At 43.2% G+C, this 144,179-nt stretch overlaps 1 protein-coding gene and 1 pseudogene across 1 annotated transcript; one reads left to right on the top strand and one right to left on the bottom strand.

Moving 5' to 3' along the window:
* Positions 1–22,858: 22,858 nt before the first annotated feature.
* Positions 22,859–100,954, bottom strand: LOC130854933 (uncharacterized). Its single transcript, XM_057737777.1, has 7 exons — positions 100,950–100,954; positions 98,174–98,778; positions 92,822–92,867; positions 84,171–84,411; positions 69,790–69,916; positions 23,324–23,420; positions 22,859–23,072 (listed from the first exon to the last, which is right to left on the bottom strand). The coding sequence occupies exons 1-7, from the start codon at positions 100,952–100,954 to the stop codon at positions 22,859–22,861; spliced, it is 1,335 nt and encodes a 444-aa protein (XP_057593760.1).
* Positions 100,955–104,868: 3,914 nt separating this feature from the next.
* LOC130854932 (stabilizer of axonemal microtubules 2-like) lies at positions 104,869–141,815 on the top strand (annotated as a pseudogene).
* The last annotated feature ends 2,364 nt before the right edge of the window (positions 141,816–144,179 follow it).

The raw sequence follows: 144,179 nt of genomic DNA, 5'->3' as shown, positions 1-144,179 counted from the left end.
TCACACAGTCGTGCCATTCGGCCCACCCGGGGAGCGAAGCTTCCCCCTCGGCAGGGCGCAGGGTACGGCCTATGTGTGTTTGCATGGCTGGGAAAGGGCAGATCCAGAAGCTGGCTGTGCACTGGGGAATGGGGCCTGATGGGCATAGCCGGCCTTCCCGGGTTGGGAAGCAGGAGATCTGGGGCCTCCGAGCTGCATGCACACCCCCTCCCTGGATGCCCCTCTTGCTTCTTCTCTGCTGCCAAGCCTCTCTCACCACACGTGCGCCTCATGGAAAGGAGCAGGCTGCTTGCCATTCTGGGCAAGGACCTCACCCCCCAGGCCTCGTTTCCTCGAACGGGAGTGCACATTGACCCAGAGCCTCCAGAGGAGCTGCTGTCTCTCCAGCCACAAAGGCCTGCAGCCGAACCCATGACAGCCTGCTGCATGGAGGGCTTCTATGGGAGAGGTGCCATGCATCCCAGGCGGGTGCTCCCCGGCACCCCGCTTTCCATGGGGAAACACTGTGTGTGCCAAGTGTCTCCTGTGTGCAGTCAACGTAGCCCCGGTGCCCGAGGTGCAGGGCCTCCTCTTTGGACCCAGAGCAGTGTGCTAGGCAGGCCTCCCAGGCTGGGGGAGCCTCCGCTTCCCCAACTGTCCAAGTGCCTCAGGAACACACTTCCAGGGAGTGTGGGTCTGACAGGCAGAACGGCCCGAGTGAGGAGCGTGGACGGCAGGCCAAAGCCATCCCTAGGGCCTGTGCTGGCCTAGGCCCCTGCCAGCCAGCAGGGCCTCGACAGAGCACAGTTCATTCGAGTAGGCCCCAGGGTGTTGCCTGTGGCTCTCTTGCACTGCTGGGAAGCTGCAGGTCCAGAGGCTGTGTGTGCACGGGGCCACTGGGGCCTGAGCACAGAACAGTCAGGAGCCCACTCTCTAGCAGGACTCCTGCCACCTCTGCGCTGCCTGCCACAGCCCCTTGCTGCCCGCACTGTCTTCACTGCTGGCAGGCCTCTGTGTGCACAGCCCAGTCTCTGCCAAGGGAACAAGGGGCTTGCTCGCCCCTCGCTAGGACCTCCTGCTACAGCACTCTGGACCAGGGCACACACGCCCCTGGACCAGCAGCCTGCAAGGAAGCTGCAGCTGAGCCAGCCACAAAGGCCTGCAGCCCTTGGCAGGGAGCCTTCTGCTAAGGACAGCTTTCCCCCTCCCAGGCCCTGCAGGAGTTCCTGGAGGCTCAGGCCTGCAGCGTTTTCCCCCACAGAGCACTGGGTGCCCAAAGCCTCCCCTGTGGCTTCCGAGCACCCTCCAGCCCACAGGCCCTTGGCACCCACTCTGTGGCCAGAGGCAAGTCCTAGGCAGGACTCTCGAGCTTGTAGAGCCAGAGGGCCTCCAGCTTGGACACCTGCTCAGGAACTCAGTGGCAGCCAGGCTTCCCCTTCCATGCCTGTCGGCTAGCAGGTGGAGCCCCCGCTCCACCGAAAAGCTCTCTGCTTTGCCTTCAGCCAGGGATCGCCGAGCTCAGCTCTCTCTGCCTCAGGCAGAGACTCGAGTGTGCCTCCAGCCTGCAGAAAGAAGGGTGCCTTCTCCTGAGCACTGCTCTGCTGGGGCAGCTCCCTGAAGGCCTCCGGGGGCCGTCTCTCCCCTCACACAGTCGTGCCATTCGGCCCACCCGGGGAGCGAAGCTTCCCCCTCGGCAGGGCGCAGGGTACGGCCTATGTGTGTTTGCATGGCTGGGAAAGGGCAGATCCAGAAGCTGGCTGTGCACTGGGGAATGGGGCCTGATGGGCATAGCCGGCCTTCCCGGGTTGGGAAGCAGGAGATCTGGGGCCTCCGAGCTGCATGCACACCCCCTCCCTGGATGCCCCTCTTGCTTCTTCTCTGCTGCCAAGCCTCTCTCACCACACGTGCGCCTCATGGAAAGGAGCAGGCTGCTTGCCATTCTGGGCAAGGACCTCACCCCCCAGGCCTCGTTTCCTCGAACGGGAGTGCACATTGACCCAGAGCCTCCAGAGGAGCTGCTGTCTCTCCAGCCACAAAGGCCTGCAGCCGAACCCATGACAGCCTGCTGCATGGAGGGCTTCTATGGGAGAGGTGCCATGCATCCCAGGCGGGTGCTCCCCGGCACCCCGCTTTCCATGGGGAAACACTGTGTGTGCCAAGTGTCTCCTGTGTGCAGTCAACGTAGCCCCGGTGCCCGAGGTGCAGGGCCTCCTCTTTGGACCCAGAGCAGTGTGCTAGGCAGGCCTCCCAGGCTGGGGGAGCCTCCGCTTCCCCAACTGTCCAAGTGCCTCAGGAACACACTTCCAGGGAGTGTGGGTCTGACAGGCAGAACGGCCCGAGTGAGGAGCGTGGACGGCAGGCCAAAGCCATCCCTAGGGCCTGTGCTGGCCTAGGCCCCTGCCAGCCAGCAGGGCCTCGACAGAGCACAGTTCATTCGAGTAGGCCCCAGGGTGTTGCCTGTGGCTCTCTTGCACTGCTGGGAAGCTGCAGGTCCAGAGGCTGTGTGTGCACGGGGCCACTGGGGCCTGAGCACAGAACAGTCAGGAGCCCACTCTCTAGCAGGACTCCTGCCACCTCTGCGCTGCCTGCCACAGCCCCTTGCTGCCCGCACTGTCTTCACTGCTGGCAGGCCTCTGTGTGCACAGCCCAGTCTCTGCCAAGGGAACAAGGGGCTTGCTCGCCCCTCGCTAGGACCTCCTGCTACAGCACTCTGGACCAGGGCACACACGCCCCTGGACCAGCAGCCTGCAAGGAAGCTGCAGCTGAGCCAGCCACAAAGGCCTGCAGCCCTTGGCAGGGAGCCTTCTGCTAAGGACAGCTTTCCCCCTCCCAGGCCCTGCAGGAGTTCCTGGAGGCTCAGGCCTGCAGCGTTTTCCCCCACAGAGCACTGGGTGCCCAAAGCCTCCCCTGTGGCTTCCGAGCACCCTCCAGCCCACAGGCCCTTGGCACCCACTCTGTGGCCAGAGGCAAGTCCTAGGCAGGACTCTCGAGCTTGTAGAGCCAGAGGGCCTCCAGCTTGGACACCTGCTCAGGAACTCAGTGGCAGCCAGGCTTCCCCTTCCATGCCTGTCGGCTAGCAGGTGGAGCCCCCGCTCCACCGAAAAGCTCTCTGCTTTGCCTTCAGCCAGGGATCGCCGAGCTCAGCTCTCTCTGCCTCAGGCAGAGACTCGAGTGTGCCTCCAGCCTGCAGAAAGAAGGGTGCCTTCTCCTGAGCACTGCTCTGCTGGGGCAGCTCCCTGAAGGCCTCCGGGGGCCGTCTCTCCCCTCACACAGTCGTGCCATTCGGCCCACCCGGGGAGCGAAGCTTCCCCCTCGGCAGGGCGCAGGGTACGGCCTATGTGTGTTTGCATGGCTGGGAAAGGGCAGATCCAGAAGCTGGCTGTGCACTGGGGAATGGGGCCTGATGGGCATAGCCGGCCTTCCCGGGTTGGGAAGCAGGAGATCTGGGGCCTCCGAGCTGCATGCACACCCCCTCCCTGGATGCCCCTCTTGCTTCTTCTCTGCTGCCAAGCCTCTCTCACCACACGTGCGCCTCATGGAAAGGAGCAGGCTGCTTGCCATTCTGGGCAAGGACCTCACCCCCCAGGCCTCGTTTCCTCGAACGGGAGTGCACATTGACCCAGAGCCTCCAGAGGAGCTGCTGTCTCTCCAGCCACAAAGGCCTGCAGCCGAACCCATGACAGCCTGCTGCATGGAGGGCTTCTATGGGAGAGGTGCCATGCATCCCAGGCGGGTGCTCCCCGGCACCCCGCTTTCCATGGGGAAACACTGTGTGTGCCAAGTGTCTCCTGTGTGCAGTCAACGTAGCCCCGGTGCCCGAGGTGCAGGGCCTCCTCTTTGGACCCAGAGCAGTGTGCTAGGCAGGCCTCCCAGGCTGGGGGAGCCTCCGCTTCCCCAACTGTCCAAGTGCCTCAGGAACACACTTCCAGGGAGTGTGGGTCTGACAGGCAGAACGGCCCGAGTGAGGAGCGTGGACGGCAGGCCAAAGCCATCCCTAGGGCCTGTGCTGGCCTAGGCCCCTGCCAGCCAGCAGGGCCTCGACAGAGCACAGTTCATTCGAGTAGGCCCCAGGGTGTTGCCTGTGGCTCTCTTGCACTGCTGGGAAGCTGCAGGTCCAGAGGCTGTGTGTGCACGGGGCCACTGGGGCCTGAGCACAGAACAGTCAGGAGCCCACTCTCTAGCAGGACTCCTGCCACCTCTGCGCTGCCTGCCACAGCCCCTTGCTGCCCGCACTGTCTTCACTGCTGGCAGGCCTCTGTGTGCACAGCCCAGTCTCTGCCAAGGGAACAAGGGGCTTGCTCGCCCCTCGCTAGGACCTCCTGCTACAGCACTCTGGACCAGGGCACACACGCCCCTGGACCAGCAGCCTGCAAGGAAGCTGCAGCTGAGCCAGCCACAAAGGCCTGCAGCCCTTGGCAGGGAGCCTTCTGCTAAGGACAGCTTTCCCCCTCCCAGGCCCTGCAGGAGTTCCTGGAGGCTCAGGCCTGCAGCGTTTTCCCCCACAGAGCACTGGGTGCCCAAAGCCTCCCCTGTGGCTTCCGAGCACCCTCCAGCCCACAGGCCCTTGGCACCCACTCTGTGGCCAGAGGCAAGTCCTAGGCAGGACTCTCGAGCTTGTAGAGCCAGAGGGCCTCCAGCTTGGACACCTGCTCAGGAACTCAGTGGCAGCCAGGCTTCCCCTTCCATGCCTGTCGGCTAGCAGGTGGAGCCCCCGCTCCACCGAAAAGCTCTCTGCTTTGCCTTCAGCCAGGGATCGCCGAGCTCAGCTCTCTCTGCCTCAGGCAGAGACTCGAGTGTGCCTCCAGCCTGCAGAAAGAAGGGTGCCTTCTCCTGAGCACTGCTCTGCTGGGGCAGCTCCCTGAAGGCCTCCGGGGGCCGTCTCTCCCCTCACACAGTCGTGCCATTCGGCCCACCCGGGGAGCGAAGCTTCCCCCTCGGCAGGGCGCAGGGTACGGCCTATGTGTGTTTGCATGGCTGGGAAAGGGCAGATCCAGAAGCTGGCTGTGCACTGGGGAATGGGGCCTGATGGGCATAGCCGGCCTTCCCGGGTTGGGAAGCAGGAGATCTGGGGCCTCCGAGCTGCATGCACACCCCCTCCCTGGATGCCCCTCTTGCTTCTTCTCTGCTGCCAAGCCTCTCTCACCACACGTGCGCCTCATGGAAAGGAGCAGGCTGCTTGCCATTCTGGGCAAGGACCTCACCCCCCAGGCCTCGTTTCCTCGAACGGGAGTGCACATTGACCCAGAGCCTCCAGAGGAGCTGCTGTCTCTCCAGCCACAAAGGCCTGCAGCCGAACCCATGACAGCCTGCTGCATGGAGGGCTTCTATGGGAGAGGTGCCATGCATCCCAGGCGGGTGCTCCCCGGCACCCCGCTTTCCATGGGGAAACACTGTGTGTGCCAAGTGTCTCCTGTGTGCAGTCAACGTAGCCCCGGTGCCCGAGGTGCAGGGCCTCCTCTTTGGACCCAGAGCAGTGTGCTAGGCAGGCCTCCCAGGCTGGGGGAGCCTCCGCTTCCCCAACTGTCCAAGTGCCTCAGGAACACACTTCCAGGGAGTGTGGGTCTGACAGGCAGAACGGCCCGAGTGAGGAGCGTGGACGGCAGGCCAAAGCCATCCCTAGGGCCTGTGCTGGCCTAGGCCCCTGCCAGCCAGCAGGGCCTCGACAGAGCACAGTTCATTCGAGTAGGCCCCAGGGTGTTGCCTGTGGCTCTCTTGCACTGCTGGGAAGCTGCAGGTCCAGAGGCTGTGTGTGCACGGGGCCACTGGGGCCTGAGCACAGAACAGTCAGGAGCCCACTCTCTAGCAGGACTCCTGCCACCTCTGCGCTGCCTGCCACAGCCCCTTGCTGCCCGCACTGTCTTCACTGCTGGCAGGCCTCTGTGTGCACAGCCCAGTCTCTGCCAAGGGAACAAGGGGCTTGCTCGCCCCTCGCTAGGACCTCCTGCTACAGCACTCTGGACCAGGGCACACACGCCCCTGGACCAGCAGCCTGCAAGGAAGCTGCAGCTGAGCCAGCCACAAAGGCCTGCAGCCCTTGGCAGGGAGCCTTCTGCTAAGGACAGCTTTCCCCCTCCCAGGCCCTGCAGGAGTTCCTGGAGGCTCAGGCCTGCAGCGTTTTCCCCCACAGAGCACTGGGTGCCCAAAGCCTCCCCTGTGGCTTCCGAGCACCCTCCAGCCCACAGGCCCTTGGCACCCACTCTGTGGCCAGAGGCAAGTCCTAGGCAGGACTCTCGAGCTTGTAGAGCCAGAGGGCCTCCAGCTTGGACACCTGCTCAGGAACTCAGTGGCAGCCAGGCTTCCCCTTCCATGCCTGTCGGCTAGCAGGTGGAGCCCCCGCTCCACCGAAAAGCTCTCTGCTTTGCCTTCAGCCAGGGATCGCCGAGCTCAGCTCTCTCTGCCTCAGGCAGAGACTCGAGTGTGCCTCCAGCCTGCAGAAAGAAGGGTGCCTTCTCCTGAGCACTGCTCTGCTGGGGCAGCTCCCTGAAGGCCTCCGGGGACCGTCTCTCCCCTCACACAGTCGTGCCATTCGGCCCACCCGGGGAGCGAAGCTTCCCCCTCGGCAGGGCGCAGGGTACGGCCTATGTGTGTTTGCATGGCTGGGAAAGGGCAGATCCAGAAGCTGGCTGTGCACTGGGGAATGGGGCCTGATGGGCATAGCCGGCCTTCCCGGGTTGGGAAGCAGGAGATCTGGGGCCTCCGAGCTGCATGCACACCCCCTCCCTGGATGCCCCTCTTGCTTCTTCTCTGCTGCCAAGCCTCTCTCACCACACGTGCGTCTCATGGAAAGGAGCAGGCTGCTTGCCATTCTGGGCAAGGACCTCACCCCCCAGGCCTCGTTTCCTCGAACGGGAGTGCACATTGACCCAGAGCCTCCAGAGGAGCTGCTGTCTCTCCAGCCACAAAGGCCTGCAGCCGAACCCTTGACAGCCTGCTGCATGGAGGGCTTCTATGGGAGAGGTGCCATGCATCCCAGGCGGGTGCTCCCCGGCACCCCGCTTTCCATGGGGAAACTGTGTGTGCCAAGTGTCTCCTGTGTGCAGTCAACGTAGCCCCGGTGCCCGAGGTGCAGGGCCTCCTCTTTGGACCCAGAGCAGTGTGCTAGGCAGGCCTCCCAGGCTGGGGGAGCCTCCGCTTCCCCAACTGTCCAAGTGCCTCAGGAACACACTTCCAGGGAGTGTGGGTCTGACAGGCAGAACGGCCCGAGTGAGGAGCGTGGACGGCAGGCCAAAGCCATCCCTAGGGCCTGTGCTGGCCTAGGCCCCTGCCAGCCAGCAGGGCCTCGACAGAGCACAGTTCATTCGAGTAGGCCCCAGGGTGTTGCCTGTGGCTCTCTTGCACTGCTGGGAAGCTGCAGGTCCAGAGGCTGTGTGTGCACGGGGCCACTGGGGCCTGAGCACAGAACAGTCAGGAGCCCACTCTCTAGCAGGACTCCTGCCACCTCTGCGCTGCCTGCCACAGCCCCTTGCTGCCCGCACTGTCTTCACTGCTGGCAGGCCTCTGTGTGCACAGCCCAGTCTCTGCCAAGGGAACAAGGGGCTTGCTCGCCCCTCGCTAGGACCTCCTGCTACAGCACTCTGGACCAGGGCACACACGCCCCTGGACCAGCAGCCTGCAAGGAAGCTGCAGCTGAGCCAGCCACAAAGGCCTGCAGCCCTTGGCAGGGAGCCTTCTGCTAAGGACAGCTTTCCCACTCCCAGGCCCTGCAGGAGTTCCTGGAGGCTCAGGCCTGCAGCGTTTTCCCCCACAGAGCACTGGGTGCCCAAAGCCTCCCCTGTGGCTTCCGAGCACCCTCCAGCCCACAGGCCCTTGGCACCCACTCTGTGGCCAGAGGCAAGTCCTAGGCAGGACTCTCGAGCTTGTAGAGCCAGAGGGCCTCCAGCTTGGACACCTGCTCAGGAACTCAGTGGCAGCCAGGCTTCCCCTTCCATGCCTGTCGGCTAGCAGGTGGAGCCCCCGCTCCACCGAAAAGCTCTCTGCTTTGCCTTCAGCCAGGGATCGCCGAGCTCAGCTCTCTCTGCCTCAGGCAGAGACTCGAGTGTGCCTCCAGCCTGCAGAAAGAAGGGTGCCTTCTCCTGAGCACTGCTCTGCTGGGGCAGCTCCCTGAAGGCCTCCGGGGGCCGTCTCTCCCCTCACACAGTCGTGCCATTCGGCCCACCCGGGGAGCGAAGCTTCCCCCTCGGCAGGGCGCAGGGTACGGCCTATGTGTGTTTGCATGGCTGGGAAAGGGCAGATCCAGAAGCTGGCTGTGCACTGGGGAATGGGGCCTGATGGGCATAGCCGGCCTTCCCGGGTTGGGAAGCAGGAGATCTGGGGCCTCCGAGCTGCATGCACACCCCCTCCCTGGATGCCCCTCTTGCTTCTTCTCTGCTGCCAAGCCTCTCTCACCACACGTGCGTCTCATGGAAAGGAGCAGGCTGCTTGCCATTCTGGGCAAGGACCTCACCCCCCAGGCCTCGTTTCCTCGAACGGGAGTGCACATTGACCCAGAGCCTCCAGAGGAGCTGCTGTCTCTCCAGCCACAAAGGCCTGCAGCCGAACCCTTGACAGCCTGCTGCATGGAGGGCTTCTATGGGAGAGGTGCCATGCATCCCAGGCGGGTGCTCCCCGGCACCCCGCTTTCCATGGGGAAACACTGTGTGTGCCAAGTGTCTCCTGTGTGCAGTCAACGTAGCCCCGGTGCCCGAGGTGCAGGGCCTCCTCTTTGGACCCAGAGCAGTGTGCTAGGCAGGCCTCCCATGCTGGGGGAGCCTCCGCTTCCCCAACTGTCCAAGTGCCTCAGGAACACACTTCCAGGGAGTGTGGGTCTGACAGGCAGAACGGCCCGAGTGAGGAGCGTGGACGGCAGGCCAAAGCCATCCCTAGGGCCTGTGCTGGCCTAGGCCCCTGCCAGCCAGCAGGGCCTCGACAGAGCACAGTTCATTCGAGTAGGCCCCAGGGTGTTGCCTGTGGCTCTCTTGCACTGCTGGGAAGCTGCAGGTCCAGAGGCTGTGTGTGCACGGGGCCACTGGGGCCTGAGCACAGAACAGTCAGGAGCCCACTCTCTAGCAGGACTCCTGCCACCTCTGCGCTGCCTGCCACAGCCCCTTGCTGCCCGCACTGTCTTCACTGCTGGCAGGCCTCTGTGTGCACAGCCCAGTCTCTGCCAAGGGAACAAGGGGCTTGCTCGCCCCTCGCTAGGACCTCCTGCTACAGCACTCTGGACCAGGGCACACACGCCCCTGGACCAGCAGCCTGCAAGGAAGCTGCAGCTGAGCCAGCCACAAAGGCCTGCAGCCCTTGGCAGGGAGCCTTCTGCTAAGGACAGCTTTCCCACTCCCAGGCCCTGCAGGAGTTCCTGGAGGCTCAGGCCTGCAGCGTTTTCCCCCACAGAGCACTGGGTGCCCAAAGCCTCCCCTGTGGCTTCCGAGCACCCTCCAGCCCACAGGCCCTTGGCACCCACTCTGTGGCCAGAGGCAAGTCCTAGGCAGGACTCTCGAGCTTGTAGAGCCAGAGGGCCTCCAGCTTGGACACCTGCTCAGGAACTCAGTGGCAGCCAGGCTTCCCCTTCCATGCCTGTCGGCTAGCAGGTGGAGCCCCCGCTCCACCGAAAAGCTCTCTGCTTTGCCTTCAGCCAGGGATCGCCGAGCTCAGCTCTCTCTGCCTCAGGCAGAGACTCGAGTGTGCCTCCAGCCTGCAGAAAGAAGGGTGCCTTCTCCTGAGCACTGCTCTGCTGGGGCAGCTCCCTGAAGGCCTCCGGGGGCCGTCTCTCCCCTCACACAGTCGTGCCATTCGGCCCACCCGGGGAGCGAAGCTTCCCCCTCGGCAGGGCGCAGGGTACGGCCTATGTGTGTTTGCATGGCTGGGAAAGGGCAGATCCAGAAGCTGGCTGTGCACTGGGGAATGGGGCCTGATGGGCATAGCCGGCCTTCCCGGGTTGGGAAGCAGGAGATCTGGGGCCTCCGAGCTGCATGCACACCCCCTCCCTGGATGCCCCTCTTGCTTCTTCTCTGCTGCCAAGCCTCTCTCACCACACGTGCGTCTCATGGAAAGGAGCAGGCTGCTTGCCATTCTGGGCAAGGACCTCACCCCCCAGGCCTCGTTTCCTCGAACGGGAGTGCACATTGACCCAGAGCCTCCAGAGGAGCTGCTGTCTCTCCAGCCACAAAGGCCTGCAGCCGAATCCATGACAGCCTGCTGCATGGAGGGCTTCTATGGGAGAGGTGCCATGCATCCCAGGCGGGTGCTCTCCGGCACCCCGCTTTCCATGGGGAAACACTGTGTGTGCCAAGTGTCTCCTGTGTGCAGAAAACGTAGCCCCGGTGCCCGAGGTGCAGGGACTCCTCTTTGGACCCAGAGCAGTGTGCTAGGCAGGCCTCCCATGCTGGGGGAGCCTCCGCTTCCCCAACTGTCCAAGTGCCTCAGGAACACACTTCCAGGGAGTGTGGGTCTGACAGGCAGAACGGCCCGAGTGAGGAACGTGGACGGCAGGCCAAAGCCATCCCTAGGGCCTGTGCTGGCCTAGGCCCCTGCCAGCCAGCAGGGCCTCGACAGAGCACGGTTCATTCGAGTAGGCCCCCGGGTGTTGCCTGTGGCTCTCTTGCACTGCTGGGAAGCTGCAGGTCCAGAGGCTGTGTGTGCACGGGGCCACTGGGGCCTGAGCACAGAACAGTCAGGAGCCCACTCTCTAGCAGGACTCCTGCCACCTCTGCGCTGCCTGCCACACCCCCTTTCTGCCCGCACTGTCTTCACTGCTGGCAGGCCTCTGTGTGCACAGCCCAGTCTCTGCCAAGGGAACAAGGGGCTTGCTCGCCCCTCGCTAGGACCTCCTGCTACAGCACTCTGGACCAGGGCACACACACCCCTGGACCAGCAGCCTGCAAGGAAGCTGCAGCTGAGCCAGCCACAAAGGCCTGCAGCCCTTGGCAGGGAGCCTTCTGCTAAGGACAGCTTTCCCCCTCCCAGGCCCTGCAGGAGTTCCTGGAGGCTCAGGCCTGCAGCGTTTTCCCTCACAGAGCACTGGGTGCCCAAAGCCTCCCCTGCGGCTTCCGAGCACCCTCCAGCCCACAGGCCCTTGGCACCCACTCTGTGGCCAGAGGCAAGTCCTAGGCAGGACTCTCGAGCTTGTAGAGCCAGAGGGCCTCCAGCTTGGACACCTGCTCAGGAACTCAGTGGCAGCCAGGCTTCCCCTTCCATGCCTGTCGGCTAGCAGGTGGAGCCCCCGCTCCACCGAAAAGCTCTCTGCTTTGCCTTCAGCCAGGGATCGCCGAGCTCAGCTCTCTCTGCCTCAGGCAGAGACTCGAGTGTGCCTCCAGCCTGCAGAAAGAAGGGTGCCTTCTCCTGAGCACTGCTCTGCTGGGGCAGCTCCCTGAAGGCCTCCGGGGGCCGTCTCTCCCCTCACACAGTCGTGCCATTCGGCCCACCCGGGGAGCGAAGGTCCCCCTCGGCAGGGCGCAGGGTACGGCCTATGTGTGTTTTCATGGCTGGAAGGGGTAGATCCAGAAGCTAGGTGTGCACTTGGGAATGGGGCCTGATTGGCACAGCTGGCTTTCCCTGCTTGGTATGCAGGAGATCTGGGGCCTCTGAGCTGCATGCAAATCACCTCCCTGGCTGCCCCTCTTGCTTCTCTGCTGCCAAGCCTCTCTCACCACACGTGCATCCCATCGAAAGGAGCTGGCTGCTTTCCATTCTTGGCAAGGACCTCACCCCCCAGGCCTCGTTGACTCGAATGGGAGTGCACATTGACCCAGAGCCTCCAGAGGAGCTGCAGTCTCTCCAGCCACAAAGGCCTGCAGCAGCGTCCATGGCAGCCTGCTGCATGGAGGGCTGTGATGAGATACTGCCATGTGTCCAAGGCAGTGAGCTTTTTCACACCACTTTCCATGGGGAAACACTGTGTGTGTGCAAAGTGTCTCCTGTGTGCAGAAAGTCTCTCCCCAGTGCCAGAGGCACAGGGTATCCTCTTTGTACACAGAGCAATATTCTATGCAGGCCTCCCTTGCTGGGTGAGGTCCTCATCCCCAACTGTCCAACTGCCTGAGGAACACACTAATAGGGAGTTTGGGACAGATGGTCAGGGCACCCAGAGTGGGGCCCTTGGATTGCAGGGAAAAACCACAGCGCTTAGCATTGCCCCTGGAAGGCCCAAATGAAGTCTCTCGGCACCAGGCACAACGTTGAATGTGCCTGTATCCTGGCCTCATTGCAGGGGATTACCCTGAGCACCGCTATGGCAGGGCCCATCCCAGGCTCAGCCTGGCCTCCCTAGGGGCTGTGCTGGCCTAGGCCATTGCCAGCAGGCAGGCCCTCTATGGAGCACAGTTCATTTGAGTGGGCCCTAGGCTGTTGCCTGTGTGTCTCTTGCACTGCTCACAAGATGCAGGTGCAGAGGCTTGTGTGCACATTGCAATTGGGGCCTGCTGAGGAAACAGACATGACCCCCAGTTCATGCAAGACCCATGAAGCCTCTTAGCTGCCTGCCAAACCCCCTTGCTGCCTGCACTGTCTTCACTGCTGGCAGGCCTCTCTGTGCCCAAGGCAGTCTATTGCAAGGAAACAAGGTGCTTGCTCTCCCCTTGCTTGGAGTTCCTCCTGCAGCACTCTTGACCAGGGGCCACATGTCCATGGACCAGCAGCCTGCAAGGAAGCTGCAGCTGAGCCAGCCACAAAGGCCTGCAGCACTTTGCAGGAAGCCTTCTTCTAAGGGAAGCTTTCCCCCTCCAAATCCTTAGAGGAGTTCATGGAAACTCGGGCCTGCAGTGCTTTCCAACGGACAGCACTTGGAGCACAAAGGTCCCCACGCGGCTACCGAGCACTCTCCAAACCACTGGCTCTTGGCATCCACTCTGTTGCCAGAGGGAAGTCCTAAGCAGGACTCTCTAGCTTGTGGAGCCAGAGGGTCTCCTGCTTGGAAACTTCCTCAGCAACTCAGGGGGAGCGAGGCTTAGCCTTCCACGCTTGCCGGCTGGCAGAGGGAGCCAATGCTCCACCGAAAAAACTCTCTGCTTTGCCTTCCCCCATGGATCGCCTATCTGACCTCTCTCTGCCTCAGGCAGAAACTCAAATATGCATCCTTCTGCAATAAAGCAGAGTGCTCTTTCCTGAACACTGCTATGCCATGGCAGGGCCCCAAGGCCTCCTCGAGCCCTCTCCCAGCTTAGCCAGACATGGCATTCAGCCCCCCCAGGGAGCAAAGATCCCACTGGAAGGGCTCCAGGTGCGGCCTGCATGTGTTTTCATGGTGGGAAAGGGCGGATCCAGAAGCTGGGTGCCCACTTGGAAATTGCCAATGATGGGCATACCCAGCCTTCCCTGGTTGGGAAGCAGGAGATCTGGGGTCTCCGAGCTGCATACAAATCCCCTCCCTGGATGCCCCTCTTGCTTCTTCTCTGCTGCCAAGCCTCTCTCACCACACGTGTTCCTAATGGAAAGGAGCAGGCTGCTTGTCTTTCTTTGTGAGACCTCAGCTCACAAGCCTCTTGCACTCGAAGGGGAGTGCAAATTGACCCAGAGCCTCCAGAGGAGCTGCTGTCTCTCCAGCCACAAAGGCCTGCAGCAGAGTCCATGGCAGCCTGCTGCATGGAGGGCTTCGAAGGGAGAGTGCCATGCACCCCAGGCGGGTGTGCTTTCTCACACCAATTTCCATGGGGAAACACTGTGATTGCAAAGTGTCTCCTGTGTGCAGAATGTCCTTCGCCTGCACCATAGGCACAGGGAATCCTCTTTGTACACAAAGCAACGTTCTAGGCAGGCCTCCCTTGCTGCGGGAGGTCCACGTCCCCAACTGTCCAACTGCCAGAGGAACACAATTCCAAGGAGTGTGGGACTGATGGGCAGGGCACCGTGAGGCCCTTGGATTGCAGGGAAAAACCACAGCGCTTAGCATTGCCCCTGGAAGGCCCAGCTGAAGTCTCTCGGCACCAGGCACAACGTTGAATGTGCCTGCAGCCTGGCCTCATTGCAGGGGATTACCCTGAGCGCTGCTATGGCGGGGCCCATCCCAGGCTCAGCCTGGCCTCCCTAGGGCCTGTGCTGGCCTAGGCCATTGCCAGCAGGCCGGCCCTCTATGGAGCACAGTTCATTTGAGTGGGCCCTAGGCTGTTGCCTGTGTGTCTCTTGCACTGCTCACAAGATGCAGGTGCAGAGGCTTGTGTGCACATTGCAATTGGGGCCTGCTGAGGAAACAGACATGACCCCCAGTTCATTCAGAACCCATGCAGCCTCTTAGCTGCCTGCCAAACCCCCTTGCTGCCTGCGCTGTCTTCACTGCTGGCAGGCCTCTCTGTGCCCAAGGCAGTCTATTGCAAGGAAACAAGGTGCTTGCTCTCCCCTTGCTTGGAGTTCCTCCTACAGAACCCTTGGCCAGGGGTCACATGCCCATGGACCAGCAGCCTGCAAGGAAGCTGCAGCAGAGCCATCCAGAAAGGCCTGCAGCACTTTGCAGGAAGCTTTCTTCAAAGGGAAGCTTTCCCCCTCCAAATCCTTAAAGGAGTTCATGGAAACTTGGGCCTGCAGTGTTTTGTATGGGACAGCACTTGGAGCACAAAGCCCCCCAGGCGGCTTCCGAGCACCAAGGTGGGACAGTCTTCTATTTAGGCATAAATACAAAACAAGCACCAGCCACCACATAGGATAGTAAGGTTATGGTTTCAAACGAACAAACAAATATAAAAGCCCTATGACATTTCCTCAGCAAAGTCCATCTCAAACCATTTAACCAATCTTTTAAGAAATTGGACCAAGATTCAGAGAAAGAGTAATGGTTAAGGCAATATTTCCCAAACCACATAATAATTGTTTTATTTTTTACAGAGGGATTTGGTGGCCAAAGTGAAATACACTATATCCCTGACTCTCAGATAATCAAAAGAATACACACTGATATATTAAAAACTAAGCAGTCTAGTAGTGAATTCTGTCTAACCCCAGTATTTCACAAATTTGTTTACCTAGAATCCCATTTTCCCCCAAAAAGGAATTTGGCACAAACAGTAATTTGGGGCTTCCCAGTTCAGCAGGAATCTGAGCCATCCATTTTAATGTTACTGCCAGCATTAGAAATTTACATAGCTAAACCAACTGCTTTGTTCTTCATGAAAATTCCTTCACTGAATTTGAAGTTTAGTAAGCTGCTTTTGGAGAAAATAATTCATTCAACATTTTTATGTAAAAGACCCATACAATTATTTTCACATTTTTCCCCTACATATTTGAAAACTGAGACAATGGGAAAAAAAATTTCAGTTGTACACAAAGTGACAGGCAGAGACTTTCACAGCTGCCTCTAACCTAAGGCTTCTGAAAGGATTCATGACTACTTACCTGTACCGAAAAGAAAGTAAATAGACTACACTTGAATCTAAAACATGAGCAGAAATGTTTGCAAAGTAGCCAAATTATTTTATCAGTGTCGATGGCATGGTAAAACTTAACAATTTTCAATGGTAGTCCAGGAAAAGTAAGTGCCAGAATCAAACAGAAGCAAGTTTTAACAACACCCCCCGCCCTGCCCCCCCAAGATGTGCTACTATGGATCTAAATACAAAAATCAAGAAGGCTGGGATAAAAGAAATGACAACATGCAGAACAAAGCAAACTTGGCCCAAGTGACCAGAAAAAAGCTGGCACACCCCTAATCTATCCTAGGGGGTTCAAACATGGGCACATGACCAAGGACTGGTGGATCACAGCTGTCCTGGGACTTCCCAAGAAAACAGACAAAGGCAGAGCTGTGCTCCAGGATCCTCAGCAAGTCTGGAGCTGCCAGACACTCCTCTTGCTATCACGAGGGGAAAGCCTTTTCAGGAGACATCAAGAGAGGAAAGCAGAACTGAGACAGGCTCTAAGGAGATCATCTTAACTCCTGGTCAAGCAGTGCTTAACTTACTCTGTGAACTCTGGTTCTACAGGTCAATACTTTTTTAAAAATGTAAGCTGTTCTGAGATTGATTTTCTTTAACTTGCAATTGAAGGAGACCTGGTTCATCAGCAGTACACATGATCACAATAAAGGTGGGGAAAGGTAAAAGTCCCTTGCTCGTTCCTTTAACAAACATCATGAACAAAAATCTGAGCCAAAACGATGCTCTGTTTAAAACTTAACCCATAAATTCACAACCATCACTTTTAGTTGCTTTTCTTACACATTAAAAAAAAAGCTCTAATTAGTCTACAGTTTAGGTCTTCCTGTTCTAACAAGTGCTCTCCACCCCATGGTTGCATATTTACTGTATAACGTAAGCCATTAGACAGTAAACTCATACTTAAAACGTTTCTGCACTTTCATTAACTGTTTTCCCAAGAACCTAAGGAGACTATGATAAAATCTACTACTCTTCACTATCACAGGGTAAGACTGCCAACGTAGTAAGCAAAGCATTACCACCCACCATCCCGCTCATCCCCGCCCCCCAACCACCACCACACACACCCACACACACACACAAATTTAGAGAGATTTCAGGAAATTACTGCGCATTTGATATGTGAATTCTTCCTAAAATTATTTCTTTAGACACCTCTAAGAATAGTTTAATCCAGAAGAAATATTCCTGAGCTAATGATTAGAGGTTATGATGTAAATTGCATTTTAAAACCCATCACTCTTGTATTATCAATTTAAAGTGCAACTTATTTGACAGCATGATAGGTCGATGTAGAAAAAGTATGATTAAAAAAAATTAAACTCGGGTCTTGATGTAAACATTCCTCAGAGGAAACCTGTAAAACACCACTGACACTGAATACTGTTTCTCCTCCAATCTAAGATTCTATCCGTTTTCAGATCCATCTCAACTGCAGATATTAAAAATGTGAAAATACAGGCAACTTAAAACAAATGAAATGCATTACTGAAGGCTAAAAGTGTTCAAATTATGCTATCAAACTGTCAATAAATAATTTTTCCTTTGTCAAAATATTAGAGGGAGAGGGACGTGACCAAGAAATCATCAGACAGAAGCACCATATTTCAGAAAAAGACTAATTCCAACATATTAATTTCAATATATTCCAATTAAACAGTTTCTGGGCCAACTGCTGGGCACCAGTTTCCTTAAAGATTTACTGTGTTTACTGAACTACCCTAGCATCCCTATACTGCACAGTGTATTAGTTTTATGGCTCATAATACAAACATTACAACTCTTACAATGACCATGTAAACTGATGATTCCATCCCTTTGAGTCCACACTGTCCACCCCAGTCAGGGAGTTCCTGCCAGCCAGCCCTGAGCTGGGCTGCCTCACCAGAGGGCACACAACAGGCTCCAGTACCTGCCAGTCTACTGCTCGCCCAAGCCTTGCTCCTGCTTTTCCAGCTTCTGACAATCCTGGCTTCCAAACTTCCCAACTCTGGTTTCCAACTGCTTCTGTACCTGCCTCTACCTTGGTTCTCACTCTTGCCTTATTTTAATCCTCAATCAGTGTGTTAGTGATCATGACTGAGAGGTGACATATAGGTAAGTATACCTGGCTTTGTATATTTCCAAAGAGCATTTTACTCAGTTTCTTGGACTTTTAAGAACCTTTCTGGGTTGTAAGGTACCTTCATTTCATTTCACATTATGCAATGTAACTGTTTTAACGTTAAAGTTTCATTACTTTAACACACTAAAACAAACAAAAAAGGGGGGTGAGAAAAAAGGCAGTATTCCAAAGAAGTTCACATAATGTCATCAAATAAATTCTGTTCCTCTATGCTGTACATTTGGAATTTACAGTCCTGATCTACCAAGACTCATTTTTATCACCTTGGACAACTCAATGTATACCTCAGAGAAGAATTCCTACACTCCCTAACTCAGAACATGGTAAGAACATTTCAAATGAAATGCAAGAGCAATCCACATACTACCTAAAGCACGATAAATGACAAAACAAAGCTTTCACAAATTAACTCAAAAGCAAAAAGCGAATATTTAGCATTCCACAGGAATGTGTACGTCCACTCATCATGCCCACCCAAATACCGTCTTAAGCAAATAGTGCTTTGGCTACGCACTAAAGGAAAAGGGGATAACAGTCACACAACCAGCAGGAATGACTCCTCGGGTTTTTTTGTTCTTAAATGAGCAAATACATATTATTTCTCCTGCTGCTGTCATGGAGATTACTGTATATGCTTTCCTTGCTTTTCTCACATAACATCTCCTGGAGATCAAGTCATAGCAGTAGAGCCCCCTAATTCTTCACTGTGTGGATGTGCCAGTTTATTTTACCAGTCCCTTACTGGACATCTGAATTATCTCCAATATTGTGCTATCGAAGAAGTGCAACCAAAGTTAGTGAATATGTGGTTTCATATTTGCGGGATATAGCTTCATTATCAATTCCTTTAGTGGGATCTCTGGATTCAGTGAGATTGTGTCAACTTCCCCTTCATGAGGTCGAACCATTTCACACTTCCACTAGCAATACATGAATGTAACTTTCTTCAGTCTCACCAAAGAAGGCAGTACCAAGTTTTTACATTTTCTCCCAACAGGAGAGAAACTATAGTAATTGTATTTTGCATTTCTCTTATGTGTGAGGATATGTTTAAAGGCCATATGTATTTCTTTTTCTGTGACTTGTCCCATTCACACCGTTGTTAACCGGCTTTTAGATTCACTCAATTTCTTCAACTCAGCCTATTTCAGGCCTTTCTTAGTATCAAGTTTTTGTTCAAGCCACTGTTGGCTCTCTCACCTGAATAGGCAGTAGCACCAGCCTAACTGGTCTCCTTGCTTCCCTCCACTCTTGCCTGCATTACCATCTATCTTCACACAGACGCTGGTCTGATCTCCCTCCACCCTCCCCAACCTCCCTCCCTTTTTTTTAGGAATTAACATCATTCCCCTGCATATAATCCTTCAATGGTTTCCCATTACAATTAGACGAAAATCCATCTTTTTTCCTCAAGGCCCACTAGGCATACAAGGTCTCAATCCCCCACATTCCTCCCACATTCTTTCACTTAGCTGCTGTCACTAGTGTTTTTTGGTCCTTTGCGTGCACCAAGCGTGTTCCCTTCTGAGGAGCTGCACAGAAGCCCCTTCTCCCGCATCCTCACATGGCTCCCTCTCTCTTAGGACTGCTCACAGGTCATGTAAGGAGAGCAGCTGTCTTTAACCACCCCATGTAAAACGGCCCTCCTCCCCAGTCCATGACCCTCATTTTCTTTCTTCTCAGGGTCTCACTACCTGACATTATGCTTGTGTTGTCAGCCCCTAGGCACCGCTAGAAAGGAAGGACCTGAGTTAGAATACAGGTTTTGTCTTGTATAACCGCTGTTTGCCCTGCCTCTGGAATGGTGCCGATACTCACCTGTTTCAGTGTACCCAAAACCACTGACGTTTCCCAATCTTCCCACATCATCTAAGATTTCTTCTAATGCAAAATGTCTTTTGATGTGTCTGTCACCTAAGACCAGGATTAATTTTAGATCTCTTAGAGTAGTAGTTGAGTTACTCAGAATCAAAGACATGAGAGAGGTTACCAAGAACCACAAAAACCTAAAAGAGGAAATCTAATGTTTAGTGAAAAATCAATGGTAACTTTAATTTGGGAGAAGCACACTTAAGGTTAAAATACCTTAACTACAAAATGACCCTATGAGTTTAATGAAGTCATAAGACAATGTGTATCACCAGAATTCTATAGGGAAGTATAATACAACACATCAGTTTTTCTCGGTGTCCCCAGAATAAAGCATTATAATGGGATGATAAAAGATGCTCAACCACAAAGTGTGGATACATGAATGATGCCCCAACCATTCAATGGCACAGGAAACAGCTGGTAAAAGGCAGGTAGTAGAGCTACTTGCAATTGCATGCAAATGCATCCTGGAGCTCTCTCTAGATGTCAGCACACCTCTAGGAGCGTCACATCATTACTTTCCTTTATAACAAAAAGTTACAAAGTGGCACATAAAGAACAATCTCATTTTTGTAAAATAAACACAATGTTATGTGTATATGCATACAAAAGGTTCAGGAAGAATCAACACCAAAATATTAATAAAAATTCTGGATATTCTAGTATGAGTGAATGACTTTTCCTTATTTCCTAAATCTTTTACATCAAATGTTTATTAATATTGTCAACAAAAAAAGTAAAAAAAAATAAAGTGTTTAAAACAGCTACTGGAAAGAGGAAAGATCTGTTGCTCAGAGGTTTTTCCACATCATATTGCCAATTCCTTCCCTACCCACTCCTCTGGAGGATGGGAGGAGGGGGTCACTTGAGACAGCACCTTTCACCAGAAAACTAGCAAAGCTCCTAAGGTCAGAACATAAAGGCTCTATGAAAAGTTGATGAATAAGAATAAATCAGATAATAAGACCGTAGCATCTTATTTTCTATTACTGACACTACCATCAGTTATATTAGATACACTGTTAAAAGACAAGGCAGTAAAAAAATTCTTTTGAGTCTATCTGAAATCTATACTAGGTTCTTAGGAGTTATTGCTTTGAAATGGCTTGAACAAATTATGTTCTTCTCAAATGTTTCTGAAAAACAAGACAAGAGCATCATTTATGTATGATTCTGTCTTAAGTAACCAAGTAATTCTTCATTGCAGAAAAGCCAAAATGTTTTATAGCGACGTAGGTATTTCTCAGTTTCCAGGGAAACAGATATAAAATTGTCTGAAATAAAGACATTAAGAGCAAACTTTCAATGTGCCTGTATTTTATATTTGGTGTTCTGACCTTGTTTCTACGGAAACAATAAGAGGCAAATGCTGAAACTGAGGTTTCTCGTATCACTTTATCATGCCAAAAAAAGACAAACTGAAATGAAATGTTAACAATCATGTTAAACATAAAAAGGTAAATCCTGTGCTCATGAACTCTGTTTTTCCAATTCCTGGTCTAGCACTCTTTCCATATTTTAGTCATATGCTAAATGCTTAGTACCTTCCTTACCTGCCTGCTTACCAGCTTCTTCTAATGCTCCTCTGTCCAGGGCATTCTCGGCTTCCACTGGAGGTCACCAGAACAAACTCTTTAAAATACATCTACGTGTTTACCTGACTGGTAAATTGAAGCTATTTCATGACCTCTACTTTTCGTCATATCCATTGTAATGAATGTACAGACATAGAATGGAGAGGTAAATGTTGCTTCTGAGTTGTGTACAATAAACTTGAAAGGAAGGAATCAAAACTGGAGAAAGCTGAGATAGGCCTACCTTATGGATAAATTATCAAGTATAAGGTGCACTCTAAACCGTTTTTTAAGCACCCCAAGAACTGAATTTGGTGTATCTATCACCTCCCAAGTCTGTCTCTTCTGTTGAGTAGCTGTGTTACACAGTCATTTCAGATCTCTAGGTCTTGGCTTCTTCATCGGCAACACAGGGAAAATATACACGGGCCTTATTTGTAGATGGAAGGGCCAAGTGAAATACACATGAAAACGTTGTAAATCTTAAAAGAATTAAATTTTGGCCTCTCATCCCATGCTAGTTTTTTAAAATCACTTAGAGGCTTACCTTACAGTAACAAGCAGAGCAGTTTTCACAAGAACTTACATGATTTGTGTTTAAAGCTACAATTAATTCACATCATTTGTTCATTATTTCACAATATCTGACTATTCGGAATAGGGAGTACTTTCCACTTACAAAGCCACGTCCATCATATGGATGAATCCACAGGCTTCATTAGTCTAACTTTTAAAGAAATTACGTAAAGACAACTAAAATGTAAACACAAGAGCTATGAGACATTTCCTTTATGAAATAATCTCTGGCATTAAATGAAACAAATGGGCCAGTGGGGCTTTAACATCGCCACTGTGCTACCCAGAATTTTTTCTTTTAACCTACAGCCACCCCTTTCCAAAATTCTGGAGGCAAAAATCAAACTTTTCCTCTCTCCTCTCTCTCCTCTCCTCCCTGACAACCCGCCCACCCCCCAGCCATTTAGTCTTCAAAACTTTTACCTGAAACGGTTCAAGCTGAATAGGATTCTACTGGGGGGGGGAGGTTGCCATGGAAACACTTTCCTGCAGGAAAAGGCCTCTTAACTCCCAAACCTTTGTATTACAAATTACAATCGAGTTTGTTTTCTCTCCTTTGAAACTTTTGACCAACAGTCTCAGGAACCACTCCACCCCTCCCTTAGAACAGGCAACGTGTACATGAAGTCAGTTAACTAAGGCTGTGGGGCTGAAGACATGTTTGTGTCAAAGTGGGAATTTTAAAGTAATCAGAACTCCCATGGGGGTCTCCTTTGGGTAAAAAAAAACCTATTCTCTGCAGTCGTGGAAGTAGCAGGTGGCAGTCGTGAAAGTAACATTTCACACCGTTCCCAGTTATTTTAAGCCCCCCTCCCACCATTTTCTTTCCTATGGAGTTCAAGAAGGGCCGCAGATGGGAGGGTCTCAGGCCCGGCTGGGAAATAGGAATGGGGGAAAGAATTGGGCATTCGGGTACCGAAGAGGGAAGGAGACTGGCCGGACGCGACGAGGAAAGAATACGTGGTGGGGACGCCAGACAGAGCCAGCCCTCGTCCCCGGTGCCCAGCCCTGGGAGAGCCAACTCAGGGCACGAAGAAGCCCTAGGCGACGGCTCCCTCCCGGGGTACCCTGTGAGCGGTGGCTGCCAGAGGGAAGCCCGAGAGGCGACAGCTCCGGCCCCGCGAGGAGAAAGGCGCGCCCTCCGCTTCTTACCTTCGGGCATCTCCAGGTCACTGCTGTGCTGCAGGTGGTGGCCTTCGCCGGCTCCCAAGTCCAACTCAGCGGGTTCCACGGCAGCTGGCGCCAGCGCTAAAGGCACCGCGTCCCCGGCCGCCGCCTTGTAGACCTCAGACTCCTTGTCCGGCTCCGCCAATCCCTTGCGCCAGCCCAACTTGGGGCTGGCATTGGGGCACACGCAGCAGCTCAGCGTGTTCCCCATGGGGCCCCTCCGCTCCTCACCGCCGCCTCGGCTCATTCCCCAACTCCGCCGCGCTCAGCAGCCGCCCCCTGCCCCAACAATGGCGCGGCGGGCACCGGCGGCACCACGCATGTAGACGCGGCTTCGCGCGCCGCTCCCCTGCCTGCCCCGGCGCCAGGCCCCGGCCAGGGCTCTGGCCCCGGCTGCACCCCCGCTGCACCCCCGCCGCCGCCTCCCCGGAGCCAACTAGTCTGCGAGGGCAGCGACCAGACCGGCTTATTTAAAAGGGGTGGGGACTGGACAAGCGCTGAGACTCGCAGCCACTGAGCGGAGAGAGCGCGGCTGGAGCTCTTCCTCCTTCCACCGCCCCTTCCGGACTGAAAGCCCCTCGCCTGGCCGGCCCTTGGCAACCGGAATGCGTCCTTCAGTCACCTGGTTACGGTGGACCAATCACAACTAGAGTTCGCTGCAAGCTCCCGCAGAGCACAGGCGCATGACTCACAATGCCCCGCTCCGGTCCCGCGGCTGCTCCGCCCCCCAAGCAGCGCGCTGGGGACTCTGGTGTCCATTCACCGTGCGCCCCTTGGAGCTTTCTGGTCCTGCGAGAAGCGCCACGGGGGTTTGTTAATGGAAGCTATCCTGAGTCAGTGGGCTCTACAAAAAGACCCGTTTGTAAACATGCCAGTTCCCTTAGCAACTCGGTTTCTCCGGGTCTGACAGCTGCCTCATTTGATGTACTGCTCCACGAACTTAGTTACACCCTAATTGTTGACCCTTATTTGTAACTAAATGCTCCTCCCCTCTTGCCTTCCAAAGAGTGTTAGTTTCTGCCTGCAGTTTAAACATAGCAACCCCTGGGGCCCTGGTCCTACTCTCAATAAAGCGCTGTGGCTATGTCTTGAATGAGACTCGAGGACACGTCACCCCTCCACTTCCTCAATGGTAAATTAGGGGCCGAACTCCTCCCTCCCACCTCTGAAACGCTGGGATTCAGCAGCTCGCTTTTTTTCGCCTGTTTCCCTCTTCCATGGCAAGAGTTTCCAGGTTTCCCTACTTTCGCCAACAGCAATGCAGAAATCACGATTTTCTCATATTGACTTGAGAGTCACAAAGTGGACTTGATTTGATGAAGATGAAAACAATAGTTAACATCTGGCAAACACTGTGCGCCCGACCCCGTTCCAAGTGGGGTGCTCGTTCAACCCTCGGGAACAAAATCCTCAGAAACCCTCATTGTACAGATTTCACAGAAACGAAGTCACGTTCCCGAGGTCACAAGATTGCTCAGGGGTGTGGCCAGGATTTGATCCCTGATTGTGTGGATCCCTAAAGGCACCTTATTGTGATCATCAGAACATAAAAGAAGTCAGATGTGGTTGGGAGTGGCAGAGTGTATCAGGATTTTCCCGTTTTAAGGAGGAACAATTTTTGGATGTGGATTATAAAATACTTTCCCTTCATTCAACATGGATTAGTCCCTCCTATGTGCCAGGCAGTGTGACCCTGAAATAATCCTGCCTTCAATGAGCTAGGGCAGGTGAGAACAAAGGCTTAGAAAGTCCAATTGTCTGGGGTCACAGTGCTGCAAAGTACTTGAACCTGAAATTCAAACCTAGAACTGTCTAACCTCAAGTAGATGCTGGAGTAAAGAGCTTGAATTTTTTCCCAGAAACACGAGAGGCATTGAATGTTGTGAAGTTACAGAGCCACTATCAGGTGGTTTGTGGTGAGGTCACTCTGGACAATAAGGAGAATTGATGGACCCAACAAGACCCATTAAGAGACTTCATATTCATCTGAGACTGGAGCGAGGGTTCAAACTGAAGGCAGTGGCAGAGGCTGGAGAGGAGGGAAAGGATTTGAGGTCATTTGGGAGGTAGAATATAAGTGCTTGGTGACTAGATATGGAACGAGAAGGGGAAAAGAGAGGCAAAAATGGCTGCTGCGGTTCTGGCTTAGGGAACCAGGCAGAGCACAGTGATTTTTTTCCTAGATAGAGTGCAGGAAGAGGAAGAGTTTTGGGGAGGAAGATCTTCTTGGGTTCTGTTAACTGGTACATGGAAATGGAGCTCTCTGGTTGAAAGCTGGATGTAACCCTCTTTAGGCTAAGTCCATTTTGTCATATTCCAACCTATGTTTTCAGAAATAACACGTATTGAGGAGTAGAATCAAGATGGCGGAGCAGGAGGTGGTACGCTCACACCCTCTTGCAAGAGCATCGGAATTACAACTAACTGCTGGACAACCATCGACAGAAAGACACTGGAGCTCACCAAAAAAACCCACCCCACATCCAGAGACAAAGGAGAAGCTGCAATGAGATGGTAGGAGGGGCACAATCGCGTTAAAATCAAATCCCATAAATGCTGGGTGGGTGACTGACAAGCTGGAGAACAGTTATGCTGCAGAAGTCCTGTGGGTTCTGAGCCCCACATCAGGCTTCCCACCCTGGGGGGTCCAGCAATGGGAGGAGGAATGCCCAGAGAATCAGACTTTGAAAGCAAGTGGAATTTGATTGCAGGACCTCCACAGGACTGGGGAAAATGGAGACTCCACTCTGGCACACAAAAACGTGTGCTCACCAGGACCCAGGGGGAAGTAGCACTGACCCCTTAGGAGACTGAACCAGACCTATCTCTTGTGTTGGAGGGTTGCCTGCAGAGGTGGGGGGCAGCTGTGGCTCACCAAGGAGACAGGGGCACTGGCAGCAGGGGTTCTGGGGAGTGCTCACTGGCATGAGCCCTCCCAGAGTCTGCCATTAGCCCCACCAAAGAGCCTGTAAGCTCCAGTGCTGCGTAGCCTCAGGCCAAACATCAAACAAGGTGGGAACACAGCCCTACCCATGGCAGACAAGAAGATTAAAGTGTCACTGAGCTCCACCCACCAAATCAGATTAAAGTTTTACTGAGCTCCGCCCACCCAGCCCAACCCACCAGCAGTCCCTCCCATCAGGAAGCACCCACAAGCCTCCTAGACAGCTTCCTCCACAAGAGGGCAGACAGCAGAATCGAGCAGTATCAGCAGTATTTCATCTTGTGGAACTGAAAATCACAGAAACAGAAAGATAGAATATGAAAAGGCAAAAGATTTTGTATCAGATGAAGGGACAAGATAAAACACCAGAAAAACAACTAAATGAAGAGGACATAGGCACTCTTCTGGAAAAATAATTCAGAATAATGATGGTGAAGATGATCCAGGACTTTGAAAAAAGATTGGATGCAAAGATTAAAAAGTTGCAAGAAAAGTTTACCAAAGACCTAGAAGAATTAAAGAACAAACAGACAGAGATATGCAACACAATAACGGAAATGAAAAATACACTAGAAGGAACTAATAGCAGATTAACGGAGGCAGAAGGACGAATAAGTGACCTGGAAGACAGAATGGTGATCATCACTAATGTGAAAAAGAATACAGAAAAAAGAATGAAAAGAACTGAAGACAGCCTAAGAGACCTCTGGGACAATGTTAAATGCACTAAACATTTGCATTATACAGGTTCCAGGAGGAGAAGAGAGAGAGAAAGGACCTTAGAAAATACTGGAAGAGATTATAGTTGAAAACTTCCCTAACATGGGAAAGGAAATAGCTACCCAAGTCCAGGAAGCACAGAGAGTCCCAGGCAGGATAAACCCAAGGAGAAACATGCGAAGACACTTAGTAGTCAAACTGACAAAAATTAAAGACAGAGAAAAGTTATTCAAAGCAACAAGGGAAAAACGACCAATAACATACAAGGGAACTCCCATAAGGGTAACAGCTGATTTCTCAGCAGAAACTCTGCAAGCCAGAAGGGAGTGGCACAATATATTTAAAGTGATGACAGGGAGGAAACTACAACCAAGAATACTCTACTCAGCAAGGATCTCATTCAGATTCAAAGGAGAAATCAAAAGCTATACAGGCAAGCAACAGCTAAGAGAATTCAGCACCACCAAAACAGCCTTACAACAAATGCTAAAGGATCTTCTCTAAATGGGAAACATAAGAGGAGAAAAGGACCTACAAAAACAAAAACAAAACAATTAAGAAAATGGTAATAGGAACATATATATCAATAATCACCTTCAATGTAAATGGACTAAATGCACCAACCAAAAGACAGACTGGCTGAATGGATACAATAACAAGACCCATATATATGCTGTCTCCAAGAGACCCACTTCAGACCTAGGGACACATACAGACTGAAAGAGAGGGGATGGAAAAAGATATTTCATGCAAATGGAAATCAAAAGAAAGCTGCAGTAGTGATACTCATATCAGATAAAATAGACTTTAAAATAAAAAATGTCACAAGAGACAAGAAAGGACACTACATAAAGATCAAGGGATCAATCCAAGAAGAAGAGATAACAATTATAAATATATATGCACCCAATAGAGGAGCACATCAATACACAAGGCAAATGCTAACAACCATGAAACAGGAAATCGACAGTAATACAATGATAGTGGGGGACTTTAACACCCCACTTACACCAATGGACAGATCATCCACACAGAAAATTGATAAGGAAACACAAGCTTTAAATGACACAATAAATCAGCTGGATTTAATAGATATCTATAGGACATTACATCCAAAAACTGATTACAGTTTCTTCTCAAGTGCACGTGGAACATTCTCCAGGATAGATCACATTTTGGGTCATAAATCAAGCCTTGGTAAATTCAAGAAAATTGAAATTGTATCAAGCATCTTTTCTGACCACAATGCTATGAGCTTAGAAATCAATTACAGGAAAAAAACTGTAAAAAACACAAACACATGGAGGCTAAACAATATGCTACTAAATAACCAACAGATCACTGAAGAAATCAAAGAGGAAATCAAAAAATACCTAGAGACAAATGACAATGAAAACACAATGATCCAAAACCTATGGGATGCAGCCAAAGCAGTTCTAAGAGGGAACTTTAGAGCAATACAATCCTACCTCAAGAAACAAGAAAGATCCCAAATAAAGAGTCTAACCTTACACCTAAAGAAACAAGAGAAAGAAGAGCAAACAAAACCCAAAGTTAGAAGATAGAGAGAAATCATAAAGATCAGAGAAGAAATAAATGAAATAGAGACAAAGAAAACAACAGCAAAAATCAATAAAACGAAAAGCTGCTTCTTTGAGAAAATAAATAAAATTGATAAACCTCTAGCAAGACTCATCAAGAAAAAGAGGGAGAGGACTCAAATCATTAAAATTAGAAAGGAAACAGGAGAAGTTACAACAGACACCACAGAAATAAAAAGCACCATAAGAGATTACTACAAGCAACCATATGCCAATAAAATGGACAACATGGATGAAATGGACACATTTTTAGAAAGGTATAACCTTCCAAGACTGAATCAGGAAGAAATAGAAAATATGAACAGACCAATCACAAGGAATGAAATTGAAACTGATTAAAAATCTCCCAACAAATAAAAGTCCAGGACCAGAAGGCTTCACAGGTGAATTTTATCAAACCTTTAGAGAAGAGCTAACACCCATCCTTCTCAAACTCCTCCAAAAAATTGCAGAGGAAGGAACACTCCCAAACTCATTTTGTGAAGCCACCATTACCCTCATACCAAAACCAGACAAAGACACTACAAAAAGAGAAAACTAGAAACCAATATCACTGATGAATTTAGATGCAAAAATCCTCAACAAAATACTAGCCAACAGAATCCAATAACACATTAAAAGGATCATACACCATGACCAAGTGGGGCTTATCCCTGGAATGCAAGGATTCTTTAATATATGCAAATCAATCAATGTGATACACCAGATTAACAAACTGAAGGATAAAAACCACATGATCATCTCAATAGATGCAGAAAACGCTTTTGACAAAATTCAACACCAATTTATGATAAAAACTCTCCAGAAGGTGGGCAAAGAGGGAACCTACCTTAACATAATAAAGGCCATATATGACAAACCCACAGCAAACATCATTCTCAATGGTGAAAAACTGGAAGCATTCCCTCTAAGGTCAGGAACAAGACAAGGATGTCCACTCTCGCCACTACTATTCAACATAGTTTTGGAAATCCTTGCCACAGCAGTCAGAGAAGAAAAAGAAATAAAAGGAACCCAAATTGGAAAAGAAGAAGTCAAACTGTCACTCTTTGCAGATGACATGATACTATACATAGAAAATCCTAAAGATGCCACCAGAAAGCTACTTGAGCTAATCAATGAATTTGGTAAAGTTGCAGGACACAAAATTAACACACAGACATCTCTTGCATTTCTATACACCAACAATGAAAGATCAGAAAGAGAAATTAAGGAAACCATCCCATTCACCATTGCAACAAAAAGTATAAAATATCTAGGAATAAACCTAACCAAGGAGGTAAAAACCTGTACTCAGAAAACTATAAGACACTCATGAAAGAAATCAAAGAAGACACAAACAGATGGAGGGACATACCATGTTCTTGGATTGGAAGAATCAACATTGTGAAAATGACTATACTACCGAAAGCAATTTACAGATTCGATGCAATCCTTATCAAATTACCAATGGCATTTTTCACAGACTAGAACAAGAAATTTTACGATTTGTATGGAAACGCAAAAGACCCCAAATGGCCAAAGCAATCTTGAGAAGGAAAGACAGAGTTGGTGGAATCAGGCTTTCCAACTTCAGGCTATACTACAGGGCTACAGTGATCAAGACAGTATGGTATTGGCAGAAAAACAGAAATATAGAGCAATGGAACAGGATAGAAAGCCCAGAGATCAACTACAGTCCACTAATGTATGACAAAGGAGGCAAGGATATACAATGGAGAAAAGGCACCCTCTTCAATAAGTGGTGCTGGGAAAACTGGACAGCTACATGTAGAAGAATGAAATTAGAACACTTCCTAACACCATACACAGAAATAAACTCAAAATGGATTAAAGACCTAAATATAAGGCCAGACACTATAAAACTCCTAGAGGAAAACATAGGAAGAACACTCTTTGACATAAATAACAGCAAGATCTTTTTTGATCCACCCCTTAGAATAATGGAAATAAAAACGAAAATAAATAAGTGGGACCTAATGAAACTTCAAAGCTTCTGCACAGCAAAGGAAACTATAAGCAAGACGAATAGACAACCCTCAGAATGGGAAAAAATATTTGCAAACGAATCAAGAGACAAAGGATTAATCTCCAAAATATATAAACAGTTTATCCAGCTCAATATCAAAAAAAACAAACAACTGAATCAAAAAATGGGCAGAAGACCTAAATAGGCATTTCTCCAAAGATGACATATGGATGGCCAAGAGGCACATGAAAAGCTGCTCAACATCACTAATTATTAGAGAAATGCAACTCAAAACTACGATGAGGTATCACCTCACACTGATGAGAATGGGCATCCTCAGAATATCGACAAACAGTAAATGCTGGAGAGGGTGTGGAGAAAAGGGAATGCTCTTGCACTGCTGGTGGGAATGTAAATTGATACAGCCACTATGGAAAACAGTATGGAGGTTCCTTGCAAAACTAAAAATAGAACTACCATATGACCCAGCAATCCCACTGCTGGGCATATACCCAGAGAACACCATAATTCAAAAAGACACATGCACTCCGATGTTCATGGCAGCACTATTGACAATAGCCAGGACATGGAAGCAACCTAAATGTCCCTCAACAGATGAACAGATAAAGAAGATGTGGTACATACATACAATGGAATATTACTCAGCTGTAAAAAGCAATGAAACTGGGACATTTTTAGAGACATGGATGGACCTAGAGACTGTCATACAGAGTGAAGTGAGTCAGAAAGAGAAAAATAAATATTGTATATTAACACATATGTGGACTATAGAAAAATGGTACAAATCAACCGGTTTGCAAGGCAGAAATAGAGACACAGATGTAGAGAACAAACATATGGACACCAAGTGGGGAAAGCAGTGAGGGCTGGGGTGGGGAATGAATTGGGAGATTGGGATACCAAACTGTACACTCTAAATATATGGAGTTAATTGTAAAAAATAAAAATTAAAAAAGTCCAATTAAAAAAAAATAAATAACACGTATTAAATGAATTTTAAAATGTGATTGGGGAAATTCCCTAATATTGACAGCTAAGACCATCATATTTTCATGGAGCAACTTGGAATCTACGGTTTTAGCAAAATGAGGCATCCTATGTAAAATAAAACTGGTAAATGAAAACATTTAAAATTCTATTGTCCAAGTATACACAAAGTAATTGAAGCTGTGCGTAGAGAAGTGATTGCCTTGAGAAGATGTGTATAATAAGGAAAGGAAGGGAGGAAAGGAGGAAAAGAGAGAGGGAAGAAGGAAAGAAAGAAGGAAGGAAGGGAAGGAAGGAAAGAAGAAAGGGGTCTTAGAAAATAGGGAGATTTAAGTGGCTTTTAGGTAAGCCCACCAAATGGAGCAGTGGAAATCAAGGGACCTGAGTATTCATCAGGAACGACTGACCAGGTGAGTCCCACGAGGGTAGGGATCACATCTGCTTCTCATTTCTGGAACAGAGCACTTAGCACAGTACCTGGCCAGTAGACGCTCCATTCGTCATTCCCTAAACAGAATCCAGTGTTGTCCGGAGGACAGGAGAGCTGTGAATACCTTTGGCTGTAGCTACTGGGTGACTGGGGATGTGGGCAAGCTGGAAGGCAGGCAGTGAGTAAAGAAATGAATAGGAGGTGAGAAAGTGGAGACAAGAAGCCTCTTCCCAAACATTTGGCTGAGAAGAGAGACGTGGTAGTCATTAGAAGGAGATGCACAGTTAATAATGCTTTTTTCTTTTTTTTTAAGATGGAAAAAAATGTGAGTATATTTATATGTTAAAAGGTTAAGAGCCAATGGAGAAAAAGGAGTTTGACGTTAGAGGAGATGGGAGAACTGACAGAACGAGGTCCCAAGAAGGCAGAAGTGGATGCACTCCGGGGTAGGCATAGATTACCTTTGGACTGAGAGAAATGCAGGGAATCTGGATCTGATGACCTTTATTTTTCTCTATTATAATAGGCTTCTATTCGGAGAGCTACTCTGGGAAAGAGAGGATCATGTGTAGAGAAGTTTACACATCAGAAAATCTCCATATACCTAACAAAAAAACAAATAATATCTTCCCTCAAAGTTGGATACATTGAAAAGAAATCTGAGCAAAAACCAAGAAGCTCAGGTATAAATAGGTATGTCACAAAAGTGGAGGGTGGGAACTATTTGTTCCTCCAATAGTTAAAAGAAATAACAACTCTGAGGGGAAGAGCTTAAAAAATTAAGAAGAAAATGACCTGGAATTGCAAAAAGTGTGAACATTTACAAACTCTTTAATCACATGAGACCAGAAAAAAGACAGGAGGGAATATTCTCCGTTATTAAAAGGATACCAGGAGGAAAAAAGTCACCTCAAAAATCAGGGAAGCAAGGATGAGTAATATTTAATGTAATTGTTTAAAAGATATAAGTAAGGTTTAGGGACAAAAATAAGCAATATATTGAAAGGTGGGAAACCACAGCGGAATGGGAAAGGAGTCAATGAAGTTGAGTTTCAGTAAACAACATCTGTTAAATCCTTAGGACCCAGTGACTACATTCCAATGATAATAATAATATTGTCTGAAGTCCTACGAATGTCATTAGATACCATTTTGGATGATTCTTATAGACTTGAGACAATGCCTAAGATTAAGTTTCAAACTAGTACCTGCGTTTAACAGACACATACAAAAATAGATATGCGTGACCTTGAAAATGAAAGAACTTTTAATTTTCTAAGTAGAAAAAATAACTGGAAGCATCATTATGAAAATGGATTTGAAAATATTTGAAGAGAACACTGGAAGGTGGTAAGAAAAAACCCTATCCTTTCATGACAGTGGCATTTCTGGGAGAGCAAAAGGAAGCAAAGAGAAGTAATGCGGTTGAATTAAGCAGAGTCTGGTTCTGTGACAGAACCTGACACTTTACATATGCCTACTGACGCCTGAACATTCCCTGGGAGAACTTCATGGTTAGTGTTTTAAATGGATCTCAAGTAAACTCATTCATTCATTCATCTTACTCATCCAATACCTGTTCAATACCCGAGCCCTTCCCACAGGCCACACTTTTTAAGTGCAGGGAATGTTGCTTTGACAAAGAAAAGCAAGGGCCCTGTTCTCATGAAATGTACCTTCTAATAGGGGAGTCAACAGACAGTCTTATCTATCGCATCTCAAACTCATGGCCCAGGGTGGTTACTGGTCTCCAGCTACTGTGACTTCCTTCCAGACAGTAGGATGAAGGAGAAGGAGGGGGATTTTTCAGAAGAGCCATGTAGTACAGTACTAACATATCACTGGCTTAAAGCTTAGTCTTGTGGCCAAACATAGCTGCAAGGGAGGCTCACAAAATGTAACCATATAGCTGAGTAACTAAATGCAGAATGGAGAACTAGATATTGAAACTGGATACTGAAAGCACTCTCTATAAGGAACGATCTGTAAGAAAAGATTAGAGAAGTTCCAACTTCAAGAATGATCATGAGGGACTTCCCTGGTGGCACAGTGGTTGAGAATCCGCCTGCCAATGCATGGGACATGGGTTCAAGCCCTGGTCCCGGAAGATCCCACATGCCATGGAGCAACTAAGTGCGTGGGACACAACTACGGGGCCTGTGATCTAGAGCCCACAAGCCACAACTGTTGAGCCCATGTGCCACAACTACTGAAACTCACACACCCTAGAGCCCATGGGCCACAACTACTGAGCCTGCATGCTGCAACTACTGAAGCCCATGCACCTAGAGCCCGTGCTCCCCAACAAGAGAACCCACCACAATGAGAAGCCCATGCACTGCAACGAAGAGTAGCCCCCCCTCGCAGCAACTAGAGAAAGCCTGCGCTCAGCCAAAAATTAAAAAAAAAAAAAAAAAAAGATCATGATAAAATTTCATAGCCCTTTGCAAGCATATATGAAAAATTTACACAAGGAATTCTATAATGATCTTTTCTTAAGCTAAGAGAACAGAAAAAGTGAAGAGAGGCTTAAACTATAGAATAAAACTAGGTTAGATGCAAGAAAGAGTCTGTTAGTCAAGTGGATAGGACTGTATATTTATATTTGTGTGTTATGACTAATTGGATTCTATCTTGAGTATTACGACTAGTTGTTCTCATAAAGAGGAGTCTATGTGTAAGTAATATGCACATTTTTTCTGGACATAGAGTCTACCCTTATCATCATATTCTCAACAGCATATGTGAACGAAAGAGTTAAGAATTACTGTTACACCTGATTTGATGCGGAACAACTTGACTTTTCTCATTCCCGACTTCAGAACATTATAATCCAGATTTTTTGGTAAGTGGAACATTCAATGGTACTGGTAGTCATATTGTAGTAAACTACCCAGTGTAGTAAACTACTCCTTCTGAATTGTTCTCCCACCTTCTCTCTTCTCACAACAACTAGGTTTCTTTCCGCCAAGTGAATCCGTTGAGATGAGAATGTGAATTTAGTTCAAATGATGCTCTAACAAAATGTTAAAGGTGTTAGTTTGCCGTATCATCAGGGCAGTTAATGCTTACTGGACAGGTCAGTTCTGGCCCCAAATATCCTCTGTGGCTACATCAGGGCATTTTCTGAGACAAGTTCTAGGAAAATCCTGCAGTTTTAAGACAGACTAGGGGTTTCCTTTTGCCTTTCTGGGACCGTTAGTTTTCTCTGCCATTTAATAGTTTATTGATTTCCAGTTCCATCTGTCAGAGTGTTACAGGAAATCTAAAATCTTTCTCAGCCCACTGCTAGTGCTTCCTCCAATCACCTCCAAGTGGGGGTGGAAGAGCCTTTCTCTTCTGGAAGTGCCTTTCTCTTCTGCAAGTGCCTTGTTCAGGCTCCTGGTTTTCTAAAGCAGATGCCAGCTCTACTCTGAGCTCCAAAGACTGTAACAGCATGTGGTCTGCACTTAGCTAGTTTCATGAGAGAGCTCCCCTCTGCACTCGCCCAGGAAATAACTCACTGCCAAATCCACTCAGAACAAGGCAGAATATGAAAAATACATTAGATGCTCTCAATTGTTTGTTTTCTTAACCATGCCAATGCTGCTTTCCCCCAGCACGTCCATATTTCACTATTTCCAGCTGTGTGATATTTTGGTACATTTAAAATGTCAACTTTATTCCCTTAAAATGGAATCTTTGGCCAAGTTGCCTTACTGAAGTCAGAATCATTTTCTTGCAATGACTTAACATGTTCCCCTCGATTTCTCCTAGTAGCCTTTTTGAGAAAGGCCTCCTCAAATGAAGCTGATGTCAGAATCAGAAACACTGTAGGAGGAGGAGTTTCATTAAACTTGACAGCAGGGAAAACATTTGAAGATATCTTTTTGTTCCTTTTATGAACTTTTATTGAGATACAGTTAACATACAATAAACTGTATGTATTTAGAGTGTACAATTTGGTATCCCAATCTCCCAATTCATTCCCCACCCCCCCACCCTCCCCCCACTTTCCCCACTTGGTGTCCATATGTTTGTTCTCTACATCTGTGTCTCTCTTTCTGCCTTGCAAACTGGTTGATTTGTACCATTTTTCTATATTCTGCACATATGTGTTAACATATGATATTTGTTTTTCTCTTTCTGACTCACTTCACTCTGTATGACAGTCTCTAGGTCCATCCATGTCTCTAAAAATGTCCCAGTTTCATTGCTTTTTACAGCTGAGTGATATTCCATTATATATATGTACCACATCTTTTTTATCTATTCAGCTGTTGAGGGACATTTAGGTTGCTTCCATGTCCTGGCTATTGTCAATAGTGCTGCCATGAACATTGGAGTGCATGTGTCTTTTTGAATTATGGTGTTCTCTGGGTATATGCCCAGCAGTGGGATTGCTGGGTCATATGGTAGTTCTATTTTTAGTTTTGCAAGGAACCTCCATACTGTTTTCCATAGTGGCTGTATCAATTTACATTCCCACCAGCAGTGCAAGAGCATTCCCTTTTCTCCACACCCTCTCCAGCATTTACTGTTTGTCGATATTCTGAGGATGCCCATTCTAACCAGTGTGAGGTGATACCTCGCAGTTTCGATTTGCATTTCTCTAATAATTAGTGATATTGAGCAGCTTTTGATGCGCCTCTTGGCCATCTGTATGTCTTCTTTGGAGAAATGCCTATTGAGGGTGAAGATGTCTTTTTAACCATGTTTATCTCCTGGAAACAAAAACTCATAGATTTTAGGATATGAATTTTTTTCATGATGGCCCTACTGCCCTATTCTGGAGACAAAAGTTCTGGAAGTACTTCAGCGTGGCATCCACCCTGAAGTACTTCTAGAACTTTTCTATCAGAAGGAATTAGGACAGCAAACTGGATGCAGGTAGGGGCCAGGGAACTTCTCTTAAGAGTCATATTTCAATGGAAAGCACACTTGAAAAAAGCTCCAACCACTTAGGTTACACTGGTTGTCCGCTCTGGTGAGTAGGCCTGGGCTCTGTAGGGTGCTCGTTTGATGAGCCTAGGTTGAGTAACACCATACACCCCATGAGCTGTTTCTTTCCAGTTGTACTTACTACGCAGATAAAATCAAATACTCCTCTGAAAATAATAACTCTGGTTATGCAATCAATGCTTTGCCCAGGAGAGGCAAAGAAAAGCTGAGACCACAGGAGCAGCTGAAGCCAGTGTACAAAATGAATCTACCCTGTTCTTTGCAACCACAGTGTTTGCTCTGCCCCACCTTGCCATCTGGTAAACCTCTACTCAGTCTTTGAGGCTTATCTCAAGCAAAGCCTCCTCTGCAATGCTTTTCTGACTCCACCAAGGCTGTGAGATTCTGCATCTTCAGTGCAATCGGTTCAGTAAAGCAGCCTTGTGTCACATTGTATGGTAATTATTTGACACCCTCATTAAACTAGCCAATCCCCTGAGGACAGAGCTATTTTATTCAGCTTTTTGTATTATTCCACTGTTTTTATTCAGCATGCCCGGCACTAACTATAATGCCTGGCTTGTGGCAGTCTCAATATATTTCTCTTGAATGAAGAGATGAATGAAAAAGTAGAGAGTACCAACAATCCCAAGTTGAGAACTGTTATAATTGTTTTTTATTTTTCAGTCTTCTCTATTCTCTTCTGTGCCTCTGCTTCTAGTTTCTGTTCCCCTATAGCATTTTTAAAACAACAGTCATTTTCTAACTCTCACAATGTTGTGGGTCAGGAAATCAGTCAGGGCACAGTCGGACTGCTCATCCCTGCTCCAGGACAGCTGGAGCCTCAGCTAGAGTGGATCTAGCAAGTGGACACAGCTGAGATGGCTCTTGCAGGACCACACAGCTGCAGTGTCTGTTCCAGCTGTCAGCTGGGTTCCTCCGTTCCTCTCCATGTCACATCTCCTGAGGCTGGAGTGTCCACAGTGGCTTCTTCACTCCCACATCAGATCCCTGGCCTGCGAAGGCTGGGACATCTGGGGCTGGCTAGACATCCCTCACCACATGGTGGTCTTGGAGTAGTCACACTTCTTACTGGACACAGATATGTAATCCCAGTGTGTTTCACTTCTCTGGTAAGCACATTAATCTAAAAATATGGGGGAGGGACTTCCTAGGTGGTGCAGTGGTTAAGAATCTGCCTGCCAATGCAAGGGACACAGGTTCAAGCCCTGCTCCAGGAAGATCCCACGTGCCTCAGAGCAACTAAGCCCGTGCACCACAACTATTGAGCCTGGGCTCTAGAGCCTGCGAGCCACAACAATTGAGCCCATGTGCCACAGCTACTGAAGCCCACATGCCTAGAGCCCATGCTCTGCAGCAAGAGAAGCCACGGCAATGAGGAGCTCGCACACCACAATGAAGAGCAGGCTCTGCTTGCCACAACTAGAGAAAGCCCGTGCACAGCAACAAAGCCCCAATGCAGCCAATAAATAAATTCATAAAAAAATTAAAATTAAAATTAAAAAATATGGGGGAGGGACTTCCCTGGTAGTCCAGTGGTTAAGACTCCGTGCTTCCAATGCAGGGGGTGTAGGTTCAGTCTCTGGTTGGGGAACTAAGATCCCACATACTGTGCAGTGCAGCCAAAAAATAAAAAATATAAATAAATAAATAACAATATGAGGGAGGTGTGGTGAGCAACATTCCTTCAATTAGAGGAGAAAAACCTCAGCGCAAACTTCTTCACTGTTATGAAGTTCATCCAGACCACCACCTTACATTGGATTATGCTAAACTTACTGTAACCAAATCTAAGTCTTATGCACCACCTGCCATTCAAATAATTCCTTTCCCTGCTTTGTCACTGAGTTTTTTGGTAGCTGAAAAGAACACAGATTTCTTGCAGAAACAAATTTGCCATAGGTGAAGTTTATTTTGTGATGTCCTAACTTATATGTTGAAAATAACATATAGTATTTTAAATCAAGTGGAGAAGAGTAATAGATGAAATATACTAAAGTTTACAGGCTAAGAATATCGTATTTTTCTAGTGATTACTTCAACAGAGCAACTTCGAATCTGCAGTTTCAGCAAAGGAGATGTCCTTTGTAAAACGAAACCATTGGTGAAAACAACACTGAATGTTATTATCACTGCTAGTTTTAACTAGCAATTTCCATGTGAATGTGTACTGTGAAGGGTTTGACATGCATAAAGGAATACCCACAAACTCCCATGAGACAGTAATCTGAAAGCCCCTCGAGGAAGCTCTCCACCTGGGACCAAAGACCCACCTGACCCCATTACATAAGGATCTTCCCTTCTCCTAGGAAGGAGGTGGAATGAACACGCTGTTTGCTATTGCCTGCCTTTGAAGAAAGGTATGCCAAGGTCTGTGTGCCCTTCCCCAGAAGTATCAGGGGAGGAGCCTGTAACATCTGCAAACTCTGTTTAGTGCTCTTTGGGGTAGAAATCATGCTCTGGGACTTCCTAGGTGGCGCAGTGGTTAAGAATCCGCCTGACAATGCAGAGGTCACGGGTTCGATCCAAGCTCCAGGAAGATCCCACATACCACGGAGCAACTAAGCCCGTGTGCCAAAAAAAAAAAAAAAAAAAGAAATCATGCTCTGCTGGCATTTTATGTTTCTATAAAAGAATAGGGAGAGAATGGACTGGAGAACTCGAGGTTTGGGGGGGGCGGGGGGTGAAGGGGAAGCTGATACAAAGCAAGAGAGTAGCACAGACATATATATACTACCAACTGTAAAATAGATAGCCAGTGGGAAGTTGTTGTATAACAAAGGGAGTTCAACTCGAGGATGGAAGATGCCTTAGAGGACTGGGACAGGGAGGGTGGGGGGGACTCGAGGGAGGGTGGGGGGGAGTCAAAGGAGGGAGGGAATACGGGAATATGTGTATAAAAACAGATGATTGAACTTGGTGTAACCCCCAAAAAATAATACATTAAAAAAAAAAAAAAGAATAGGGAGAAACTTGCCCCTCAAAGTCCTCAATGAGACAGGAAGACTGTGGTTAGGGAGCAATTGTGATTAGGTATCTGCTGAGGAGAAAAAAAGAAACAGGAGCAGAAAAATATACATTCCCTTTAGGTATCCTTACAGGGCCTTGACTGAGGGCCAAACAATCACAGAGAGAGCAATGCCAGTTCTGAGGCTCAGGATAATTTGGATAATTAATTATAATTAAGTAGCAATGAATAATGATTTGAATAATTGAAGCTTCCCCACCTTCAGTGTGCGGGCTGGGAGCAGCGCCATGCTGAGCCGTAATGGAGCCTGAAACAAAGGAGAAATTAGTCATACTTACCTATCTCTATTAAAAGTGTTGACATTTTGTTCATTATAGATTTTTAAGCATATTTTTATTAAAAATATTCCATTAAATAGTATTTATCTTGATCACTGAGTGTCTTGATAGCCCCTTAAAAACTTGGCACCTGTGGCAAGTGACTCATTATCCCTCCCCCTGCCACCCCCGCCAACCAGGCCCTGTGCCCAGAAGCAATGTGAGGGGTACTCTGGATATTGCTTGGCCTGGCCTTGACAGAGAATAAAGGGAGAGTCAAATCCTGGCATTGGTCCCTGAATTTTGGTGTCCTAAAAGTTCCAAAACACTGAGCTCCAAAGAATCAAATTCCAGTCTGGGCCAGGGGTGGAAGGCAGACCCAAGTCTTGCATGTACCACTATGACCCCATTTTACAGATGAGAAACTGAGACTCAGTACGACTGACAGGTATGCCTAGATCGCAAATCTAGAAAGTGGCACATGAGGACTTCAATCCAGGCTGCGTGGACTCCACGGGCTATGCTCTCAGCCACTGGGCTCCAAGCGACTGCCCACGCACTGTGTTTCCTACTGTTCCCCAGTGAAAAAGACAAATATCCTTTTTCTCTCTTACCATAACAGCCAGTTACATGTTATGAGAAAATATCTTCTATTAACTTTTAATAAATTTATGGTCTTTTTCCTCTTACAGAAGTAATAGATATTCACTGAAGAGAAATTAGAAAATACATATAAATGAGAAATCAAAATCCCGCCCCTAGGGCCACCCACTATTAGCACTTTGTTGCATATCTCTCCAAGCTTTATTTTATTTATTTATTTTTTGTTTTCTAAGCTTTATTTTAATAAAGATACATTATATGTATACGATTTTAAAATGAAACTATGCTATGCATGCAGTTTTTTAAAATATGTTTTCTTCACTTAACAATATACCTTGAACATCTTTCTCTGTCATTGCTTTTTTGCAGAGTAATTTGTAATGGCTTAATAATATGCATTCATCCTTTCATGAATATTTACTGAGGGCCTGCTACTTTCCAGGCATCAGCTAGGCACTAAAGACACATCGGTTAACAAAACAAAGAATTTGGCCCTCTAGGGTTGCCACTGAAGTAGAAGGAGACCTTCAAAAATAAATGAATAAATGTGTGTCAGTTAAGAGGGACACTACTTAGGATGTGTCAGGGAGTCTTCTTTGATAAGAGGCTATTATAGGCTTAACTGTCCCTTAAAACTGTCCCCCATAAAATTTATATGAGGAAGCCCTAACCCCCAGTACCTCAAAATATGACCATATTTGGAGACAGTTTCTTTAAAGTGGTAATAAGCCACACTGCGATCATCGAATGAATGGACAATAGTGCAGGTAACAGTGGTAGCATTATGTTGAAAAGAAGAGGAAAAAAGTGTCACATAAATACCCCTAGATAATGATGTCGTAAATAACATGAGCTGGCTTGTTCACTGGAGACTCAATGCTACTTTCCCCTTCTGTGCTCTCCCTGCACCTACATTTCTAGAATCTCTGTCTGCAGAGTTATATTCTATAGGATATATTCTGAAAATGAAAGACACTAGCTCAAGATTTCAAAGATTGAAATGATGTAGCCATTAGTGTTCCTGTATAGGAGTCATCATCAGATATGAGGTCTAACAGTAGCTTCTGTGTGTCCTGTGAGTCGCTCATGTTTGAGCTACAAGGAGCTGAGATAAACAGTACCGGTTCCTTGTGATGCAAGCATTTCTGATTTTCTTTTCTTTTTTTAAAGTACTAAGGATCTTTTTTTTCTTTTCAGGTCTGATTTGAATCTGTGGCTGCAGATAATAGGTCGCTTTTTTGAGAACAAAAGCTGGCATTATCTTCATTCTTTGCAAGTTGTTAGCCACAAAGTTAAACCTTATTCTCATAAACATTTCTGATTTTCTTAACTCTCTCTCCCTTGGCCTCCTAAAGAGTTTTGCAAGCTGGAAATACTTAGATTAGGTTCTTGTGACCAAGCACTGACACATAACAAAGTTAATATGTGTAGAAAAAAATATTTGTGAAAGAAGAGAAATGAAAGAATGGATTCCACAATTCTTAGCAAATCTTCCCGCTATTAAGATTTACCAAGTTAGCAATCATTTTACTACTAGAAAACTAATACCTGCATTAAAACAAATAATGATGCACATTTGTGATATGAGTATCTCATCCTTGTTCCAGCGTGGATATTCTTAACAATGCCAACTCCTAGGTAAAAATTCCTTCTCAATAGAATGCTCTGTCCCAGGACACGCAGGCTCACCCAGATCTGGGAGCTATGTGTGGGGCTGGGTGTGTGGAGTGCCACAGGGGCTTAGAGTTAGTAACTGCGCTAACATGTAGCATCGCTGCATGTTTTCAGGGTTTATAGCCTAACCAACAAGGTAGGAAAAACTACATTCACCAGAACTCCCAAGGGGACTGGAGGAAGCAACTGGGTCTGGTAGAGCTCATCCCCTCCAGACAGCTTTGGGAACAGGAGAAGGGGTGCACTGTTTTATAGCGGACCTCGCATGGTGAGGGGTGTGGGCTTTTAGGAAGGCTGTGAAGCATGAGTGTAAGAGCAGGAGGACAGGGGAGGAATATTGTGTATTATGTGATGTACGGCATTCTTGATTCCTCAGTCATGGGACCAAAGCCATGAGCTACTTGACTGGAGAGAGTTCTCGAGAAGAGGTGTGCAGGGCAGAACTCAACACCCACACAGACTCACAAGTGGCGAGGGGGTAAAGGAAGGAATAAGGCTGGGACTTCTCAGGGAGCTTGGGGAAGGCACTCGAGAATCAGACAGGTTAAGCGTACCCTATTTGTTGACAATCTTCCATATTAAGATCCTAGAGGACCCCAAAGGCTCTTTGGGAAGGGTCACATGGAGGTGCACCAGTACCTTTCTGGTCAGCACTGAGAATCCAGGAGGCTAGCGTGGAAAACACTGAAAGAGATGACTATATACTTGGGCTCTAGTACATACTTTCTGTGAGTCTCAGGTTTCCTCATTGACACAACGTGATAAAAGAATACTGCCCCCCACACTGGGCTACTGTAAATATCGAAAGATATTCATGAACATCAAAATGTTTTGTGCATGACCGCTGTTTCAGTTCCATCTATTTATGTCTCTGGGCTTCTCTAATTGACAACAGGAAAAGCCATGGAGAAAGCTCTTTTCCATCATCCTCTTAGTTCAGCAGTGGATTCTAGTATAACTTCATACCAGTTCTGCCAGTGAGTCAGTTTTATTCCTTTAAGAAACACTTATTTAATACTTACACTGTGTTAGGTGCTGGAGATACAGAGGGGAGCAGTCATTTATCTCTAGTGTGGGTCTGACTTCTGTGATTAACTCTCAATCACTTCCAAACTCTTGGGGGGGGAGGGAAGAGGAGTATTATTTATCGAGTCCTCAAACCCCTGCAACATAACTCTCAGCCTGGTGACAAGCGTTTGGTGAGCTCCACATCTTATCTCTAACAGACAGCAACATATGAAGCCAGCTTATCATCCTGTGCTGGGAGCTCACTGCAGTGACTTTCCCCAAATTACAATACTCACCCCAGTATAAGGTGTCTTAAGACTCAATTGCTTAGTATTGACTGATCACATGCTGTGTGCCCCATACTATATTATATTGTTAGGACTGCAAAAGAAACAGTAGACATGGTCTCTACCATGAAAGGACCCACAATTTAGTTGAGGACACATAAATGAAAGGGGAAATAATTGGAGACCCATGTCTGTGAGGGCTTAGGGACCAAGGGTGAGACTACAGAGAGGAGAGGTCCAAAAAAAGAGAAGGATTCACACGGGAGATGGGAATTCAATTGGCCCTACAGGATGAGAGGTGTTTGGGCTACATGATACAGGCAGTGAAGGACACTTCTTCCGGGGGCAGCAGTAGGAATGGAAGCCAGACTTCCAGGGAAGCAGCATGGGGGTGTGTGTGTGTGTGTGTGTGTGTGTGTGTGTGTGTACGCACGTGTGCTCACGAGCGGCTGGATCGCAGGGCAAGAAACCGTGTTGCCTAGAACAGAGTTTAGTGCTAGCTTACCATGGAGCTCAGGGTAAGGAATTAAGCAGATGTAGAGGCAGGATGTGAAGGGTCTTGATTCTTTTTTTGTGCTTAAGGGGAATCAGACATTCACTATTCTACCTCCCACAAAAAATAGCGATCACTTGGAAAAGGGATGGTTCCTCAATTTTGTGTTTGGATTGACTGAAAAACAGAAAAAGTGTTCTGCTATAGACTCCTAGGTAGACGTGATCACTCTTTCATCCAGCTCCATCAGTTTTCTTTTAAGCAGAAATTCTTTTCAAATTCTGGCAATAACTGATAGTACTGCTTTTCACCATAGTTGTTAGTTTTTGTCTTTCTTTTCCCTTTCTTCTGAATCATCATAGGTATTTTAGGGGGAAGTGCAGAAAAGCTTTTTCAGGGACCCATGCCAGCAGTATTTAAAACCCATTGTTTTATTTGGCTTGTACAATTTTTTAAAATTCCCTCAAGCTGGACATCAAATCTCCACTGTGCCACAGTTTTTTCTACCATGTCCTACTATCTAAAAGTGACTTATTCACTTATTTCAATTACCTTCTTGGCCATTGAAACTGTCAATGTTAGCCATCCCTGTTTTATAGCCATAACAGAAATGGGGGAAAGATCACCTAGACGGGTATTACGCTGCTAGAGAGGATTTCTAACACTTCCAATGTAGAAATCAGTAGAAACCAATGATAAATTCTTAGAGGGGAACTCTTAATGGGTCCTAGCACTTTCCATTCATTGCTAGACACAGGGAGAGAATTTCTTTAGTACCTGTAAAGACTGTCTTTAGTTTTAGTCCTTCCATGGGAGAAAGGAATGTAAGGCCTAACAAAATTGATGTATGAAAGGACTAGGAAATGCAAGCTCGAAGGAGTGACATGTAGTGGGGATCTTGCCAAGTAATAAAACATTTGCTTTTCAAGCCAGGCACTGCGCCCAAATCAACTAACTGAATCCCTCATGGTTCACATCCTCTTCATTTTCTCTCTAACTTCCATCTTTCTAGTCAACTCTGATGTTTTCCAAACATTTAGAACCTGGAATGTAATCCCAGAAAGTGAGGGATTTCCTTTGGGCAGCCACCCTGATCTTGGAAAGAAACAAGATTTCAGATTCCACACCCTCTTCCTGGAAAGCCTATTTCAGATTCCTTTCTGATAGCCTGGGGGAATGCAGAGGACATTTGGGAAGACTTTAACCAACCCATCATTCAGTGGAATCCCAAACAGTGAACCCTGTTGGTCTCATTTGGGAGAACTCATATTAGATGAAGATATTTGGGGAGCTGTTGAAAACTCTGTGATCTGCGTTGATCAGATAATTCCTTTTTATCCAAATCATGAATCCTCTTTGTTTCAAAAATATTAAAACAGAGAAGGGAGATTCTGAGACACTGTTAAAAAAAAAAAAACACAAAGTTTGGGACTTGTAGGTATTAGGAAGGATCTGGGAATATGCACTTTTTTTTTTTTTTTTTTTTTTTTTTTGGGCACACGGGCTTAGTTGCTCCGCGGCATGTGGGATCTTCCTGGAGCTGGGATCGAACCCGTGACCTCTGCATTGGCAGGCAGATTCTTAACCACTGCGCCACCTAGGAAGCCCAGGAATATGCACTTTTAACAAGCACCTCAGGTGATTTTGATGCAGAAGGTCCACAGACCACACCTTGAGAAGCACTAAGACTTTATAACACCTGAAATATATCTGCAAATTTCCACTGTGAACTTTTTTTATCTATGTTTTTAAATTGAAGTACAGCTGACTTACAAGGTTCTGTTAGTTTCAGTTGTACTGCAAAGTGATTCAGTTATACAGATAGATATATATACACACATTCTTTTTCAGATACTTTCCCCTTATTGGTTATTGAAAAATATTGATTCTAGTTCCCTGTGCTATACAGTAGGTCCTTGTTGGCTATCTATTTTATATACAGTAATGTGTATATATGTTAATCCCATACTCCTAATTTATCCCTCCCTCCTCTTTCCCCTTTGGTAAGCATAAGTTTGTTTTCTATGTCTGTAAATCTATTTCTGTTTTGTAAGTAAGTTCATTTCTATCATTTTTTTAGATTGCACATATAGGTGATATCATATGGTATTTGTCTTTGTCTGATATTTGTATGATATCTGTCTAACTTCACTCAGTATGTTAATTTCTAGGTCCATCCATGTTACTGCAAATGGCATTATTTCATTCTTTTTTTAAGGCTGAATTGTATTCCATTGTATACCATATCTTCTTTATCCATTCATCTGTTGGTGGACATTTAGGTTGCTTCCATTCACTGTGAACTTTCAATTTTTCTTGATTATGATGAAACTGGGTAATATAAATCTAATAATTTAAAACTCGCATTTCAGTCATTGGTTCCAGTATGTTTCCAAACCTCCACACCCTGACAGAATTCTTCACTTCATCAAAGAAGAGAAGCAAATGTCATTGATCACCCATCCACCAACTGCATAATGACTATGAGTTGACTATTGAGATCAAGTTAGAGTTCTTTGGGTGTTAAAGTTTCAAGAGCACACAAGATCACAGAAGGAAAAAATCAATTTCTTGAAATGTGACTTACTTCAGGGTTTCATCAATGGAAAAGAACACAAAGTAATTGAGAATGTGAGCTTCTCAGTTACAAAATTAGAAAAGTGACAGCAAGAAATATATCATCCCTAATGAAATTTAAGGGATACGGTGGATTATATAAAATCACAGAAAGGTAAACATACATTGGCCAGGTTGGTCAGAGTACTTCAGGATCATGTATTTACACTTTTATGAAATTTGTGTACTAGTTCATGGTAAACAAAACTGCATTGCAAATGTATTATTAAAATAATATAAACATTACCCTTATCAAGGTCAATAAGGGCTGTAGCATTGGAGTATATATGATGTTAATATGTTGTGGGTTATAATTAGTAGGTATGTCTTTGGCGGTTTTGCTCAGTTTGTGTAGAAATTTTGCTTTCGGTCTTAAGGACTGAATTCAAGAAGAAAATGGACTCCTGTGAAAATATATGTGGACATACTCAGGAAGTGCAAATGTTACATAAATGAACAAATTCCTGAAATAATCACAACTTTTACCCTTCTGTACGTATCCCTATAAGCCTCATTCTCTCAAATAAGTCTAGAATTCTCTTAAGGTGACTGCCAATGAGAAGCTTTATAATCACTGATAAGACTGTTACATACTTTGAAAAAACTCCAGATATGGCTCCATCAATGACTAAAGTAGAGTGCCTTTGGTTGCACCGCCAACACTAATTTGCATACGTAGCTGGGTGAATACATTCCGGTTCTCTAAGGAGTAGTATCCAGGGCACAGGAATTTCTGAAGGTGCTGTTGGCTCTGTATATTTGCCCACAAAGGTCTTTTTTTACACTTCTGAAAGGATGGAATCAGGTACAAATAGCAGGTACACCCAAAGTAAGTTTGTACATCTTATAGTTCAATAAATTAAGATTGGCAATTTAATTCTAATGTGTTCCTCCCCTAGATTTTCACGTTATTTTCACCGAATGGCACATATTAGAAAAGCTTAAAAGCAAAAATGAACTGTCAGTCCTTCCACCCCTCTCCCCAACATGAAGGCACTTAAAAATTTAGATTCATCACATTTCTGTGATGGACTTTGTAATTAATTTACTTTCTTATACGACTAAAGGGTTATAGCTGGTCTTTTATCTTCTAGGTTTCACAACTTTCTGAGTTCATGTGCTTTTCCTCTTTCCACTTCTCCTTTTCTCCTTCCCTCCATCCCTTCCTTCAGTGAATACGAAGAAGCACTATATGCCAGGCACTCTTGTGAGCACTGGGGATGCAAGGTGAGAAGATAACAACTCTTGCTCTCTTTGGGGGCTAACAGCCTAGGTAGGGGTCAGAGAAGTAAACAACCGATTACAATATTGTGTGTGATGCATGCATGATAGGGGTGGCATAGGAGGCCTGTGCGCTGAGTGGGAGCACCTGGCGAGATGCCGAACCTACTCTTGGGGGAGGGAAGGTCAAATAAGGTTTCCTGGAGAATCTACCTTAGGCTGTTGTCACTTTAGGACCACTTCAGACTTTGAACTCCACATGGCATCCATATTCTTTGCTCTTTATAACAATATTTACTCTTCTGAAAGGTCCCTTGACTTTCCCAAGGGATTTTGTACATATTCCAGGCACCAGCTATTGGAAAAATTTAATCTATTCATTTTAAAATGGCCATTGTGTTGTACCATTGAGGTTGGAGGCTTTATCTGTTATAGCAGTTACTATCACCCACCCCTTGATCCTGATTCAGGCCAGGTGTGGGATCCCCACATACATCTCTGAGGCCGAACCCCGTGGAAACCCCAGATGAAGCCTGGGAACAGGCCTCTACCTGCCCTCCATTACCTGCCCCCAATCAAGGTAACAATTTGCATTTCTTATTTAACTTACCTTTCCTAAATTTCCTCATATGTCCCTTCTCTCTGTCTTGTCTTACCTTTGTAAAGTTTAAATGTACAATTTAAGAGGAAAATACATGGTCAGAAAGTTTTGCCATGAGAAATAAACAGTATGAATCCCAATGATACTTTCCTCTATCAATTATATCAATGAATCATGTTCTCCTAATAACTATATGCCAAAACACCCAAGGGCCTATGTCATAAAATTAGATGAGGCAGGATAAAAAAGAACTTTGAAACTTTTCTGAATTTTGTCAAGGCCTGTCTATGCAACTAATCTCATTTCTTTTTTCTTTTGTTCTCCCATATGGGCACTGTAATTTATCAGGCTTCATGACTGCTTGAAAGTTGAGAGCCAGATCTGTGGCTGTAGCTCTTTATGCAATGTGAATTTGTATTAACTTCATCCTTGGTTCCATCTTAAGGCCATATCCTTGCTTTTCTTTCTCATCTAATTTTTTTTCCAAGTGAAAATGTCTTTATTATTTTATTTAATTGTGAAGTTAATTCATGCTCCAAGTAACAATACTCAAATAGTATTGAAAAAGCAGAGCAGACCCTGAAATAATCCCAACTTGACCCTCATCCCCTGAGAATGTGAATGTTCTCACCTACCTTTACTTAGATATCTTGACCTATTTTTTAAACATGTATCTTGACAAGATGGCTTACATTCTTCTGGAACATAGCAGAGTAGCACTACATAATGACTTCAAGTGCTTTTAATAGTGTTTCACAATCTACAAAGCACTTTCACAAGCTGTAGCTCATTTCATCTAAGCAAAGATCAGTATCTTCTAAAACATGTTCATTTTATTGTTGCCACAAATCTCGTTGATTTGGCTGAATTTCATTTTCCTGCCAGTGCTTCCCCCCCCGCCCCCAGTGTATCCAGTTCAGAAAAAAATGTGAGTCACACTTCAAATTTTATGTTCACATTCTTCCCAGTGGATAGTGAGATCCTTATTAGTTGTGTTTTAGAACAGGAAGGACAACAGATAAGACGACAATGGAGCAGTTAGAACAGGTAAAACCATGCCTGTCAGTTATTGGGGGTCAAAAGGAGCAGTTGCTTTCAAATTATGCTTCGTATCAGTGTTTGTTTTACTATATTCTTATTCTAAGAGAAATTATTTTACTACGTTGTAGTGAGAAGCAAACAAAAGTCTGTGTTCCCGTGTGTTTATTCTCATTGTCTGACTTTTTTCAGAGCTATCCAGAGACTGTGTTGATTTTTCTGATTTTTCTAGCAAAACTCAAGGGGACTGTGTCCACATACACACTGGTATTTCTTTCAGAATGAACCAAACGGAGGTACAGCTTACACACTGCCTTCTACAGACACCTCTAGTTAAACCAAGGATGATAATTCCGTTCAAAAGAGAGAGGTCCATTTTCCTTTAGTTTAGACCCTGATTTCAATTAAAAAGGAAAAACGCGATTGTAACAAGCAGAAACTCTTGATATCCAGTCACAGGCAACAACTGAAAAGTGGAATGTTGCTTAGTGCATTGATGATACTGCTTTGTATCCATTGTGTTTGCACAACAAATGTGCTTTTGTTGAGACATGGAAACACAGCTCCTGGGACTTACTTTGGAGGTCTTGTGACACAATCAAGGGACCTTCAGCTGCTAAGTTTGGAATAAATACTCTTTTTCATCCACCAGCTTTCTCATATGCCCACGCAGCTACCGCTTGCAAGACGGGCTCTCGTCCGGGACTCGCCTCCCTCCCCGCTGGGGGCCCATGACCCGGCTGGCTGTGCCCCGGTGTTCGGGGCTCCTGGCCCGCATCCTCAGCAGCACCTGGTGCCTGCTCTGTGTTGCCAGACAGGTAGGGCAGTTTGCGCGTCTTGCGTGCCTCCCCCTCCTGAGACCTTTCTTCTAGGCTGCGCTATAGCAGGAAGTGCTGTTGTTTGGGGCACGCTCTCACTGGCCAGGGGCTGTCTTAGGGTTGCGCTGCCACCGGAGCTGGGACAGGTGGCATGGGGCTGGGGCTAAGGTGGCCTCTCCAGTGAGCCCCGAACTGGGGGGATGAGACCTGCGCTGAGCCTCTGCCCAGCCTCCTGGGACCGCTTCCCACCCACACCCTGGTCCTGCCTCCAGCTGGGCAGGGTCCAGATGAGGAAGTGGCATCTGAGCTGGGGTGTGGCCTTCTCTCAGGGAGCCCACGACCCGCACCCCTTCCGGACAGTCCTGTCGGGAGCCCCTTCTCTCTTTCTCTCTTTCCTGGCGGAGGTTGGGGCCGCTCTGGGAAGACTCAGGTGCTGGGACACTCCTCCTCACTCTGTCCTTCCCTGGTCCCAGTGGACTCATGACATCTTCACCTTAGGGCCACCCGCGTCTGGGAGAGTCGGGGCAGAGCGTTGTAAGGTGTGCAGATGCCAGACCAGGTGGGCTGCCTGATGCTTTGCAATAGAGAGAAGGTGGCTCTGGCACAAGAACGGGCCCTCGCCGCATCCTCTCTGGGTGCTCCTAGGGTTTCCTCCAGAGGCAGATGCGGTGTAGGAATTGGGGAGTTCTGAGAAGGTGGGCCCAGGCCCCGAGACAGAGCAGAAGGGTTCCAGTAGAGTGTCTGACTCAAAGGCTGTGGTTTATTACAGACCCTGGAGAGAGCTGCTCAGGGAAGGGGGTGGGGGGCGGGTGTCAGTCAAACCTGTGTTGCATGTGGTGCCTTTGGCTTTCACGATTTTCAGAGTCAGGTAACTTTGGATTAAAACTCATGATTTCAGCAGTTTGTACCTAATTTAGTGTACACAGATTTGCTTTTCACAGATTACCTGGGTAATTCTGGGAAAATGCCCAAACACTCTTGGCCGGAAGTATTGCCAGATAGCCTCCCTTTCCTCTGTTTTGCTTACGGAGACTTGTCCAAATTGGGGGATTTCCTTCCCTTGCTTTTACTTGATGTTTCTGAAACTTGGTTTCAGATCTCTATTTTAATGGTCCTTTTGATTGCAGTGGTGCACATTTAGAGGCTGAGTGAGGACCAAGAACGAGGGCTAAGAAGGGCCCAGAGCCCACTGGAACCGGACAGGCAGAGATGACCCTAAAAAGTGATAGGAATTTTCAGCAGGGAACACCTGCCTTAGATTGGAGCGTGAAAAACCATAGCAAAAGTTTGTCTTCATTATGAGCCATTTTATTCAGAATATACTTCCCTCCATTGGCAGGGCTTCTCAGAGGTGGCTGCATGTTAGGATGCCTGTGGGAACTCTTGACACTGCCTGGGCTAGGCCCCCAACCCAGCTGGATTGCATCAGCATCTTTGGGGGCACAACAGTGAGGCTGGGGCATCAGGACTTAGAGAGCGCCCAGGTGATTACATTGTGTGCTTGGGTTGAAAACCAGTCTGTAAAACTGACCTGCCTCACAGTGAGCTGCTCTTGTAGAATCATGAGCCCAAAAGGAAACTCAAGGGAGAACCATAAAGAGCGCCTAAGAGACAGGCTAGGGAGAGAGTGTTAACATGCAGCTTCCAGTCCTGGCTCTGTCCCTAACCAGCTGTGTCATTTTGGTCAAGGCCCTTAACCTTCCACTTCCTCATCTGTAAAGTAGGGGTGTTGGCCTATGTTCTTGAAGGTACTGCCAGCTCCAACACCACCAGGCAGGTCGGCTTCTAACCCAAATCAACATAGAATGCCTTGTGTCTCATTTTAAAATAATCATAAGGGTAGAAATTCTACTTTATCCTTGAGACTTTGGTAAACTATCTGGCAATATTTGAATCCAGCGAAGATGCTTAAGAAGATGCAAAGATGCGTAGTGTAGTTTCTTAGACTTCTGTGTTTGTTGATTTTTTGTTTTGTTTTGTTTTTAATATACTTTAACGTGCTGCCTGTTTTTTAAATATTTTAAGTAGTCTGCTGGTTTAGACCCCTTTCAAGTCATTCGGTGCCTTCTTGACATTCAGGACAAACTGATTTTCCCAGTGTTACATACCTGTTCTTCCTTGCTTCTCTTCTCAACCAACCTTCTCCTGGGTGAAGATGATGAAAGCAGATTTGAGCCCTGTGTGTGTGTTGGAAGTGGTTTATTGTTTAATTCCAAATGACGTTTTCTTGTTCCACCTGGCAGGGCTGCTCTCCACATGTGAGAAGCCTGACTCAACTTGTCAGGGAAGGGAAAGCAGAAATTTTAAAGTGGTAGATGGCTTCTGTCTTCTGGTTGAATGCAATACACTTTAAAGATAACTTTGTCAAGTGTTGGTCAGACGCAGGTGATCTTGCAACACAATGTAACACTTTCTTTTTTTTCAAGCCACATGGGTGTTATACCTGATCAGTGAATTAAAAAGTCCTGAAACCCAAGGATACTTAATATCAAATCCAGAAGAAATCAAGCCAATAGCCAGTGCCAAAGCACTGGAACACTGTTTGGAATATATACCTTCTTTACAATGTTTTGAGGGGGGAGAAAAGATGGCAGCAAAGTAGAGGGACGTGGCATGCATCCCTCTCCACAGATGCATTGGGAATGCACCAAAAGATGCAATAATTCCCAAAGAGAACCAACTGAACACCAGCAGACGGCCTCGGACACCAGAAAGGACTGCAAGGATCCCAACATAACTGGTAGGGAGGCATCTACGACAGCTCCAAGAGGGTGAAGCGGCTGTGCTGTGGCAGTCGGGAGGGAGTGAGAAACACATGGAGGGTCTGCACCACCGCTCAGGGCTCCCAGACTGAGATGTCGATTCACAGCTGAACAGAGGGTCTGGGAACCAGAGTGTGGGAACCAGAGAACTAGTTCAGGGTGAGAAATATTGTTGCCAGGAAGGAGAGGGACCGAGAGGACAGGAGGGAAGAGGCCTGCAGGGAGGAGTGCCTGCCCCTGAGAGCTGCCCGGCCATGATGGCAGCTGGATGCTCCTGGCTCATGGGTGGGGGGAGGAGCCGCAGGCATAGCCTCTCTCTCTCTTTCCGTGCCTGCAATGGGCAGAGGAGGGACCCCTGTGGGCCAAGGTAAGGCACTCAGGGATAACAAGGGCCCTCAGGCCCTTGGGCGGGGCTTGCTTAAAGCCCTGGCAGGCTGCCGAGAGCAGGCTTAGAGCACCAGCAGCAGGGAGGCAGCTGAGAACACAAAAAAACCCGGAGAGAGGCCCAACTCTGAGACACTCTGTTTACACCTGAGCCACCAGCGTCCCTCTGCAACAGGCACCTCCAAGCCCAACTGAAATGACAGTGCACCACTGCTCACTCACTCCTAGGGGAAGGAGCCACTATTGTACCCTCTCCCTCCCCACACATCAGCGCTTACAGACGAACAATAAAGGAAGCTCTGCTGGTCACAGACTAATACAAAAAATCCAAGGCGAGTAGAAGGACACTTACAGCTGAGACTCTAAGGAAACAAATATTAGTATCAATTCTATTGAACTGGTCCATTCTGGGATCAGTTCTAATTTTTTTTTTCTTTACTAATTATGATCTTAGTCCTAAGGAATATAGAAGTTTTATGACATATCTTTTATTCTATTTTTTATTCTATTTTTATTTTTAGCCTTTTTATATACTTCTATTTCTAGCTAAGTTTTTTGTAGTATGGACTATACATCTCTCCTTTCTTCCTTTCATCTCTATCTTTTATACATTTCTATTTCTTTCCTTTTATTTGCATATTACCAGTCACACTATGCTCTTCTGTTGCCCTGTCTTCCATCCTTTTTAAGTTTATTTTATCTTAACATACTTATAAGCAACACTATTGATCTGCTCAGACTCCTTGCTCTATTCCCCAGATGACACACCGCCTTGGTATTTAGTATTAGGTTTTGGTCTTTATTTTAGTTCTTAGTATAATTGTCTAATTTCATTCTGAGAATCTCCATTCTGTCTGGTGGTACTCTAGCTCTTTTTTATATTTGATCCTAGCTTTCACTATCTCCCTGGATTTGTGTTTATGTGTGTAAGGTGTTATTTGTTTGTTTTTGCTTTTGTCTCTGTTTTGTTCTGTTTTGGCTTTCAATTTCTGTTGGTTTTCTCTTTGAATATCTGATAGCATACTGGGGTTCTTCTGTCAGGTCATTCTAGTGCCTTATGTTCTACTGGATTCAGTAATTGTGTGTCTTATACATGTATGTGTTTCCTAGACTTAGTATTTGTTTGACACAACACTCTGCCATTAGTCTGGGGCTTGGAGAGTCTTCTTTAAACCCCTCTATTGCCAAGGCAAGGAACCCCTGAAGTTTGGACTACCATAAGGAAACTAAGAAACACCATGCAGGCAAAGGAGCAGGAAAAAAAAAAACCACAAGACCAAAGAAATGAAGAGGAAATAGGAAAAATGCCTGAAAAAGAATTCAGAGTAATGATAGTAAAAATGATACAAAATCTCGATAACAAAATAAAGTACAAGAAACAGTTCATAAGGACTCAGAAGAACTGAAGAACAAACAAACAGCAATGGATAAGAAAATAACTGAAATTAAAAACACTCTAGATGGTATAACCAGCAGAATAACTGAGGCAGAAGAACGAATAAGTGAGTTGGAAGGTAGAATGGGGGAAATAACTGCCACAGAGAAGGAAAATGAAAAAAGAATAAAAAGAATAGAAGACACTCTCAGAGACCTCAGTGATAACATTAAGTGTACCAACATTCGAATCATAGGCAACCCAGAAGAAGAAGAAAAAAAGAAAGGCTCTGAAAAAATATTTGAAGAGGTTAGAGTGGAAAACTTCCCCAACATGGGAAAGGAAGTAATTAACCAAGTCCAAGAAGCACAGAGAGTCCCATACAGAATAAACCCAAGGAGAAATACACCAAGGCACACAATAATCAAACCAACAACAATTAAACACAAAGAAAAAATATTAAAAGCAGCAAGAGGAAAGCAACAAATAACATATAAGGAAAAACCCATAAGGATAACAGCTGACCTTTCTACAGAAACTCTGCAGGCTAGAAGGGAATGGCAGGATATACTCAAAGTGCTGAAAGAGAAAAAACCTACAGCCAAGAATACTCTACCCAGAACGAATCTCATTCACATTCGATGGAGAAATCAAAAGCTTTACACACAAGCAAAAGTTAAGAGAATTCAGCACCATCAAACCAGCCTTACAACAAGTGCTAAAGGAACTTCTCTAAGTAGGAAACACAAGAAAAGGAAAACACCTACAAATACAAACCCAAAACAATTCAGAAAATGGTAATTGGAACACACATGTCAATAATCACCTTAAATGTAAATGGATTCAATGCTCCAACCAAAAGACACAGACTGGCTGGATGGATACAAAAACAAGACCCTTCTATATGCTGCCTACAAGAAACCCACTTCAGACCAAGGGATACATATAGACTGAAAGGAAAGGGATGGAAAAAGATATTCCATGCAAATGGAAGTCAAAAGAAAGCTGCAGTAGCAATACTCGTATCAGACAAACTAGACTTTAAAATAAAAACTTCTAAAAGAGACAAGGAAGGACACTACATAATGATCAAGGGATCCATCCAAGAAGAACATATCACAATGGTAAATATCTATGCCCCCAACATAGGAGCACCTCAATACAGAAGGCAAATGCTAACGGCCATAAAAGGGGACATCGACAGTAACACAATAATAGTGGGAGACTTGAACACTCCACTTACACCAATGGACAGATCATAAAAACAGAAAATAAATAAAGACACACAAGCTTTAAATGACACATTAGACCATCTCGACTTAATTGATATTTACAGGACCTTCCATCCAAAAACGACAGAATACACTTTCTTCTCAAGTGCACATGGAACATTTTCCAGGATAGATCACATCTTGGGTCACAAATCAAGCCTCGGTAAATTCAATAAAATTGAAATCATATCAAGCATCTTCTCAGACCACAACGCCATGAGATTAGATATCAATTACAGGAAAAACACTGCAAAAAATACAAACACATGGAGGCTAAACAATACACTATTAAACAACCAAGAAGTCATTAAAGAAATCAAAGAGGAAATCAAAAAATATCTAGAAACAAACGACAATGAAAACAAAACAACCCAAAACCTATGGGATGCAGCAAAAGCTAAGAGGGAAGTTTATAGCGATACAGTCCTCCCTCAAGAAACAAGAAAAATCTCGAATAAACAACCTAACCTTACACCTAAAACAATTAGAAAAAGAAGAACAAAGAAACCCCAAGGTGAGCAGAAGGAAAGAAATCATAAATATCAGGGCAGAAATAAATGAAAACGAAAGGAAGGGAGCAATAGCCAAAATTAATGAAACTAAAAGCTGGTTCTGTGAGAAGATAAACAAAATTGATAAACCTTTAGCCAGACACATCAAGAAAAAAAGGCAGAAGATGCAAATCAACAGAATCAGAAGTGAAAAAGGAGAATTAACAATGGACACCACAGAAATACAAAAGATCATGAGAGACTACTTCAAAAAACTATATGCCAATAAATTGGATAACCTGGAAGAAATGGATACATTCTTCGAGAAATACAATCTTCCAACGTGGAACCAGGAAGAAATAGAAACTATGAAGAGACCAATCACAAGTACGGAAATTGACACTGTGATTTAAAATCTCCCAACACACAAAAGCCCAGGGCCAGATGGCTTCACAGGCAAATTCTATCAAACATTTAAAGAAGAGCTAACACCTATCCTTCTCAAACTCTTCCAAAATAGAGCAGAAGGAGGAACACCCCCAAACTCATTCTATGAGGCCACCATCACCCTGATACCAAAATCAGGCAAAGATGTCACAAAAAAAGAAAATTACAAGCCAGTATCACTGATGAATATAGATGCAAAAATCCTCAACAAAATACTAGCTAACAGAATCCAACAGCACATTAAAAAGATCATACACCATGACCAAGTGGGGTTTATCCCTGGGATGCAAGGATTCTTCAATATATGCAAGTCAATCACCATGATACATCATATCAACAAATTGAAGGATCAAAACCATATGATCATCTCAATAGATGCAGAAAAAACTTCTGACAAAATTCAACATCCATTTATGATAAAAGCTCTCCAGAAAATGGGCATTGAAGGAAATTGCCTCAACATAATAAAAGCCATATATGAGAAACCAAAAGCCAACATCATTCTACATGGTGAAAAACTGAAAGAATTCCCTCTTAGAACAGGAACAAGACAAGGGTGTTCACTCTCACCATTATTATTCAACATAGTTTTGGACGTTTTAGCCACAGCAATCAGAGAAGAAAAAGAAATCAAAGGAATCCAAATTGGAAAAGAAGTAAAATTGTCACTCTTTGCAGATGACATGATATTATACATAGAAAACCCTAAAGGTTCCAGCAGAAAACTGCTAGCACTAATTGATGAATTTAGTAAAGTATCAGGATATAAAATTAATGCAAAGAAATCTCTTGCATTCCTATACACTAACAACGGAAGAGCAGAAAGAGAAATTAAGGAAACTCTCCCATTTACCATTGCAACAAAAAGAATAAAATACCTAGGAATAAACCTGCCTAAGGAGGCAAAAGATCTCTATGCAGAAAACTTTAAGACACTGATGAAAGAAATCAAAGACGACACAAACAGATAGAGGAATATACTATGTTCTTGGATTGGAAGAATCAACATAGTGAAAATGACTATACTACCCAAAGCAATTTACAGATTCAATGCAATCCCGATCAAATTACCAATGTCATTTTTCACTAAACTAGAGCAAGAAATCTTACGATTTGTATGGAAACACAAAAGACCCTGAATAGCCAAAGCAATCATGAGAAGGAATAATGGAGTTGGTGGAATTTCAGGCTTCCTGACTTCAAACTATACTACAAGGCCAAAGTGATCAAGACAGTATGGTACTGGCACAAAAATAGAAAGGAAGATCAATGAACATAAATGGACTAAATGCACCAACCAAAAGACACAGACTGGCTGAATGGATACAATAACAAGACTCATATATATCCTGTGTACAAGAGACACACTTCAGTCCTAGTGACACATTCAGACTGAAAGTGAGGGGATGGAAAAACATATTCCATGCAAATGGAAATTAAAAGAAAGCTGGAGTAGTGATACTCATATCAGATAAAATAGACTTTAAAATAACAAATGTTACAAGAGACATGAGAGGACATTACATAACAATCAAGGAATCAATCCAAGAAGAAGAAATAACAATTATGAATATATATGCACCCAATAGAGGAGCACATCAATACATAAGACAAATGTTAACAACTATGAAAGAGGAAATTGACAGTAAACACAATAATAGTGGGGGATTTTAACACCACATTTACACCAATGGAGAGATCATCCACACAGAAAATTAATAAGGAAACACAAGCATTAAATGACACAATAAACCAGCTAGACTTAACAGATATCTATAGGACATTACATCCAAACACAGCAGGTTACAGTTTCTTCTCAAGTGCACATGAAACAGTCTCCAGGATAGATCACATTTTGGGTCACAAATCAAGCCTTGGTAAATTTAAGGAAATTGAAAGAGTATCAAGTGTCTTTTCTGACCACAATGCCAGGAGATTAGAAATCAATTACAGGAAAGAAATTGTAAAAAACACAAACACATGGAGGCTAAACACTATGCCACTAAATTACCAAGAGATTATTGAAGAAATCAAAGAGGAAATCAAAAAATACCTAGAGACAAATGACAATGAAAACACAATGATCCAAAACCTAGGGGATGCAGCAAAAGCAGTTCTAAGAGGCAATTTTAGAGCAATACAATCCTACCTCAAGAAGTAAGAAAACTCCCAAATAAACAATCTAACCTTACGCCTAAAGAAACTAGAGAAAGAAGAGCAAACAAAACCCAAAGTGAGTAGACGGAGAGAAATCATAAAGATCAGAGCAGAAATAAATGAAATAGGAACAAAGAAAGCAATAGCAAAAATCAAAAAAATGAAAAGCTGGTTCTTTGAGAAAATAAATAAAATTGATAAACCTCTAGCAAGACTCATCAAGAACAAGAAGGAGAGGACTCAAATCAATAAAATCAGCAATTAAACAGGAGAAGTTACAGAGACACTGCAGAAATAAAAAGCACCATAAGAGACTACTACAAGCAACTATATACCAACAGAATGGACAACCTGGGTGAAACGGACAGATTCTTAGAAAGGTATAACCTTCCAAGACTGAATCAGGAAGACATAGCAAATATGAACAGACCAATCACAAGGAATGAAATTGAAACTGTGATTAAAAACCTTCCAAGAAACAAAAGTCCAGGACCAAATGGATTCATAGTTGAATTTTCTCAAACATTTAGAGAAGAGCTAACACCCATCCTTCTCAAACTCTTCCAAAAAATTGCAGAGGAAGGAACACTCCCAAATTCATTCGATGAGGCCACCATCACCCTGATACTAAAACCAGACAAAGATACTACAAAAAGAGAAAACTACAGACCAATATCATTGATGAATTTAGATGCAAAAATCCTCAACAAAATACTAGTCAACAGAACCCAAAACCATACTAAAAAGGATCATCCACCATGATCAAGTGGGGTTTATCCCTGCAATGCAAGGATTCTTCAATAAACACAAATCAATGTGATACACCATATTCACAAATTGAAGGATAAAAACCACATGATCATCTCAATAGATGCAGAAAACGCTTTTGACAAAATTCAACACCCATTGATGTTAAAAACTCTCCAGAAGGTGGGCATAGAGGGAACCTACCTCAACATAATAAGGGCCATAAATGACAAACCCACAGCAAACATCATTCTCAATGGTGAAAAACAGAAAACATTCTCCCTAAGATCAGCAACAAGACAAGGATGTCCGCTCTCCCTGCTACTACTCAACATAGTTTTGGGAGTCTTCGCCACAGCAGTCAGAGAAGAAAAAGAAATCAAAGGAATCCAAATTGGAAAAGAAGAAGTAACACTGTCACTGTTCACAGATGACATGACACTATACATAGAAAATCCTAAAGATGCCGCCAGAAAACTACCCGAGGTAATCAATGGATTTGGTAACGCTGCATGATACAAAATTAACACATAGAAATCTCTTGCATTTCTATACACTAACAACGAAAGATCAGAAAGAAAAATTAAGGAAACAATGCCATTCACCACTGCAACAAAAAGAATAAAATGCCTAGGAGTAAACCTAACTAAGGAGGTTAGAGACCTGGACTCAGAAAACTATAAGACACTCATGAAAGAAATCAAAGACGACACAACCAAATGGAGAGAGATACCATGTGCCTGGATTGGAAAAATCAACACTGTGAAAATGACTATACTACCCAAAGCAATCTGCAGATTAAGAGCAATCCCTATCAAATTACCAATGCATTTTTCACAGAACTACAACAAAAATCCTAAAATTTGTATGGAGACACAAAAGCCCCCTAATAGCCAAAGCAATCTTGAGGGGAAAAAATAGAGCTGGTGGAATCAAGCTTCCTGACTTCAGACGATACTACAAAGCTACAGGAATCAAGACAATATGGTACTGGCAAAACAACAGAAATATAGATCAACGGAACAGGATAGAACGCCCAGAGATCAACTATGGTCAACTAATTTATGACAAAGGAGCAAGGATATACAGTGGAGAAAAGGCAGCCTCTTCAGTAAGTGGTGCTGGGAAAACTGGACAGCTACATGTAAGAGAATGAAATTAGAACACTCCCTAACACCATACACAAAAATAAACTCAAAATGGATTAAAGACTTAAATGTAAGGCCAGACACTATAAAACTCCTAGAGGAAAACATAGGAAGAACACTCTTTGACATGATTCACAGCAAGATCTTTTTTGACTCACCTCCTAGTATAATGGAAATACAAACAAAAATATGTGGGACCTAATGAAACTTCAAAGCTTTTGCACAGCAAAGGAAACTATAAGCAAGGCCAAACAAAAGTCCTCAGAATGGGAGAAAATACTTGCAAATGAATCAACAGACAAAGGACTAATCTCCAAAATATAGAACAGTTCATCCAGCTCAATATCCAAAAAGCAAACAACCCAATCCAAAAATGGGCAGAAGACCTAAAGAGGCATTTCTCCAAAGATATACGGATGGCCAAGGGGTACATGAAAAGCTGCTCAACATGACTAATTCTTAGAGAAATGCAAATCAAAATGACAATGAGGTATCACCTCACACTGGTGAGAATGGGCATCATCAGAAAATCTACAAACAGTAAATGTTGCCAAGGGTGTGGAAAAAAGGGAATGCTGTTGCACTGTGGTTGGGAATATAAATTGATACAGCCACTATGGAGAACAGGATGGAGGTTCCTTGAAAAACTGAAAACAGAGTTACCATATGACCCAGCAATCCCTCTCCTGGGCATATACCCAGAAAACACCAACATGCAAAAAGACACATGCACCCCAATGTTCACTGCAGCACTGTTTACAAAGCCAGGACATGGAAGCAACCGAAATGTTCATCAACAGATGAATGGATAAAGAAGATGTGGTACATACATACAATGAAATACTACACAGCTGTAAAAAGGAATGAACCTGGGTCATTTGCAGAGTCACGGATGGACCTAGAGACTGTCATACAGAGTGAAGTGAGTCAGAAAGAGAAAAAATAAATATCGTAAATTAACACATATATGCGGAATATAGAAAAATGGTACAAATCAACTGGTTTGCAAGGCACAAGTAGAGACCCAGATGGAGAGAACAAACATATGAACACCAAGTGGGGAAAGTGGGAGGTTTGGGGTGGGATGAATTGGGAGATTGGGATTGCCATAGATACATTACTAATAAGAAAAAAAAATCACACTGTATGCTTTAAATATATGTAGTGTATTGTATGTCAATTGTATCTCAACAAAAGTTCTTGAAGAAAAAGAAAAAGAAAGAAAAAAAACAGACTCCATGCTCCCAATGCAGGGGGCCTGGGTTCGATCCCTGGTTGGGAACTAGATCCTACGTGCATGCTGCAACTAAGAGTTCACATGCCACAACTAAGCAGCCAGCTAGCCACAACTAAAGAGCCCATCTGCTTCATCTAAAACCGAGCACAACCAAAAGAAAAAAATATACATATAGTCAGCTCTCTGTATGCGTGGTTCCTCTGTATCTGAGCTTCTGCACCCGGGGATTCACCCAACTGAGGATCATGTAGTGCCGTAGTATTTACTCTTGAAAACAATCCATGTAGAAGTGGACCTGTGCAGTTCAAACCCATGTTATTTAAGAGTCAACTGTAAAGGCTAAGAAGAAAATAGAAAAGAGAAGGGCTGACATTAGGTAGATTGGTCAATGAGAACCTCTTTGAGGAGCTGACACTTGACCTCAAGGTTGAGAAAGAGGCGACCCAGTTCAGAGCTGGGAGAAGCGAGTTCCAGGCTCAGGGATTGGTTGGTGCAGAAGCCATGGAGGAAGTGGGCACTCAGCAGTCTAAACTCTTCCAGAAACAGTATGACTGGAGACTAGCGAATGAGGGGCAGAAATTGCACACATGACATAACATAAGAGCCAGATACACAAGACTTTGAAAGTCATGGAAAGGGATATGGATTTTATTAGAAGTGTAAAAATAAAGGCAATTCACAAAGAGGTATTACGCTGGGGAGTTCCTGCTCAGTCTGGCTACTCTGTGAAAAACAGCCTCCATAACATTCCTTCTCAACAGAACCTGCGTGTCACTCTCCTCTTGTTTTTCTTCATGCAGACAACATAGAAGACACACAAAAACATGTGAAAGAGGAAGGCAAGGGCGAAAGCCCAGGGCTCTAGATTTTCCGTCTTGGGATCTTCTTCCATGCCATTCTCCCTCTTGTGAATAAAATAGGGGAAATATCCCATTAAAATGAACAGGGTCTGGGACTTCCCTAGTGGTCCAGTGGTTACCACTCCGTGCATCCACTGCAGGGGATGCAGCTTCAATCCCTGGTCAGGGAACTAAGATTCTGCAAGCCATGCAGCACAGCCAAGAAATTTAAAATAAATAAATAAAATGAACAGGGTCTTTGGCTTGAATATTCTTTTGCCACACACAGTTCTGGCATAAGAGTTTATCAATCAGAATCTTGCCCTAGAAAGACAAACAGGGAGGCAGAAAGAAATGAGGTAGAAGGCAGGAGGAAGGGAGACCTATCTATTTAGCATGTCAGTAAGCCCGCTGTAGCCAATACAGTCTTCTTTGTCATGGAATAAGTGAAATGTACAGATTATTTTTGGAAAGGAGCAGTGAAGGGCATACAAAGGGAAAGTGTTGTGAGAACTCGCCTGGGAGGCAGCCCCACAGTCGCCTTGCCCAGGATGCTGTCTTTGTCAGGAGGACCCAGGAATGCTTTGTGAGAAGGTGTGGTCATCTTCACAACACCCAAAGTTAAGTGTGATATGCTGGGGTTCCTGGTCAGCCTCAGGCATCACTGTTATCAACAGGCTTATTTCCACCAGTGAAAAATGTACAGTTGACCCTTGAACAAGGGGGTTAGGAACAACAACCACCTCCAGGCAAAAATCCAAATATAGGGACTTCCCTGGTGGTCCAGTAGTTAAGACTCTGTGCTCTCAATGCAGGGGGCACAGGTCCGATCCCCGGTTGGGAACTAAGATCCCACATGCCACATGGCTTGGCGACCCCCCCACCCGCCAAAAATTCGAGTATAACTTACAGTTGGCCCCCTTTATACACAGTTATTCCATATCTGAGGTTCTGAGTGGGTGGGTCCAACCCACCACAGATGGTTTAGTCATGTAGTAATTACTAATGAAGAAAATCTAAAACCATGCAGTGCAAACCCATGCTATTCAGAAGTCAACTCTACAAACAGCTCAGACCAGACAAGCTGAGCTTATTTATTTATTTGTCTCACAGGTACGAGCCCTTGTGTGGACAAGACCGAAATAACGGGCACATCTGGAAATACAAGTGAGTCCGTAAGTACCAAAATCAAGATGCTCCAAATCAGGGTCTTTGCTTCTCTGTTGCTGTTTTTATAGTCTTCTCTCTTTAGAAACTGAGTGGCCTCCAGTTCCCTGTTCCAACAGCCAAAGCTACTGATGCCAGTTGTGAGTTCAATCTCTCCTTCTCCCTCTGAACAGGAAATGTGCGTGCTGTATGTGGATTCATTTCTGATATTTCTCATTGCGAAGCTTTTGGCTCCAGGCTCTGACACTTCGAATCTGCCTCCCTGCAGGATGGAAACGAGGGCCCGGAACAACCTTGTGCACTTTCTCCAGAGCAGGGCTGTGCCATTAGTATCTCCTGGTCATGGCCTCCTTCAGCCTGAGTCCTGGGGAAGATGGGAATGATTGCTCCGTGAGGTGAGGACGGAGGAGCCTGGTGGACTCCGCAGGCCCAGTGAGGCACATGTCAGGATTGACGAGGCTTCATTTCCCACATTCTGTTCACACAAAGCACAATTACAGGGAAGGGCTTCCATATGGCCCGTGAAACCCCAGCCAAAAACAGCTTCAGCTGTCCACATTCAGAGCAGAAACAGACATGAAGGGGCCGTAAGGAAAAGCAAGGATGAGCAGCACTGAGTTTTCACGCAGGCAGGCATCTTTGCTAACTTTAGCCTCACCCCCAGCACACGCATGTAGGGCCTGAGGACTTGCCAGCGGCTGGCGGGATGCTCCCAGGTCTCACCACCTAGCTCTCCTCACTGCATTCAAGGATCTGTCTGTGAGCTTCAGTTGCACTTCCTTTGCAGAATTTCATCAAAAATATTCGAGATGAGGGGCCCTTCACCTGGATTGTCCTGAACTGGCATTAGGGGTCTGAGACCCCTTCAAAACAATCAGAATGGCAAATTTGGGCACATGCATTTTCCTGGAGAGAAAATGCATCCTTAGCAATAGATTCTTGAAAGGATGTATAATCCCGAAGCTGAAAATTAACGCAAGAGAGAGAGAGGATATGGAGTACCTTACCAAGAGGGAGGACCGATGAAGTGCAAGCAGGTACCCCCATCCCACCCCCTCCCATCCCAGGGCCTCCTCTGCACACTTCTCCAAAAAAGCTGGTTTCTTGACCCACTTTCACTCCGTTTCTACTCTGGTTCAATTAGGATTTTCTCAATTTCTAATCTCTCTCAGACCCTGACAAGATGACATCTTTTCTGATGAGATTTCCACACTTTTTTAGAGCCAATGCTAACTGTAGGCACCTCCCCAAGGCCTGAGCTGCTGATGATTCCCCCCATCAGTCCTCTCATACCAAAGCCATCCCAGTGAACCCTTCACAGCACTGCCTGGCTCTTCACTGTCTTCCTCTAGATCTGATTCTTTCCTCTATCTTTGGTTTCTCCTACAATTCACTGTGTTTTGACACCTTCGAACAAGATTTTCCTGCACACCCATCAGTAGCTCTTTTAAAAACAATGTCTGGGTGGACCAAGTGTTGATTTCAAAATCTGTTTACGTTTAATGTTACGTTAGAGGTGTGATATGCTCTGGTACCCATATGAGCAATATTTCTAATAAAACTTTTGCTACCATTTACTGCGCTCTCTCTAGGTGCCAGGCACTATTTGCAATGCTTGGCGTGACTGACATTTAATCCTGACAACTCTACAAAGGCGGTACAAGTGCTGTTCCCAGCTCAAAATGAGAAAGTCAAGATGCACAGCAAAGTTCAAAAACTTGCTCTGTTTACACAGCTCGTAAACAACAGACCCAGGATTTCAACCCAAGCAGTTATGGCCCCAGAGCCCAATTTCTTTTTCTTTTTTTTTTTGAATTTACCACGCCTTTTATTTTCTTTAATTTTTCCTAACTAGACATCAGTAGGTGTATCAAAGTTTTAATAGAAATGATAATCCTTCGGAGAAAACTTTACATGACCACAATCAGATAGACAATTTAAGTTCATATAATGAATTATATAAAGCAATTAAAATCATAATTTGACCCAAAAAGTGAGAAAAAAGAAGACATTCGCTGATTTGCAGTTCATCTCAAAATGATTTCCTGAAAAGGAAAGTCTATGCACATTTAACCAGCGTACTTTGTATATTCAAAGATCTGGGAAGGACGACCTCCCCAAGGACAATAGCTCTGTGTTAAGCCACCACTAGCATACCCTAGGCTTTCTGCACAATTTCATGAGACCTTTAGTTAGAGCTCATCTCTGCTAGGGAACCACTTTCTAAAAACTTTCTCTGGGGTGGTGTCTGAATAAAGACTTTGCTATAATTAAAAACGACTTACAGGAGAAAGAGGATGTAGGAATGCTAATGAGGTTTTTGAAGAAATGCTCTCAGATCCCCATTTCTTAGCCATATTCCTTAACGTCTCTGTTCCGCAGTTTCCTCATCTGTAAAATGGGTTGGACAGTATCAAAAGTACAGTGTAAGGGGCTGGTGGAATTAAATGATATGCCTCAAGAGAACGCTGGGAATGAGCAATATTAGCCATAACAGAACGGATGGAATGTGATATACTTGGTTTCCCAGCTTCTTAGAAGCCAGTGTGTCACATGCCACAGTTCCGGTGAACAAGGCAAAATTCTCCAGGGCGGACATCCCTTCCCGACTAAAGGGCACAGTATTAAACGAATGCCTTTTGCGCTACCGTCTTCTTCACCATCTGATGTGCGGCTGTGTGGTGTGAATGTTTCATAGTGACTTAGCAACCCCAGATGAAAGCCATACTCTAAGCTGATGAAGGAGAGACAGGAGCTTGGTTCCTCAAAAACTTAGTAAAAGTTTCCCCAAGCTTGACTGCCTACTCCAGACTTCTTGTTAGAAGAGACATGGAAACTCCTGTATCTGTAAGTTGGGTTTTCTGTGGTTTGCCATAGAATGTATCCCTCCCCGGTACTCCACCAATCAAAACCAGGTCCTTCAGGAAGCCCATGGAAGCTCCATGAACTCATGGTTTCCAGTCTCACCTAGGCCTCCTTGCAGCTACTCCTCTACCTCTTTAGGATTTGGGGGGGTTTATTTTTGGCCATGCTGTGTGGCTTGTGGGATCCAAGCTCCCCTACCAGGGATCGAACCCAGGCCCCAGCAGTGAAAGCGCAGAGTCCTAACCCCTGGACAGCCAGGGAAGTCCCCTCCTTACTTTCTTTGATGAGCTTCTTATCCTCCTTTCCTCGATGGGAACACTCTCGAGTCCCTGATAGGCCTCACTCTTTTTTTTTTTTCATTGAAGTGTAGTCAGTTTACAGTATTGTGTTTGTTTCAGATGTACAGCAGCATGACTCAGCATTTTTGCAGATTATATCCCATTACAGGTTATTGCAACATATGAGGTAAAACTCCCTGTGCTATAAGGTATATCCTTGTGGCTTACCTAGCTCACATGTAGTTGTTTCTCTTAACCCCACTCCCCTAATTTGTCCCTCCCCCACTTCCTCTCCCTTTTGGTAACCGCAAGTGTGTTTTCTATATCTGTGAATCTGTTTGAGAGCCCTCACTCTCTTAAGCAGCTGACTCTACCTCCTAATGAACAGAGTTAAAAAAAATTGTATTGGAACAGTTAATTTCTCACCATGTGCTCCACCGGTGCCCCCAGTTATCCAGTTCTTGACATGGTGTAGGTGTGTTCCCCTCCTTTAGTCCTCGGAAAATCCTTCCCTTGATACATTCTCTCAGCTTCTGTTCACTCCTAAACCCATTGCAATCAGCCTTTGGTTTCAGCCATAAATTCACTGAAACTGCACTTGCTAAGGTCACAAATTTGGCCTCACATTGCCAAAGAGAAATTTGGGGACCTTAATTCAAGTTGACATCAAAACAGCATGTAAAAAAAAAAAAAAAAAAAACACAACCAGCATGTAACATGGCCAACTATCACCTCCCTTTTTGGAATTACTTCTTCCTTCAGCGTCCATACTGCTTTCACTAAATTCTGAGTTTACCTACTCTACCCATTTTCTTTTCACTTGAATCCCTTACACTTTGTCCCTGGCTAAATCCCCCTGGCTTCCTGATATATTCTATATACTCTCTTTGGATGAACTCAGCTAATTTGTAACCGAAGACCACCAACATACGGGGATTTTGCCACTAGCAACAATGGACTGTCACCTTGCAGATCAGCCCTTCAACCCCAAACTAAATATCATTCAACATCCATTTGAAGGTATCAGAAAGGGACCAAGGCACTGAATACGCATGGGGCCACATTTCTGGAAAGAAGAAAAACCCAAGGAGGGGAACCCTTATCTTTGACATGCCTCTCCTCTCCATGCACTCCTTACTCAGATGAACAACAAAGAAATCCACCCAGCTGCTCAAGCTGGATAATCTGCATCATTCTAGCTTCCTTTTCTCTCTTACACTCTTCATTCTAAGAATTATCAAACTCTGCTGACTCTCTCTCCTAAATCTCTCTCCTATCTCTTCCTTCCTCTACCTCTCTCACCACACTACCCCAGACGAAGGTCTCATTATTTCAAACACCCTGGAGTATTTAAAAATAGCATCCTATTTGGACTCCTTGCTTCCAGGCTCACCTCCACATGCCGCCAGAATTATTTCATTAAAACACAAATCTAACCATGTCTCTCCACTGCCTAAACTGCTTTTGTGACTCCACTTCACCTGAAATGGGAAGCACAACATGAAGGCCTTTACTTTTGCCTTCTGAATGTCACTCTGTCTTACCTCCCATCCTATCCAATGTGCAATCCTAGTAGTTCCTCAAGGAAGTCCAGGCTTCCCTCTAGAGTCACGCCATAAACTTTGTGTTTCCTCTGCCTGGAAAATCCTCCCCACCCTCCACCACTCGTGTAAAGTTCTCCCCATTTGGGAAGAATAAGTAAAATCCCTATTTCATTAATTCCATCCAAATAAATTCAAAGGAATGAAAGACTTCAGAGCAGGAACACATAAAAACAGCACTGTCAGAAGGCACACATGTATACTTTTTTCCCTTTAAGGCAAGAGTCAGCAAACTACAACCTGAGAGTCAAATTCAGCCTGCAGGCTAGTTTTTGTAAATCAAGTTGTATTGGAACACAGCTCTGCCCACTGGTTCACAGGTTGTCTGTGGCTGCTTTTGCCCTGCAACAGCACAGTGTTGAGTAGTTGAGGCAAAAACCATATGGGCTGAAAAGCCCTAAAATATTTACTATCTGGCCCTTTACAGAAAAAAGGTGACCGACCCCCGCAACTTAAAAAAAAATTTAAGCAGATATTATTGAACTTAAAAGATGGAAAATTCTGAATATGTAAAACTTAGAAACTATTGATTTAACAAATGCAAACAATATTGAAAGACAATTGACCAAATGGGAAGAACATTACAAATACGTACAACAGATAAACAAATAGAATATATTCATCATACAAGTGAGGAAAAGATCACCATCCAAACAGGAAAATGAGTAAATGACTTCAACAGCTAATTGAAAGAAGAAGTATAAATGGACAATAAATGCATGATGATATTTTCTACCTTGTTAGCAATCAAAAAGGGGGAAGAGAAAGAAAAGAAAGAAAAAGAAAGAGAAAAGAAAGAAAAAGAAAGGAAAGAAAGAAAGAAAGAAAGAAAGAAAGAAGGAAACAAAGAGAAAGAAAGAAAGACTCATAGTTTACCTTCAGAAATCAGCAAATAAAAACAAAAAACAGTCGCACTCTGTACTGGCAAACGTTCAAAAAAACAGGTAGTCTTAGAAGAGGTAATGGGAATAAAACTTTGACATACTACACTTTTTGGAAGAAATTTGTCTGTTAGAACACGGGTCAAACATTCTTTCCAACTAAAAAGCTTAGCAGTAGGAAAATGTTATTCTAGTATGGCCGGTCTACAGCACATGTTGTCTTAGGGTGACGAATCGGGTTTAAAACCTACTTTCTTCAGGAGAAGCCTGTGACTGTGAGTGTCCCCGCCCCAGCCTGCAGGTGGCGCCATCAGCAGCACTGACACCACAGCTGTCTTCCTTGGCATTGCTCCCCAGCCGCGGGTCGCAGCCCACTGCCTGCAGACAGAAGCATGGCAGTCAGGGGTGGGGAGAGATACAGGGATGTCCTTCTGTATGTCAGAAACCATATTCATGGTGTGATCCTTCCTAAAAGCATGAAGCGGCTCTCTTTAGGAGAATCTAGTCTTTAAAATATACAACAATATATAAAGCTTGACAGTACCATGTTATTTACATGATTTTTATCCAAAGCCTAAATAATTCAAAAAGGAAGACTTGAGGCTGCCCCTTGATGTTCCTACTCTTAGTTTTGTATTTATATTTTTATTCAGATATTTGATGTACATAAAATAAATGACCATTACAGATATTTCCTCTATCCTCTTTCCCAACCCCTTCCCTCTCTTTCTATCCCTACCCTAGTCCTAGGCTCTCATTTTTTCCCCTAAATGACCACTATTTTGAAATTGAAGTAAACCCTTCTGGTCCATAGTTTTAATTTCTTTTTCTCTGTTTTTAATCTCAGGCTATACCTGTATCTTAACATCAGTGATGTATCCACATTTCTCTGTATTCTGTTATCTGCATTTGTATCTCTGTTTATTATTATTTATACTCAGACCTACATATCTCTACCTTTGTGTCATTATATATGCGTACATATGTAATATGTATATATATAATCTTCAAAAAACTTTTATAAACAATTTTTAAAACATAAGAAACAAATTAATGAGAGAGAATTCATAGGCTGTGCTTATACTGATATCCTTCAGTCTCTTGAATTATTACTTTTGTGAGTTGTGTGTGGCTATTTGCTGGACTGTGACCTTCCTTATATGAGAGAAAGTGCTATGTCTTGTATTTCTTTTCATTTTACAAGTCTGTCTTTTACATGATATGCGCCCAATAATATTAACTGATGAGCTGGCGTATCTCTACCTCCCCATACAAATTCAACTTTATTTTTATGTATATGCCTGGTATGGAAGTGCAGAGACCTTGGAGGCAAACAGCTCACTTACACAACCTGCCCTGTCCTACCACCCCTTCCAAGCTGCAGGACGTGGAACAATGCCAACTCTAGGAGACTCATCTTCCGCAAGAGTACGATAGGGGCAATCGTACATACATCACATAGGGTCTATTAAGAGTGAAATGAGAAAACACATGCGTAACTCTTAGTACAGTGATTAGAACACTCAAAGGGCTCAACAAAAGAGCCCCTTTAATCATCTCTCTCTGTTTCTCATTTTGTTTTGACTCCCAGCCTGACCCCCTATGCTGCTTCGGTTTGGGAAATTACTGGATCAGATTTTGTATCCAAGGTGTTGAAGGGAATATAAAACTGGAGGAAGCTGAAACCACATCCATAGACCAATCTTTCCAAAATGGTGGTGCTGAAGGGAAGGAAAAAGATCAAATGAAAGTTTCAGGGAGAGGTAGGAAAAGTTCCAAGGAAGTTGAAGGAAAAGCCTATGATTAGAGATATTTTCAAGTTCACAAAGTGCTATCATGAAGAAAGGGCTCTGTGTATTTCCAAATGGCGAAAGCTACAGGTTTAGGCATCGTTTAGCTCAATGTGAGAAAGTTTTTAAAGTCAGAGTTATCCAACAATAAAAATTCAACCATGGGCTAGGTAGGAGAACTTGTGGCAGGAACTGGAGAGGGGAATAAATTATTTGATGAGCAGCTGAGTGTTACTGAGGGTATATGACTTTCCAACATTACACAACTAGTATATTGTTTTAAAATCCAGGGCAAAAAAACTAAACTGAACTTGTTACCTTCCCCCCAAATTTTATGCCTTTTTCTGTTTTCTGTCTCCATGAAATGAGGTCAGAATTGTCTACGTCCCCAAACTTAAAGTTTCAACCTCATCCTCAAACATGATCTCTCCATTTCTCCCTAAGACAATCAATGGATTTTATCAAATCTGAGGTGGCTTTGGTACATCTGGGTACTTTAAAATATGGCTCTCAGCATGAAGGAGAAAGAGGGGATAGAAATACAGATTTTGCAGTTATCAAGAATGTACTTTGGAAAATAGTATTACTCGGGATGAGACTGACACTTGTATATGTTATCGTAGGACTGTAAATGGACTCAACAGTGTTCTCAAAGAAACTAAATAGCATGAAAAATGCTCCTGTTAGAATCAGTAGGGGGAAAATATCCTAAGCTGAATAAGTGATATGTATTCAACAATTGTCTTTTAGTTCTTTGATTCAGAGGCTGCATCTTGTCTTTCTCCTCCTTGCTGACTCCTTTTGAGCTAAATCATGTATACTGGGACAATGTGGATAATGAAAATGTGCTTGTATGACTCAACTGTGCAAACCCTTTATGCCCACTTTTCCAGTTGCTCTTTATATTAAACAAAATGTAGATTTTTAAAGATCTAATGAAGGTGTAATGACAGGCTTTTTCATTACAAGTATCAAAGTAAGCACTGAAGGAAAAAATTAGCTTTTGATTCCTTCTTTTTGTAACTAGACATTTGATGATCAATTCGAGGATTAGTATTAAGAGACCCAGAAACCATCTGCAGAAAAATTGTAAGGAGTGCTTCCTCAAGAATGTCAGTATAATAGCCTGGAGTGTTTATAGCAGAGGGCAGAAGACCTTCCCTCATATTCCACCTAATAACTACCTCAAAGCCACATTTTTACTATAACACCAGGACCAAAGCTCAGGATGGAGACCACAAGGCTAGGATTCATTAATAACATGTATATTGAGAGAATTTAAAATAAATAGAATGAGTAATAAAGATGAAATTATAAACGCTTTCAAAAATACATTTTATATAAGATAGAAATATTTCAATAGAGCTAAAGAAATGTGACATGTACACTTTTAATGTTTTTATTAATCCAGCACATTTTTATCATTCTATGAATATACTAACATTTTTTGCTGAAAACTGAAATTACAGAAAAGCATAAAAAGTGAAATTAGTCACTCATCATCCCAATATTAAAAGGAAAGCTCTACAAATATTTAGGTATCTAAACTACAGCTATATATATTACTCTATGTAGTATAATAATTGTGTGTGTGTATATACATTATTTTTTTACATTTTATGACAAACACCAATGAACTATGAGCATTTTCCTCTATTACTAAATAATCCATTTATCTTCATAGAAGCCCATTTTATGGCTAATCACAATTTATTTCTTAATCTTGAGAAAGTATAATTTAAAATTATTCAATGACAGGCAGTGATACAGTAGTGTATGGAGCAGTTATCAAAGAAATCATCTGTAGAATCAAACAAAGATACTGAAAGCAAAATAAGCATAAAATGGCCACAGAATGTTTGCATGTAACAGTGATCAGCTAAAGATGGTGGGAGGAGGGGGCCTATGAGGGGGGAGGGGAGAGTTAGATAAAGAAGGATTTTGAAAGCCAGGCTTAAAGAGTTCATAGTTTATCCTGAGGGCATGTTTGTGTACGGAGGCATACTTTAATAAAATCAATGTTTTTGAAAGTTTAATCAAGTGGCCATAGGTTATGGGAGTGGAGTGAGGAGAGACTGAAGACAAGCAGACCTGTAAAGTTGTTATTGTATTAATTCCAGCAAGAGATGAAAGGGATGGCAGAGGGAATGGGAAGAAAGAGGCAGATGAAGAGAAACCTTTTGAGTAACAATGTCATATAACTGAGTCTCTCTGATTGGAGAGGAAAAAAAACAGTACATTGGTTTTGAACAGGAAAGTTGAAGCTATGGCAAACCCCCAACTCAAAATTGTGGTCGCTATTTGGAGTATAATAAAAGAGTCTGTTGCAGTTCTGAATAAGTAACTGTACAAAAGTTCCCTGCAATGTTGGAGACTTGAGCAAGAATAAGCTAAGGATAAAAGGAGTAAACAGCAAAAGTTTGAGAAGTACATGGAGGGAATGTCCATAGTAAAGAAGGCAAGAGGAGGAAAATAACCAGGAAGAGAGGAAAAAGAAAGCAAAAGCAGCCAGAACTGGGCAAATTACAGAAAGGAATAAAACAATGAGAACTGGAAAGGCTATTGGATTTGACAAAGAGTTCCTGGGGTGATTTGAAGAAGGCAGTTTCAGGCAACATATGGGAAAAAAAATAAAAAATAAAATAAAATAAAATAAAACCCAGGGCATCTGACAGCAGAGTCTGAACACTGTGCTATACCTTCCTCACCTTTAGTCTCAGCAGATGGACAATCATGAACCCAGTTACACAGGCCATTATGTTAATATTTACAAGTACATGTGGAATAACTTGAGAGTGATTGATTTTGGAAACACATTTGCATGGTTGAGATTCAATCAATGAGTAACTTGTGTTCATGCAACTTTCTGCAAGGGGAGTAATTCTACCATTAAATTATAGAAGCACTGTTCCTGGGCCACGCTCTGTCCTCACACTTTTGTGTCCCTAAGCACTTTGCATGTCCTGAGAATGAGAATCACCCTTTATCTGGTCATCCAGGAAGGGTGTGGGTTTACAAGCTAGGATGGGCTTGTTTTGAAGCGTGTTTGGAGCCTTGCAAGATCTTGGGCAATCCAATACCTCCCTGAGCACTGACATTTATTTCATAATTTTTTTTAATTTACTTATGTATTTATGTATTTACTTATTGGCTGCGTTGGGTCTTTGTTGCTGCACACGGGCTTTGTTTAGTTGCGGTGAGCAGGGGCTACTCTTTGTTGTGGTGTGTGGGCTCTAGGCACGTGGGCTCCACTAGCTGCGGCACATGGGCTCAAGACTTGCGGCTCATGGGCTCTAAAGCACAGGCTCAGTAGTTGTGGCACATGGGCTTAGCTGCTCCGTGGCATGTGGGATCACTCTGCAGCAGGGATGGAACTCGTGTCCCCTGCACTGGCGGCTGGATTCTTAGCCACTGCACCACCTAGGAAGTCCCTATTTCATAATTTTTAAAGCTACAGTTCATCCAAATCTTACACCCAAACAAAGCATGTGGAAATATCACAGAAAAACAGTATCTGAAAAGAAGGTTTGGGTGCCCTGTGATTCACAGGGTATAAGCCAGAACTGCCCTTGAAATTGAGGGACTACTGAATTTTGGCTCTCGGTTCTCATTATAAGCAACAAATGAGCAACTTTTTAAGAATTGCCTCAAGTATTTTCAACTTCTGTGACTTCTCCTGAAGTCAAGATCTCTAGTTGTAATGATTTAAAAACCACTAATTGATCAACCTATCAATAAAATTTATTAACATCCATATATAGCCTGCTTCTACAGAGCCAGCCACTACAAAGTATTGTTGCAGAAAAAAAACTGATCCCACGAGAAACCAAGCACAACACTCGGAGAGTTGGAGAACTCAGATTTATTGAGCTGGCGGACCCAGAGGAGCTAACGCTCCAAGATACCGGGGCCCCGTTTCAGGGGAGTCTTCTCCTTATATAGGTTAAAACATACAGCTATAATTGGTACGAACTGATTGGCTACAAATTACTATAGGTCACGGGCAGTTACAGAGCACGGGAGTTGCCATGGGTTACACACATAGTAGGGGGTCCTAACAGGAACTTGTAGGAGCCGGACATTCCATTCCTATCAGGACTAAGGTCACAATTTGCATTCTCACATTGGTTGCAGGTCGAAGTTAATGGTCACTTAACAAGTCTATGTGCAAAGGGTCTCAAACAAAGGCTTGGGGTGGGTGCCTGAGAGTGATACAGTCTTCCCTTATCTGATCGCTCTTAGTAATTCATTTTACTGTTTAACTGAGAGTGGCCAGCAGGCCTCTGCAAGATAGAGGAGAGTAAGCAATTACAAGTATGGAAGTTTCAATTTCCTCATCAGTATAAGTCAGTAAGACAAGATTCGCATTCTGCAGTGTAGTTGATGAGACAAGTTACACAAGATAGGGGATACTATAAACACAAATTTAAGATGTATGAGCAGTGCTTTGGGGAATAAATACTCATATATAAATCACCACTGCAGGTAAGGATTATTCCATAGTTCCAGCATATGATTTCTTAATCAGCTCACAGAAGTCAGTGTTTAAGGGTCATTATTCCACATGAAGCCAAAATATGAATTTTCCAGATCAAATTGAATCCTTCAAGAAGCAAAGAATTTTTTGAGTCAACTTCTGTTTGACATCTTTGAAAACTGGATTCTACCTTAAAAAATTCTAACATTCCTGCCTGAAAAGTCAGAGGATATGGAGCTATGGTAGTCATTGGGAACACTCATAAATATTTAGCTTCTCCCTTCAGCACAGGGAGGACTGCACTTCTCCGCCCCCTCAGAAGTTACGTGTGGTCACTGACTGTCTGTGGCCAACGACATATGAGTCTAAGTGTCTGTGTCACTTCTGTAAGAAGCTTCAAGGGTCAGCGCGTGAATCACATGTTCCTTTTCTCACTGCTGTAGTTACTATGCAAAACGTGTTCAAATAAAGCCTCCCTCAGTCTGGGTCTCTGAGATGCTCAAGGGCAAACACCCCGCCCACCCATGCTGACCAAGCACCATGCGCTAAAAGTCATCTTTAATTGTTTTAAGCCACAGAGCTTTGGGGCTTGTTGGTTACTGTAGGAAAACCTAGGCCGTCTTATGTTGGAGTCCTATTTAACGATTAATGGATAGAGCAGGGCCATTAACACCAAAGGGTTGTTTGAAATTGGCCATTTCACATTAAAATCCAGCTTTCTGGCTCCTGTTGATAGATCAAAACTCTGACACGTGTATACACGGTTGCCCCCTTAAGCATATCCATGAGCACATGTGGATTCTCCAGCTCACGACAGCCCGCCTCACTCACCACGACTACACTTGAGCAGTCTTCCTCCCTGAGTGGAGTGGAGATAGTTGAGTTTCAGCCTCTACACTCAACTGCCTCAGTGTCACTCACCCATTGTGCTGACTGCCCTCCACTAGAATCACATCTTACTTACAGTTACAGACTGCAGCTACACTGGCAGCAATACAAAAGGTAGAAATGTCATCTGCATAGCGCCACGGTTAAGAAAACAGACTTTGAAATTTGGTTTCTTGGCTTCAAATTCCAGCTCTACAACTTTCTAGCTGTGCCATCTGGGCAAATTACTTAGCCTCTCCAACTTCCAGTTTCCCTACACACAGAGCGGGGATAATGACTTTCCCGGCTTCACAGTGTACGATAAGCTAACACAGCAACGTGCGCACACAATGTCTGACACCTTGTAAGCACCCAGTACATGTTAGATGCTATTCTTTTTATTATAAATACAAACTGATTTCTTCAGTTACCCAGCCGTCAAAGAATTCAATAAACCTGTACGATCAATTGGATTTGTTCTGCAGATCTGGTTCCAACCAGGTATTGTTTCTGATGAAAATCAGACCTGCAAAGCAGAAGCAAATTTCACTTAGTGAGTATAGTTGTCATGGTGTCTGCTGCGCTCAGACTCACGTTCCCAGGAGCACAGTGACACGGTTATGTAAATGAGCAAACTATACACACTCTTGCAAACATTATCTGCAGTCTCTGCCAAGTGAACATCAAGGACCAGTTCACTGACCCTAAGGCGATCAGAGAGAATCACAGTTTACTTTCTCCCATCCTAAAGGCTGCGGACAGCCACGGCCACATTGTACGGGAAAGCGAAGGTATGTGAACATTATCCCACTGAAGGAAAGCTTCCCACTGATTTCAGCAGAGAAGCATCTGAGTCACTTCTGAAGAAGTGTGTCCAATTCATTTTTACTTGAATAAGCCTTGCCAGAAGAGTACTGAGCTTTCAGCAAGGTATCACCTGTGACTGCCCCAAGAATCTGCTTAGCCATCAGACTCACAAAAACATGACAGGAAACACATATTCTAAAGAGCTGAATTTGGCACTGAAAACCACCTTGATCCTGCCATCTCCTTCAAACCTTGGAAGCCACTGGAGCAAACTATGCACCTTAGCCAAACAAGAGCGGGCTGTGGTTAGTGAGCACAAGGAGAAACCAGGGAAAGGGCACCAGTGTAGCCTGCAGGGCTCCCATGTGACAGCTATTGTGCTGGGTTCCTGAAATGTTGCTCATGAAAGAACAAATGTATTTCTTTATTTTTTAGGTTTTTTTTAACGAAGTTTATTGTTTTTTAAATGTATCACGTAAACTAGTCCTGCTTGTTTTCACGCTGCCTCACAAATAAAAAATCACTATAAATCCACCTATTTACAGTTGTCCTTAACAGCAAAAGCAACTCTTTTCTAGGAGTTTAATTCTACTAATAACTCTGTTAAATGCTCTACAGGCTACACGTGAGGTTTCAGGGTGATTCAAATTCCTCTTTTTTCCAGTGGTACCTTTTGTTCCTGTCTGCCTGTCTTGTAATCAGACCCTCCCTGCTGCACTGAGAACAGTGAAAGGAAAGGCAGCAGGACAGTGTCTCACTGATGAGCTGAGTTTACATGTTCAGCAAAACCGGGCACTAGTAACCCATCAACAGTCTGACTACATAATAAGCAAGATGAACTCTCCTCTACAGGTAACTTTTCATTCTTTCAGATTATCCCTCTTACATGAGAATACTTTTTATTTTTTTCAGGCGATTCTGTAATTACCAATATATCAGTTTCTTGCGCCTGCCGCACCTAATAGGATAAAGAGCCAATATTCATACCATTTCTTTTTTTTAACTTTTTATTTCATAATGGAATATAGTTGGTTCATGAAAGGACGAATTTAAAATAGGACCTCTACGGAGGGTAACATCTCCTTTTTACAGACTGAGGAGACCAAGGCTCAGAGGAAACTAATACATCCTGCACCAAGTAGAGTTCACTCCAACCATGTCACTGAGACTGCTTAAGCTGCGGTCACCAATGATGTCTGTTTGGTCCAAATGAAGCAGGCATATTTCAGTTCTTTTCCCTCTCGACTTCTCTGAAGCATTTGGCACTGTGAACCTTTCTTCTTAAACACTTGCCCACCCATATCTTGTTTTTCCCAGTTTTCTATTACACAGAAGATTGGTTTGTGTAGTCTCCATCACGGGCACCTCTTCCAATGCTTGCCCTTTAAATGATGGGGCCAGAACTCTGTCCTTGGGAATCTGCTCTTCTCATTCAGTCCCCAAGGACATACATTAGCTTTAACCATGCGATGACCCCAAAATCTATATTTCTCATCTAGAATTCTCTCCTAAGCTCTAGATTCATTTATCATCTTGGATATCCACAGGTACATCAGGCTCATCATCTTTTCCCCACACACTTGGTCCTCACCCAGTAGATTCTGTCTTGGTGAAGAGCCTCATCATCTACTTAGTTATCACATCAGAAATCCAGACATCATTCTAAACTTCTCTCTCCCACTCCCCACGTCCAATCAAACATCCAGCCCTAAAAGATCTCCTTCTTTAATCTGTAGAACCTGTCTTCCCTTCTTCACTCACCCTATCTCTGCCTTACTTGAAGCTCTTGTTATCTCAACTTGACCTATTAATATCTGCTCCAACCCTGTCTTCCCCAAATAATCTGCCACATTGCCACTTGAGTGATCTTTCTAAAGGCAATGCCAACTCAGCTATTTCTTCTAAAATTCTTCATTAGCTCCTCTTATAACTTTCAGAATAAGTTCATGATTGGTTTCCACGTATATCTGTAGCCTCATCTTCTAGCATTATCCCACAGGTATTTTTCACCTCAACTCTACAGAATGAATCAAAGATGCTTAAATACACCTACTATCACATCTCTTCCCCATCCCTTCTGCTTGGGATTCTCTTCCTCATCTTGGTTTATGTAATTTCTATTCAACTTTTCAGAACCTCAATGTCAAAACATTACCTTGATCACATGGCTCCTCTTTAGCCCAAACTCAATTGGTTTTTATAACAATTATTTTTCATTATAAAAGCAATAGACACTCACTGTCAAAACCGTGGAAAACAAAAAAGCATACTCCCAGATAATAGCAATTATTATGATTTAGTGGAAGAGCCTCAAAGTTAACTGGTGGTTATAAAGGGAAGCAACTGACAGCACACAAAATAGGGGAATGAAGAAGTAAACTCTGACCTTTGGCAAGATTAGGCAACAGCAAACACCAAATAAGATGGTTTAACAGTGGGAGAGAAAGGAAGAGATATTGGTGAGGCCACCAAGGGAGATGGGCTAATCTAGTCTTGGGGTAAAAAGGTTCAAGTGACAGAGGAAAGAAGAGTACAATGTGAGAGATTTGACAGAGGTACCAGGATATAGGGGACATGTAAGCAAATACACTCTGTGACCACAATATGAATTCAGGAAGGTAGCACTGAGAAGTGTGCACTCATACACAGAAATGAATAGAAATAGCAGTTAGAATAACTAGTGGGTCTGGGAAGGACGATACTAATTCATTTGAGAAGGCATGGGGATCAGAGGAATCTGATGGTGGATTGGAGGAATTTGTGGAATCCCCCAGAATGGACATCAAGCTTGTACTAGAAAATTCAAGACTGGAGGTTGAGAGAGAAGTGAAGGAGAGACCAAGAGTTATGAATAGCCTCTATATTTGCAAGTAGATAAGACTCATTTATTCAGCCAGTTTTTAACTGAGGACCTTTGATGCGGTCAGACGTTGTGGAGGTCCTGGGGTATGGCTGTGAGTCTAAATGCACCAACTGAAAAGACAGAGAATGTCATGGTAGATCAAAAAACGAGATCCAACTATCTGTTGTCTGAAGAAACCCACTTGAAATATAAAAGCATCTACAGATTAAAAGTAAAGGGATAGAGAAAGACATAGTATGTTAACATTAATAAAAATAAAGCAGGAGTAGGTACATTAATTTCAGACAGAGCAGATGTCAGAGCAGGGGAAGTTATCAAGGGCATTTATGTAATGATAAAGGTGTCAATACTCTGAGAAACATAACAGTTCTTAAGGTGTATGTGCCTAACAACGGAATGTCAAAATATATGAGGCAAAAACCTACAGAACTGCAAGGAAAAATTGGTGAATCCACCATTATAGCTGGAAACTTCAACACCCCTCTATGAGAAACGGATAGATCCAGCAGGTGGGAAAAAAAATCAAAGAAGAACTAAATAAATGGAGAGAGAGTCCATTTTTGTGGATAGGAAGACTCAATATTATCAAGATGTCAGCTCTTTCCAACTTGTTCCAGGAAGTTATTGTGTGGATATTAGCAAACTGATTCTAAAGTTTACGTAAAGAGGGAAAAGACCCAGAACAGTCAACACAATACTGAAGGAGAAGAACAGTGTCAGAGAACTAACACTGTCCACTTCAAGGCTTACTAATAAAGCCAAAGTAATCAAGATGGTATGGTACTGGAAAAAGAGTAGACAGGTAGATCAATGGAACAGAATACAGAGCACAGAAATCAACCCTCATGAATACAACCAAGTGATCTTTGACAAAAGCCAACACAAGGGACAAAAGATAGTCTCCTCAACAACTGGTGCTGGAACAACTGCACATCCACATGCAAAAAAATGCATCTACACACAGACTTACATCCTTCACAAAAATTAACTCTAAATGGATCATACACCTCAATGTAAAACACAAAACTATAAAACTCCTAGAAGGTAACCTATTAGGAACCCTAGGTGACCTTGGCTATGGCGATGACTTTTTAGTTGCAACACCAAAGGCATGATCACTGGAAGAAATTACTGATAAGCTGGACTTCATTAAAATCAAAAGCCTGGGGACCTCCCTGGCGGTCCAGTAGTTAAGACTTTGCAGGGGGTGTGGGTTTGAGCCCTACAGGTTCAGGGAGCTGTGATGCCACAGGCCTCGCAGCCAAAACACCAAAACAGGAAACAGAAGCAATACTGTAAAAAATTCAATAAAGTCTTTAAAAATGGTCCACGTCAAAAAAAAAAAAACCTTAAAAACAAAACAAATAAAATAAAATGCCTCTGCTGTGCAAAAGACTGTCGAGAAAATAAGAAGACAAGTCACACCAGGAGAAAATATTTGCGCAAGACGCATCTGATAAAGGATGGTTATCCAAAATATATAAAGAACTCTAAACAATAAGAAAATAAACAACCCAATTAAAAAACAGGCAAAAGACCTGAATGGACATCACATCAGAGAAGATATATATGTGATAAATAAGCATGGGAAAAAATGCTCAATATTATACGTCATTAGGGAGTTGCAAATTAAAATAATATACCACCTATTAGAATGACCAACATCTGGAGAAATGACAACACCAAGAGCTGGTGATGATGTGGAACAACAGTAACTCTTATTCACTGCTGGAAGGAGTGCAAAATGCAGTCACTTTGGAGGACAGCTTGAGACTCTTATAAAACTAAACATACTCTTACCATGGTGCAGCAATCACGTCCTTCATATTTACCCAAAGGTGTTGAAAAGTTGTGTCCATACAAAAACCTGCACATGGATGTTTATAGCAACTTTATTCATAACTGCCAAAACTTGGAAGCAACCAAGATGTCCTTCAGTAAAGTGAATGAATAAATAAAATGTGGCACATCCTGACAATGGAATATTATTCAGCACTTCAAAGAAATGAGCCATCAAGTCATAAAAAGACATAGAGAAAATTTCAATGCATATTACCAAGTGAAAGAAGCCCATCTAAAAAGCATATGATTTCAACCATATGACATTCTGGAAAAGACAAAACTATGGAGAAAGTTAAAAGATCAGTGGTTACCAGGGGTTAAGAGTGGGAGGGATGAGTAGGCAGAACACAAAGGATTTTCAGGGCAGTGAAAATACTCTGTATGATACCATAATGACAGATACACGTCATTATACTTTTGTGCAAACCCATGGAATTTTGTGCAAACTCCAAGAGCGGAGCCTAAAGGAAACTATGGACTTTGGGTGACTATGATGCGTCACCGTAGGTTCATCAGTTGTAACAGAGGCACCGCTCTGGTGGGGAGAGTTGAAAATGGTGGAGGCTCTGCATGTGCGCGGGCAGGGGGTATATGGGAAACATCAGTACCTTCCACTCAATTGTGCTCTGAATCTAAAACATTGAGTCCTTTTTCAAAAAGATAGGAAAGGGGAGAGAAGAGCTCAGGAAGGGCCTGGAAAGGTAAGCAAGGATCCTGGATGTCCTCATCAATGCAATGACAAGCCAAGTGGGGATTTTGGGGGGAGGAGTGACAAACTCTGATTTAGGCTTGAAGACAATCACTTTGGCTACTGTGTGGAGAGGAGCTCATAGATCTTCCAGTGCTGGAAGCTGGGAGATCAGGACAGGAGGCTATTGTAGCTCACAGCTAATGTGGGGCTTAGACTAGGAAAGAAATCAGTGGAGAGAGAAATGATGAATTCAAAAGAGGTTTTGGAGGTAGAACTGACAGGACTTGGCAATGGATTAAATGTGTGGGTTGAAAGACAAGAATCAAGGATGACTCCAATGTTTCGTGGTGAGCACGTGGAGGCCGTCTCCTAAGGGAAAAGATGTAGGAAGGAGAAGCTCGTCTGAGGAGCAAGTCCACGGTTCGGCTAATCATACGAAGTCAGAGATGCCTGGCACTGTCTGACGCTTAGTAGGTGGTTAGGTTCATTTGCTACTGTTACTACCATTTTTGTTATGAATGTAATAGGGTAGATGGAATACTACACATGCATTATGTTTACAGTTTTTTTCCCACTGATCAAAGGAATGGAATGGAATCCTATCCTTTCCCTACTATCCCCATACTGTCTCAGCAACCCGTCATAGTGCCCTGAATCCTCAGACCCATTACAAGCCATGGGGGGTTATTCTTCAGCCACACTCATCACAGCCCTGCAAAGCCCACTCTGAAAAGTCTGCTGGAATACATTCATGCTGATTACTTAGTAAATAAGTCATTGCTCCCCAAGACCCAAAACAATGAATTAGTTCTAATGAGAGGGGTCAGAGAACCTATCAATCCTAGCCTTCCAAAGCAGTGGTTCTCAAAGTGCAGTCCCTGGACCAGCCAGCAACACCAGCATCTCCTGGGGACTTGTTAGGAATGCACATCTTCAGGCCCTACCCCAGACCAACTGGAGCAGACACTATGGCACTGGGTCCCAGAACGCTGTGTTTTAACAAGTCCTTCAGATGATTCCAATACACTTTCAAGTTGGAGAACCACTGATCTAGAAAAATCACAACTCATATATTGCAACCTTTTAATTTCACATGAGCATAATTTACACTATTTTAAATACATAAAACATAACCTACAAGTGAGTAATACTCCCTAAAATACATTTTACATTAAAATGATCAAAGACAATATTTCGTCTGCATGAACAAAAGCACAGAAGAAAAAGATTATATTTATTGAGAGGGGTCGTGGCACATCCTTGAACCAGCAGTTGGGGAAGCAGGTGTGGCTTACCTGACAGATGTCGCTGACACACATGTCCAAGGAGTCAGCATTGCCACAAGCTCCATCCAGGACCTCGGGCACCAGCTCCACGATGAAGTTTTGTCCCCGTGCGTGACACTTCAGCGCACAGGGGGCAGCAGGATCGTTGTACTGCGGAAGCCACTCATGATAACGCCCCTCATCCTGGACATCATTGTAGGCTGAACACTCACTGCTGGGCTCTGAAGTCCTCCACATCTGGAGGGCAGTCCTGGAAGCAGAGAAAACGGGCCACATGCACGTCACCCAGTGAGGTGGGCCAGCAGAAGGCTGAACAAGTGTACCTGAGTCCCAGGAGAGCAGACCCCAATTGCATGTCACTTAATTTTTCACGTTTTTTTTTTTTTTTTTTAATTCAGAACAGAATCTATCGTGCGGAATTCTATTGGTACCTCTCTGATAATGGAGGGAAATCACCTAATTTATTCAGATTATTCTTCTGCCCAGGAAGTTCTTTCCCAGTTAGTTAAAGCTTACCATATTTAAATGGCAAATCTGGCTCAATTTTAACCAGCCTGGATATAAATTTTCAAATGCATTACACAACCTCCTTCTTTTTGAGACAAGGGAAAATGGAATGTTTTTGATTTTTCCCAGGTGACCTCAGGTCTTCATAGGGAATATTAATTATCATCCATGCCTTTAGAAGCTATTTCAAAGTAAAGGATTATTAGCCATTATTTTAACTGGCCCCAAACTGCTGTGCTATGTGGGGACTTGTGTTTGTTTCACTGTTTTTGTCACTGTTGTTTAGTTCATCGCCTTTCCCCCCTTGCTGTCAGGCTCGCAGCCATTGCTCTTTACTGGTACCCAGTGCCTGCCTTCAACTGCCTCTAGAATGGAAAGAGATAATGTAGCTTTTTCAAATTCCGTCTACAATAAATTCCAAGTTAACACCCGGAGGAGCTCGCATAATAATAGTACAGAGTGTACAAGTCTTGATGATTCAAGGATCCTTTGATTTAATTACTAATCAATCTCATCAGATATTCCCTAAGCAAGATGATCAATGACAAAATGTTACTCGTCAAAACTGAACACAAACTTCCCAATTAATGGGAATGAATGAACTGTATACAAAACTTCCCAATTAAAGAAGGTAGATACAGCAAGGCAATACATTACGTTTTTTCTTATTGCAAAAGAAAGAAATGTTCAATGTAAAAACTTTGGGAATAGTTTCTATTCAAAAAAAGAATAAATAACAAAGATTTTTATATATAAATCTTTGCACACATTTTTGATTATTTCCCAAGGACAAGTTTCTGGAAATACAATTTCTGAGAAAAAGGGTGTGTTTCACTCACTTTTCAAAATATTACCACACTGCCCTCCAAGAAGGTCTGATTATTATCACCAGGCTACATACATTCCCTTTTCTCAGTACCTCTTCTCAGTTTGGATATTATAATTTTCTAGAACTTTTTTCAATCATAAGTGTTACACAGAATTTCGACATTTTAATTTGCATTTCCTTCTTATTATTCAGGTTTGATATCTTTTCATGCATATTTGCTTTTTGTATTATTCTTCAAAAATTTCTTGTTTCCTGTCCTTCATTTATCTATTGAAATGTTTGTTTTCATTATTTTTAACAGATAAAGTTATTAAATTTCACAGTGATGTTATCAACTCTTTGCTATTTGTATTGGAAATATTTTTGCCATTTAACTTTGGTCTTGGTGCTTTGGGAAGTCAAGAAGTTTTAAATTTTTACGTAGTCAGATCTATTCATATCTCCTTTTAAGGTTTCTTTCTTTGCTAAGGAGATATACTTTTCCCATCCTGCCCTGAAAACAGATAAATACTTAAACGTATTTTTTTAGTTCCATTATACTTTAGCAATTATGTTTAATTCTTTATTACATTTGGAATTTATTTGGATCTATGAGGTAAGGTAGAAATCTAACTTTATTTTTCTGCAAATAGTTATTAGCAAATTATCAGCCAGAAGTTTAAAATACAATTTCTTCCATTTATCTCCTTTTTGCTACGTGATTTTTGTATTTTACTCTGATTATGCTTTTGGCCTTTATAAAGTGTCTCTAATCCATTTTGCAAATAGGTAGGGAATAAATAAAATATAAATAATAAACTTTTCCCTGGAATTAGTCATATTACTTTGTTGTGAATTATTCCAAAATCTTATATTGCATCCGCATTTTTCTTTGTTTTTATGAAATTAACCCTTAACCTAGGTCGCACCTATAGAAAAAAGAATCAAACTGAAGAAGATTAAAACTGGATGACGTTTCTGTCTTGGCATGAGGACTATGTCTTTCATCTAGCCATAGAGAAGATCATCAGTGACAAAATTCTATCACCTCCTCTGTCCTCAACCATTGCCAATGTTCTCTGTATCTGACTCTGAAACCCAAACCAGAGAGTACAAGAGAGCAGGGTAAAAACAACTTCCCTTGCATTAGGCTTACTTAGCATCCTAAGCACGCTCTAGGAAATGCAAGTGCTAACTGTCTGACTCTTGAATGTCTTATACCCCCCAAACCAATGAAGTTTTGCAAAATCAACTATGGTTAATAAACAGAAGACCACCTAGGAAGCCCCCTAAACTGAGCCCCTGCTGAAAGGGTGGCAGCCAGGGAAGCACAGAAAAGGAGAAGGAGGAGGACAGGGATTAGGAGGAAGAAGAGGAGGAAAAGGGGAAGAGATGAGGGAGGGAAAGAGGGAGAGTGATGGGGAGAGGGAGTAAAGCATAGCAGATAACCACCGCCACCCATTCAAGGACCAGTCTGAAGACAGGGGTCTCCTTTCCTCCCTAAAGCCATGAGAACACACAGACCTGTATGGACAACTTAGGGAGAGAAGCCAAGTCAGGGAGATTATCTAAGAAATCGAGTATTTTTATGCAAGAGAGACAGACCATCACCTAAGAGATGACTTATATAATAGGACTGGAGCAAGCTTTTGTTTGGATTAGATATTTAATTCCCCCCAGATAACCCATGAGTAGAGACTCAGGAGAAAGAAGATTTTTGTATAAGCAATTTTGAACATTTTCTCTTATCTTCATATCCATGTTATAGTATGAGTTAAATTTTGCCACCCTCTTATATAACAAATGTGAAACTTTCTAGCATAAAAATAAATTTTGGAGGTGACCACTATCAGCTAGAACAAGCTAATGATGCATCATGAAGAAATAATACTTCAGAAGTGATCTAAAGGATGATGTGATGCGAGTAGGACAAGACATGTGAAATGACATAAGCAAAAGAGAAATAGAAAAAATAAATTCAGTACCTGTGAGGCACAGTCTAGCCCAGCCAGAGTGAAAATTGTTAGCTGGATAAGATACAAATCTCACCAACTTCTGGAGGTCCTGAAATGCAAATGAGGGGAATTAAAAGCAACAGACCCACAGAGGGGAGTGACATTAAAAACGGATAGAATAGGTGGCACTTTAAGAGGGCCAGTATGGTAGCAGGATGGAGTGGAGTTCTAGAGAAATGAGAGGAAGGGGCCCTTGCCCAGAGTAGGAGCAATGGCAATGTAAAACAAAAAAACAAAAAACAAAACAAACACCTCTAAGAGAAAACTGTCAGAAATCAGCCATTCATAGAATCCAGAGTATAAGGAATCTTTCAAGGGTCACATCAAATGTCACCTCTTCTGGAAGGTCGTCAGGGAGCCCAGGGACCCCACTGTGCAGAATTAGCCAGGCTTCCCTCTGTGCTCATACAAAATGTGCTTATGCTACAAAAGTACTCTTACCAAATTATAATATATTTATTTTTTAAAATGTTTCCTTCGCTCTCCTCCAGCTTCACCTTTAATCCCATAAACCCTGGTATAAAAACAGATGAGCAGTGAGTGAATCAGGTATTGGGCCTCCTTGCTGACATGCATGACTGCCCTGGGAACTTCTCCACTTGCTCTACACACCCCGGATAAGGTAAGTCTTTCCTGAGGCCTCGGGGGCCCAGCCCCGGCTGCAAGTGTCCATGCTGAGTGCTGATCGGAGGGTCACGTCTGAAGCTGACAGTTACCTGGAGCCCCACTACTGCACAAAGGCATGTTCTGTTCCCCTCATCTCACTGGCCCTTCAGCCCAAGGTCCCATCTCTCCTGAAAGAAAGAACCCAGGGAGAGCTGCTGAACACATGCCTGATTTCTCAGGGAGGGAAGTGTGGTCCTTGTTTCGGGGTTGTGCCTCCCACGCTGCCATGAGAAGCATGGGTTCCTGCACACCAGGAGTGGAATTTCATTGTCTGTGAGCTCTGAATGCATGTCCCTAACACATCCAGACTTCATAATAAAAGAACTTTCAATCGTTTCTCGAAGCCTGGAACCTACTTTTTTTACCAGGTGTCTTCCACTGACCCGGGCAGAGGTCAGAAATCTAGCAGTCAGGGTGGTTAAGCCAGATCCTCCGTGTGCTGGGGATCCCTCCAGCTGGGCTGCTGGAGCGGAAAGCCCAGGGACATGGAGGACCTCATTTCTGGGACTTCTCCTCTGTTGCCTCTGCCTTCAGCTCCTTCCCTGCCCTTTGTCCCTGGCCAGCTGTGAACATTCAGAGGGTCCTTCCCACTGTTCCCGGAGTTGGAGTTTCCATAATGGTATCAGAAAATGTAATGTTCCTCCAATTACCTCTGCAATCATGCGCTCCTGGGCCATTAGAAGTGACCTTGTTCTAGCTGCTGCTGAGTATCACTGCATTATCTCACAAAGCTTGAGACTTCTTCACACTTCTCTCCAAGAAGCACGATGGTGTCGCAGAGGGATCAAGAGCAACACTTCCAGGGAGACTGGAACCTGACTGCCTGGGGTTGAAAGCAGCTCTGTGACCTGGTGCGGGTTACCTAAGTTTCCTTCTCTGTAAAAGTGGAGATGAAAATAACACCTGCTTCGTAGGGATTATGAGGATCAAATTTATTTACTCATGAAAAGGCACTCAGACACAGCCTAGCATTTAAGAAGCACTTAATAAGCCTGAGCTATTATCGTTGCTATTATTACTATTATTGATCTTGGTTAGAAGTTAGAAAGCTGATACACACGTGACAAACTCCATGGTTCTGAGGCCGAAAGCCTGAGCCTTCAAATAACCATGCAGGAGAACAGAAGTATGAGCAACCTCGGGAACAGGACTGACGTCAGGTCGCCGGGGCTCACCAGCGGCGGCAGTGACTTCTGCTTCCCCATACAGCACACTTCCCTATGTGGCCACTGAAGGTGACATCCCTTGGATGGAAATGGAGATCTCGCAGTCCCATCAGATGGGGTGCTCAGGTCCCCAGAAGCATAGGTATGAGCATCTTTGAATCATGAAGCAAGCTTCCCTCAAAAGAATGCCTGACCTGGGAATCACTAAAGGCAGCTTCCTTCAAAAGAGTGGGGGACAAGCCCCAGCTCCAGGGAAAGGGGAGCCACTGACTAGGGACCGAGCATGGCCCATCTCCAGTGAGGACACCGGAAGGCAGGGAGAAACAGCAGCAGGGCTCACAAGTCAGTTCCCTCTCCACTTGAGATGGGCTGCAGAGGCATCCCCACTCCTGCTCTCTGGAATCCTTGGGGTGATAGAGACATGGAGACTTCAAGAGGGTTATTCTCAACCCCTAATTAATACAGCAGGAAGCATCTCAAGTAAGTAAGTACATGGAAAAACAACAACAACATGTGACCACATCCGTACCGAGTTCACTGTGGTTACAACCACTTACTGTACTTGATGCCTTGCAATGTCTCTATGTTACATTCCCAGGAATATACCCGTATACCCACTCCTGTATAGGAACAGACTTCTTACAGATCATCAACACTGCAACTGGGGCTGCCTTTACCCATGTCAGGTCTTCAGTAGGGCTTGAGTATCACAGCTACAGACACTTGGCACATGGAGATGGAGGGGTGCCCTGAACACTGCAGATATGAAAGACCTGCCACAGGGCTCCCTTATTTCCCTGGAAGGAATTTTGTTGGAAACTCTGCACTTGCAATGGCAAGAACAGAAATGAATGTCATTTTCTTATGAAATCACTCTAAGGACTCTCTTAGGACTCCAACTCTAAGAAATAGAAAAGGCTGATATTTACCTTGCTGTCCTCCCCGACTAGCTCCCACCTCCTAAGCATCTGTTTCTCACCAGCCTACAGGTGGTAAATGTTTCTGCAGACTCCTCAGAAGGGCCATCAGTTAGAGACCACAGGTACTCCTAAGACCCTCCCAGCCTCAGGGGCATCAGATCTGCTCTCAAAGGCACTGAAGTTCTAACCATGGCAACTAATACCCAACAATTTTAGCAGATTACATTCTATCTCTACATTGCATGGCACAACATTCCTAGACCTTTGTAACACTTGTGTTGAAGAGAGTTGCCTTTTTGGAATGAGCTACAGCAGAGTCTCTCTCTCTCTCTCTCTCTCTCTCTCACACACACACACACACACACACACACACACACACACACACACGCACACACACACAGAAACCCTAGAATGAAATCTCAGAATGTGCTATCTTGATCTGGACATTCAAAATGAATTCCCCTAGAGGGCTTCCCAGAGTACTGCCTGATGGCACACTGTTGTGAAGTTTATCCTGGAGAGACTGCAAGGAATGTGCCAGAGCAATTTGTCTGAGAAGATGAGCTGTCCCACTGTGTTAATCAGAACAATGCACCCTCCCCAAAGATGGTCACAGCCTAATCCCTAGGACCTGCGCATAGGCTGCCTTACGTGGTGAAATGGGCTTTGCCCAAAGAATCCTGCGACGAAGGTTAAGGACCCTGAGATGGGGAGAATCCTGGATTATCCAGGTGGGTGAACCTCACTCAGCTGCAATCACAGGCAGATGTGACTACATAAAAATGGACACAGAGATGTAATGTTGCTGGCCTTGAAGACGGAAAAAGGGGCCACAAGCCAAGGAATGTGGGCAGCCTCTAGAAGCTGGAAAAGACAAAGAAATGGATTCTTCCCTAGAGACTCCGGAAGGAACGCAGCCCTTCCCACACAATTTCACTCCAGTGAGACAAGCATCAGACTCCTGACCTCCAGAACTGTAAGATAATAAACCTGTGTTGCTGTAAGCCAAGTCTGTGGTAACATGTGAGAGCAGCAATTGAAAAATCACATGTACCCAGGCCAAAGGCTGTAGATCGAAACATCTTGTGTGTAAAGCCCTGCTAATCCACCCACATGCTGGAGTAAAAATGAATGTCAGGGGACTTCCCTGGCGGTCCAGTGCTTAAGACTCCCTGCTTCCAATGTAGGGGGCACAGGTTCAATCCCTGATTGGGGAATTAAGATCCCACACACCATGCAGGGCGGCCAAAAATACATAAAGTCAATTAATTAATTTCATTTCATTTAAAAAGAATGAATGCTAGACTCTGCTTATACCTAAATGCCAACCTGGGGTCTATGCTCGGTGAATCTCCCTCCTTCATCCCAACCTGGACTCCAGCTCAGTTCATTTTGTGCCCCCCACACACGTGTCTCTCAAGTCCCCAAGTCCATCCTGTCATAGGACACGTGAAACCTATTTGCTTTGTCTCCCAAAATCCCTCCTAGGACTTAGTGGACACAACTTTAGCTACCTCCGGGCTGGGTGATATTGAGTTCTGAGTGCCCAATAAATAAGCACCCATTTTTCCCACGCAAGTGTGAGAGGAAAACATTTCTGCTTCGCCGCTAACTCAAACAGACTGAAATCCTGGCTTGAGCTCCATGGACAAAAGGTCTTGCTAACACTGCCTGTTCTCCACTCCCCAAGGCTAGGGCTTGAGGCTGCCCACTGAGGAAGAGTTTGGGTCAGCAGAACAGAATTGCTTACCCAGGACTGCTCTCTCACAGTGGCCCAGGACAGAGAAGGAAGAGAGGGACAGGCCCCCAGTAAGTGAAATATTTAAAATAAACAAGTTATAGCTACTTGAGAAAAATGCATTTTAAAAATCCCTAAATCTCACTTCGAGCTCCAGATTTTCAGAGTTTCCTCTGAATTCCTCTCATTTTAATTCAGGTATATATCACTAACAAAGGAAATGTTTTGTGTGGAAAATATGACTGGTGCTTTTCAACATTTATTTTGCACTGCACATTTGTATGTTTGAATTTTCTCTTTTGCTTGTGTTATTACTGTAGAATGAGAGTAAGGTTTACAAACCCTTCCCCAGGTGTGATTTTCTTGAGTCACCTACAGCACTCCTTAACACATTTTACAGGGGGCACAATAGGTGTTCTGGAGCAGGAGAAACAGCACAAGAGAAGTTCAAGTCTGTACTCTTCCTATGTGGCCTCTGGAAAATAACTTCACCTCCCTTAGCACCAGTCCCCTCATTTGCCACACCTGATATGCTGACATCTTGGAGATCACAGTGAGGGCCAGGGGAAATCTGAACTTTGAAAGCATTTACAAGTATTATGTATTGTTTCTATGAATTCAGAAATTATTAAATGCCTACCAAATTAGACTATACACGTGAAGTGGCCTAAAAAGGCAGTATAAATGAAAGGCGTGAGATACACAAAACCTGTTGCCAATTAAAATATTCAAATTTTCCACAGAGAGTACCAAGAGGCCATTAGCTTTACTGTACATACTATTCTAACTTAAAACATGAACATATTTTATGGGGCTATATATTTTTATTACAGAACTTACATGACTGCTGCATGTCTTGTATCAAATATTCTGCCCTTCACAATTCCTGAGGGAAAAAAGAAAATAAGGATTTCATGGAAGTTGCAAGCAGAAAAAAAAGGGACGAGGTACTTGTAAAGCTTTTATTATGGCACATTACCTCAAAGACTCAAGCTTTAAATTCTAAGAAATAACTTTTAAGGATTAGGAGGCCAAAAAGTCTCATGGAAGTGTCACATTAGAGAGTGAATTCTTTAGTTGAATAATTTAATATTATTATTACTATTACTATTATTATTATACTTAAGCACAGTTTTTACCCCAAGATCCATATAACCACTGAAATTAATGTATAGTGTGTATATGTGTATAATGTGTGCATCTGTTTTTTCTCAATGAAAAAGAAGGGAAAGCTACAGGCAGAAACATTTGTGTAGCACGTCCCTGTAGGGGAGTTTCTCTTCCTCACTTGGCTGAGGTCACCAAGTTAGCTGGGCCTTCTATAACCTCCCTCTCTAATCTATACAACTGTGTCTGTCAGAAATTTGCCTGAGGCAATGCCTATATTTTACCTCAGCCACTGACCTTACTCAATGAATGCTACAAAATACTGTTGGGGAGGCTTTCTTAGGATACCAATCCCATAGGGTCTGAAGTTATATACGTAGATGCATATACGCTTGAGAACCCTCCAGGGATGACCACTACACACACTTCCTTCCCTCCAACCACTTGCTCTGGGACCCTGCCTCCACTCATCTTCCAGGCAAACTTTCCTTTCTGATATTTGGAATTCCATCTGGCAGGTCCTTTCCTTTGTGCAGTGCTTGCTGCTCTATATTTTACATTAACTCCTTAAAGATAACTCCTCTGTAAATGGCATCTTTCCCAATTCTCCCATGGAGCTGTTTTTACCCTTTGTGCGTCCCTGGTCAATTCAATGGCAGATTTGGAACAACAAAACTAAACACAGGTGTAACTCGCCATCTTGAATTAAAAGTCAATCATGACTATGCCATTTGTTTTAGAATAGTTAGTCCTGGGAGAACAGAACTTTTAGAAAGTGGATCCAAAGAGATCATCTTTTGCTGATGTGATTTAAATATGAGACTATATGAAATGACTGAACAAGTCTTTTCAGCAATATACAACTGGTTGCACATACTTTCTGATTTTATTGTTATCAACTACAAAAAAAAGTGAAAACTAATGATGTGCAAAGAAGTATAAAAGAGGAAAAGCAATCATTAAAAATCCCGTCATCAATAATTAGTGATGTTGAGCACCTTCTTTCATGTGCCTCTTGGCAACCTATATGTCCACTGACAGACGAATGGATAAAGAAGATGTGGTACACATATACAATGGCATATTACTCAGCCATAAAAAGGAACATAACTGGGTCCTATGGAGAGACATAGATGGACCCAGAGATAGTCATACAGAGTGAAGTAAGTCAGAAAAAGAAAAACAAATATCATATACTAACGCATATTCGTGAAATCTAGAAAAATAGTACAGATTAAGTGGTTTTCAAGGCAGAAACAGAGACACAAATGTAGGGAACAAACGTATGGACACCAAGGGGGGAAGTGGGGTGGTGGGATGATTCAGGAGATTGAGGTTGACATATATTCACTAATATGTATAAACTAGAAAACTAATGAGAATCTGCTGTACAGCACAAGGAACTCCACTTTGCGGTACAGTAGAAACTAACACAACATTGTAAAACAACTATACCCCAATAAAAAACAATCCCGTCATCAGACCTTTACCCTTAACATTCTGGCATTTCATCTTCAGTGTTTCTGCCCTGATTTATTTACAGATGTGAAATCATACAGCCAATTCAACTTTGTATTCGTTTTAATCTGATATTATAACCATTTTCCCATTTTATTAATAATTTCTTGGAAAAAATTGTTTAATGACTACATAATAGCCCATGATGCAGACATTATGTTTCTTGTAGTTTAGAATCTGAATTTTTTAAATTATGGTAAAATACACATCACACAAAATTTACCACCCTAACTACTTTTTTTAAGTACACCATTCAGGATCATGAGTGTATTCACATTGTTGTGCAGACGTTACCTTTTTTTTTTTTTTGCTGTCTTTGTTATTTTTTATCTTTTTTATTTTTTTGGGGGTACACCAGGTTCAATCATCTGTTTTTATACACATATCCCTGTATCAGACATTACCTTTTGTGGGTATTTATGCTGCCTCTTCTTTTTCCCTCCTTTTAAAATTTACACAGTAAAATTCACTTTGGGGGGCTGCACAATTTCATGGGCTTTGACAAATCCATACAGTTGTGTAAGCATGACCACGTTCAGCATGTGACACAGCTCCATCACCACGTAAATGCCCTCAGGTTGCCCCCCTGCAGCCCACTTCTCCCCACCTCAGTCTCTGGCAACAATGGAGCTGTTTTCTGCCCCATTAATTTTGCCTTTTCCAAAACGTCATGTAAATGGAATCATACAATGTGTAATTTTTTGAGACAGACTCCTTTCATTTTTGTTCACATTTAGGATACATACCTAGAAATGGATAACAAATACCATTCCTTTTATCTCATGACTTCTTCATGGATGTGTTTTTAACTCTTGGTTGGCTAAGTCTTATTTGATTGGTTGTTTTTTCAAGAAAGGCAAATGTCTCCCATATTATTGAACATTGTACCTCACACAGGAAAGGCAATGAAGAAGATATATTATTTTTTTCATGACCCTTTTTCCTCAAAACTGTAGACACGCTTCACATTTGGACTTGCAGAAGAGAAGACTGATTTTTATTCCTTTATACATGTGTTTACTTTTTCTGCCTGGAAGCTTATAGTGTTTCATTTTTAGTATTTGAAATAAAAATTGTAGCCAGGGTGTACCTAGTTGTGTGTTTGGTTTCACTGATTTTGACTGAAAAAATAGTTGGTCTTTTTGACTGCAATACTCAAGGTCTTTATTTGCAGTGTTGCATATTATTCTCAGATTATAATTTTGATTACTGCTCTTTTTCCAAGAATATTTGTAATTCTTAAACTACTCCTATTATTTCCTTATTGATCTATGACTTTCTCTGACATACATCTCATTTATTTGACCTTCTCTTATACTTCCAAGAAATCTCCTACAGATATCCCTCCAACATGACTGATTTTCTTTTTCCCATAGTGATTATTTTGTATTTTATTACCTGATATACTTTTTTTTTTTTTTGGCGGTGCCATGAGTCTTGGGGGACCTCAGTTCCCTGACCAGGGATTGAACCCAGGCCATGGCAGTGAAAGTGAAAGCCTGGAATCCTAACCACTAGGCGACCAGGGAACTGCATGATACACTTTTTGATGCCGCTCTTTCTTTCTTGGCAATCCTTCTTAAACTCCCCATTCTCCAGCAACATCTCACACCATCCTCACCTCACTTTCTGTTCCAATTGCAGCATGAACCTCATTCTCTTCCTATCTATTTTCTGTGAGGTGCAGTCCCCAATGGGATTTAGAAAGCATAGGGAAGAAAGACATTTTTGAGTGAAAAGAAAAGCACTATGGCTGCCTCCAAAAGCATGACTAAATGATAATTTTATTTCTGAACCAGGATACAGACCAAGTGTCCAAATAGCTGCCTCTTTTTAATATACTTCTCTTGACTTGGCGTTTAGAATATCTTCGTAGATTATCGCAATAGGCTGACCCAGTCTTAGCATTTTCTAACACTGTATGTTTCCATCTTTGTGACTATATCATCAGAGGTATAGGACTCTGAAATTTATTAAACTCTTAGCCAGGCTACATTAAATTTTAAACATTCCAGAAGCATCAAACTAGGATTCTGGCAAGAAAAATTTATTTAGGTGGAGAAGTCTCTCTCTTGGTCTAAAGGATATGACTCCATTCTCCTGGGAAACAAGAGCTATGCCAGTAGACAAGGTCAGTTACATACACAATTTATTTCATTGTGCTTATTACGTGTGCATAAAAGAAAAAATGAATTACAGAAAAAGTGAAAGGGTAATTTGAAGTAGTCTGCTTCTTTTTTTTTTGGAAAAGCCCCAATTGAGGAAAGCAGCTAATAGACTAGGGAAGTGATAACCAAAATCTTCTTGTATCATGCTGACTTATAACCCTAAAAAGCTTTTCATTCTAATTTCAAGGGGGCAGCAACTTACAAACACATGGTTGAAGAGAGTATTGGAATTGCTCTAAATACCAGAATACAAAAACTGTGGACACTTAGAAAGAATATTTTCTTTAAGAGAGTATTAGAGAGAGGGCCCCAGCCCTCAAACTCCCAGGGAGAACTTTTCTTTCCGCGGGGAATGTGCAGAAGTGGGTTGGCAGCTGGGGAGCAGACTAGAAGGCGGCGATGCCCTCGAAACGAGGACCCGCGCCGCCCCCACCGCGCCCGCCGCCCGTGGAAAAAGCCGCAGGCGGTGCAGCCCCCTCCCCGCCCTCCCGCGGACGCCGCCCGCCGCCGATACGCGGCCCGGGCAGATGCGGAGCCCGTCCCGCGGGGAAGGCGGGCGAGGAGCCACGCGGGATTCGGGGTCCGGGACCGGCAGACCCCGCGAGCCCCAGAGGCGGCAGTGCAGCGGAGGAGCCCGCCCCTCCCCCTCCCCGCCCCCGGCTGGACCCGCACCCCGAACTCTGCGGGCCTCGGAGAGAGAGGGGGAGGGGACCGTGGCGGGGGCGCCGGGGGTGGCGGGGAGAACCGAGGGCCGATCCCCCGAAGGAGGGGGAGCCGGGGCGGGGTGAGTCGAGCTCGGGGGAGGAACCCCCGAGGGGGAGCGGGAGCGCCGGGGGTGGGAGCAGGGCTCGGGCCCACTTAGGAGTGGGGACCTCGAAGGACGAGCCTCCTCACCCCAGCCGGAGACCGTGGGGGCCGAGCGGGAGTCAGAGCACGGCGCACGGGGATTAAGGGGGAAGCCGGGGGCGCGCGGAGCAGAGTCCCCGTCCGAGGGGGGCACGAGCCCCTACGGGAGGGGATGGGGGGTTCCTCCGAGAAGCGGGGGCGCGAGGCGGAGGCGGCTCGGACCAGGTCCCCGCGGACGGGAAGAGTAGCCAGGCCGGCGGGAAGGAGCTGGGGGCGCAGACAGGACCCCCGAGCTACGCGAGGCAGGGGAGGGTGGGTGCGGCGACCTGCGGGCAGGGGCGCCGGGAGGACGCGGACACCCGCGGGAGGGACGCGGAGGGGAGAGCTGGCGGGGAGGACCCGGCGCGGGCCGAGTGGGGGCGGGGCTGGACGCCGGGGGGCGAGGACGGACAGCGGGGGGGTCAGGGCGGCGCTCGGCCGGCGGGGCTCCGGCTCCGGGGGCGCAGGGTCGGTGTGGGGTGGTCGGGGGCTATGGGGCGCAGCTCTCACTCACCTCGGGGTGGAAAGCGGCGCAGGAGGTGGAGTCCGTGTTCAGGGTGGGGGGCAGCCACCGCGGGAGTGCGGGCGCCGGCCGTTGGGGGCCTGGGGCGGCTCAGGACGAGGGCTGACCCGGGAGGGGTCGCCTGCACCGGGTGTGTCGCGCACCGTGACTCCACAGCCAAGCACAGTGGTCCATGCAACTCCTGCCACCAGCGCGACTGGAGAGGTCGGAGAGCCGCTGCTGGCGGGACTGCGCCGGGCAGACACCCAAACGCCTCCGCGAGCTGACGCCCAGTTCGCCAGCTGTCTCGGGAGGGAGGGGGAGAGAACCGCCAGGGCTGTCTGGAAATGTAGCCTGGGGCGATGGGAAACCGCCAGCGAGGGACGGGGCTTGGGGCGGGGCAAGCGCGGGGTATTGTGGGAGCTGTAGTCCCGGCTCTGCCGCTGAGGCCCACAAAGGCCCCCTCAAGGACTCCAACCCCCAGAGGGCTCCGATTGCGGCTGCCTGGTATACGGAGGCGGTGGTTCGGGGACCTCAGACCGCCAGAGCGGGGAGATGCAGGGGCTCCCTCCTGCTCCGCGATGGCGGAAGGGCTGCTCCTTCGGTAGCGCCTTGGTCTCCGCGGGGGCGGGGAAGGTCAGGGGTCACCCCTGCGGGTGGGGGCAGGGCGGACGGCCGTGGTCGCGATGGGCAGGGGCAGCTGGCGCTTTTTCTGTCACCTTTGGGACTTGGGAGTCTGTGCCCCTTTGCGGGGCTGGGGTCCTCACCGCCCGGCGAGGGCAGTGGGCGCTGATGGCGCAGCCGCCCCACGGCTGACTCCCCACTCCCTGGACCCGGCGGAGTGAACTTGTTTTCCCAGCTGTGGCTTTTCTGGCCAGTTCCTCCTCGCCCTGGAGGTCCAGAACAGTGGAAGTTGCCTAAAAATGCTCTGCTTTGCAATGGCTACATTAACACGCACACATGGAAACTAGGCGCACAGGAGTACCTTTCCACCTTATGAGCGTTTTATCCGGATGGCTTCCAAGCTCGGCTTTAAATTTGAAGTTTTATCATTCCTAAATTTAAATAAATTGGCTAAATATAAATAATATTATTTTCTTCTATAACATACATAGCAGGGTCCCAGCTTGTACCTAAGAAACTCTCACCACTGTCTGTCATATAGACTAGTGCTTATCCCAAGGAAACCCTTTTGCATGAGGATTTATGGAACCTCCTGAGAGAGGCTCCATCCCAAGTGAACAAAATAGATAAAGCTTCAGGATTCAAGAAAATAGAGAAAGTTCAGTTATGAATACAATTTGGTTTAATTTGTCTTCTGGACTTGCCACCATTGCCTTATATCAAGACACTCTACAGAAAAGGGAACAGGCGAAGTTAAAATTTGTTAAATACATAGATATAGATATGCAAAGAAATGATGTGTATTACTTAAATAAAATTACAAAACTCTACAAAGAGGCCTAAAGTAGACTTGAATAAATGGAGAACATACCATAGTCCTAAATAGCTGAACTCAATACTGTAAAATGTTAATTCTCTCCAAATTAATCTATAAATTTATAACAACTCCAAAATCTCAAAGGGGACTTTTTTGGACCCTAAGAAAATGATTCTAAAGTTCATCCAGTGGAGTAAATGTCTGCAAGAGCCAAGAAAAAACAGTAAAAGAAGGGAAATTAGAGAGACATTGCCTCAATCAAAACAGTATAGAATTGGCATAGTAATAAGCATTCGGATCTATTAAGTTTAAAAAAAGAAGAGTCTAGAAACAGACCCAAGTATAAGGACATAATATAGAACCACAAGTCACTGTGATGAATGGTTTAAAAGAAAATAATAGATAACTTCTTCACAAAAGACACCAAAATGAATTCAGATATATCCCAGAAATTAATAATTTAAATGCTGAAACCATAAAATACTAAAAAAAAAGTTACAGATTAAAAGTGATACAGACTTGCTATAGCAAAGACTGTCCTAGATATTTCAACAAAGGTAGAAACCCTAAAGGAAAAGACTGATAATTTTAATTACATTAAAGTAAAAACACATAGCATTTTCTATCCCTTCACCAATAGACAAAGGAATAAGCATATGAATATCCACACAACAATGCAGTAGTAAAAGTACAAGTATATGGGCTGGAAGAAAACCCACCAAATTGCCTCTAAGGACGGAGGGAGTGGGTGTAGGAGTGAACTCGGGGGGAAAAACACAAAAGGATTGCTAAGGGAATGTTTTATTCTCCTCCCAGCCCTCCCATAAAAGATCTGAAGCAAATATGACAAAACATTCCATTTGATGAAGCCAGGTGGTGCTGTCATGGATGTGAGTTTTATCTGAATTTTTATGGATTTTGAAATTTCTTTTAAAAAATATTTTGAGGGTAAAAGGCAATCATTAGAGAAGAATGTAAGCCTATATCATATTTAATACAGGTAAATGTGTACCTGCCTAGGGAAAGGAGTAAGAGATTAATTAAAATATTAGCAGTGGCTACTTTCAGGTGCTGGGCAATTTAAACTTCTGTTTTTGTTTCTCTGCATTTTGTAAAGTTTTTTTTTTAAGCCAACACTTTAATATTTTCATTGAAAACAAGCAAGCAAACAAACAAAACCACATCCTGCTGACATACAGAAAAGCTCAAGTCAGACAGGACTGAATAGTGAGTTCTAAGTTGGAGACCAGGGAAGTTTATGAAGGAAACCCTGACATACTAATAAACTGAAGCGTGGGACTCAACTCGATATTGCACAGACTTCCATACGCCTTTAGGCCAAGCTACCTCATCCAACCAAAAAGAAAAAAATTAAGAGAGGGGTCTGTAGAAATTACCTTCAAATGCAAAATGAAGAAATGATGACTGGAAGCAAGGAGGAGATTTTCCAATAATTTCCACTCACTGTCTCACGGGTCAGTGGGTTTCCTGACTTCTTGCCAAGCTACCTATTTATAGCACAGTAAGCTCTACTAGAGGCAACATTTCAGCAAGAGTCAAGTGTAAGGAAAGAATAAATACCTGGCAGCTGATCAAGTCTGTCATCGGGAATAAGGGCTAATTAAACCCATACTACTTACTGTTCTAAATAGACCACTGTTTGGTTCCATGTTCTATACTAAACATCACCAAACAGAGCTGTGTCCTGTCTATAGCTTCACATAAAATAAATTTTAATTCATAAAAAAAACAATAAACAGTTTAATACATTCATCTGGGCTTTTAGATAGGTAAGTCCAAATCATTTAGGTAAATGGTTAAACTATACACAGCTGGAATTTATTTTTCATTTTGTCGCTTGATAGACTGATAGGTTGATATACCGATGTGAAAAGTTGAAAAACATCATCATCTATTCTTTAACATGAAAGCTGAGAGTTCTTTGCAATATTGTTTTGATTTGTCTCTTTTCCCACTATCCCATCTGTTCAGTTTTTAGAATCAGGTTTGTTTCCATAACTTCACCTTTACTTACAAAAAAAAGAAAAGAATCTTGATTCTAAAATAACTAAACTAGGCAAGTTATACACACAGACATCTGCTTTCTCTGGTTGAATCAGCAAGATATTTTTACTCTAAAATAACAGAGAGAAAATGACACCTCAGGAGGGATCCTCAAGTTTTCCTCCTCTCCTTGGCCATGAAGGTGGTCAGATTTTGCTTTGAAACCCCACTGCTATTTCCTACCAGCCAGTCCTCCTGCTCGTCTCATCATTCCTTGTTTTCCAAAGAGCAGCAATAATACCCCCAACTTCTACCCAGTTCTCATCTCTTTCCTTTGATGCCAGCGGCATGATGATAACACAAACATTCAAAGAAAAGAAAAACAAAAAAACCTCCACTGGAGCTGAACAAAGTGCCCTCAGGGTCATTTCTGGGGTTTGTATTGGTTTGGCAAAAGAGATCGGGTTTTCCATAACATCTTATAAAAAACCCAAAAGAACATTTTGGCCAACCCAATATTTGTGTATTTTTCCTTATAGTGACACAGAACTTGCTTCCCTGAAACTTACATCCTCTAGAGCAGGGGATGATGAGTGCCCATAACTGCGTCATTTTGCTGTATAGCAGAGATTGGCATAACATTCTTCATCAACTATACTTCGATTAAAAAAAAATTTTAACTTGTGTTGAAGAGGAAAATTAGAAACTTGCACTCAGCTAAAAATAACTTCATGCTCATTCTGCTTTTGTAAGATATGCTTGCTGCCCCGAGAAAGAAACAAGATGACCTAGAAACCAAATGTAACCATAAAAGATGTTTTGACAAATATGGAATGTTCTGCACCTGCTCTTGCAAGTTTCTGTTTGGAAACTCCCAGGCTCTGTAACTGCAGAAGCCCATAGCAACCAAGTAACCAATCTACCAATGCTAACTGTAACCATGTGCACTAACCCCTGTAAAAGTAAAGCTCACCCTGAGCTCGCCGCCCAGAACTTTGGTGCCTTAGCTCATGTGGAGCCACCGCTTAATAAACCTGAGTTCTCCAATAAACCTGAGTCTCCAACCCTCCCAGTGTGGTGCTTGGTGCTTGGTTTCTCGACAGACCGATTTCTGCAACAATGTGACTCTAGATAAGTTTCTCAACCTTTCTAAAACTCATCTGTAAAATAGAGATGATAATTTTACCCCAATAGGATTTAAACAAAATACCATCTATAGAATGAATCACACAGCATCACAGTAAATGTAATAAATGTCTCCATAAGTGTAAGCTACTGTTCTTCAAAATAATGTCTTTTTCCAAACAATGACAGGAGAGCTAGCTCTCTCCCATTTTTACTTAGGCAAGACTTAACATGAATCACTAGTGAATTTCCTTTTGTGGGCTTTGGCCCAGAATACCAGCTGTGTGAACCCTGATCCAGTCATCCCGTCTACAAGCCACTTTCCTCAGTTTCGCAGCGTCCATGGCTCCACCCAAGTCAGATTTGTACCTGCAGGTAAGAAACAGCCAATGTGGCAGCGGCCACGCCTTGGGAGCGAGCTGGGGCTTCCGGGGATGGAGCCCTTAGAGTGGCCACCCAGCAAAGGTGTAGAGATGTGGGCACAGTGAAGTCCCCACTTATCCGGGTCCACAAATGCCCGCTGCACACCCGCCAGCTACAGTTAAGCAGCTCTGCTTTGTCAGCTCCTATCCAGGGGCGCAAACTGAAATGCTATCAGGCCAGGAGGATAACATACACCTGTGTAGCGGCGGCTGGATATCAGGCTGGTAAGTGGGGAGATCGGATCCGACTGGGAGAGTGTAAGCCCACAAAATTTTAAAAATAAATAAATAAAAGGAAACAGAAGAAGAATAGAAAGGTGTGCAAGTCTGTGAGTTTTGGATCCATGTTACGCTGTCTTCTATCCCCTAGCTTTCCATCCCAGCCTGACCATACTCCCGTGCCCAGGCCCATCCAGGCTGTGCTCCTTTGGGGTCTGACAGACTGAAAGGGTAGTAGGTGGTCTCCTCAAACCCAGAATTGGTCTGTGAATCCTCCCTAACAACCTCCCACCACCCATAAACGGTCGTCTCCTTCCTCCACTTCTCCGTTGACCCAGAGATTAGAACATTATTTGCTAAATAAATATTATGGATATATCAGTCCTGTCGTATTGCAATCCCCTCCAAAGGAAAAACATTTTGCACGTTGATGGAAGGCAATTTTCCCTTTAGTTTCATGATTAATAATCAGATTGTAGATTAAAAGATAAATCAACATTTGAGAATTTGATTCATATCTGAAAACCCTGATGTGCATGAAAATTGTATATTTTTTTCCTAATCTTTAAATTAATTTCTATCCAACCGAAGTTCCTTTGCCATCCAGCTGTCAGGAAATTTCAGTCTTCATTATGTTGGAGACTTCCTTTTCTTCAAGCAGTAAAATGATCCAGGGAGCAGAGGCGTTGCCAATGCAAAAGGAGACTCCTCTGGGCTTTAAACATTGGTAATGCTTCCCACTTAAATGTCTCTTGCTGAAGTTCACAAAACCCCTTCATGAGTGCTACCCCCCTGCTTCCAAATTTATGTTTCAAGTACAAGAATCTTGGCAAAGCTGGGAGCCACTATTGTAGGGTTCCACCTAGCCAACTCTTGAGGTCTGGCCACCTCCTTTAACACTGATACAGTGGGGCAAAGACCCCTGCTCTTCTAAGAACTCCTTCCCCCCCATTTTTTACCTCCTTCCTCTCTCTGGGAATCAGCCCCTCTTCCCTCTGTTGCAGTCCAAGACAATCTGTTTCCTCTTAGGACTTCATTTCCAGAAGGACACCTGATTTCACCTCTTCATGAATTGTTTTCTAAAAAGACAGGAAAATGTGTTGACTGCAGGCAGCATCTAGCCTCTGCCCTTCCAAAAGTGCTGCAAGAAGGAAATGTCAAGGTCCTGATGACCTGCTTGAAATCAAGGAGGGGGGAAAAAACAAGGAGAACAAACTCATCACTATTTCAATACATTGCCTCTCTTTAGGAGGATCAAGATTATCAAGAGACCTCTCCAGGGAAATGTTGACCTGTGTCTGCTACTTTTTCATCTTGCTGTTTGAATCTTTTTTTTCCCCTACTATGTAACTAAATCTTTTCAAATGTCTATTTCTTTCACTATATCAGTCAAAACAACCATCTATCTCATAGTCTTCTCTGCAGTGTGTATATACCATTGCTCATGTGACTTAAACTATTTATGTTTGCATAGGCGACACCATTGCCCACATGGAACCACAAGGATTTATGAAAATTCTGATCTGTCTTGTCCTACAGCTGAATATTCGGAAAAATATCCTATGTATGGCAGTGTTCTTCCACCTCAGAGTCTAAAGCCCAAGGAAGAATTTCAAGCATATTGTGGTAAAATGGAAGGAAGAATAACCTTTAAGTAAATATCAAGAAACTATTTGCTTTACTGATTTTTCTCCCCCACTCTTCTGGTTTTAATAAAGTTTTTTTTTTCCAACTTTTTAAATTAAACTATTTAGTTGATTTAAGTTGAACCAACCTAAGCAGCAAGAAACTAATTGAGTCACAACTTGAAAAAACAGATGAGAATTAAGTTAGAATGACAAAAATGAGAAGGAAAAAGGGAAATATGAAAAGTTTTATTAGTTTTCTTTTTACCCTCCTAGAATCTCCTTTATCTGCTTTCCATTGTGACCAGAACCTAGAGGAACGCAGTAGCTTCCTAATGATTATGTTTTTATCTACTGTATCTCTGACCTGTTTTCTAACTTTAGCCAGCCAAGATGACCTTTTTATTTTATATTTTTAATTTTATTTTTTTAATTTTATTTTTTTTATTGAACTGTAGTTGAGTTACAATGTTGTGCCAATCTCTACTGTACAGCAGAGTGACTCAGTTATACGCATGTAGACTTTTTTTTTAATATTCTTTTCCATTATGGTTTATCACAGGATATTGAATATAATTCCCTGTGCTATACAGTAGGACCTTGTTGTTTATCCATCCTATATATAATAGTTTACATCTGCTAATCCCAAACTCGCAGTCCAGCCCTCCCCCCGCCCACCACAAGTCTGTCCTCCATGCCGATGAGTCAGTTTCTGCTTTGTAAATAGATTCGTTTGTGCCATGTTTTAGATTCTACATAAAAGTAATATCATATTATTTGTCTTTCTCTTTCTGACTTACTTCACTTAGTATGATAATGTCTAGTTGCATCCATGTTTCTGCAAATGGCTATATTTTGTTCTTTTTCATGGCTGAGTAGTATTCCATTGTACATACATACCACATCTTCTTTATCCATTCATCTGTCAGTGGACATTTCGGTTGTTTCCATGGTTTGGCTATTGTGAAGTGTGCTGCTATGAACACAGGGGTGCATGTATCTTTTTTTTTCTTTAAGAACTTTTATTGAAAACAATTGACATACAATAAACTGCACATATTTAAAGCATACAATGTGATATTTTTTTCTTATTAGTAATGTATATATGGCAATCCCAATCTCCCAATTCATTCCCCCCCATCCCGCTTTCCCCACTTGGTGTCCATATGTTTGTTCTCTACATCTGGGTCTCTATTTCTGCCTTGCAAACTGGGTGATTTGTACCATTTTTCTATATTCCGCATATATGTGTTAATATCTGATATTTATTTTTCTCTATCTGCCTCACTTCACTCTGTATGACAGTCTCTAGATCCATTCATGACTCTACAAATGTCCCAATTTCATTCCTTTTTACAGCTGAGTAGTATTCCATTGTATATATGTACCACATCTTCTTTATCCATTCATCTGTTGATGGACATTTACGTTGCTTCCATGTCCTGGCTATTGTAAATAGTGCTGCAATGAACACTGGAGTGCATGTGTCTTTTTTACTTATGGTGTTCTCATGGAAAAAGATATTCCATGCAAATGGAAATCAAAAGAAAGCTGGAGTAGTGATACTCAGATAAAATAGACTTTAAAATAACAAATGTTACAAGAGACAAGAAAGGACACTACATAAAGATCAAGGGATCAATCAAAGAAGAGGAGATAACAATCATAAATATATGTGCACCCAATATAGGAGCACCTCCATACATAATGCAAATGCTAACAACTATGAAAGAGGAAATCGACAGTAACACAACAATAGTGGGGGAATTTAACACCCTGCTTACACCAATGGACAGATCATCCACACAGACAATTAATAAGGAAACACAAGCTTTAAATGACACAATAAACCAGCTAGACCTAATAGATATCTATAGGACATTACAACCAAAAACAGCAGATTACACATTCTTCTCAAGTGTACATGGAACATTCTCCAGGATAGCTCACATTTTGGGTCACAAATCAAGCCTTGGTAAATTTAAGAGAATCGAAATCGTCTCAAGCGTCTTTTCTGACCACAATGCTATGAGATTAGAAATCAATTACAGGAAAGAAACTGTAAAATGCATAAACACATGGAGGCTAAACAATACGCTACTAAATAACCAAGAGGTCACTGAAGAAATCAAAGAGGAAATCAAAAAATACCTAGAGACAAATGACAATGAAAACACAATGATCCAAAACCTATGGGATGCAGCAAAAGCAGTTCTAAGAGGGAAGTTTATAGCAATACAATCCTACCTCAAGAAACAAGAAAAATCCCAAATAAATCTTCAATATTTTTGCCTAAATGCATTTCATAGGTGATTGCAGTGATCATATTTTAGCAATTGGTTAAGTATTAAGGAAAAACCAGTTTCTAAAATTAATAAAATAATGAATGGTTTAATCTGAATACAATAGCACTTAATTTACCTACACGAAAATTATGCAGCAAGCCTAGACTTTTAACTAGGTAATTGAATTAAATTATAGGTCAGGTCTACTCCTTAAAAATTAAATCCTCATGAAAATAGTTTTAACATCTCAAACTAGCATTCTGATTAAACATCCAAGCAATGAACTCACCACTCTAAACAATATAATTCATTTGTAATACTTATGTTGTGAAAATGTTCATCCCTTCAGATAGAATTACACAGCTACTGAATGATTCTGTTTCTCTCAGCGAGCTAAATATGCTCCATGTATACCCAAAAAGGTAGTAAAGAGATGCCTTAGTGGTAAAGTCATTTAGGTAGTGGGACCCTCTTGCTGAGAACAGTTACTCAGGGACACACAGGTCACAAGGAGAGAGGGGAGGACCATTTTTAACAGCAAACAGTAATTATAAAAAATCAAAAAGAGAAATACACACACACACACACACACACACACACAAATCCCTGGCCCAGATGCCTTCACTGATGAATTCAACCAAACATTTAAAGAAGAATTAATAGGGCTTCCCTGGTGGCACAGTGGTTAAGAACTTGCCTGCCAATGCAAGGGGCATGGCTTCAAGCCCTGGTCTGGGAAGATCCCAATGCTGTGGAGCAACTAAGCCTGTGTGCCACAGCTACTGAGCTTGCACTGTAGAGCCCATGAGCTACAACTACTGAGCCCATATGCCACAACCAGAGTTGTGCTTAGTTGCCTAGAGTCCGTGCTCTGCAACAAGAGAAGCCACCACAATGAGAAGCCCACGCACCGCGATGAAGATCCAATGCAGCCAATTAATTAATTAATAAAGAAAAGTCACACCACCAAACTGACCATTCACTTAGAAAAAAAATTAATACCAATTCTTCACAAACTATTCCAAAAATAAAAGAGAACTTTCCAACTCATTCTATGAGACCAGTATTACCCTGATATCAAAAACACAGACATTACAAGAAAAGAAAAATACAGACAAGTATCAATTAGATGCAAAAATTCTCAGCAAAATGCTCGCAAACCAATTTCAGAAACACATAAAAAAGATGACCCACCCAGACAAAGTGGGATTTATTCCAGGAACGCAAGTTTGGTTTAACATCCAAGTCAATTAATGCAAAAAATAATAAATAACCCATATCCTTTAAAATACAGTTAAAATCTCTGACTTTTGTGTCTTAACTGACATCTAACACTTTGTTTAAAAGAGTCTGCTGTTAAGAAGTAATGTTTCATTGAACAATATTAAAAAAACAAACAAAAATCTGCATTTCCTTCCATGATACCCAGAACAAATATACAGGTAAAACAAGATTGTCCTTTATGATTGACTTTGTGATCTGTTATGTCATAAACTTTTTCTGGGTTTGTGTTTATCTCTCTAGTCATGAGAATAACATGGAGATAGTCATTACTATTTTAATTTAATAAATAAAAAAATCAAGTAATGTGATAAACCAAACCAACAAAAGATATGATCATCTCCATAAAAGCTAAAAAAATTAAAAAAAAGCATTTGACAATATCCAATACACCTTTATGATAATAACGTTCAGCAAACTAGGTATGGAATGGAATCTCCAGCACCTGATAGAGAATATCTATAAAAACCCATAGCTAACGTCATTCTCAACGGTGAGAGACTGAATGCTTTTTCCTAAGATTAGGAACAAGGTGAGAATGTCCACTCTCACCGTTTCTACTCAGCATTGCTAGAGGTCCCAGCCAGGGCAATTTGGCTAGAAAAAGAAATAAAAGGCATTCAGATTGGAAAGAAAGAAGTAAAACTATTTCTATTTGACAGTGACATTTTGTATATAGAAAATCCTAACAGATCCACCAAAAAACTACAAAACAATTCTATTTACAATATTTTAGAATAACTTTAAAAAGCAATTAATGCTCAGAAATAAACTTAAGAGAATGCCAAATAAACTCTGAAAACTGGAAAACATCACTGTAAATAACTGAATAAACAGAAAGACATCCCATGATCACAGATCAGAAGACTTAATATTAAGATGGCAATACTCCCAAAATTGATCTACAGACTCAACACAATCCCTATCAAAATCCTAGCTGGCTCTCTGAAGAAACTAACAAGCTCCTTCTAAAATTCATATGGAAATTCAAGGGGCAGAGAATAGACAAAATGACCTTGAAAAAGAAGAACAAAGTAAGAGTATTAGGTAGAGCAGGACCAGAGTTCTAATCCTACTCTCAAACCACTCAGAACATGTCCTCAGTCTGAAAACTCAAATATATAGTTAGGGTGAATAAAAACTCTGGCCTTGGGTTTACTTATGGGATTTTTCATATAAACTTACCATTTGTTTTATCACTTTGTAAGAAAGCTAAGTTTAAGACTACACACCAGGATAAATGTTTCTAAATCATGTATAAACATTCATAGTGGCTCCTGTGACCTGGAATCAAGGAACAGTATCCATTTCTGGTTAAAATCTAAAACAATATACTTTATGATGCTTCAAATATAGAGTAGCATCTCCCTCTGAAACCACAGTTCCAACTTGCAAAGTAGTACAGTGGCAGTCTTCCTTATTCTGACAGTCTAATGAGAACTTACAGAGCTCAGGCTGAAGAAAAGTGCTTTTAGTATTTAAAACTCTACAGCAATTACTTTTCCAAGGAGTGACTGTACTTACATCAATATCCTCTTGGGTAAAAGTTTCTGGATCTTCTCCCATCATGTTGGCTAAATGTCTCTTTCCTATGTTGAATTCTTCAATCTGCTTTTTAATAAAATCCACTGTGTAAGTTTCACATCTTAAGGCTGCAACATTTTTCTTTGTTACAGCTGTGGTGTGTCTAAGCCTTAATATCTAGCAGAAAATACAAATGGAAAGAAAAGATTTTAAGTGAAACAATGATCTTACAGGCCACTGTCTCTAAATAAAACAAGACATTTAAACAGTTGTCTTTTTATCATGGTACTCAATTGGCAGGAGTCTGGAGACAAGGTAAAAGGCTTGTTCAGACACCTGTTCCCTGTTGGAAAGCTTGCTTTTAAAAGCCTGTGCTTACAAAGTAGTTAAAACTACTAGCCTTTCAACACATTAATAATAATAAAAATAACTGTGACTGACATGCTAACTCCGTATCTGCTACAAACATCAACATCTGATACCTACTGTAGCTGAACACCACTCCCTTAAAAAGTGGCAAGTGGACACGTAGACAGAAACTAGGAAGCAGAAGACACAGACCTAGTGACTTGCTTCAAATGAATACCACGAACACGGCAGAACGTCGCTTCTGAGATTAGGTGACAAAAACACTCTCTTTCCCCTCTTTTAATCCTCTCTTGATCAACCCGCGGGAAGCAAGATATGGTGAGCTGCCCCCCAGAGCTCCAGAGGGCAAGAAGTGAGGGTGGCCCTGACCAATAGTTGGCAGGATGTGAGTGTGCGGGCAGCGAACTTCCACCCCAGGCCCGAGATGACTGTAGCCACGGCCAACACCTGGGCCACTGCCTTACAGGAGACCCTGAACAGAAGGCCCAGTGTAGACTGTGCCTGGAATCCTGACCCAGAAACTGTGAGAGAAATACCTGCTGCTGCAGGCTGCTAAGTCTGGGGGTCGTCTGTCACACAGTACTAAGTATCTCATCACTCGGCACCCCAGTTACAGCACTAACACAGAGGACATGGAAGTTCACTTATCCTGTTTTGTAAGGAAAGACGGGGTGGGGGGAGAACGATGGGCATACCTATTATCAAGCTTTCTTTACATAAGAACTTTTTAAACTACATATGGAAAATGCAAATTTTAATGTCCCAGTATTTTCCATAATTAAAAAACGAGGGACACACTAAATCTATCCTTAAAAGGACAGGATGAGATCTCAAAGGGTTTATGCCACCAAAGGGGTTTTCTTTTCCATTGCTAATAAACGGGAATTTTTAAAAATTTAAAAGTTATCTGGGGGAAAACACAACTAATTTACAGAGCTGTATAAAGTATCTGATACAAACACCAATTTTTAAATTTGCTTTTCAAAGAGTTTTTAGCAATTGCCAGTATTTTATTGAGGCCCTACTGTAAACCAATTGGATGCTGTAATAAACACAGAACAGTATAACCTCCAGGAGCCCACAAGTTGAGAGGTGAAAAGAACAGATCCTTAAGACAGAGACAACGTTTTCACAATAAAAGCAAAATATACAAGGGCTACGCCATCAGATGTCATCCGTCATTCTTCTCTGACAGACGGTGCAATTCAACAAAGGCATATTGGCTCAATTAAAAATGAACATGTAAGCACTAAGAAAGTGCTTAGTAGAAAATAAAGAGCGTAGATTGATGTTTGTAGTAATAGTTTTCAACATAGAAATTGGTCTACTGCTTTTTCTTATTATGAAAGTCATAAATATTACAGAAAGCTAAATTGGCATTCCTACATAAAATTATATTGATAGGCATTAAGAATTCATTGGTAACCTTTGTATTCCACCATGTCAACCGCTTACAATAACGCCAAAACTACTTTCATTTGTGACAATTAAAAAAAAAAATTCAAGTATTTTCACATAGCAAAACACTTTCTAACCCTGTCTCACCATTCTCTCACCATTTTTTGTTTGTTTGTTTTTTTGGCTGTGTTGGGTCTTTGTTGCTGCACACGGGCTTTCTCTAGTTGCAGCAAGCAGGGGCTGCTCTTTCACTGCAGTGTGTGGTGGCTTCTCTTGTTGCAGAGCAAGGGCTCTAGGCGTGTGGGCTTCAGTAGTTGTGGCTTGCGGGCTTTAGAGCACAGGCTCAGTAGTCGTGGCACAGGGGCTTTGTTGCTCCACGGCATGTGGGATCTTCCTGGACCAGGGATGTAACCCATGTCCCCTGCATTGGCAGGTGGATTCTTAACCACTGCTCCACCAGGGAAGTCCCTCTCACCAATTATTATACCAATTATAATTGCTATAACCAATTATTTGCTGTTGCCAGAATCCACTGACTCTGTACATCTCTGTCTCTTGTGTACCTATTGCATCTTCCTAGTACAGAATATCTCTCTTTTCTCATATAACTCCTCACTGACTCTCCCATCACCTCCTCTGAAAAGCTGCCTACCACTCTACCCATTGCAACTCATTTGTATCAGGCACTGCACTTCTGTGCTCTTCTGTATTTACCTCTGTAAATCTCTCAGTACACCCTGTGTAGACCCTTGATATTCATGGGTTTAAAACCAGAAAAATTTGGCCATTCACGAGTAATAGTCCATCCTCCACCCCAAATTTGGGACACTCAGATATCTGTACTTGAACTGAGGTATTAATATGAAATATGTATGCCACAATTCTGGTATGCAGGGGAAAACCTGCTGCAGGGCTTCCCAAATGAGTACCCAGGAGACACTGCTAAACAGAACTTGTCTCTTTTTCCTTTTGCATCAGTGTCTCTCAAACATTTTTGACTGTGACCCACAGTAATAGCTACTGCTTACATCACTACCTAGGACACACACATATATAACAAAACACAAAAATACCCTATATAAGATGGACTTTGACTATTATAACTATCCTATTCTCTCCAGTCCCTTCTTTAACCTTTTAAGAGAGTTCACAACTAATGGGTTATGACCCAAACTAAACAAAACAAAAAACAGGTGTAGTGTTTCAGCAACTCATGAAGTGATTAAAAACTTTATTTTATGAAACATGGCTCCTAAGAGAAATACAAAGATTCACAGTGGAGATGGAAGTGAAGAAACATTAATATTTAAGACAGACAAGCTCTGTGCCAGGAAAAAAGCTTTATAAATGTCTTTAGCCATAGAGAAGGAACCATTAAAGGTCTGTAAGTGGGGTCAGATAAGTCTTTCAGCTGTATCTGAGCTGTACTGCCTGTGCTAACATGTGCTGTGGTGGTATTCAGGAAGCTGGGGATTCAGCAATCTCAGGATCATCCCTTGAGAGCGCCAAGGGTCAATACCATCCAGTAATTGTCTGATTTCAATGATTTGTTTACTTCTCAGTGCCTGGCTCAGGTGAAGTGCTCAGTAAACATTTGCCATAGGGATGAAAAAGAAAAAAGCTTTATTTCAAGAGTGGTCAGGCAGGTCAATTAAAGTAACAAGGAGAAATCATTTTTCACCCACTTTACTGAAAAAATACCACCTAACACAGGTGGAAAGAAGGGCATGCTCACATATCTACCATGGACTGTGAATTGCTACAGCCTCTCTGGAGAGCTATGTGGAAATACCTATTAAATGTCTACTGAGAAATACACACCCTTTGCAGCAATCACCTCACCACTGTGACTCTCTCCTACAGAAATAAAAGCATCAGGTAGAAGATATGTGATGTAGTAAGAATTATAACAGGGTGTTTACTGAACACTTTATTAGTGGGAAGAAAAAAGAAACAAAACAAATACCCACCGTGTTAAACTACCTTTGATACACTCACACCACAGAACATTAGGCAGCAGTTAGACACATAACAGGTGATGTGGAGAGACCTCTACTACACACGTAAGTTAAACAAGCAAAACGTAGAGCAGAATCTATTTTTTGAAAGTATGCATATGCATATATGTCTGCATATAGTTAAAAGCACATAGAGAAAGACACAGAGGATACATACATTCAGGTTTGGGAGTTACAGGGAGGGAGAAAAAGTTAACAGCTCTCTGCCTCCTCCCCCACAGTCAGTGTTAACAATAAAAAACATTGGGGATGCTACAGCCCCTTTCATAGAAAATTACATGTATACAGAAAGGATACGCTCAAAAGAGATGCATGAAAAAATATAAAAGTCCAGCCTATTTTCTAGTTAAAAAACAATAAAAACAAATGTTTGATGGATAAATGAATGGATGGATTGGTTGATTTGAGTTAAAACATAAAAGAAAGAATTTTTAAAAAGACTGTATTCCTCCTTCCAACGTAGTTTTTGATCATAGCACTTGACTTCTTTACCATATCTTGTACTGTTAATCACTCCCCCTCCTTGGAACATACTCCTGTTTTCTATGACTCCACACTGCCTGGTTCCCCCCTACTTCTTTGGCAGGTCATTTTCAGTCTCTTGGGGGCTCCTCTTTCTCTACTGTTTGTCCTTCAGGGTCCGGTTCCTCTGCTTATTCCTCATTCAACAAATAGACCCTCCCGTAGATTATCTGATTCATTGCCGAAACCTCAATTACCATCAAGGTAACAGAGATCTTGTAAGTCAGCTTTCTTCTTGAACTACAGACTTACGTCTCTCTGGGTCTACTGGAAATCGCCACTCGGAAATCCCAAATATAACTGTATGCTAAATACAATTATATCCGAAACGAAGCTCGTTTTCTTCCCTCTCAAATCTTGTTCTTCCTACTCAGATGCCATGTCAGTAAATGGCATCATCGTGCCATCGCTGTGAAGCTAGAATCCTGCCTTCCCGCTCCCCTCAGGATTAAATTCAATTTACAAGTTCTGGTCTCCACCTCTCCAGAGACAAAGTACAGGGAAAATTAAGAAAACGACAACTGCAGAGATGCAACACACTTTAAAGGCGTCACTCTCTCTCCTCTCCACTGTGTGACTTTCTGCATTAAGTCTTCCTGCCACTGCAGGAGTCCAGTTCTCCTCCTCCCTCTGGACCACGGGCTCGCCGGCAGGGCGGGACCCATCACCCACCCAGGCGGCGGGTCAGGCGAGGGGTCGCTCTCCTTCCGTCTCAGAAAACTTTCCCTCCACTGCACCCTGCGAAAACCAGCAACTTCCAGGGTGGGCACTGCAAGGCAATTCCCCTCCTCTTTCCACCTCAGGCCTCTGCTGAACACCTAACCCCCAGGGGCCCCGTCTGAGGGCGCGGAGACCCAGGGGACCGTGGCGGCGGCGGCTCCACTTCCGCGCGCCATGGGGACCCGCACTCCCACCTCTCCCAGGCTTTACCTGGCTTCCAGGACTTCTCTGCAGCTCAGCAACCACAGCTTTCCAGAGGCCCTGTCCCCGGATAAAGCTAACCCTACCCCCGAGAGAGAGCCGGTAGGAAGCAGCTACGCCGCCGCCGCACGGGGCACCGGCAGGTCAGTTGCGGGAGGCGCGGGCTGGAAGGCGAAGGGGCAGGGCCTGCGGACCGCGCTGGCGCCGACGGGCTCCGGGCCTCCAAGCTGCGGGGAAGCGGCGGTGGGGCCGGGTGTGTCCCGCAGCCGCAGGCGGCTCGTCGCTGAGTGGGGGCGGCAGCCCGCGGGGCGAGTCCGAGGTCGGCATCCCGGCCTCACGCATCTTCTGCGCGTCTTGAGGTCGGTCATGCGCAGTCTCCTTGGAACAGCTGCTACGTGGCTGTCTCGCCGCGGTTGTGGCCCCACGTGCCCTCTGCCCTAGCGCCGGCTCGCCTGCGCAGCGGTGTCTTCCTGCTCCATCATCACCCAGCTCCTCTCCCAGCTCAGCAGGACCGAGCTCCGTGTCTCTGCTCCCAGCCGACCCCTTCCTGGCTTGAGTTTTCTCTCCTTCTAGCTTCCCGCGTGGATCAGTGTCCAGGGGCTCCACCCTCCTCCGGAAACTGGGTGTTTCCTAAGTGTGCGGTGCGCAGGCTAACCCTTAAGCCGGTGAGCACAGACGCTTGTCTTTGCTTGTCACTCCCTTGTGTTACTAGTAAGCCTCCCTGGAAACCCAATCAGAACTAAATAAATGGGTGTGAATATAGATGAGTACGCCTCGCCTTCTGAGGCTTGTTTGCTCCTGACAGTAACGCCCAGGGCGCTTTCTATGAAATACGTATGAAAGGATGTAAGAAGCCGCTCGGAAAGAGTTTCCAAACACTTAGATTTGAAGGAGCCCCCGTAAAATTAATACACATATACACACACGCATACGGAAACCCTGAGGCCAAGTTGTCAAGCAAATGAATGTCATCTACTATCACCATTATTTCGTAAAACACAGAACCTTTTAATGATAAGAAGGTAGAAATGATGATCTCGGAATGAAGTGTGGTCCTTCAAATGGAATGCATTTAGGTGTATGAAAAGTCCACTCTCTCGTTCTTTTTGTGGTTAACTTTTAGGCCAGTGAAACTTTCATCAGAAGTTGGCAGAGGCCCATGAACTAGCATTTGAGAACCAAGGCTTTTCAGCTCATTAAAACAGATGTCCTTCAACAGCACTTCCCTCACACTAAAAAAAAAAAAAGAAAAAGAAAAATTATCTTAATTGTGGAAATTTCACCAAGACAAATAAGTATGTAGAAGCAGAATTTATATCATTTTTTTAAAACTGACATGTTGGAGCATTTAAAAACTACTTAAATACTGAAATTAAGGTTAGGAATTGTGGGAATTTTTTTCTCTTATTTTTTTCTCTAAAATTCATGTTATGATCTTTTACTAGATTACAGTAAAACAAATGTAATACATCTCCTACCTCTAGGGGCGACCCTTGGACTGCTGCATTTAATTTCCTGTGTAGCCTTTGAGTTTGGGAAGAAATACGTAACTGTAGGCTGACATCAGGTGCATAATTCGGAGACAGAAGGAAAGATTGGGATCAGGAATGTACTGATAATGTACCAATAAACATTTAAAATATGAAAAAACTGTGATTTTACCAAACAGCTACAGCTTAGGTTCATTTAATTTTTCTCTCGTTTCCTGAGCACCTGTTATGTCAGACATCAGGCATCCTCGTCCCATATCAGGATCACAAAATCCCAACAGTCCAACATGCTGGAGTCACGTAAATATGAGGATTCGGTTCTAAAATCAGCTTCTAAGGTAACTATCAGGAGAATTGAATCGTTGGGCTAACAACACCAAGTGTTGCCGAGATGTGAGAAGGCAGGAACTGTTAGATGCTGCTGGTGAGAGTGTAAATTAATATAGTTTTCCTGAAATCGAAGAATCAATGATCATAATTTAAGATGAGCACATCCTACAATGTCTCAATTACGTTCCTAGGTATATACCCTGCAGAAGTTCTTGTACAGTATGTCAGGATGCTGTTGGGGAAGCTAGTAAAGTAGTCTTGTTCAGGCTTCAGAGGTGGCACTAGATCTCTCTCTGATGGGACAATGACATTAAAGGGGGCTATGTGCCAAACTGCTGAGCTACACCCAGGCCAGTAGGGGTGGCGCCAGCACACCTTGTAAACCACTAGGTAAGATAGGGAGTAAGTCATGGGACTTCTCGCACCTTGAGGGCCTGGCCAGCCCCCCAGGGATCAAAAATATTCCAAGGCTTAGGAGTTAAGACCAAGGCATTTATGACAATAACCAGGGCTGCAAACTTGCACATAGGCTGATTGTTATCACCCTGCAGGCTGGTGCTAAAAGCTCGGCTCCTTTGAGGGGCAAACTGAAGCAGACACCCGTAGAGTGGACACACTGCCTGGGACCTTCCCAACTGGGACTCCAGATGGCTGTTCCAGGGACTTCCCAAAGCTGCTTGGATGTGGATGCAGGTGCTTCCCTAATTCGGTGATGTATAAACCTCTACCTTTTACTCTTCTTTCTTAATTAGTATACTGTAATCTTTTGTTAATTCAATAAATTCTCTAAATTCTTGCTTAAATCGAGTGCAGACTGCTTATTTTGCCAGCGAATCCTAAGGCCCTTGACACCCAAAGTAAGGCTTTCCGGCAAAACAGATACATGTATACAAATGTTCATAGAATCCAATTTTTTTGTAACAACACAAAAAACCTACACACATCTTTAAAGGATTCCTAGAAAGCGTCTCTGGAACTGCAGAGCTTTGGTGATCAATGTGGAAAACTTTAGTCTAGAAAAAACACGGGAGCTTGATGGGGCCACAGACAACTGAGATCTTCAGAGAACTTTGAATCAAAGATGACCAAAGAATGAAATAATGCTATTTGCAGCAACATGGATGGAACTAGAGGTTATCAAACTAAGTAAAGTAAGTCAGAAAGAGAAAGATAATTACCCCATGATATCACTCATATGTGGGATCGAAAATATAGCACAAATGAACTTATCTATGAAACAGAAACAGACTCACAGACACAGAGAACAGACTTGTGGTTGCCAAGGGTGGGTGGGAGAGGGATGCAGTGGAAGTTTGGGATTAGCAGATGCAAACTATTATAGATACCATAATGTAGTATCTGTATTATCTCTAAATAATATCTAAATATCTATAAATAATATCTAAATATCTATAAATATTATTATATTGTAGAATGGATAACAACAAGTTCCTACTGTATAGCATGGGGAAAAAAAAGATGACCGAACACTGTATGCTTCAGGGAAAGTGCATAAAATGTGGATCAAGGTAACAGAGTTGTCCTCTGAGCTTGCCGCAGATTCACTTTTGACACGTGGTGGTTACTTAGCTTATGGAAAGCCTGCATTTCTCATCAGTGTAAGAGGGGTGATCCTCAAAAGTATGGTCCCCAGAGCAGAAACTTCAGCATTACTTACAAAAAAAAAAAAAAAAAAGGAAATTTAGACACAGAGACAGGCATGTACAGAGGAAAAACAATACTGTACAAACACACAGGGAGAAGATGGCCATCTACAAGCTGTGGAGCACCTGAGGCCACCGGAGGCAAGGAAGGAGGATCTGGAACAAGCTCTCCCTCACAGGTCTTAGAAGAAACTCACCCTGCTGACCTTGATCTTGGACCTCCTGCCTCCAGACTGTGAGATATACACTCTCCCTCCTGCAGAGCTGCACTGACTTGTCCAGAACAAGTGATCTGCCCTCTGAGTGAAGGACAAGATGTGAAGAAAACCAGCATCACTTGTACTCAAACCATTACCATGGAAGACTTCTTACCTTGACCTTAGTTTACTGTACTTCAATTAAAAAAATTATGTCCATTGTAAAGCAATTATACTCCAATAAAGAGCTTACAAAAAAATATAACACCTAAAAATTATGTCAATAAATATTTTGATTCCTAAAGATCTTTAAAAAATTCAGTAACTTCCTATTTTATTAAGGTTTCTCAAATGAATGCTTTTTTTCCAGAAAACCGTAGTGGGGGAGGCAACACCTTCCCTGCATAGTTACCTCCCACTGCTCTGTCCCCTCGGCCCCCACAGGACACACCTCCCTGTGCTGGAACTGGGAACTCTCCCTGCTGCCTTCCTGCCTTTGCACCCCACCTTTGTCCCCATCTTGCCTGGAATGTGCTTCCTCCCAGCAGTTCTGGGGATACACCATGGATTTGGTTCTAAAACATCCACAGTGTTTTTTTTATATATATATACATCTTTATTGGAGTATAATTGCTTTACAATGCTGTGTTAGCTTCTGCTGTACGACAAAGTGAATCAGCTGTATTTGTACAGATATCCCCATATCCCCTCCCTATTGAGCCTCCCTCAAACTCTCCACATCCCACCCCTCTAGGTCATCACAAAGCACCACACTGACCTCCCTGTGCTATGCAGCAGCTTCCCACTAGCTATCTATTATACATTTGATAGTGTATATATGTCAATGCTACTCTCTCACTTTGTCCATTTCCCCTTCCCTCCCATGTCCTCAAGTCTGTTCTCTATGTCTGTGTCTTTATTCCGGCCCTGTTATTAGGTTCATCAGTACCATTTTTCTAGATTCCATATATATGTGTTAGCATAAGGTATTCACTTTTCTCTTGCTAACTTACTTCACTCTGTATGACAGACTCTAGGTCCATCCAACTCACTACAAATAACTCAGTTTCTTTCCTTACTATGTCTCAGTAATATTCCATTGTATACATGTGCCACATCTTCTTTATCCATTCATCTGTTGATGGGCATTTAGGTTGCTTCCACATCCTGGCTATTGTAAATAGTGCTGCAATGAACATTATGGTACATGTATCTTTTTGGATTATGGCTTTCTCTGGGTATATGCCCAGTAGTGGGATTGCTGGGTCATATGGTAGTTCTATTTTTAGTTTTTTAGGAAATGTCCCTACCATTCTCCATAGTGGCTATACCAATTTACATTCCCACCAACAGTGCAGGAGGACTCCCTTTGCTCCACACCCTCTCCAGCATTTATTGTTCCTAGATTTTTTTGACGATGGCCCTTCTGACCATGAGGTGATACCTCATCATCCACAGTTTTTTAATACTTCTCCCTTCAAGTGATGGAGAGATACCCTTGTGTGAGAGCTGGACTTAATGACCTGCCTGCAAAGGACAGGATAAAGTGGAAGGCTGGTGGAAGCTTGAATTCTGGTCACTGTGGCTTCCTGTTTGCTCTCTCTCTCTCTTGAAGTGCCCACTCTGGGGGATCTCAGATTCTCAGACCACAAAAATTATGACATAACAAATACATGTTGTCTTAAGCCACAAAAACATGGGGCAATTTATTCTACAGCAACAAATAACTAAATCACCTGGGAATTTGTTCCAAATGCACATTCTTGGGGCCCAGTCCAGACTTATTTTATCTGGAGGGTGAAGTGCAGCCCTCCAAATAACTCAGGATTCTTGTTTCGTTTTATTTTTTAATTAACAATTTGTTATTTAGTAGGAGGTCAGATTCCATGACATTTAACCTGGTGGCAATCCACTTTCCCATTTTGATCATGTGGCAGATTCCTACCCTCGCTCTGTGTGTGTGTGTGTGTGTGTGTGTGTGTGTGTGTGTGTTTAAAAGATACATAACATAAAATTTACCATTTTAGGACTTCCCTGGTAGCACAGTGTTTAAGAATCCGCCTGCCCACGCAGGGGACACGGGTTCGATCCCTGGTCTGGGAAGATCCCACATGCTGCAGAGCAACTAAGCCCCTGTGCCACAACTGTTGAGCCAATGTACCACAACTACTGAAGCCCAAGTGCCTAGAGCCCTTGCTCTGCAGCCAGAGAAGCCACCGAAATTAGAAGCACCGCAATGAAGAGTAGCTCATGCTCACCGCAACTAAAGCCCGCGTGCAGCAATGAAGACCCAATGCAGCCAAAAATAAATAAAATAAATTTAAAAAACTTTTTTTAATTTACCATTTTAACGTTTTCTAAGTGTATAGTTCAATGGCATTAAGTTCATTTACACTGCCGTGTAACTATCACTACCATCCATCTCCAGAACTTTTTTCATCATCTCGAACTGAAACTCTGAACCCATTAAATAATTCTTATTCTCCCTCTCCCCCTGCCCCTGGTAGCCACCATTCTACTTTCTGTCTCCATGAATTAGACTATTATGTTTACTTCATCTGAGTGGAATCATATATTTTCCCTTTAGTGAGTGGCTTATTTTACTTAGCATATTTTCAAGGTTCATCCATGTTGTAGCAGGCATCAGAATCTCATTCCTTCGGAAAGCTATGTAATATTCTGTTGTATGCCTAGACCACATTTTGTTTATCCATCTGTCACGGGACACTTGAGCCTTTGGGCTTGTGAATAACGGTGCTATGAACATGAGTGTACAGTATCTGTTCAAGCCACTGCTTTCAATCCTTTGGGGTAAATACCTAGAACTGACATTGCAGGATTCTTGTTTTTAATGTGGCCAGATTTTGAACTTAACACAGGAGGGTACCCACAAAAGATAACGTGATAATTTAAATCCACAACTTAAAAAGGCTCTAATTATATAGACCACTCCCAGCTAAACAAACAGTATACGTGGGGTATGAAAATTAGTAATGTAAAAATTTCCCTGGAGTTTAACAATATTTATAAGAGGTCATTTCTCAAGCTTCTATAACAGTTTAAAAACTGAATCTGTCTCAACCCACAAGTAAATCTATTCTCCCAAGATGCATCTATTTTACCATACTGATTGAATTTTAATAAATAAGAAGTAGAACAAATATCTTCTTTGTTTTTTTACTCCACTGTGTTCAATGTGAACCCCATCCATCTACATGTGCTCTTCACCTATGAGCTGTCAATTATGTCTGCTATAAAAGAGACAGCACTTAGGGAGCTGTCAGTCAATGCTGTTAGGATGCTTCAAGAATCACTCCTCCAGACTTCATTATCAAAAATAAAACAAATTTACATGCAACATAAAGGTGGATTGATCGCATGATTTGCTGTGCATCGAAAATGACTTCAAACACACACAGGTTCATGGGGCAGTGTGTTTGGGCTAGTGTCTCCTTGACCATGTTTGCAATTACTTTGCATAGACTAAGTCCTTTTTAAAGTGCATTTAGACAGTGACAGTAGTCATCCTGGTAGGGTGGTAGGATTATAAGTGTTTCCCCTACTTGAAATAACAGTGTGTGGAAAATATTCTATGACATTGCAGGTGTTTCTTTCACCTGTGCCTGAGGCATGAATTTGGGCTCAGTCCAGGCCTCCGCTTTGATGGGTGCTGAATGAAGGTATAGAAGATCTAGAAAAAAGGAACTAAATGAACAAGATTGTAGCCTGAATATAGTCAAGGGTCTAGGACTTTCAGAATTAAATAGGATTGAAATCAATAAAATCACTAAAGGCATGGTTAAAATAAACAGGCTTAATAATCAAATTCCAGAAAAGTAGAACTAAAGTGAATTTCTTGAGGCATAAAAGAGACTGTTTTAGGACCAATAGAGGAAGGACCACTTTACACAGCAGGGAGGCAACTTAAAAGAAGTGCATTGCTCCTCAGAGATTGATGCAGCCTGAAAATGTAAATAAGTAGAGGATTGTGATCCAGACCTGAAAAATGAGAGTGTTCTCATTCAAAAATGTACCGAAGTGTAATTTTCAATTCTTATTCTTCTGCAGAAGTAAAGCTAAGAACAAATCTCTAGAGTCTCTGTCAGAGAAAGTGGATGGATTTAGATGGACCATGGGGTAGGATTTTAAGAAATATAGAAGACAATGTTATAAATTATACATGAAGGTACACACAAACACATGCATGAGATGAGCTCTGTTTTAAGTTTTTTCTCATTTAATCATAACACCCCTGTGAGAGAGATGCTGTTATTATCCTCTTGTGAGACATGAGGAAGCTGCAGTGTGGACTTGTTTGGATCTGGTCCCACAGCCAGGAAGGGAGGGAGCCGGGCAAGGGGCACTGAAGCACGTGCTTCTCTGTATCACACCCAGTCTTGGGTGGGACTCCTGTCTTCAACAAGGGTGTCTCCAGAGCCTCATTCTCTCCTTTCTTCATTGCACCTGCTCCTTGGTACCATTCTCTTCTGGGACCAAGTCCACTTGTCCCCCTGCTTTAGCACCAAACCACTTAACCCCATCTGCTGCTCTCACGGTCCTCACCCACCCCACCATCTATATAAGGACACGAGGTTACATCGGCTGTATGTGTGTGTGATTTAAATGTGGGTGCTCTGGTTGATCACACACCCTCCTTCACGTCCCCATCACTCTCGATGACCTGCTTCAGGCCGTTCCCGTGTTCACGTTACAACCCTGCCTTCCATGGAGCATGCTGTGAGCACTACACATGCGCCCTGATAAATGCTCCCCCATACAAACATGAATCCACAAACTGTTCAGATTTTGTCCACTGAAAGATAACTAGGAATGTTGGGGCTCTAGGACCCAAAGGATTTTTCCAGAAAGGCCAAACCTTCAGGAAACTAAATACTTTATGATTTGGAGACATTGGATAAATCTGTCCAGCATCTCTGCTGCCCAACTGGAAAGTGGAGTTTTGGTACTTTAGGAATTAAAGTAAGAAATTAATCCATACAAAGACTATTTTATCTTTCTCACCCATTTTTTTTTTGATATGTACTTTTCAAGGCTCTGTGATAGAGCTATCTGGGTACTAAGATAATACCTCTCTTTCAGGAGCTTATAAACGTATAGGGAGAAAAAGATATTTACACAAATCTGATCATTCTAGAGAGACTGTGATGTAGTCATGAAAGAATCACAAAGTAATTTGGGACTTTGAGAAGGAAAACATTGCTTCCTGCCAAATGGATCAAGATGGTTTTATTTGCTAAATGTTTTATAGAGCTGCAAATCAAAATAAGGAAACCATCAAACTCATTTCTTTACCACTATGCAGAACCACTTCTAAACATTCTCTGAAAGCAATTAAACTACACCATTTCATAAATCCTGTAAAGTGGAACTTTCTATCTCAATTTACCAGATCAGGCAATTAAAAATTATTTTTCAATATTTTTAAATGGCTCTCGAGCATTTGCATGCCATCTTTCTTATTTACACTGAAGAAACATTCCTGGCCCATTTTCCAAGTGTTTTCCAAAATCAAGTATCATATCTGAAATCTGAAATTGTGTCCAATTTCACTGAGCAGATCACAGCCTAGTGTGTGATTAAACTATCACATTTCTTTATGAATAAAATTTGCTGTGATTAGATTGTAAACACCTGCATGTTGTTATTTTAACTTTAGACTCAAAAGAACATTTTATCCTGGGAAATGCAGATTCCTGAAATAAGCATGTCAATTTTCAAACGAAGCTATTAGAGTTACATTCTTAATAACCTTGAAGCTTAGAAATATCTCTGCTTATACAGAAAATCCAAGATTTCCTGTCATTTTATTTATGTGTCCAGCACTCATTAAATATAGGTTGCTGACCTCAGGGTACACACTTGTCAAATATTCATGTTCTTTATGACTTCATATCTAATCAAAGCAATGTGTTTCCTTATGCAGTCAGAATTCGAGTTCAATTTAAGAGTTCAACCACTCATGCGGTTTATAACAGGGAAGATAAAATTGACAGTACGAGTCTGCATGAATTTCAGATTTTATTTGTTATACATCAGGATCCTCTTCTGGGAAACCAAGGATGTCATGGCTTCTCAGTGGCCCTACAGAGTAATTAACCATATGAGGACATTAGCTAAGGAAGGAAAGAGAAAATAATAGAGTGAAACATTAATTGGAAAAAAACATTCAGCAATGCTTGAAGAAGCCTCAGAGTCACAAAAGAGGACTTTCTATTTTTAATCTTTGAAAGTTAAAAGATTCTTCTGTTTTGTTTGGTTGTTTGTTTGTTTGTTAGCTTGCATTGGGTCTTCATTGCTGCACGCAGGCTTTCTCAAGTTGTAGCAAGTGGGGGCTACCCTCGTTAGGGTGCTCGGGCTTCTCAGTGCAGTGGCTTCTCTTATTGCAGAGCATGGACTCTAGGCACGTGGACTTCAGTAGTTGCAGCACGCGGGCTCAGTAGTTGTGGCACAAGGGCTTAGCTGCTCTGTGACTTGTGGGATCTCCCTGCACCAGGGATCGAACCCGTGTCCCCTGCACTGACAGGTGGATTCTTAACCGCTGCGCCACCAGGGAAGTTCCTCTGTGTGCTTTTCAACACTGCCCAGAGATATCATGCCATGACTGCTAATATTTCCATTTATTAGGGAACAGCACCAATAGCAAAACGCTTTCACATATTTGATCATCAGCATCAAATTTGCAGGGATGGGCATATGTGTTCTTCCAGGATGACTTAACCAGGCAGATGTGTGCAAACTGACACACACTGATGAGATCCCTTGGCTACAGCATGGGACACATATGGCAAGCCTATGCAGGAACACGGTTCCACGAAAAGTCAGAGCAGACAGGGTTTCTCTTCCACTCTTGGAAAGGAAACACTGGATTACTTTTAAGTAGGTCATTGTGGTTCAAAAATCATTCTTGGACCACGTTCAAATGGAATGACAACGTGGATTCAATCTAATTTGGGGCTCATGAGGCTCCAGAAAGCACTGCTATAACAGACACTCATTTTTGCTCTTAACACTGCAACCCTAGCGGAGAAGCAAATGCTAGATTAAGGTCAAAAGTGACCGGAGCCGTCTCTTAAGCAGTTGTTCCTCTAGCCTGGAATTGAGGCCATAACAGCATGAAGGCATCTCCTTTCCGAACACACGAATTTTGAGGCTGAAGAAAAGGGCTTCATTTTCCAGGGCTGTCAGTCTGATGCCTTTTTTGACAAGGAGATTTACTAAAGAATTTTATAGAGAGAAAAAAAAAAAAGAGAAATTAAGCAAAATGTCCAGATGTCATCTGTTAAAAATGTTTTATTGAGACAATAACATCTACAAGTACTAAAATTTTAATTAAAATATGATTTACAGTGTTGCTCTACACCACGAGAAGCATTCTTATTGCTGGGAAATAAGATTGCACTGCTGCGTGTCCTTAGGACACTCAAACATCCCATTTGACTTTGCGGGTATCCCCCAAGTTGTGGTATCTCATAATGTCTTTTCCATGCCCAAGAGCATGAAAATGTTCTATAACACTTGAAAACACAATGGCAGGATCAATCCTTCCCTTTCATTGCTGGCTACATCACTAAATAGATGTATATTACATTCTCTTGCCTTCTGCTCAGAAAAATCTAAGTATTGCATTTCTGTCAATTCATTGATTGAAGAGCTTCTCCCTCAGAATGTTGACAGCTGCTTCCAATGTTTATAAAATAACCTGGGTAAGAGCTGCCAGTGGACTGGCTAAAGAAGATCTGGAACCATGTAATTAGCATTCATCAAATGCACACATTTCCTTTGAAAAACTTCTTCAGCCCAAAGTTGACAATCAGGAAGCTGATGACTCTTGTTAAGTTCAGTCCTTTAGCCATCAAACATCCATGTGACAACCATCTCTTAATGATGTAGTGCACTGATATGTCCCTGGAACATGAGCAGATATAATTCCCAGATTTAAAGTGGAAATAAAACCAGTCACCTAATTAATTACCTTTATGGACATAAAAATATTCTTTGCAAGAAACAACATGACTTGTGATTGCTCTGTTCATATTTTCTATTTCTTCCTGATTCAGTCTTGGAAGGTTATACCTTTCTAAGAATCTGTCCATTTCATCCAGGTTGTCCATTTTATTGGCATATAGTTGCTTATAGTAGTCTCTTATGGTGCTTTTTATTTCTGAGGTGTCTGTTGTGACTTCTCCTGTTTCCTTTCTAATTTTATTGATTTGAGTCCTCTCCCTCTTTTTCTTGGTGAGTCTTGATGGAGGTTTATCAATTTTTTTTATCTTCTGAAAGAACAAGCTTTTCGTTTTATTGATTTTTGCTATTGTTTTCTTTGTTTCTATTTCATTTATTTCTGCTCTGATCTTTATGATTTCTCTCCTACTAATTTTGGGTTTTGTTTGCTCTTCTTTCTCTAGTTTCTTTAGGTGTCAGGTTAGATTGGAGTGGGATTGCTGGATCATAAGGTAATTCTATTTTTAGTTTTCTGAAGAACCTCCACACTGTTTTCCAAAGTGACAGCACCAACTTACATTCCCACCAACAATGTAGGAGTGTTCCCTTTTCTCCACAGTCTTTCCAGCATTTGCTATTTATAGACTTTTTAATGATGGCCATTCTGACTGGTGTGAGGTGGTACCTCATTGTAGTTTTGATTTGCATTTCTCTAATAATTAGAGATGTTGAGCAAGATGACCTTTTTAAAATGCAGACCTAATCCTATCACCTCCCTGCTAAACCTGCTCTTATATTTTCCTATTATATTTAATACACACCAAAATTCCTTCATTGTTTGGTCCCGACTTTCTTCTCTGATTTATTTTCACTATAATGTCCTTTGCACTCTTATGGTTACATCCCACAGGACATTTTTCATTTCCTGAAAGTACCAGGTTTCCCTTGTCACAGAGACTTCCAAGATACTATTTTACCTGCCTAGAATTTTTCCTGCCTCTTACCCTAATTAATCCCCCTTCAACCTCTAGATCTCAACTCAATTATCACTCTGAAAAGCCTTCTCTGACACTCACCCTGTTTTCAGGCTTGGTAATAGATGCCCCGTGCAAGTTCTCAAAGCCTCTGCCTATTATTTATCATTAGGTTACTTTCAGTGTTCCATGAAAGCAGGAACTATGTCTTTTCTTATCTCAGCATTCTATTTCCAGAAACTACTACAATGCCCACTAGCTCATAGTAGGCACTCAATATTTATCCTATGGGTGAAAGACAGAAAAGTCCTTCTAAGCCTAAACTTTTCATTCGGACTCAGCTTTTTCGATCTCTTTGTATCTTTGGCAATTCAATGGGTTAATTCTTTTCTGTATTTTCTTAAAGTGCACACTATAGTCAAGGCACAATCTTAGGCATTACATATAAAAATATCAATAAATAGAGGTTCTTGCATTCAAGAAACTTATACATCAGATTTCTACAATTTACGATTTTTTAAATGCTCTGTAATGACTTTAATTTTTAGTGTTATCTATTTTCTTTGCATTTCAGAGCTCATTTTACTTACATAGCAAAGGTGGAGATCTTCAAACTTATAGTCCAATACTTACACCTTTAACATTTCAGGCAACTTGCAGTGCTTCGGTGAGTCCAGTTACTTCTGTAGGTATGTGGCTCTTGCAGAAATGTGAAGATTTTCCATAGTTCTCAGATGCTGGTGTGATTTGGAATCATCTAGAAAGGTTAAAATTGCAGCTTCCAGAGCTCCACCCAAAACAGTCAGTAGACAATGGCGTGGATCCCAGGCGTGTGCATTTCTAACCAGCACTGCTGGTGACTCTGTTGCTACAGACTCAGTGCAATGGGCAGGCACTGGAGTGTTCACTGGGTATAACGTGGAACAGAAAGGGGGGCTTCCCACTGTTGCTTGTAGTCTTGTGGGAATGATAGCACCAAAACAAAAATCAGATACACAAGATCATGACACATCATAACAAATGAGATGAAGGAATTGAGCTATTGGTTGAGATAGAGCAAATGGGAATGGGTGCTATTTTTTCTTTACCTTTACTCCTTTCTTTCTTGGTGCCTTAATCATTCATAATGGAGACTTGAAATAAATTTCACAATATTCATCTTTATTGAATAAAGATTTTGCATTTAACCAATTCTAAGTGTTAAAATCAGGAAAGTTTAACCTGCCTCATCTTTCTTTAAAAAGACAATTGCTTTTCAATTCTGGATTTTCTCAGTTCCCTTGTTCAAGTAGCCCTTAATAGTAAAAAAGAAAAGAAAAAAAGTCTCAACTCCCCAAAGGTTCAAATATGCCAAAGAAACAAAAACTTCCATTTCATAAATCACCATCTTTCCGCTTAGTAAAACACTAGATATTTTCTTTGTATTTTGACCAGAACTAGGGGTATTTTCAAGAGCCATATTTGAGGGTTTTGGAACCCTTGCTTAACTCCCTCATGTTGACGCATTGACTAGGCAGTAGAAAGCAGCTGATTCATCTTTACAAGCAAAGAATAATGTGTCATTCTGTTCTCTACATTCCTACAGTATAGGAAGAGGCTGTGTAAAGAGCAGGTGTCTGGATGTGTACAGGACTCTTGATCCTTTCTAGCATTACAGTTGCAGCACAGTAGGTTACTGCCAGAGGTGGCAGGAAGTCTGCCCTGAAAGTACGATTCTAGACATGTCACATGTTTTGGAATATATCAGATGAATAGGAGTATATTTACCCTTTACTACATCTCCATAGAACATTGCTTTAGGTTTGGAGGTATACATTCTAACACTCAACTAATCTGACTAGAGAAACTAAGACTTCTAAACTTTCTCTGTCCTCTGCCTGATTCTTCCACTTCCAGATTGCATTAGCCTATTCCTCTCTAGCTGGTATTTGGGAAGAGCAAGGACCAACTAAGATGTCTTGAGAAGCAGAGGTATATGATTCCTACTATTATTCATCCACTAAATAATATTTCTTAAGCATTTGTTAAGGGTCAGGTGCTATGCGAGGCACCTGAATACAGTGGTGAGCAAAAACCATCGTGATCTGTGTGCTCACAGACGCTGCAGTCTGGTGAAGGTGGCAACCAAAAATATCACTCAAACTACGTATAAAATTGCAACCGTGATCAAATCTATGAAGGATAGGCACAAGGTAACTTCAGAGCCAGAATAAGAGGCTTGACTTTATCAGGGAAATGAGAAAAATGAGCTAAAATCTGAAGGCTGTAAAGCTGTTAACTGGATTAAGAGTGTAAGGCAGTGCCTTCCAGGCAGAGCGCAGCATGCAGCAGGAAGGAGCATGGAAAGAAGGAAACTGTCAGAGAAGCCAGCAGGAGCAGGGACAGCAAGAGGAAGCACCGGCTGAGCTGAAGCTCGCGAAGAGGACGTGTCCCGTTTTTTTCTATATCCTTGGAGCAGTAAGAAGCCACTTACTTTTCTTCCCTGTTTTTTGTTTGTGTGTTTGTTTTTTTGTTTAGGGGGGTACGAGAGAGAGGTGAGGAAGAGGCTAGGGAGATGACGGCAAGCATGACCTGATCAAGTTTATATGTGAAAGGATTACTTTGGGTGTCACGTAAGAAAAGACTGGAGAGAGTGAGTGAGTTTAGGAAGCTATTGAATTGATTGGAATCAGCTATTATGACAGCTTGGAATATCAGGGTGGTGATGAGGTAGAGAAAAGCAGTTAGATTTAAGAGATATTTAAGAGGCAAAATTGACAGGAGTGGATGATGAACTAAATATAGGAGGGAGGTGAGGCGTGAAGGGCAAGTCCTAGGTTCTTGACTGCAGCTGAAGCCATGATGACGCCACTCACCAAAAGAAGGGACAAGCCAACAGGTCCAGATTTGTTTGGGGGAAATAGTTTGATTAGGAGTACATTAAGTTTTGAGGTGCCACTGAATATTCAACAGGCTGTTGTAAAAACTGGCATCAAGCTAAGAGAAGGGGTCTGAGCGGAGAGAAGTTTGAGAGGTGTTTGCATATAGTTAGGAATTAAAGCTGTGGGAGGAGAGGAGTTGTCTGCAGGAGGGAACACTGGATGAGAGGAGGAGAGTGTGCGGGCCCAAGTGTCGAGGAATTCCTGGCTTCATGACTGACTAGAGGAGGGTGAAGCTGCATAGGAGACTGAGAAGAAATTATGAAGAGGACAGGAAGAGAGTTTCTCAGAAGTAAAGGAAGTATGCAATAATGTCAATTCCTACTTGAGAGGTCAAGTAAGATGAGGACTGAAAATGTCTGATGGATTTAATCACCTAGAAGTAATGGTGAACCTTCAAGCCCTATTAGAGAAGTGACAGTGCTGGAAACCAGGCTGCAGTGGGTTGAAGAGGTAGGTTGAAGCCCATTGATGGGGGTAAGGAAATGGAGCTAACACATCTGAGAGGTTATATTGTGAATAGAGAAGGGATTCAGTGAGTTTTGTTTTTTGGAGCTTATGGACATGCACGGATAATACTGATTAATATAGGCTGGTTTAAATAAATCATAAAATGAATGAAACACTCCTTAGAGTCCTAAAGAAAACAAAGCAATTTTGAAGGCTTTTAGCAATATTAGTAGCAGCTAACATGTCACCCTTACTGTGCACTAAACACTCATGTGCCTGGTGCACATGCATGTGTGTGTCAATCCTTAAAACAACCCTGTGAGGCAGGTGATATTATTGTCCTATTTTATATACAAGGAAACTGGAGCACAGACAAATTAAGTTGTCCCTCATCACACATCTAGTGAATAACAGACCCAGGATTTGGACCCAGGCAGTCTGATCAATCTGAGTAGGTGGTCTTCTCCACGCCACCACACCACCCCAGTGTCTGCAGTACTACCTCTGCCTCATAATGCTACATACTGCCCAGGGTGGCTGGGGTACCATAAGGCTCCCACAGCTAACAAGGGCTTCTGGGGGATCTGGAGATGGGTAAGACTCACATCCATACCATGACCATGATTTAGGTCTAAAAGCCAGAGCTGAGACATAAATTATTTCTTTAATTGATGAGCAGAAAGACAGCATGACTTCAACAAGAAGAGAGCATGCCCAAATAGTTTATTAGAGTCTTTAACAGGATGAATAAGGATTTTGACAAAGTGGGCCCAGGCGATATATTTAAAATTGTTTTCAGATTCATTAAATCTTTAATCTGAGACTTCCTTCCACGTTAGGAAAAAATTCAATTATTTAAAGATTTCATTTATGTAAGATCCAATTAAAACTGAGGACCCATTTTAAAGATGTTTTGAGAACTAGGATTTTTGACATTTATTTTTCTTATATTTAGTCACTGGATGGGATATAAAGGAATTCAGGAATCTCTTTCAAGAAGACCATCACCAGGTTATTATCTTTGACTTTTCAAGTTAAAAAAAGTCTTGAAAACTTTAATACTGCATTGAAATACTTAGAAATAAAAGAACCTATGAGGCTAAGTTTCAAATTTTTATATTTGAGATCACATTATTTTCCTTATGAAATAGTCAAACAGCTTCACTGTGCACCAGAAGAGTATAAACCAAAACAGGGAGAGATTGACCTTGGTACTACCTACAAATGGGATTTTCATTCTTATGAAGTGCAACCTGTGGCAATAGTTTGGCCTTTGGAGAGACAACAAGTTAAAAAAGGAAAGTTGGACACTGTCCCAACCTATAAAGGTAACTTGCCATTTTCAAACTTAAAGAGCCAAAAAACAAAAACTTACTTCCAGCTTTGATATCTAACATCCAATCATAATTTTGGTGCATTGCCAAACTTGTCTCCATGGCTTAGGAGAAAACTTCTTTCTCTTTTGTCAAAATAGTACTGTATAGTGAGAAAAGAAAGACCATTGGCTTGATTGAGAGTGAAGACACCTGGATTCCTGTCCAAATTCAGCCACTTAATTAGTTTTCTCTATCTCAAACCATGAAAACAAAGGATGCCACTGAACAAGCATTATGTCATATTTGTCACATTATGCCACATTTAGTTGACACTGTTCCTTTCCTTCCATCCCAGGCTGAGTTGAAACTCTACTGAGCATACTGGAGCTTTCGAGAAAGTCAAATAAATAGCAATCCTCTTCGCCATTCAAGTTGTGAACCAACTGAGAAAGCAAAAGTGTTAGGTAGAGAACCAGAATACTCCCTTTATACTCATAAAGGCTGGAATAGAGGATGAAATTTGCATCTGTTAGCAGATTGGTGCTGATACTGAACCTCAGAATAAAATAGGCTTGTCCACCCAGTGAGACAGTGTTACACCACCACATAGGCAAACTGCTCCTCTAAGACTCCCAAAATGGAACACCTTCTGCCTAATGGCAACCCACTTGGAAGAGTAGGGGGCTGGATGATGTAGGCCACTTTCTTTCCAAAATCAATAGATGATGTATCACCGCTTTTCTTTCCAAAAATCAATCTGATTTTATAATACTCTATTGCTTTTTCTTGGGGGGGGGGGGGTTCTTTATTTTTAAACAATAGGTTATCTTGTTAGTTCATATTTCTTCTATTTTTTTTGTTGATAATGTAATTGCATATTTAGACTTACAGCCTTTTCACTAGTTACGTGATATAACTGAATGGGTATATCCTAACATAAATCCTTTTGTAAGAGTAATGCCATCCACAATAAAAGTAATGATTTATACTTTAAATAGATAATAACTGAATACATACTTTTCCTTTAAATATCACTCTCATCAGTTTAATGGGTAAGTAAAGTGCATGGTATCAGTACACTATGATCTCTGTAAGTCAGCCCAGTAGGGAGATCAGGAACAGTGTTCTTTCTATTTTTGTAAGCTGTGAGCATATAAGATGCTGTACAAGGGACACATTTTTAGGATGATGCATATGGTGAACAAACATATCGCTATAATCTAACATAGCATGTAGTGATTGCTAAGAGATATATTTATTGGTATGCAGAGGAGACAATGTATTGCATAATCATTTCACATAAAAGATAATTGATGAAATGTCTGTACTGGGTCTTTTAAACAACCATAGTAAGATTTTCTCTTCTTTTCTTCCCCACAAAGTCTATTTGAAAATACAACAATATTGATATTCCTTGATGCTGTGACTATTTACTTATAACACACACACATGCACACACGCACACACACAAACACCAACACTAGTCCTGGCTTCTCATTACCTGAGTTTCACATAGATTCCCATACTTCCACTCCCAGAATCCAATGTTGGGGACTCCTGGCTTCCCTCTGGCCTTCTCTCTCCTGATCTTCCCTAGTGAGGAAGAGTTATCCTTGTATTTCCAGGTTTTCAGGCATGAGACAACAAATGCTAAGGGCCAAGGGGCCCTTGGTTTAGAAATTCTTTCAGATTCAAATGTAGGTAATGAAAATAGGTCAGTGTTTGGTTTGATAAATACTTTCTAGGGGTTACTCTTCTGTGTGCTAGGCACTGTAAGGAATAGGGATGTGAATTGACCATGGTTGTTGACACTTAGAAACTTTACAGTTGAATCGAGAGAAAAAGAGCAGTAGTAGCATGAAGAATTAAATGCTCACATGAGAAATAAATAATTGGAATATGACAAGGGGGGGGGAATACTTCACTGGAAAATTAATGGAGCAATTAGTGCTTCAAAAATTTAGACTGATCAAGATGTCACTCCAGGCTAGTCTGGGAATGTGTCAGAAACTAGTAAGTATTGATATATAGAAAGAGGAGGGACATCCTAAAAGCTAGGATGAGAGGAGCAAAATATCATAAAGTCAGAAAAATAAAAGGGTTGTTCAGTGAACATGGTGGGGACCAGAGAATTTCAGGATCTGAGAGACTGGTGTATAGCTCTAAAACTGTAGGTTGAAATCAGATTGCTGAAGTCTTAGTTGTCAGACTGAGGAGCTTACCATTCTTCTGGTAGCCACTAAAAATTTTTGAATTTTGCTACCAGATATGATGTGGTAGATGGCAGAAAGCCATTACTTCCACTGAAACAGCTAAAAAAAAAAAATACACACATTTCTGAAAATCTTTTTTTAATGGAAGCAAACGAGTGAAATTACAGAGATGGAGGAGCCCTTCCTAGATGAGCTGAGATGGCCAGCTGTTTACGTCTCTGGGAGCATTTGTCAAGTCTAGGCCAAGGCTGAAGACTGGGGTAGCATAAGCAGGGGGACCCTCCTAGGGAAAGGGAAGCCAGTGGAGCACCTGACATGTAGGCTGGTATGGCCAGAAGGAACCTAAAGTACCCCAGATGCATGGCTGGTTTTCCTTGTGGGATGTCTGCTGAGTGTTTAGGGGGCATGGTAGGCTAGGCAACTGGGCTAGAAAGACCCCAAAGAAATATCCACAGTCTCACTTGAGAGCAGGTGTTTAGGAGACAAAATCCTGCTAGAATGAAGGCTCCACCACAAACACATCACAGGTCTTGTCCTTGAGAAATTTGTAACTAGAGGAAGACTATGTTTAACTGAAGGTGCTGTTGAATGCCAGCCTCACTCAGTTCCTGACTGGATCGAGGGGATCTGCCCCATATCCTATCTGCTCAACATAGAAAACAGCAAGCTGTCTTTGGTTGAAAATAACATTGATTTTAGTTTCTATGGTTTTCTTATACATGACATCCAGCATAGAGTAAAACATTATGAAACCTATGAAGAATCCAGAAATATTTGAAGAGATGATGGTCAAGGAATTTCCAAAATTGATGAAGGAATCAGGCCACAGGTTCAAGAAGCTCAACAAACCCCAAAATAAACACATCTGGCAACTGTCATCAAACTTCTGAAAACCAAGTAAAGATGAACTCTTAAAAGCAGTAAGAGCAAAACTACAAATCATTTACAAAAGAAAAATTAGAGATGTACTTAACTTCACCAGGAACTGTGGAAGACTGAAGATATTGGAATGACATCTTTAAAGTACTAAAAGGAAAAAACACTGAGAATTTCAAACCTAGTGGATCTCAGAATTTAATATGTAGTAAAAATATCCTTCAAAAATAATGCAAAATAAAGTTGTTTTTAGAGAAAAAAAAAGAGCAGAGAATTTGTTAGAAGCAGACACATACTACAAAAAGTACTTAAAGAAAGTTCTTCAGGTTGAAGGAAAATGATTCCACAGAGAAGCATGAAATGCAGGAAGGAATGAAGCACACAGAAAGGGTAAGTAAGTGGGTAAATATAAAAGGATATTGATTTCTTAAAGTCACAATAATAATTATATTTGGTGATTTTATACGAATATAGAAGTAAATTATAACAACAGCACAAAAGGCAGAAGGATGTAAATGGAATTAAACTGTTGAAAGCTTCTTCCACTGTTCTAGAAGTGGTAAAACATCAATTAAAGTTTGACTAGGATGAAAAGATCCCCTAATAAGTCAAAAATGCATGTTTATTCTAAAAATACAGAAAGTTATCATTAAAATGCTAATGGAGAAAATGGAATAATAAGAATACCCTTTATTAGTGCAAAAGAAGACGGGAAATAAGGGGTAAGGGAACCCAGAACACGTGGGACCAACCAAAAGCAAATAGCAATATAGTCAAACTAAATGAGACCATATCTTACATTAAATGCAAGTGAAATAAATATTACAATTAAAACTCAAAGATCGATTACTCAAACATTAAAAAGATAAGATATTATGGAAAACATGCCAATAATTGTTATAAAATGGATAAATTCCTTGAAAAATACAATTTGCCAAACCGACTCATGAAGAAAAAAATTCAGAATAGCCTTATATCTGTTAAAGAAATTGCATATGTAGAATTTAAGGTGGAATTTAAAACTAGACCATAAAGAAAATTTGAGGATTTCTAATTTCTGAGTGGGATATGGATGGCTAGAAAAGTGTTTCCAACTTAACAGGAAGCAGCCAGATAATATACAAAACCATAAATATTCATGAATACTTCAGAAAGCTGAGATCACAGGGCAAATGAAAAGAAAAACAACAACAAATCTGTAACCTGAAGGAAGAAGAGGAAATTGTCCTGGGCCCAACCATTAGATAGCTACATCATGGAGACAGACAGAAACACTGAAAGAGTCCCATCACTGAGGCCCAGGGACACAGGTTTTGCTTAAGATTGAGCCTTGACCCGGACCACGGAGGAACCCCACCACCACCAAACACACACACTAGATTACTGAGCACTGAATAACAAGCAACAATAGTTTCCCATTGGAGAGAAGCAAGGGTACAGAGAGAGACATTCTCTCAGGTGCAGGTGCAAAGAGAATGCCTAAAGCTGTGGATGGAGCAGAAGTGAAGAAAACCAGCCCCACCTGAAGCACAAGATAATGCCAGTGGAATTTAAAGCTGATGGTAAGCTGAAGCATGGCAATGGCAAAACCCAAACCTAGCTCAACTGCTGATTGAGCTGACCTAACCTCACTCACTCAAGACCTGGCAAATGAAGATGTACATCCATTTCTACACATAAGTACTATTTATCTCAGTAGAGACTGAGATAAATACATACACTATCCAGCTTTCAAATACAAATTATACATTGCACAAAAAGTAAAATTCTATTGAAACTCAGCAATGCTACTCATTTACATATTGCCTATGGCTGCTTGCATGCTACCATGTCAGAACTGAATAGTTGCAACACAGACCACATGGACCATAAAACCCAAAATATTTATTTAATGAAAATGAAAAAATACAATATTAAAATTTGTGGAATGTATCTAAAGCAATGCTTAGAGGGAAATTTATAGCATTAAATGTTTGTATTAAAAGGTAGTCTTAAATCAATAGCTTAAGCCTCCATCTTATGAAACTAGAAAAATGAGCAACTTAAACCCAAAGCAAAGTAGAAGGAAAGAAAGAATGAAGGGCAGCAACCAATGAATCTGAAAACAAGAAAACAATAGAGAAAAATCAATGAAAAAGCTAATTCTATTAAAGGATAGTAAAGATGAATAACCCTAACCACACTGACTAAGGGGGCGGTTGGAAAGAGAGAGAGAAGACACTAATTACAAATAGCAAGAATGAAAATAAGGATCTCACTATAGACCCTATAGAACCTTAGTTTACATTATTGTTTCTTCTATTTCCTTTTTCTAATTTTTGATGATTTCATCAGGTTGCTATTCATTGATTGCATGTTTGCCTCAAGAAGGAAAAAATTAAAATTTCAGAGGTAAAATTGACAGGATTTGAAAATGAAGCAGGGAGAAGGGAGTGAGGGAGAGAAAACTGGCTGGCTGAAACCTTTACCTGAGATACCAAACTCAAAATAGTACGTGTTTTGTTGGTGGTGTGTTATTTTGGGGGAACATGAGTCTGATCAAGATGGTGAATTCCTTTGGGACGTACTAAACTTCAGTTTACCTCTTAGACATCTGAATAGAAATGTCTTGTAGGAAGATAGACATGTTGGCTTGGATTTGAAGGGAGGTCTGGAGTGGAGACTCTAGTTTGGGAGTCATCAGCTTACAGGCAGGATTAAAACTGTGAGGCCAGTTTGGTGATGTATAGATGGAGAAAGAAAGGATGGAGCCCCCTGACTTTATGAAAATTGGTCCCGATTCCTTGGTATCATAAGACAGCACAAGGAACAGAGTCCCAACTACCAAGAGAAGGAACTCCCATATGCAGCTGAGGACTTTTTCCTCAAAGAGGAACCTAGAACAGCTCACCATGGAAAGGATGGAGACGCAGCTCTGCTTACAAGCGTTCATGGTGAGCAAACACACACAAGCACCTCATGGACTTGAAACTGTTCAGAAGAAAGCAAACTTCCTGTCTAGATTTTAGTGACTAGAGAGCAAAAAAATGAGCTGAGGAAACTGGATTGCCCTTCTCTCACAAGGGCAATACTGTAGTTGCCAAATGACCAGACTGCATTGTTAGATGTAGATGGCATTATGTTTTTTTTTTTCCATGAGTGTCATAGGATACTAAGAACAAATGATATTAATAAAGACTATGATGTTTTAAAGGTATTGTAGAATGTTATCAAAAAATATTCCAGAACAAATAATCAAGTTTCCAGGCAGATGAGCACAGGAATATTTATGAGAGGCAAGTCAGTCTTCTTCAGTTATCCAAAACTGATACTCCTGCTATTCAAACCTTGTCTCTCAGTCTCCAAATTCTTGCTTCCTTTTTGAAAACCAAAGTTGTTTGGTAAGGGAGAAATAGTCTCTTCTATTTAGGTTCTCTCATGAAATTAACATCTTTTTCTCACAGACATTATAACAATAAAGTCTCTCCCTGTATGTTTAGCTGGAACCATAGACCCTCAGTAACATCCTATCGTTTCCTTTTAGTTACTGAAAAAGAGTGCTATAGTTTTACACTTTAAATTGCAAACAACAGAGATTCCTTCATGGTGCCTCAAGAAAAAGTAAGTTCCTGGTAAAGCTTCATGTGAACTGGAAATAGAAAGCTATCAGGTACAGAAGAAACCTGAGGGAAGAGCTACTCCCTTCATCTCTGCCATGAGCTACATGGCTTCTCTGACAGCATCTTCCCTTCCCTTTACACATCTTCTCTGGCTGCCATTCTATGAACTGACCTCCTGTGCCTATGTATCATCTCTGTTTCCTTACAAGTCTGTTTTGACGTCTTCAACTCACCATAGCTCTCCAGTTCTGCTTCATGGCATCCTTTTACATTCTTCTCCCACTTTTATCTGGTCCCATATTGTCAAATTCAGGTTCACAAGAATGAGGATGTGCTTGACCCAGATCATCTTTTCTTGCCAGGCTGTTTCTTGCCAGGTCTATACTACCCGAAAGATCACCTGCTCTTAGGTCAGGTATCCACTCTTACTCAAACATCCTTAGCTTGAGGGTGGTGGGAGTATTCATTTGGTGTAAAATTCATCCATCTTGGCACAAATGCTTATGGCTGAGGAATTTTTCTCTTCAAAGAAGGTATCCACATAATAAGCATTTGAGTTTTGGCCTTTCCAATAAACATTGCTTGGACATTAGCCTAGAGTCTAATTCTTTATCTTGTATATCTTCTGTCTTTTATAAATTAATTTTTGGTATTTAGAAATACATATTTTGGAGTGAAGTCAATTCTGTAGTATTTCTCAGCTTTCTACCTTTCTCATGGAGAAATGGAAAACCTAAATAACCCTCACTTGAAATATAGGCACTTCAGTTTTCCATCCATGGTCTAGGTAAGCTGCAGGGAAGCAGAATTAAGGTATTTAACACTAAATGCCGGACTCGGGTCTGATGTTCATTTCTAAATTCCATATACAATTTCTAACACTTTAGAAAGCACTCCATTTGGGCCCCTCACCTCTAGATGACCCTCTGTCTTTCAGGAATGCCTGGAAGTCTGTTTCCTGAGGAGGAAAAGTGGAAGCCAGTGATGTTTCTGGGATCGTCCAGTTACCTTGTGTCCTGTATGTTTGCTCAGGGAGTCCTATAGGCTTCCTAGGATACAATGGAGTTGAAATTTTCTCTCCTTCGAGGAGTCCCTCCAAAGGAAGGAGCAATGTCCACATCACTTTTGCCCACACATCAGGGCCTTTGAGTTTATGTTAATCTGAAGATTTTATGTTTTACTTTAGCATTTTATAAGTTATAGCAAAAATCCCAACCAGTTCCTGAGAATGCAACCACAATCTCCTAAACTCTGTCTTCACCCCAAACACAAGATTTTTGGCTCTCAGAAACTATCAACAATCAGGTTCAGATGTTCCATTCCCATGTGTAATCAGAAGACTCTGAACATGGAAAGTTATATGCAGTAAGTGGAGAGCTAGGAAGAGGAAAGTGGAAGTGAAGAAAAAAAATAAACCTGAGGGGAATCAGGGAAATATCATACTTGACTGGTGTTCAGGTTTCTAAATGAAATGGAAGGACGGCACAGAGAGGAGTCAGGCATGACCTTTAGAGAGTGGTTGTTTTCCTGTGTTTAAACATGCTCTTTTTTTTTTTTTTTAATTTTCAAGATATTATAAGAGCTTGGGACATTCAGAAAAGTGAACTTTATAAACCAGCACAAACTTATTATCCCCCTACTGTGAAATTTGGAAACTCAACTACATTTCAGGATGACTATGTTCCTTGGGAGATAAAGCCTAGGCACAGCATTAAACCCAGCCCTGTGGTCAAACGTTCTACAGCCCCTTTAATGGTGATATGTCATCACCATCATTACGTACCTCACCAGCTAGAATTCAAGTTTGCAAGGCCAAAAGAACTTTACAAGCCAGCCGACCAACCCTTCGAGTATCTCACAACTCACTGATATGACTTTCAGGGTCTTGTTGGTGAAAGTGCAAAAATCTGCAGACCTGCATACACCTGAGTGGCCCAACAGGCTCAATTTGAAGGAAGAACTGAATTCTGTGACAGTTTTCAACCATGGGAAATCCCACCACCTGAAGTCAAGAAAGTGCAAGAGTATGTCCCTCCCACAGGTACCATGCAATTAAACAGCACAAGCCACCTCAACTGTGTTTCATATCAGGCCAAACGTGTTCTTCCCATCAGGCCAGTTTCTCATAGAAAAAATCACAGCTTTCCTTTCCAAGGAAAAGGCATGATGAAGGAAGATTTTCCAGCATGGGAAAGTTGTGATCAAGGACTTATTAAGAAGGATCAGTTGATTCCCAACCCATCAGGAAAATTTGATGCTTTGAGCACTTTCAGATCTCACTACGTGCCACATGAATTGATTCCAACACAGAGTTGCAAACCTGTAGCTGTTCCCTTCAGGAGTTCTATTCCATTTGATGATGTAACCATGGCCTCTCTAGAGTATGCGCCAAAGAAACAGGAAATCTGCCCTGCTAGCTATCCTTCTCCTCCAGGTTACATCTTGGAAAACACAAATTCCTGAGCTCATAAATTCTTCCACAAGATCACTCCCACAGGGAAGCCCTTCTAATTATCGAATCATGTTTAAAAGGAAGCTAACAAACAGAATGTTGGTTTCCCAAAGGTGAAACCAAATTTCTATAGTAGAAAAAAAAATTATGAGAGCATAAAACAAATCATTTTTTAATTTTTTTAAACAAGAAATTTAGAAAATGTGTTATAGGAAATCAGGATTTTAAAATCCATTTTGTATTAATATTTTAACCAAGATTGCTCTTTAATAGGCATTTCCGAGAGTTGAATAATGTACATTCCCATCTGAACTATTTTAGTCCCAGCATACTGTTTGGTAGCTTATCTCAGTCTATTATCATTTGTATGTGTTTATAATTATGGCAATTTCATGGTTATTCACATAGAGATCTCGTTTATCAAGTGCCTTAGGACTAGGTAGAACACCATTGAAAATGATACATGGATTCTTCTTTCAAGACAATAGTATTTCTCTCCTTAGATTTCAAGGCGTCTGCATAGGGCACACTGAATCAAGTTTTGGTTAGTGGTGTTACAATGGCTGCACTGCTCCTCGCCATGTTCAAGTTAGTAAGAGACGTTTTGGTGTGACAAGTAAAGGCTCTGCGGGCTGGGAACCAAAGCACCTGAGTTCAAGTTCCAATGACACCAGTTTCTGCTTGTGCCACCCTACACAAGTGACTCTTGTCTTTGAGGCTCAGTATCTTCATTTGTAAGAGCATATCTGCTCTGCCCACCTCACAGAAAGTTTGCTCTAAGCATCAGGTCATGTGATCCACTGTAATCCATACAATAGAAGCCTAACCAAATGTCAGGGGTTGTTCATAAGTCACTTAATCTTTTTCTGTACCTGTTTTATACTTTTTCAAATAAAGAGAATTAACTATTCAACACTCATTTTCTGGCCCATAGCAAGGATTGTAAAATAACCTAATCTGCTTCCAGCTTACAAGCAGTATGATTTCTGAGAAGAGTCTTGTCCTCTGAAACTTCACAAGCACCCTAGAAGTTGTTTCAGAGAACCAGAGAGATTGGATGCAGGGATTCATGTGGTTTGAATGACAGGATTTCCAAAAAGGAAAAAGCATTTGCAAGAGTAGTTTCAGGAATGATTGACCACTCTGAAGAACATTTTCAGGGTAACTGCAGGTAATTGTGCACCTCTTCACACTGAGGAGGAGGAGGACATAATTGTGCCCATACCGAGCCTGGTTCTTCTTCTGCACTGTTTCTGGGAGCGGCAGTTAGGTGCACAATTACCTGCAGTTATTTTACAATCCTTGCCATGGACTTTGGGTGACTGTGCTGTGTCAAAGTCAATTCCCCCATTGTGACACTGCAACAAAATAGAGAGGCCATAATCACAGAGTAAATATAGTTCTTTAGCGTGAATATATCGAGTTCCATGGAAACCCCACAATTTTATTCTTATATTTTGGATGTTGTAGGCCAACCACTGGAAGTGTCATGACCTGCCACAATCTTTAGGTGGCAATTTGTGAATATTTGATTCAGTACAAATGCCTCTCCTGATCAAAATGTTTGACCTTATTCATATCCTGGAGTCAATGAGTTCTTTGAGAAAAAATATTTACCTCTCTTTCTCAGTGAAAGAATCAACAACTTCCTCCAATATATTTTGAGAATTGTGAGGCAAGAGTTTATTATGGAACTGATAACATTGCATTCAAGTGTTTATTTTTCTCTCACAGCAATTCTTAGGAACAAGTGGGTGCTTTTCCATGTCTGCTAAGCTAACATTTTCTATTTTGAGAATGTCAAGGAAATGAATTACTCAATAGGTTCAGATGAATTAACATCAGAAAAGAGTTCTCAGATATCTGGGAGTAAGAATTTTTAACAATTGCAGAAATAGACCATAACCAGGCCTAAAACCTGGGTCTGACATTAGGATGTTGTGACTACAAAACAAACTTTCAGTATTCAAGTACACGGTGATATTCTGTAAGATTGCAATGCTAGTGTACTTATTGGGGTAAAACAAGAATGAGGATTGGATATGGTGACATTATTTATTGATTGATTGATGATTTTTAGCTGTGTAGGGTCTTCGTTACTGCACACTTTCTCTAGTTGTGGCAAATGGGGGCTACTTTTTGCAGCAATGTGGGGGCTTCTCATTGTGGTGGTGTCTCTTGTTGTGGAGCATGGACCCTAGAGCCTGTGGACTTCACTAGTTGTGGCATGTGGGCTCAGTAGTTGTGGCTCATGGGTTCTAGAGCCCAGGCTCAGTAGCTGTGGTGTACGGGCTTAGCTGCTCTGTGGCATGTGGGATCTCCCCAGACCAGGGCTCGAACCTGTGTCCCTTGCATTGGCAGATGAATTCTTAACCACTGCACCACCAGGGAAGTCCCTAGATATGGTGACATTTTTTAAAAGG

Source organism: Hippopotamus amphibius, chromosome 6 (assembly GCF_030028045.1).
Source record: "Hippopotamus amphibius kiboko isolate mHipAmp2 chromosome 6, mHipAmp2.hap2, whole genome shotgun sequence".
In the NCBI taxonomy this organism is placed as follows: Eukaryota; Metazoa; Chordata; class Mammalia; order Artiodactyla; family Hippopotamidae; genus Hippopotamus; species Hippopotamus amphibius.
This window is presented reverse-complemented; position numbering and strand designations above follow the sequence as displayed.

Excerpts from the sequence above, each read along its gene's own strand:
- LOC130854933 (XM_057737777.1), bottom strand. Across the intron at positions 23,421-69,789 it reads ACAGGCTTCTCCTGAAGAAA|GACCAGAAAGCTCCAAGGGG; the intron begins GTAGGTTTTAAA and ends CGCTTCTCGCAG. Across the intron at positions 23,073-23,323 it reads CGGGACCGGAGCGGGGCATT|ACTAGTTGGCTCCGGGGAGG; the intron begins GTGAGTCATGCG and ends CTGCCCTCGCAG.